The sequence below is a fragment of the Lethenteron reissneri genome, chromosome 39 (assembly GCF_015708825.2).
Source record: "Lethenteron reissneri isolate LAM-NWPU_2019-01 chromosome 39, ASM1570882v1, whole genome shotgun sequence".
NCBI lineage: Eukaryota > Metazoa > Chordata > Hyperoartia > Petromyzontiformes > Petromyzontidae > Lethenteron > Lethenteron reissneri.
This window is the reverse complement of record NC_083817.1, coordinates 7,104,835-7,249,013: the sequence shown is the minus strand read 5'-3', so window position 1 is coordinate 7,249,013 and position 144,179 is coordinate 7,104,835. Positions and strand designations below refer to the sequence as shown.

At 44.0% G+C, this 144,179-nt stretch overlaps 3 protein-coding genes, 1 long non-coding RNA gene and 1 other non-coding gene across 5 annotated transcripts; 3 read left to right on the top strand and 2 right to left on the bottom strand.

The window, feature by feature from the left end:
- The first annotated feature begins 25,974 nt into the window (after positions 1–25,974).
- On the top strand, positions 25,975–56,218 carry LOC133352084 (ras-related protein Rab-3C-like). Its single transcript, XM_061567832.1, has 5 exons — positions 25,975–26,155; positions 33,919–34,154; positions 46,719–46,837; positions 49,132–49,256; positions 52,389–56,218. The coding sequence occupies exons 2-5, from the start codon at positions 33,930–33,932 to the stop codon at positions 52,589–52,591; spliced, it is 672 nt and encodes a 223-aa protein (XP_061423816.1). The 5' UTR covers positions 25,975–26,155; positions 33,919–33,929; the 3' UTR covers positions 52,592–56,218.
- A 15,200-nt stretch (positions 56,219–71,418) lies between these two features.
- On the bottom strand, positions 71,419–86,230 carry LOC133351844 (protein shisa-like-2B). Its single transcript, XM_061567407.1, has 3 exons — positions 85,660–86,230; positions 74,263–74,411; positions 71,419–71,749 (listed from the first exon to the last, which is right to left on the bottom strand). Exons 1-3 carry the CDS (start codon positions 85,881–85,883, stop codon positions 71,544–71,546), a joined length of 579 nt encoding a protein of 192 aa, XP_061423391.1. The 5' UTR covers positions 85,884–86,230; the 3' UTR covers positions 71,419–71,543.
- Positions 86,231–99,137: 12,907 nt separating this feature from the next.
- On the bottom strand, positions 99,138–101,003 carry LOC133352080 (uncharacterized). The gene is made up of 3 exons (XR_009756255.1): positions 100,946–101,003; positions 99,650–99,760; positions 99,138–99,252 (listed from the first exon to the last, which is right to left on the bottom strand). It is a non-coding gene; the product is annotated as an uncharacterized LOC133352080 (long non-coding RNA).
- Positions 101,004–109,215: 8,212 nt separating this feature from the next.
- On the top strand, positions 109,216–109,288 carry TRNAG-CCC (transfer RNA glycine (anticodon CCC)). The gene has a single exon. It is a non-coding gene; the product is annotated as a tRNA-Gly (tRNA).
- A 15,458-nt stretch (positions 109,289–124,746) lies between these two features.
- Positions 124,747–142,844, top strand: LOC133351861 (G-protein coupled receptor 54-like). Its single transcript, XM_061567432.1, has 5 exons — positions 124,747–125,877; positions 133,287–133,411; positions 135,956–136,091; positions 139,051–139,289; positions 141,047–142,844. The coding sequence occupies exons 1-5, from the start codon at positions 125,658–125,660 to the stop codon at positions 141,395–141,397; spliced, it is 1,071 nt and encodes a 356-aa protein (XP_061423416.1). The 5' UTR covers positions 124,747–125,657; the 3' UTR covers positions 141,398–142,844.
- The last annotated feature ends 1,335 nt before the right edge of the window (positions 142,845–144,179 follow it).

The window sequence follows — 144,179 nt, the reverse complement described above, 5'->3', positions numbered from 1 at the left end:
GAACGTGCCTGGAAATATAACATGGGGGGCCGTGACTTGACTCCTGGAATAAAAAGTGACTTAGGCAAAAAATATTTTTTCCAGTTGCTTCATACCCATAAATCAATAAAGGACACGTAATATACCGTGCAGTCAGGATATTTTTCCTGGAAAAGGCCAGTCAGCCAAAATACAAATATCACCTTATTTCATCAGCGAAACAAACAATATGTACTCTTTTGGTCTTTTGGTAAACAATACGTGTTTGTTTAAATTTAATTTCCCCGTTGTTTATTGTACACGAGTGCCAGAACAACAATTGCTAGTAAACAGTGTAAATTATTCATGATGTAAATATCTAACCATACTGTACATATCTACAACTCTTGCATATCCTTTTGTTAATACATTGCTGTTATGAGGCCTCCCCACCTCATGTTGGGCATGGAGGTTGTCGCTTGTATACCCAGCCTCCACATTATGAAGCTTCTTCTGTTCGGCCGGATAGAGGGGGCTAAACGGCCACGACATAGGCTTCCAGAAGAGATGGGCTGATGTGGCACAGAAGGTTGTGGAGCTGATTGGACTTGCCGCTGACTGGTACCAGCGATGTCAAGACCGGCCTCTGGAGAAGGCTCGCGAAGGACGTGACTGGGCAGTTGGAGGCAGTTGCCCTCCAGCAACAACGGAGGGCGGAGCAGCGATGCTCACAATCAATGAGTGGAGCACCAACCTGCCAAAATGCAGCAAGTTACCACAGTGGGTAGTAAAGGTGGTGCATCTGCCAGCCATCACCGTCAGTCAACCCATTACACCTGAGTTTGTCCTGTGGCATCTTGCCAGCGAGCCTTGCGACACTTAACATGTTCTCAAGGTGCACCTAGCCTGGCACAATATCCCTTGTGATGTCATCGGCACTTGGTGGTGATAGGCGTTTGTTTTTGTTGACCATACTTCACCACCATGGTCAGTGTAGGTTGGTGAAGATGGGGTGGGGGGCTATGACAAGTTCAGATATTATTTGCTACTGATGTTAGCCATGAGTAGGATTCAATGGCTGGGTTCATAGCCTAGTTCGTTAACCACTGCGACACCATTGACCCAGATGTAGTATAATATTACTATGTAACTGAACAATCATAATTACTGATACTTATCATTAAAAATAAAATAATACTATTTCAAATTTCTTAAATGATCCTGAAAACTGTACGTATAAAAACAAACATTTTGGCAGATCACTGTTCGGCCTTTATCCATCAGTGAATCGACCGTGGCTAATGATGGTGATTATTACTGATAATCACTCAAAATGTTCCAATATTATCTGTTGCGATGTTTTTAAATTGTGTATTCATTAAAGTAAAAGCTCCTTGGCAGATCTCTCTGATGGATCTAAGTAAAATTCGCTCTGAGCTCTGCACTGATGATGAGGCGTGGGAAGTGATGCTGCCAAACATTTACACGCAGATGGATTTTGATATCCAAGCATCTCTGCAAAATAGCAATCTTGGGTTATCTTGTTACAAAGTAGCCTAAAAGGCACTGTAGCATTGTTCATTGCATATCCAATGACTCTGAATAAATACCAGGTGTTCGTGGATGATGTGCGAAACCAATGCAATGACATCGCAAGCTATAATAAGAATGGCGAGAAAGCCTAATGTACGAAATTATCCTTGTTGTTATGAGAACATATTATACGGCAAGCAGGGTTGGCTATTGTTTTTTGAGATTTTGACCGTGGTGGAAATTAATTTGTTGGTGAGATTGCATGGCTGTAAAATGAAATGCGATAAGATGTTGAAATTCAGCAAGACCCTTGACGCCCAGAGGTCAACGATTCAACGGACTGTAATATCTTCACGGGGGCCAAAGTCACCTCTGGTTTATTTGTGTATATGTCTCGTTATCATACGCGCACACACACATATATATATACATCTAGACGACAGAACACACATTGTAAAAGCTCGGTACATTAACTGGCACTGATATGCGTCCATTTGGATTATTTTCGCATGATTGTTTCCATTTTTATTTATCAATGGCATTATTTAACGCCAACTTAAATGTACAATATTTAGGTTGTTTTTGTATAACTTCAATCCAAAGGAAGAGTGGTGGCGCAGTGGTTAGCGCAATGCACTTCAAACTCGATAACTCGAGTTCAGTTCCCGACCACGTGTGATGTACATTTCTCTTTAAAAAATTTAATTATATCTAAGTGACTTTACCGAAAGAACCAGAGAGTATATGTCTCTGTAGAAGCGTGTGTAAGAAAGTACTGCCCCCTAGTGTGGGTAAGATGTCACTTAAAGAGATTTCTGAAGCAATTGTATCGCCTTCTTTGGACGAGTCTTCATGACACGGCACGGAGAGACGAAAATACTTGATCTAAAAAGTTGTGTTGCTAAAATTGTCGTCTCCACTCCATTGCCTTGGCGAGTGCTTTGCCACTTGCCATGGAGAATGTATTTGTGTTGATCTGTCTGTCATTCTTTAATATTTGAAGGCCCTCGCCGCACCCCTTTATAAAATAATAATTTAATTTTACAAAGCGTCATTCATGCAATTGCATCCCACAACGCTGCACATCAATGAGCCAATTCTTTACACAGATGATACGCAAACAAAATCCCCACCACTTGGCAAATCAAAAACTAACATATGAATACTATTTGACTCAAAACTTTCGTGACTGTAAAAATTCATATTCTTTGATTCTTTCGGTAAAGTCACGTAGATAGAAATAAATAAATAAAGTGACTACAAGTAAAAATAATGACCAAAACCCGACGTTTCGATCGCAACACAAGCGGTCGTCATCAGAAAAAGGGGGGTTTGCCTCTAAAAACAAACTGTTTATTAAGGTTTAAAATAGGCGTAGCCCAAGTGTCGGCAGCATGGGCGGGGCAGCTAATATTAATGTAAGTGATGGTAGTAGTGGGCAACGACGGCGCTTGTGCTGGGTTTTCATCAATTAAAGGGCTGCCAGGTAATCATTGCACCTCGCTTTACACACTCACACTGGTGACGGTGGAGGTTGCTGCGAGAGGTGAGGGTAGTAGTGGGTAATGATGGTCCTGGTGGTGGGCTGCCACCAATAAAGGGCTACTGCTAGTGGTGATGGTAGTAGTGGGCAAGACCAATACTTCTGCTGTTCTAGATTTGAAGCTTTCGTGACTGCAATGATTCATATTCTTAGGTTTTTTCGGTAAAGTCACGTAGGTAAAAACATTAAAAAGTAAAATAAAAATAAAACGTCGTGATTTTTATTTTTATTTTATTTTACTTTTTAATGTTTTTACCTACGTGACTTTACCGAAAAAACCTAAGAATACTTCTGCTGTTGCTGATCATTGTTTTTAATGATGCTGGCTCACACGAAATGTATTTCTCTAAGACGAAGATACTTTGCATACCCACTGGCTATCAACAAAGATTCGTTCATGAAGCCATCCATATATACTGTACAGACATAGACACAATTTCAACCGAGAAGATGGGTACAAACTCAGCAATCACTGGAAGGACGTTATCAACCAGTTGAAGTCATAACTGGCTGTAATGTTTCCATTATAAACCTGGCAGCCCTTTTATTGGTGGAAGCCCACCACCAGGACCACCGCACTTGTCAATCCTTGTTGTTTTACTGCATCACAACAACGCCACTTACTTCAAATCTTTATTTCTAATTATTATCACGCTATGTACAATTATAGTATTGCTGAAAAGCGCCTTGGCAAAGGCAAACGCGAAAAATAAATCTCATTAAGATAACATAATTGAAAAATACGGAAAAAGATACCCTGGATAGTCCGAATAGGCTTTTTCATCTTCCAAAAACCAACCAACCCATATCATGAAAGGTTAAAAGGTGTTGCCCTGCAATCATTTTCTCACACCATTCTCGGTGGAAGGGCCCACCTTTAAAGTCTGCTCTTGAGACCTTCTCTGGAGAGTAAATGTGGCCTACTCTTCCATGCTGACCAGACGATGTCGAAGAGGAGGAATTGCCCACACTTCATACCACCACACGCGACCTGCCGATCGACTAACTGTGATGCATCAAATTCTCAACTGATGAGCTGGAAGATTGAACCGGCCACCTCTTGGATTGCAAGTCTGGCCTGCTAACCACGACACCATGGCAGCATCCCAATCCATATGACAATTCACGATAATCAATCCCTTCTCGCTATATACTACGTATAGTTTTAGCATACAGCTCCAAGAGTGATTTGTATTATATTTGATAATAATGTTAATAATTACCACTCAATCACGGACATTGTTCTTCTGGTGGATGGTATTGATGTGGCTCAGTGGTAGAGTGAGCAGCTCGTAATTTGAAGGTTGCGAGTGCAAATCCTGGTTGCAGGGGGGTGGGGGGGGGTCGACTCAGCCCATCATCCATCTGGGGTCGTTAAAACTATCATGTTGTGGGAAGTCAACAGAGGTTGTCCTATGGATAACCACACCCCCACCATGGAAACGTGAAATTTCCACCGCTCTTCGGGACTGTAAACAGGAAATGAACACCTTCTCAATGCTAATTTGAGTAGAAAATCACCGTGACTTAACTTACCACCTAGGTTTACGTAGCTAATATTACCATTCAAAATAAAATGTCTGCCCCTCCACCACCCGACACAAGCAAACAAATGAAAATTGTCACGTTGTAAAATCATTTAACACACCAAAAATATCATTGTGTCAGCTCACCGGTAAGCTCGGCTATTGAAGTTACACTTCCTGAAAGCCTTTTAAAGGAAGAAACAACAGCGGGCTACTGAGGCAAAAGCAATGTCGTGGGCGATCCCCAGCTGTGGAGAATCTCACTGTATCAAGGTGGACATTGAATTTGATAGACACGTACCCACGGGACCAAAATGAACTCCTTTGTATTAAACTTTATTTGTCAGGTAATGACTCAGAGGTGACCTTTCCTTCAAGTGAGTGACAGGGTTAGTCTCATCTGATTTTTTTTTGACTTCATTCCTGCTCCGTGAATGCATGAGCCTCTGGCTGTGCCAATGTTGATGGAATGCATTCAGCACTGAGCCAGGGAGAGGGGGTGGGGAGTGTTACAGCTTGCTTCGAGTGGTGTACATCTGCAGATATATTTGTACCTGAATGCGAGCTATGCACAGCGTTAGTATAACTCATCATACTTCACCAGAAAGCACGGGCCTACTGATTGTAATATATCTATTTTTTTATCCCACATTGTACCCCGATTGTGCTGTCGGCATTGTTACAGAATTGCCAACGGAAATGGATATCGCAGAACTAGTTCTGAGATCCCTTGGAGCAACATCTGTTCCACACAGTAAGGGGGTTCGGAGTTTCTCACCCACTCCACTGCCACTGAGATCGACATTGAGTGTATGACAGCCAAACCAATGTTTTTAATTATTAGAACAGGAATTCATCCAAATTACGAGCAGAAGCAAATCTGGTGTGGTAATTAACTTTATTTTATATGTTACACGGATGATCCAGTTTAGCCAGTTACCTGGCTATTTTTGCAAGGGTGATCCGTGGTGCGTGAGCACAGCAGCAAAAAAAGACAAAAAAGTCAATAGTGAAGAGAACGAGTTCAGGGTCCTGAAGGAGAATTACACAACTAACACACTTGGTATTTAACTATCACAAACAAAACACACGGTGGGCTACGTACGGTGCGAAATAGGTTTGACATACATACAAACACATGTGCAAGTACGCTTTGTGTTTTTGGTTTGGGAAGTAAAGAGGTAGAGTAGCATGCTGTAGTTCATCAGCAAGTTTATTCCAGAAACGTGGAGAATCTTTTTTTTGCAAACAAAGTTTTAGACAATGTATCATTGGTGACTGGGCTGAAACCATAAACTCAATAGATTTAAAAACGAAGTTTAATCACAGGCAGTCACCTGGATCCAAACCCATGTCCTCAGCAGTGTTAGCTCAGTGCTCTGACCTCTGAGCCCACTCGCCCACCTTATGCTGCTGTAGACTTAAAAATGCTACACATCCGTGGTGTGCGTATGTACGTATTTGTTTGTTGGTAAAAACACACAATCAAGTATTTCAATGCTTTATTGAAGTGTTAATTAAATCATAAACAAGCTCTTTATTTTCCAATTGCAAGACCAGAGTCGTTTATGTAGATTTGGAATCAAATTGGAAACAAAACTCAAACCAGCACACTGGGATTTCCCCAGTGTCGCTGCCAATTATAATTTTTAACCAGCATTTTTTACACACGAGATCCCCTTTAATGCTGTGTCCATTGCATTGTTCTCTCTCTCTCCTCTTTCCGTCTCTAGCTGACGATTTCAGATTGGAGCAAAACTGACGGTCGTGCTAACATTAATTCGCGATATGTTTTTGCGTGCTCAGCGGTGACCAATCCCTGACACAATCAAAGCTCGCCACGAGTTGGGACCTCTTTGAACCGAAGGGGGCGCAGAGCTAATTTTTCGCCTGCCTGCTTCAAGGGCTTGAACCTTGTGGGTCTCAGAGAGAAACCGCAATGCATGGGGACGTTGAGCTATTTTTTTAAAAAGCTTTTACTCAGCTTGTGAGACATTTTAATGTTTATTATTTTGATTTAACACGGTTTCACCTTGGGTGTTCTCAACGTAAAACGTTAATACGGCCTCACAATTGTTTTTTTTCCCCCTGCAGATGCCATTTGTTATTATTGTAGTATTATAGGAGTGTTATAAATAGTACATCATGACTGGCACAATATTTCAAATAATTTTAATATTTCAACTTCATATTTTAAATTGTATTGAGTGTTTGCAATGCAAATCTTTATGTGAATGCCATAATGTATGTTCTGCAGATATTATTATTCTTGTAGCATTATAGGAGTATTATAATTGTTCTTTAGTGACTGGCATAATATTTCAATTGTTGAATTTTTCTGTTTTACATTTTTATTGAATATTCACAGTGCCAATCTGTGATACAACAACCACGTATTTTTTTTTGTTTCGGCAGACGCTATTATTTTAATTATTATGAATATTCCTCTTCCATTACGTCTGGCCAGTGTAGAAGAGTAGGCCAAAACACCCTCTAGAGAGGGAGCTCTCTACTCTCGACTAGACGGAGCTCTCAAGAGCTCACTCTAGTAGGGTCACCCTTTTGTCAACAGTAGCGTGCACAAGATATTGCAGATTCTAGATTTGAAGCTTTCGTGACTGCAATGATTCATATTCTCAGGTTTTTTCGGTAAAGTCACGTAGGTAAAAACATTACCGAAAAAACCTAGGAATAAGATATTGCAGCCTTATCGGGGTATTTATTCATATATGTTATGTACTATGCAGGAAGGCCATTGCCCAAAACGTCACCTGTTATATATATATATCTCAATTTAAGTCCCCACAGCGTAATTTATGAACGTGTTTTTTTGTCTCATGTGTACGAGTATACAACAACCAACGCAGCAGCATCACCAAATAATTTGTTAAATTTTTGCAGGAGTATTATAAATGTTCTATAGCTACCAGCTGCAGCAATTTCTCCAATTTTATACGGTTCATGAAAAATAATGACAGCTGCACTGCTAATCCATAAATGCCACCGTGGTAGTAGTTGAGATTTATCGTCCCATTGAGGCCTGCATACTGGGAGAAATTTACATTTGTTGGTGTCCTGCTTTCCAGAAACAACGAGATCACATTTTTATTTCATCACCCTTGAAGATCTCGAATCGTAAATTCAGTTTTTTTTTTATGGAAATCATCCAAATATAGATGTCTGCTTATGAAAATATGACATTGGTAGCGCATGTGTTCAACAGAAAATATGATAAATTCGTATTGAAGTTAATATTGCTCGTTAAAATACTTCAGGGAGCTCAGTCATTATGCCTTTATACCAGTTTTACTCGGGGTAATCCACAAATTTACTATACTTATCTAGGAAAAAAGTTTGCAGGCATTCTTATATAAGAGGAAAAATAAGACCACGGATTTTAAATAGGATTTACATCAATGGAATTGCAGAGGAGATGACTTTTGTAATTTAACTGTACAATGTTATCATGTATTGAACATTTGTTATATCAACTGGTCCATGTATGGTACAAATGTTTTTATCTAATATCAGACCAAAGTGGTATTTAAAGACAAAAAAACCCAATGTCTTTCTCCTGAATGGAATCTGACTCATATGAATAACCGAGCTATTGTCCATTCTCTCATTGTCTGGCATGTCTTTTCTTATGAGCTTACAAAACAAATACGTAACGATACTGTGCATAATGTCACCAGACTGACAGTCATTTCCACGAATCATCTGTGTAAAATAATAAAACTCAAGCTACGACTGCAGGACACAGAGCAGAGCGCGAATGACGTGGGCTTGTTAGTGTAACACTGCCCAGCCACTAACCCAATAAAAATGTGTCCGTACATTCCAGAAATTACTATTTTGATTCGGCTGCTTAATTTGCTTCTTGTCGTACTGTTTCACAAAGGAACATGTATTAGCCAAATGATTCGACATTTATTTGAAAGGAATCCAGGAAATTATCACGCACGTGTTTTCCATTTGCTTTGGAATTATGCACACAGTGACCTTTTTTGTTAGTTTGCTAGGAACATTGAAAAAGGTGAAAATGACTTAACCCCACCCCCCTCCCGCTCTAGCCTCTGTCCAGCCAGCAGCATAAATGGGATGCACCAGGTTGCTTGTGGTGGGATAAAAAGCGTGTACTTTCAGATCTTGGAAGACGTCTGGTCAGCATGCAAGAGTAGGTCAAACTCCTTCGGCCAGCAGTGGCATGAGCAGCGATTGCAGAGATTAAATTTTACCTTTTGCTCTAATTATGCCATTACTACTGTGCGCAAAATCCAAGATATTTACATGTTTTATTATTGTTCTAAATTAATAGACGTTCCATAGCTCGTTGTCATTATTTTTACAATAGCATATGTACAGGGGAATATAAATATGAGTATTTTATACCCAATTGGCTCATCTCTAGGCAGAAAGATAGTATTCCATCCATGTATGTATGTATGTTGAACTTCTTTTGCACCGCACGTAGCCAACCGTGCTAACATATTCCACCACTGCTGGAATGTATACAAGAGAGAGTGGTTTTAGAGAGCCTCTCCAGAAGTGATTTTGGCCTACTCTTCCAATCTGGCAAGATATATTTGAAGAGGTAGGAGTATCCATGCTTTCTCCTCACCACACGTGACCTGCCGATATTCTATTTGAGCTGAACCCATTAATCCTGCTGGGCGGACAGAGACATTGGGATAAAAACAACAACGAACTTGCATTACCGTTTCAACTACAATGCCATGAAAAATTGAACCAGGAATTAAATTGCAAGTCCACTGTGCTTACCATCACATCATGGTAGCAAACTTATGGCACAGCCTCTCCAGATTCAATTAGTATATTTTATTCTTCTCATGATAAGGTATACTGTGGAGTTTTCTCCCCATTATATACTTCTAGACATTTATGGCATATTGTTCGAGGAAAACTGAGGCTAGAGAAGCACTATTTTATGTTTTATTCAAGAGCATGATTGTGTCAAGCGAAAACACAACCAAAAGGCATCAATGCGCATTCGCAGTGTTGTCTTTTTAAAGAAATAACTCACGTGGCGTACCTTTCCGTATAGGAGCACAAATAAAATTCGCCTCAGGGTTAGTGGTGCACTTCGACATTTTTGAGAAATTGGTTGGTTTGTTGGTGGGTTTTAAGGTGTTATGGAGGTGTGGAGGTTTGAAATGAGGGTTATCACCTATGAGCCACTGAAAATCGGCCACATCTTTCTCTGATCTCCTACCTCCCACACAGCCAATTCCCACAAAATGAAAATACATATTCCAGCGCCACAACAGCTGTTACATACGTATGCTTAATACGTTGTCAAAAGGAGGTGGGCAACATCAAGTCGCAAGTTGTCCAAAACAAAACACGTGCGTTCCAAGTTTCTGCTGCAATTACATAACAACCCAATGGAATAAAAAGTGACCACACCAGCACACACTGAATGTACACGGCTGTGCCACGTAAAATTATATTCCCCGTTGCCTAGGGAAATGACGTGAGTTTTTTTTTTTAAATGTTCGAATGCATAGTAATCGGAATAGGCCGCACGCAGTGTGAGCCTGCCCTCTGCTGTCCAGATGTTACGAATGCCTGAAGTGTCTTCAGTGTCAGGTTTCGAAACTGAGTGTATGAGGGAATGTGCATTTGAACTTCTCAATTAACCCGGAAAAAGGAAAAAAACAGGCATTAATATAAAATATCGGACGATCCGGATAAATATTTATTTTTAGGCTGATCCGCAAGAGTGACGTCACTAATATTGGCGCCATTTTTCCTACCAATAATCTTGTCACGTGGCATAGGGTAATGTGACTTTCGTGAGCTCGACGGCATATCAATCAATTATGTAATTTAAGTGAAAATAATCTGAAATCTCCCTTATTTTTTATTATCCAAAACTCACCTCTAGCATGCACAGATTGGACTAGATTCATATATTCTCAGAACAGCCAAGAGGCATTCTCTTGTTGATAGTCTCCTTTGCTCATGGTGCCAGTACGGGTACATGCTTTTATCTAAAAATAAACAGTAAAAAATAAACATTATCCAGCGTATGCACTGTGCTATTAGGCTCCAATTAAAACATATTAATAGTTTCTCTACGTCATAATTATGATGGCCCTTGGCACATCCCCATGAAATTACATTTAATGATAACCGTTTCGAAAATACCTACGTGCATCTGTCATGGTAGGAGCGTCATAATCCAAGGACTGCGCCCTCATTGGCAAAGCAATAGACAATTGAAGCCATGCGATCCAGTTTGAAGTAGGAAGGTCATACGTTGGTTCCAGGCCATGAAATACATCGCATCAAGTCACACTCCTTTGAGGCCAACAATGAACAATGACGTCGGTCTTTATGACATGGCAGGTGGCATTTGCTGAAACACGTGCAGATGTTTTGTTCAATATGTCAAACATTTATTTAACCACTCTGAAGACAAGGATTGTAAGGCCGAATATGGAAGTGGGAAATAAATAAGCAGAGCATACGCCTCCTTCACATATCTGTCCCTCCACTTTAACAAAAACAATGTTTTACACCACCTGCTGGGAGTACATAATTTTAGCAGCATTGCTTCAACACAAATGAAATCTGAGCAGATTTCAATATTAATTGTCTCATCAGCAGTGTCAGGCTTGCTTGAACCAATGCTAGTGAACTGCCAGATGGGGAGGTACGTACACAATTGTTATAAACGTGGGAATAACGCATTTTATGAGCATACAACACTCGAGTATACGGACGAGATGCGACGTTTAGTTATGTTTGAGTCAACTTGAGTGGGCTGCCGTTTGAGGCTGGGGCCCAAATTCTCCGGGGCTGATTTCGCTCCAGAGGGCTTGTGCCCCCTGGGGTTCCCTCCATAAGAATTTGAGTCGAGCAGAAACACATCACCGAGCGTATCGCAATCAAAACTCTCGGAGGTGGTGAGAACATTCACTCGTACGCTTAAGTCACGTAGTTAGAAATAACTACGTGACTTTAACCGAAAGAAGCAAAGAGTATGGATTCCTGCAGTCACGAAAGCTTCAAATCAAAATCGCTCCAGAGGGCTTGTACCCCCTGGGGTTCCCTCCATAAGAATTTGAGTCGAGCAGAAACACATCACCGAGCGTATCGCAGTCAAAATCGTACACTTAACTTAACAATCAACATTTTGGCCGCAAGTTTTTCTGGAAAAGTTGTACACTCGGAACGGATTTCTGCAGGAGACCTGAGCAACTCACATGATAACAACTCGAGCAACTTGGCAAATCATGGAAAAGCTTTTTTTTCCTAAATAACTTGAGTTGCCCTTCAACTCGACTTCGGGTCAACTTGAGTGAACTCTTGTCGACTAAAGTTGCTTATCTATAGAAACCTGGTATATAAGTGTGCCACCAAGCCATCTGTCTATGAATGAACTTGATTGCTCAGCATAACTGCAGATGTTATGCAGCGCTAGCCAAAAAACCTCGAGGACCTGTGATAGTGCAAAGATAAACAAGCCTCCACACAGGATTTACTACTCACAGTAATCCTCACCTCCCCGGGTCGTGCTGATAAATGCGGATTATTTTGCTATAATTCACAAAGCTGGTCAGAGTGGGTTGTTAAAGGCTGGGAGCATAAATGTGAGATCGTAGAAGTACAGGACAATAATGCATTTCGCAACACATTTCTGCTCTCCACAAGGTAACGTTGCGGCCGATGGGAATCTTCTAGTGCATGATGGTCATTCATACGATCACTATCCAGAATAAACCCTGATTAGATTCCAAGATCTGATGAGATTGGGCGCATTTCAGGTGAGTGGTGATAGCCTATGGGAGCTATTTTACAATATTTTACCATGCTGGACAGTTCAGGTTAATGAAAGTAGCGGGAAAGGAGTAGGACTTGTTCATATGTATACAGTATATCACTTGCTATGACATTCGCCATGACTGAGACTCAAACTGAGGCCACCGGCTTCAGAGTGTGGTGCACCAACCACGGCACTGCCACTCACCACACATCAACATCACATTCCTTCAAACGAATGCGTTTGCGTGATCCTTGCAAGACATTCACTTGTAACCAATGTCTCTTGTGGGAAAACTGCCGTGACACACAACAAAAAAACCAATAACTACGGTGTAAACCAGTCCATTATTTTGTTTATTTTAAAAGCCAGTCCCAAAATATTTGCACAACTGCTGTAGATATTACGCTCTGGTCCGACGCATCGGTCGGTAAGCCCTCCGACCCTCCGTAATTGGTTGTTTTGTCTCGTGGGTAGTGCAAGGATAGTATGCAATTTTTTAATTGTGTCATTATGACGCAAAACTAATTGGTCATGGGACTGTAATTTGTTTTCCAGCTCCACGCTTAAGACACGCTGTTCATAACCGTTGTAGACGACCGAAAAAAAACACCCAAAGTTAATTAAACTGATAATCGTACGTAAGCCCTTCGTGAGGAAGAAAATTGCAATCACATTTTCTCTTCCATGCCCTTTGTCACGTGCCAGACGAACCTCGCGCTGTTCGCGTGTCTTCTTTTGTACAACCAAGGTTAGAGGCAATACCCCAGATGAGTCCATGCATTCAATCAAATTATTCATTTCATACAAGGTGAGGGCCCGCTAACATAAATGTCTCTTTTACATGAGATTGCATGACAAACACGAGTTATAAAATATTGAGCACTCTTTCTTTGGCATAACCAAGGATAAAAAATTACCGTCCTGTATTATTAATTAATAGCCTCATTCATTACTTGTATTACTGTTCATTGAAGCGCACTGCCAGTCTATTTGACGATGATGCCACAATGTAATGGTTATCACACTGGACTTACAATCCAGAAATCGTCCGTTCAATCTCATTAAACACATTCCTGCGGAGGGAGCTGGTAGGAACGTTGGGTTGTTCGGTCAATGGCCAGGGTCAACGGCGGCGTGGTGTATTCCGCAAATATGCCCGACTGTGAGGGCGGGCACAAGCCGGCGTGAGTAGGTTAAACGTTGAGTTTTATAAGGGCACCACGGGGTGACCAGCCCCTCCCCACCCAGTCCCACCACTCCCACCCCCCACCCAGCCCCACCCTCCCCACCCAGCCCCTCCCCACCCTCCCCACCCAGCCCCTCCCCACCTCCCCACCCAGCCCCTCCCCACCCTCCCCTCCCCACCCAGCCCCTCCCCACCCTCCCCACCCAGCCCCTCCCTCCCCACCCAGCCCCTCCCTGCACGACGGACGGACGGACACAATAATCCCCTGTGGGCTGGTGGTGTAACCAGGAGGTTTCAACCAGTAATAGCCCTGCCTCTGCTCACCCAGCAGCATGAATGGGTAGACCTCAGTAAACTGGCAGGTTGCATATGGTGGGGTAAAGTGTGGTACTCCAATCTCGTTTAAGACGCCTGGTCATTGTGAAGGAGGAGGCCAAATAATCTCCAGAGGAGGGGGGGGGGCTCTCTAGAGGTCTGTCTAGTGGAGGTCCAACCATCAACATTGGCATGAGCGAGCAATTGCAGGGCTGCATCTTTATCGTATCTATATGAGCACGTTGTGTCACTATTGAATCATGTAAATATGCTATATATAATTGGTTTACTTAAATAATATAGCCATTAAAGGTGCTAAATTCATTACAATGGTAAAATAGCATTGATTTGTCAATCAAATAGCAATCCCGATTCGTTTCAATTCAATGAATCGTGGTGTAGACGATGTATTGCATTCTTTATGCTTATAATACAAGCAGTGTGTTATAAGGGGGCATCTTTTTTAGTCACATTAAAGCACTATTCATGCCTGAAAAGCAGTGCTCATCTATTTAAATTCCACAGTAATCGGCTCAAATGTGTTTTTTTGTTAACCAGTCTATTTTAGATTTTAAAATTGTATCCCAGCAATAGTTGCACTGCTCTTGAAAGTGAAAAAGTATATTTTGGCCCCTTGGGCATCAGGATTAAATGGTACGCGCTGCGTGTTGCCATTTGAAGTGCTGCCACGTCGATCGTTAACACTGCTCCGTACGCTCACGAGGTTTATTTTTTTTAGCACACAGATCTACAGCTCAGACAAAACAATGTTAAAACTCAACAAAGCCAGGCGGAATTTATCAGTACGCGAATAGTTAGGAACAACGCGACGTATAGGCAGCACAAATCAGAATGAGAAGCTTTAGACTACGGATGTCCGGTAATGGGCACGGGGTCAGCAAACAATACAAAAAAAAATCGATAGGAGTGAAAAATAGAGAAAACTATAAGCAAGTCTTCTTGGTTCTTTCGGTAATGTCACGTAGAATGGAAATAATAAAATATTAAAAATAAAACACAATAAAATAATATAATATATTATTTCCATTCTACGTGACTTTACCGAAAGAACCAAGAAGATGAATCCCTGCAGTCACGAAAGCTTTAAATAGAAAGATAAGCAAGTCATTAAATATTAAAAAATAAAGCATTCATTAGCTCATAAATACATTCATTAAATGAGCTGGACATGCCACGGTGCTTCAAAACAGATGCGTATGTGCCAACCGAGTGAATGTTTTTTTTTTGGGTCATAGACAAGTGCGTCAGCTGCTGGCGAGCCAGGCAGCAAGATAAACTACACGGCTACTCATTGGAACAAGGGAACTCATTCGTCGAGTGGCCACTTGGCACTTGTCAGAGCAGTAAATGTGCCACCCTGCATCCTGGAGCAGAGTCTAAATTATAACTTTAAGTGGTATCTGCTATGATCTATCGAATAGCTCCATTTTGTCTAATAAACACTTTTCGCGTTTCTAATTCATTAGTTTTTTTGATCGAATAAGTGCTGCTTACTCGATTAAAAGTTGTTTGTAGAATTGATGATAATCATGCTCTAGCCACTGCTGAATGAAAGGCCTCCCCCCCACAAGTTGTCACCAGCGCTCAGTCTCGCGACGCAAACAGTCCATCTAGCTCCTGTACATGAGCGAATCTCCTAATTCCATCTCCGCAGTAGCGTGTCCTCTCAGGCCTCCTACAGCCGCCACTGAGTCCTCAAAGTCTCAACCATGGGCCTATCGTACTTAATAGAGACGTACCCTGTCCAAGCCCCGTTGCTTTTTTTAGTGGTTAATATTCTGCCTCTCATTTGTGTATATTTTTCAACCCACGTGTCATGCTTTCTATCTACAATTGTAGTTCCAAATACGCATCTGTCCATGCTTCATGCAGCAACGCAGAAAAAACTTGTTTTTATCAAAAATGTTTTAGCAAATTGAATTTTTAGTAGGAATGAGGAACTAATTAGTGGTCCTTTAGGTAAATGGTGAATTAGTTTAAGATGACATTTATGATGAAGACGGCCCAGCAATGGTGTTCTTTCCGGATATCCAGGTTGGGGATAGATTTGGGTTGATGTACAGGTTGAAATGTTGACTTCTATAGGGGGCGTCAAAGGGCAAACACAGAGAGCGGACTGATATATTTAACATACAGTAAAACAGGACTGTGAACAAATCACCCGGAATGTGCCTGACCTCATCAGATCTCAGCAGAGTTGAGCCTGGATAGGTCTCGGATGGCCGACCACCATGCATGCTTGAGATCTTGTTTGCTCCTGCTGAGCGTGGAGCGACATGGATAGCAAAGGAGCATTGCAACTACCCATTATAATTATTTTTATTATTTTATTTTTATTAATTTTAATTTAATTTTTTTACCTACGTGACTTTACCGAAATAACTAAGAGTATGAATCCTTGCAGTCACGAAAGCTTCACATCTAGAATACCCATTATAATGTGTACGCGCCCCGTCTTCACCAACACGAACTAACCATCGTGGTGATGTATGATCAAATAACCCACATGACCCGCACGGTGTGGGGAGGCCTTCATCCAGTAGTAGATTAACAAGGGTCTGTACATGTTCACATTAAAAAAAGTGGAAATCATAACACATGGTACCGAATGTAACCGTTTCCGATAAACAATTCTTCACTAGACAACAGAAAACCACTCAACTTATATTAATGCATTTTGTTTCAAATAAAACCAAGTAATTTGTCATGCTTCTTATTGGAAATCCAGTGTAGCCACGAATTTATTTTGAAGGAATTTCACGAACCTTTTTTTCTTTGCTCTATTATGAGAATTCCTTTCGATGAGCACATTTATCAACACAACAAAGTAACACTGTACAATGTTACTTAGTTTGCTTCACTTGCTGCCGTGCATGCATTGTCGTTTTTCCTGGGATAGCGTTGAACGGGCAGTTATTCAATATAGTTGATTTTTCTTCCCATGTGTAGTCCTAGGCAGGGCTCGCTGGCCAGCCACCACGTTTTTGCTGCAATACTGCTCAATTAGTACATTATTTAAGTTGCAAAAATCCTCAACCACGCTCCCATTAAAATGCACTTAGTCAATTTGCCTTGCTTTGCAAGAAGTATTTCTCCTTACAAAGATGCAGGACTGTTGGCCATTGAAGTAAAACATACATCGTAATCATTGTTATCATCGACCATGATCAGTCCACTGCTAGATGAAGGTCTACCCAAGCCGCCGCAGTCTCTCGTGGCCCAGCGATGTAACAGTACAAAGCAACATTGTTAATAATTAATATAATATTTTGCCATCGCACTGTCACAGGTGAAATGAATCTGAAATTTTAAATTTGGTCGTGCATGTATGCAGTATTGGAATGTGATCCAGATGTTTTCATTAATCTGAGAAATTCGATTAAAGGTGGAGAGGCGATTTTACCCAACATTTCATGAACAAAGGGGCTGATTGTTAATTTCAATAATTAAACAGAGTAGTGGACATCAAGGGTTATTTGTATATCCAAACGAAATGGCGGTACTGTATTTTGGTTGTGCATATTGTTTGTTTCCACATACTCAAAATATTTAATTGCAACACACACTCCTGTTTCCTTGTCAAAAGTCAATTCGTTCATTTGAACTTGTAACTCGCCCACTGCAGACCAGAGGTACCTCGACCCAATCAGCATTCAAAAAGTAAGTCCAGTATCTGGTAAAATAATTAATACAATTCGAACCGATCTTCCAAATTGATCCATTTTGCCAGGAAAACAAGGATCTACGTTTTTTTTAATAAAGAAAAAAATGTCAAGGGATCTCTGATGTCAATACTTGTTTTGTTGTTCTCTACGTGGAGTGCAGCACTCACAATGCGAAACACTCACAACCCGTGCCATAGTAACGGGGCCACACTCCACGCACGTCATGCTCCATGGCACTTGGCACAAGAGTTCGCCCCATTTCCATATCCGTTTCCTGCAACTTCTACAAACACGCCGAGTACAATGGGCGAGCATCAAAGAGTGCGGCATGAGTAAAATCGTGTAAAAAAATGTGTCCGTTATTTTATCAAATCCCCGGTGGTGGCGATGGCCCATTAGTGGCCCTAGGCAGGAATTATTTTTGTGCCCCCTCCCCTTCCCCCCGACTAATGAGAACTGTAGACGTGAGATATAGACGCAGTAGTAATCATCATCACAAGTCACGATCCATGGGCAAATGGCCCGTAGGTGTCCACTGCACATGTTATTTGTTTCCACTTTCTTCCATTTTGTACCAATGTGCTCAAGTAGTGCCACATCTTTTTGTCACCAATCTCTAATGTGGTTAAGCCATTCTCTGTTAGATCTTCCTCTCTTTGCTGTTCCTTCCATTTTGCGAACGCAATGTTTTATGTCCCTGTTGTCCATTCTACATGTGTCCTAATAGTGCCCGTTTCTCTCTCATCACTGCGTGCATCAGGTCTTCCAACAGATGAATGTAGACACACATCGAGATTTACTGTCGTGAGATCAGAGAAGAGTGATGCAGGCAATAGGCATGGAAGCGTTTCCATGTGGCTTTTTGTGAATTAGCTTGTTACATTTATTAGGATTTTAGTTCAAGCGAAAACAGTAATTGGCACTCCTATTTTTCAGTAATCCTAACATTTTTGCTTTGATTTGCTTATATCTCGTGCCACCACTGTCAGCCTCTCCCTGGCGTTACAGACTTCTTATCTTATGTACCGTACATTTATAGAGCGCCTTAATTCCAAAACTCTCTACAACAACTATAAAATTGTACATACGATTATAGCGGTCGTTATTAAAGAGTGGGGGCTATTAAAAGTGGTGGCGTATTTGTGGCGATAGGATGACAGGTCGGGAGTGGTTAAGGAGGGGTTGGGGTGCGGCTGGTCGTAGCTGAAGGGGCGGGGGCAGGGAGTTGCGGTATGGGTGGTGATAGGGGTCGGGGTGGTGATAGGGGTGGAGACAGGGGTCGGGGTGGTGATAGGGGTCGAGGTGGAGATAGGGGTCGGGGTGGTGATAGGGGTGGTGATAGTGGTAGGGGTGGTGATAGGGGTCGGGGTGGTGATAGGGGTGGAGATAGTGGTAGGGGTGGTGATAGGGGTAGGGGTGGTGATAGTGGTAGTGGTGGTGATAGGGGTTGGGGTAGTGATAGGGGTCGAGGTGGTGATAGGGGTGGAGATAGGGGTCGGGGTGGTGATAGTGGTAGGGGTGGTGATAGGGGTGGAGATAGGGGTCGGGGTGGTGATAGTGGTAGGGGTGGTTATAGGGGTCGGGGTGGTGATAGGGGTGGAGATTGGGGTCGGGGTGGTGATAGTGGTAGGGGTGGTGATAGTGGTAGTGGTGGTGATAGGGGTTGGGGTAGTGATATGGGTAGGGGTGGTGATAGGGGAAAGGTGGTGATAGGGGTAGGGGTGGTGATAGGGGTAGGGGTGGTGATCGAGGTTTGGATAGTGATAGGGGTGGTGATATGGGTAGGGGTTGTGATAGGGGTTGGGATAGTGATAGGGGTATGGGTGGTGATAGGGGTGGTGATAGGGGTAGGGGTGGTGATAGGGGTTGTGATAGTAATAGGGGTATGGGAGGTGATAGGGTTATTGATAGGGGTTGGGATCGTGATCGGGTTAGGGGTGGTGATAGGGGTAGGGGTGGTGATAGGGGTTGGGGAAGGCTTGGTCATAGCTTCATTGGCGGGGGCAGAGAGTCACATGAGGATGGGTAGGGAGAAGACATGGATGGGTTTTAACGGAGGAACGGAAGCAGGTTACTGAAAATGTTATTGTGGCTGCCCTCTATAGCGGCCCCATCTTTAATGTGCGTGACATTCAACGAAAAGCACAGTTATCGCTTCTCGCTACATGTCGTAAATTTCACAATGTGCCGATGTCATATCCACTCCGATAGGTGGCCTCGTAAATAAATGGAATTTTATTGGCACACTAATGCATTGGTTCTTCATCGTACACAACACTCACCATGCATACGTGCATGTGCCACTTGTACGTTTGCTATTCAATTACAAGTGGGGGTAGCGCCAACTGCAGTACTGTGTATGAAATATGAGCATATTTGTTTGTTCAACACGCACTTAAATGTCAAGATCTAGCTTCCTGGGTAATAAATTTGTGATTAAGCAACCATACTTAAGTGCACAGTTCCTCCTGTGTTATTTTGTGTCCCCCTTTTAACAAATATAGCGCCGTATTTTACAAAGAAACACGGATAATAAAAATGGGCACAGTTTGGCACCAGTTTGAGGCAATTACAGTGAGTACGTTCAGTATTCGCTTAATTGTTACAACACAAAGGCTATCGCCAAAGCACTAGGTATATTCTTTGGAAGCTTTACAGGATGTATCCAGCCTGAGGCTACTGCGGAACTGGCTGACAGTGACAAATCCCGGACAGTGACCGGCGATTAATTACATGGACACCGCAAAAGTGTGCGAGTGAGTAGTTGAGTGGATGAGTGATTTGGGTGGGTGGATGAGTAGGTAAATGAGTGGGTGAGTGAGTGAGTGGATGAGTGATTGGGTGGATGAGTCAGTAAATGAGTGGGTTGGTCGGTGAATAGATGAGTGATTGGGTGGGTGAGTAGGTAAATGAGTGGGTGGGTAAGTGAGTGGATGAGTGGGCAGAGCAGTAGTGCAGCGGTTTGCGCGCTGCACTATCAACCTGGCGACTCAAATTCCACCAGTGACTATTATCTGAACCGGTCCTGGGCCTCCCCCATGTCGACTCAGTCTCAAATGAGTACCTGGTGCGGTGTGTAAACATCGCTATTCGGGAGACATAGGTGGCCTGTCGTAGTGCTGGCCACGTGTGTCGTGCCGGTCTTATTCATAGGTGCTTGCGAACAGCACTTGCCCCAACAGTCTGTTAAGGATATATATAGGGGATCTTTGGATGAGTGATTGGGTGCGTTCGTGCAATGATCAGGCCTCCGTGTGCTTTGACCGGAGTAGATTTTGCACGTTTGGCTACGTAGAGTGCGATACAAGTTCAACGTAAATACATAGGCAGAGGCTGTCAACCTACACATATCGGCCAGCCAGGATGGTGCAGTTTTCAGCACGTAAACACTGTACGTAAGCACCAGGAACACAACGTGTTTGAAGACCACTGGGAAAAAAATTGATCTGTTTTATAATTTGAGAATAACAATGGGCAGGTAATTGAAATAAGTCAAACAGTCGGCATTATTTCCGTGTATTTATTCAGTTCTGTCTTTTTTATTGACTTGGACCTAGTTGAGGCTCACCAGGTTTCAGGTTTACTAAAAACCTGTCCATTGAAGTTTGATTTTGCCTTCTTCTAAGAATGTTCCTGAAGTGTGACATTGTCTGGTCATTCCACACCATACTGTTACGGCTTGTTGACTGAGGAGTGGCGCTTTGTTTCAGTCGTGAACAGGGTATACGCGGGTACGCGGTGACTCATCCCGACCCATACAAGTTATAGCAAGCACGTCGTATCCCAAGACATTTTTTTCTCATCAAAACTCGACGTATACCAAATTCGACGTATTCCAAAGCTGTCGTATACCGAGGTACCACTGTATATTATTAGTTTTTTTAATTATGCTGTGACATGTATAAAACATAGCCATCAATACGAAATTGGTGTTTTTTCAAAAGCACACCTTTTAAACCTCCCAAAAAAAAACATGGAAATTGAACACAATAAATTGTTGCTCAACTTATTTGGCCTAACAATGCAATTGGCAAACGCTAAGTTTCAAGAAAGTTTCACTAGTGACTGATCCTTAGAACACCGAACAGCATTCACACTACGGCTATTTGTACAATGTTTATACACTGTCAGCATTTAAGGCACACCAATACTATTCCAACGCCTTTGGCCGCATGCGCACAGAGACATTAAAGGCCTTACGCCTCAGATTTATAAAGCCACCCCCCAAAAATACATATACCTCCTATAATCACCCAGGAATGTCTGTCCTTAATGCTCGTGACGTCACTCCACATCGAACAGCCCCCCGCATTAATAATCATGATAAGGTGACGTCCTCCAAATGGACACCACCGTTTATAATAATTAGCGGCTGACGTCACTCCACATGGGGGGCCGAGGCGCCTCCTCCCCCCGACCCGGCGTCAACTCACAACCCTCACTACAAAGGCAGAACTCTCACGTCACGCGATCTCTGTAACGCTATTGAGACATCAAGGTAAAAAGGACGTCATGATGAACAAGGGATTATAACCTTAAAATGAAATTGGTCTCTGTCACTGCGCCCTTACAAATTGCACACGCATTAATGCAATGAATATCATGTCGCGGTCTGCTTTTCGCTTGCAAGTTTCAGATTTACTGCAATACACCCGTCCTTAGACGGGCTAAAGGCTAGTACAGAATAATCATGGATGAAACGCACTACTGTAGCACTTTGATAGATCCCATATGTTGCACACTCGAAATGAAGGACGTAGGCAGGTGCTCGGAATCGAGGTCAAATACATTTATTGTGGTTAATCTGTAAAATGAAACAGCACGTGTGTCACACACAGCAATACTCTTAAGTTTTTTCGGTAAAGTCACGTAGGTAAAAAAAAAACCAATAATAATAATAATAAAAGAAAATAACTCAATTAAATCACGACGTTTCGGAGGCAACACAAGTCTCCGTCTTCAGGTGGGGCCGTCACAGCCAAATTTACTGTATCACACAGCAATCTTCACTGAGTCGCCATTAACCACGTGACTGGTCAGGTTAATCAATAACCCTGCCAGCCCCCCACAGGCCCAACTCAGTCATTACATGCTGGTGTACACACGTGCATTGATGTACTGCACAACACCTACGGACTTATTAAAAGAGTGGTCCATTCCTAATGTGCCACACATAGGTTAAAGCCAGAGTATCACAAGTGTGTATTGCTACCAATACACACTTGTGTCGGAATTGATATAGTTTTGTTCGGTTCAAACGTTGGTTCATCCTTAAAATTCGCGCATCTTCAAATATATTGAAAGGAAATAACCAAGGTGAATAACAATGAGGCATTTGGCACCATTGGGCATGGGTGGTGTGACAAATGTTAAGGGGGAAGAACTGAAAATATTAAGAGGGGTCCAAAAAACTATAACAGCCCCTGGGGCGAACCTCAAACTTAAACCGCCCCTGCCCACACCTGTGAATTATACAGAACCATATAGTTTTTGTGGTTGATGTAGGTTCAACATCTCAAAGTAGTATTCGGCTTGTGGAAACTCAGACAAGTTCTCACTTGCTTTCGCGGATCACAAACGTGCGCATGTATGTTCTCTTGCATACGTGTGTGCCCATGCATAGGACAAAGTGTGCATATTCAAGACTCGTTTTTTGGTATATATTTCAAGATCGTTGAGCAATGTATAACACACAGCTTACGTTGTTCAACAGGGTCAAGTGTATACAATTTATTTAAGGTATTTGTCTCGGAAATACTAAGCAAACATGAAGCAGAGAAGCAATCTTTCTACACAGTCCAGTACTTGACCCGTAAACACACCTTGCCACCCATTAGGGCAAAGGGCATTGCAGCATTAAAACAGTGTGTTTCTTACAGCCATTGTGAGGGCATGAAGATAGATGAAGCCTAGAAGGGTGTGATCAAGCTGAAATGTTGTGCATCCACATTCCAAAGAAGTTTCGTTGATACAATTTATTTATATCTTGAGGGTGCAAATAAATCCACTGAATCAGCAGTAAAAGAGAACTGAAAAAGCCCAGCTATTATATATAATGTTTGTGATACCCTAATACTTCAGTAAAACAGTCTAATGGTTCACTGAAGCATTCTGCAAAGGTACATGTGCATAAACGCGTGTAAAAATTATAGTAATTGTCATTGTGTTCATTTTTAAAAATCATATTAATGTAATGCTATAGGTACAAAGCACACTTAGGAGAAAACGCATAATGACGTTATAATTTAGTATACATTGCATAACACTGTATTTGATTTATAGTTGTGTTACTTTAAACATCATTGTAAGAAACTGATAACACTACGTATGAGTTGTTATTCCTTTTGAAGATCTACAAATATAGTTACGTGCTTCGTTTACTTATCAAACATCATTATACTATAAGAGCATGCCCAAAAGCCCACCCACATGTGTACCCTAAATGAACACTGTATAATGGTGCCCTCAAGCACAGCTGTGTCAGCTGTTTTGCAACACGCTCAATTAGAGGAGAATCTGGTGAGAAAGGTATTTTTAGTTTTCAGGTTAGACCCATTTGCTCTATGATACTCTGTTTTCATGAAATATAAACTGACTTGTGCTTATATAGGACCTAATTGTAGCCCAAGGAACCATAGACATGTGTTAAATAAGAGCAGCATTATCACTGAAAGTTAATACATTGCGGGTTGTTCTAAGGAAGAAGCAATACAGTTCTGTAATGTAATGAAGACACACATTAAAGCCTTTAATAATGTAAGCCTCAATCTTATTTTAAGGAGGCTCATGCTTGGGATATTTGTCCGATCTGTTGTTGAGTATTTTACATCTGGGAGGAAATTGGTGTGCCCAGAGAAAACCCAAGGATATGAGGAGATAAGACAAAAATCAACACACCCCTAATGAGCAACACTTTATCTTGCAGCCATTTCCTGGCTGGGAGGTGACCAGATGGCAATAGAGCAATTGTACGTCCCCTTGTGTTCGTTGGGTTTTCTCCAGGTACTCGTTTCCTCCCACATGCCAAACACCCATTCGTGGAATTGGTTCGAACTTCCCAATGCAGAAGCCCACTGAAAGTCTCGAGACATCGTGAATACAGTGTTTATTTCCTGGCTACAGGGTTTATGCATACACAGTCACATACGCCACAACTCGTCACCGTGTGCTCTTTTATTTTGTATCCTTTTGCAGTCAATATTAGATTTCATATTATTGTAGCCCTCATTGTTTTTACCTAAACGCGATTCAATAATTGGCAGAATATTCGTTGGACTGTGAACACAGTATTGATGGAATATTTCTTGAGATCAGTTCATGTGCTGGAGCAGATGAATTGTGAAATCGCATGACTGTGAGAGATGGCAACGGGGTAAGATAATCCATAATACAGATATTTTGGGTTAGATCGCGTAAATATATAAATGTGTCGTGAAACCCGCCACCACCCGACACAGCCAATTATTAAGGTTTGTCGCGTTAACAGAACTTGCCAATTTGTTACTATTACAGCGCACCGATGTGTTGGAGAGCCAAGCCACAACATTTACAATCTGACTCAGATTGTAAATGCTGTTGCTTTGCTCTCCAATACACCGGTGTGCTGTACTAGTAACGAATTTCCATGTTCTGTTTACGTGACAAACCTTACTAATTGGCTGTCCGGTTCTGATGGGTTTAACGACAGATTCATATATTTACGCGATCTAACCCAAAACAAGTGTATTATGGATTATATTGGTCGCTAAAGCCGACGTGTTAAACTGGGGTAAGAGAAGCCATTCATCCAGCAGTAGACAGACCAGACGATTATGACGGTGACTCATTGGGATGCAAAGACAACTCAATGCATTTGTCAATTACACGGAGGCCTTCAAAGGATTCGTTTTTATAATACGCGACGTTTCGGGCAATGACCCTTGTTCATAGCACATTGAGATACAGTTGCATTTAGAGGCTCAAATTTTACTGCAAAGTGCAAGTACTGTATCTGTGCATTACTCTGCATTAAAATCGTTCAAAAATAGATGGCAAAATTCACGTTTCTTCATCATCGTGTGATGATGATGATGTCCTTGTTGAAGAACTGCTCATCAATGGAGTGGCCAATGCGACATCAGTGTGATGTAGAACACACACGCGGAGTGCAGGTGTGCGTGTGTGTGCGTGGCAAGGCAGCAGGCATGGCAAGCAAGAGTAGGTGGCAAATGGGCACGGTGAACGCGAGAGAGGTGGAAACAAAATCCATGAGACTTCATTTTTTTTTTAATCTTCATTATTATATTCGCATTATTCTTCTTCGCCTATTCCTCCTCCTCCACCGTTCGCGATTGGCTCATTGCCGGGCATAAAACGAAATGTCCGGGAATTGTGCCCTGGCCAGCGATTGGCTGCGTCTTAGCCGTGTGGCTTTGTTCGCGCGCAGGAATGGGAGCTTGGTGGGGGGGGTGGCGATGTGATGCGGTGTGCCGTGCGTGCGCTGCGTGAATCACTCCTGGAGCTCGCTTGAAGCCACCAACACAGCAGCAGCAGTAGCAGCCGCCACCGGCAGCCAAGGCGGAGACAAAGGGGAGCCACCACCACCATCACTGCGCTCAAGGACAAGCAGAACCCGTGGTAAGGACGAAGATGCCCCCCCTCCTCCCGTCTCTCTCTCCCTTTGTGTTGTAGCCTGTAAGCCTTTACGACTGCTTGGGTGGGAGGTATCTGTTATCGAGCAGCAAACCTATGAAGGTTCCGGTGCGTGCACACAAGGGAGGTTGCGTGGGTGGGTGACCAACAAACACCCCACACCCAGCCGCCTTTGTCTCCCCACTGCTGCCGATGTTTAAACGTCGCGCCAGGTGCTCGTTTAATAATGAGCCGACCGAAGGAGAGAGTCCGGGACCGGTGGTGGATGATTCGTCCCACCCGTTGTCGGTGGCCGTGAGCGGGGATCGAACTGGGGTTGGGCCGGTTTCGAAGCGCAGTGCCGCTAACCACTGCGCCACCGCTCCCCCCCCCCACCCACCCTTGATGCGAGATAGAGGTTGTGCACGTAATGGCATTGTGATGTAGCAGCAATCTGCTCGATTGTAAATGAGACGGGGTGTGAATGTAAATGATGCATTGAATACTGTGGCGTGTAGGCCAAATTTGGCAGTGCGTTTATAAAATAAAACGTAAGAGTCCCGTTGTAAATCTACTGCTGGATGAACCGTCTTCACGCTGGCGAAAGGAAGGGGTGATGTATAGCGGGATGCATGGTCGGTTCGGATGTTTCTCGACACTGATGTTAGCCGTGGCTGGGAATCGAACTCGGGCGACTGGGATCATTCGATGTTGTGTGTGTGTCCGTACACATCCTGTGTGTGAAATTTAATTTAATGGTTTCGATCCTGTTCATTCTATACCGGGGGGGGGGGTCTTTGTTTTATTTTGTTATAGGTACGGCTGTGAGCGTATAAATAACCCGTTTTTTTATCCCATAGCCAGTGTTGGCGTATGATCGGTCAATTTAAATATCCCTTATCCTACAGCCCTGTCCGCTTCTATCGAATAGGCACGGAGTGGTGGCGCAGCGGTTAGCGCACCGCGCCCTACGAGTTCAATTCCCGACCACGGCTCACGTCAGTGGCGAGTGATGTCTGAACCGGATCTGTGTCCGCCACGCCTCCCCGGCGTTCGTATACTGACCAAAAGCGGTGAAGTATGGCTCTGACAAACCCCCAGGACAGAGCCGTCGTGGATAAGACACGAGGTTGCAAAATAACCGCCTTGTGCTCTATCATACGGTAACAGCGTGCAGTATAACATGCATTGTTGTGTGTAGCCTATTGCATGTATAGATAGCATGTTTCTAGATATGATGGTAATTAAAAAAAATAATGTGCACTAGTGTATGTTGATAATAAAATACAATATAGAACACGTACAGTTCACGTTTGTACAAGTACATATCATTCGTAACCTGCACATTTTTCCATACATTTCACCTATTTGATCCACCGTCAATAAATCTCCACGGTATAAAAACTGTACCCTTAATGCATACAAGAGATGCTTTGATATGTAATGCTTGCGATGTATTTTAGTAAAAAAACACCTTGCTGTGTGTAATAACGAAAGGCAACGTGTACCAGGATGTCTTTAAACTTTGCATATCGCTTGCTCTGATATGCATCAGAAACCTGGACGTTGATGAAAAAAAATGCAAAAATAACACCCAGAAAATTGCAAACAAAAACTAAAAATAATCGTGGGAGAGGAACTTTGCTAGGAGTAGCATTGAAAGACAGAGAGAGGGGGGCGACGGAGATTGGAGGAACGTGCGAAGGTTAAAGACGAACATCGTATTGACTGCTTACAACAACACGAAATGTCGAGTAAGATTTGGGCAGGGCACATAGCTGGAGGGGATAGTCACCAACCGTGCTGACCGAGGCTGAAAGGCGGGAGGGAGTGGCAGAACAAGGAGGCAAACGAGGCCCGAGAGGCCGTCCATTGCGGAGATGGAGCGAGGACATCATCCCCGTGCACAGGAGCGAAATGGATTGTTACATCACAAGACCATGGTGGATGGCTTGACCATACTGAGTGCAGGACAGTTTGGTGTTGCTGCACTCTGCCCTCTATTGCCCTTAATGCCAATTACACCTGCATGTTATGGTAACATATCTAAGCACTATCCAGGCTCGGACCTGCTTAGCTTGCGAACTCCGACGAGACCGGGTGCACTCTGGGTCATTTGTGCCTAGGCGTAACCTTCCCTGAGCCAGTTGTGGAAATTCCACATTCATATGGCAGGGCGGCAGTATATCCATGGGACAATCACTGTGGATTTCCCCAGAAAGGGGTGCTCGTTGTATTTACACCGGAGGGTTGATGGGCTGACTTGTGTAAACATAACGCTCATTAAGCAATATGTGACGTGTGTGAATACACACGTGCTACAATATATTCGGCCCTGTTAAATGACCTTTATATATTCTCTGTGCACCATATGCAATATATAAATGACATGGGGCGTAGTACAGTAGTTGATGTGTTTTAATGTGAAAGCTGCCCAACATCATCTCGGTCAAGGGCATTGAAAATTATGCTGTCGAGTGTTGGCAGGGGAATCACCGATGCTCGTGTGTTGTGCAGCATAATTGTCGATTGCAATGTCACGGCGTCCTCCGTGCTCCTTGGCGAGGATTATATGTGTTCTTGGCCTAGGAGCATATAATAATAAAAAGGGTTAAGGGATGTCAATATTGTGGGTTTAGTAACGAATTGGCGTGTTTTGTTTAGGTGACAAACTTTACTAATTGGCTGTGTCGGGTGGTGGCGGGGGTCTAACCCAAAAAAAAATCCACTTCTGGATGGAGCATGTTTACTGAAGAGATGGAGCCATGAAAGCAGCTCGTCTGCAGGTGTTAGCTGGATGATGAACATCTCAGGATTATCGGAGATGATGGCGGCTTGGAGAAGGATTAATTCAGCATTTGATTGACCAATGATGATGAATGGGCATGAACTGCAGGTGGATTACGGATGGAAGGGGATTCATAGAGGTTAGCCCAATTAATGTGACGATTTAAATTGTGCGCGAATGAACAACGTGGAGGCATATATCTTGTTTTACACATCAACAAAGGAATAGCTCCAGATTACAAAATGCCATCATGTCCATACCTCTCCAACACTTTTCATTCATCGCCAGATCCCACTTCTTCCATCACAGTAAATATGAGACTTCTAAAATCTACCATAACATTATCCCACCATCTACTCTTTCCCTTGGTTACCGAATTCATGGAGACCACTCCACTGTCTGTCTTGGGAATAGACCCTTCCTGCACATAGTCCCACCCAGTGCATCCGTTTTTGTCTAATTATAAGTATCTTCTTGGTTCTTTCGGTAAAGTCACGTAGAAGGGAAGTAATAAAATAATAAAAATAAAACATAATAAAATAAAATAATTCTCACGACGTTTCGGCTACAACGCAAGCAGCCGTCTTCAGGTGAAGAATGAGACACTGCCAAGCTAGGAGATTATATATAAGCTGGGTTGGAGGTGGAAGAGCGCCTTAACAAAAAGAATGTGCATATCAAGAGGAATTTTGCATATTCATGGGAAATGCCGAATTCATGGAGACAACGGCGTTGTAGCCGAAACGTCGTGAGAATTATTTTATTTTATTATGTTTTATTTTTATTATTTTATTACTTCCCTTCTACGTGACTTTACCGAAAGAACCAAGAAGATGAATCCCTGCAGTCACGAAAGCTTTAAATCGAAATTTAATTATAAGTAATGGGACCCTGGCAGATGGGCCTAAAGTAGGCCAACAGCACCCACAATAGGGGAGTGGGACCCTGGGTAAATGTCAATAACTAAAGGCAGATGAGCCTCAAGCAGGCTAATATCCACAACTACTGCGAATGAATGAGTGGCTACACCTGGTATATTGTTCTGGTCATCAACTACCACAATGTCAAAGGAATGAATATAAATGTATACATATATGGTCTCTACAATAAAGTAGACCAGTTATGGGACGTTTTGCCTGTGATTCCTGTTATTTGGGGCGACAAAACAGTCCATGGAAAATATCTATCCATCCCTCTCTGATTCCTATTCTTGATGATCTGTATTTTCCCCATAATGCATTGAAAATTGATTTCCGATTCAAATCTTTTTACAGATAAGAGGAGTTATCTTATTTTTAGATGTCAGAATCTATATTCACACTGGAGGAACCCGATGAACTTTACGGCTCATTTTTCACAGATGTCCAGTAGGGGTGGGTCAGAAAGTTACGATGTGCAGTGTGGTTCGCGTCGTTATTTTAATTAAGTGGCAGTTGGGATTTTGTTTTCCAAAATATGCCTGCAATGTTTAAACATTGTTTGCGTGCTCTCATAATAACCACTGTTGACAAATGTTATACCATGTATCGATATTATAGGCTTATGAGATGCGCCATGTCATATTATTGTCTTAATATAAATTACGTTATACCGTACCACAGTGTCACATATAAGCTCCTGTGGTTTTCAAGTGCTTCGGGCATGCATGCATTAGAAGACGTGACGAGCATTGATAAAGTGTGTTTATATGCTGTGAGTGTACATGTATGCACAGTTCTTAAATTAGAACACAACGGAAGTCATTTGTAAATAACATTAAAATGCGGATGCAAGGAGAGTGGATGAGCCCTGGGTGTGCTGGGTGGATGGTGATGGACCATCGATCAATAAATTAGCATGCGCACCGTTACGGATGCCGAGTGTAAAATTGAGTGCGTATTTTATTACTCATTTTAATGTGATGGCTTAACTCAAGGCATTTAAAGATCTGCACTTTCACCGACACTTAAAAATATCACATTTATTTTGGCGAAAACATCCAAATCTTATCATTCGTACACAATACTATACGGTACATTCGATTTCAAATAAACCGGAGGCATACTAAAATTGACTAGGGACTTCTGCAAGCAGAAATTAAAATTGGCAGTTGTGGTGCTAATCTCTTGGTAGGATCGTGTGAAATTGCGATGGCTCGGGCAGGCCTTCATCCAGCCGTGCATTTATCGTGACTGATGAGGCTGCATCTGTTGGCAGTCCTGCAGCAATGGTGGAAATGCCAGATTTCTACCCATAGGACAGGCGCTGTTGGTATATCACGAAATGGTGGAGGCTCACAGGTTGCTGCTTATTTCATTGACCTTGGAGACGTGCTTATAAATTGTAATTACAGATTAATCCCTCTTTTCTGCAATGTAATCTGCACATTTTATTTTCTTTTAGCCAATAATTATTCACAGATAATCTAGAGGCGTCCTGCAATATAGGAAGGGACCCCCTCAGATTATCGCGGATAATAGGATAAATAGGGGTGCAGGAATCGTGGGAAATATGGTCACAGATAAGAGGAGTTCTGTATAGAGCACTGGACTACAACTGCATCACATGATTTGACCGAAGCTGGGAATTGAAATCATAGTTCCATTGATAACCCAAGCTGCTCCAGCACCTTGGCAGAACGGGCACGAATGTTAGTAATACACATTTATATTTACAGCCGCTGCTGGTTAAAAGTCTACCCGTGTCATATTGGTCCTCGGGCTAGTTTGAATATTGTGAACTTCACCTGGCTAATCAGTGTGAGCTCAAGGGAAGAGCCCAGTACTAATTCAGATGTCACGCGTCGCTGATGTTAACCGTGGCCAGGACTGAAACGAAGGTCACCGCGTTCAGAGCGCATTTCGCTAACCACTGCCACTGCTCACTCTGAAACCAATTTCCACAGAAATATGGAAAGTAAGCGAAAACGCCTGCTTTTGTGTATATGTAAATTATTGTACAGTAACACCGACAACTATGTCCAATATTGCATGTTTGTGGATATTTTTGAGCACCTTTTCTTGTTTTCAAAATATTTTGACCACCGCAAGAAGGACATTAGCCATTTTGCAAATGGTGATGACGTTGGATCGGCAATCGCCACCGCTGGCCTAACATTGTCCCCGTTGCAGCATGTCCTCCGGCATGATGTGTGCTGTGCACATTGCGGCTTGAAGACTCTGTGCTATTTATAGCACCAGTGATAGAGTGGTGGGTTCTGCACTGGAGCTGTATCAGCAGTCCAATGGTGACCATAGTGACAGTTGCCAAGGCGATGACAGAATGAAGCTTGAACATACCTAACTGGGAAGGTTATAGAGGGGAAACATAACAGTAGAAGCTGTACTGTGTAATTTTACGGTGAGGATTTTAATACATTTTATTGGAGTAATAAAAGACGAAAAAATATAAATCATCCCTGCTGTAAAGATCACACACTCACATTGCCACTTGCTGGGTACACTAACCCAGCATATTTATATATTTTTCACGTGTTCATTTATTTAACTCCTTCGACAGTCAATGCATCTGCAGATTTGTGAGTGTCTTGAAAGTGAAATTATTTTTTGTAATGGAACCTTGGCTACACAGGCAAATCAAACTGATGGGACTCGTGATTAATATTTATGGGCTACTCTGCCATGCATAGCCATATACTGAATGAGCTACACACAGCTGGTCCTTGTTTTAAAATTTAAGTGACAATAATATCGAGGTGACTGGGTAGCTTGGAGAACTAATGCCCAAGGTTTTTGACCTCAGAACACTGAACCAATATTACTGCGTGGGTTTTCCGATAGTTGTGCTGTATAGCGCTCTCCCTGAAGTGTTTTCAGGTTGTACGGCATGTCTGACATGTCGTTCTACATTCTGGGAGATTTTTCGGGGTGTTTCGCTCCGTGTGCTGGGAGCACCTCTGTGAACTGAAGACCGCGTGCCGGACAACACGCGGTACAACCCAAAAACCCATCGGAATGCTAAACTTAAGGTCTTGGGTTTGATTCCAAAGCTGCCATCCATTTGAATCCCCCACGCCTATGTTATTACATCACGAATGCGCTCAGTCCAGTCACCAATTGCATAAAAAATGGTAACAAAGTTAATTTAATTGATGAAGCCACAAATTAGGCAACCTCACGGTCATCATTTGATTATTATCCAAAGAATACACACGGTGTCATTTTAAGGTAATGATAGTTTTAGAACCTATGGCTTATTTTTGGAATATTTCAGTGGCTGAACACAAAATGTAATGCACCCACCATCCCCCAACAATTATAAAAAAAAAGCCAGTTTGGCTGAGTGTCCAACACTGGTATTTTATGAGCATTTCTTCTTTTTGAAGAAAGGCAGGCATATTTTTAAAATAATAATTACAGCCCCAATCCATTGATAAACTATGCCAAAGTAGAATGCCACTTAATGATTATACTAATGATGACCCACATCTTGGTAGCATCTGAAATTGAAATTTACCATCTGAAATTGTGGAACTGCCCATATGCATTCTCTGCGAGGGTTAAATTTGCGTGTGTCGTCTTCCTCTGGGGAATTAGCCAACGGAAACATTGTCAATTCTCGGCACACGAGTATAGGGCGTGTGTGTGTGTGCGGGGCTTACGGTGGAGCAGCAATATAGCGGTTAGCGCACTGCGCTACGAATCCGATCCGAGTTCGATTCCCGACAAGGGCCAACGCCAGTGACGATCATTATAATAGGTTCTGGGCCTCCCCTAGGTCGACTCAGCCTTAAACGAGTACCTGGTGCGGTGTGTAAATATCGCCACTCGGGAGACAAAGGTGGCTAGCATAGTGTTTTGGCCACCCACCCCCTCGTGTGCCGTTTCCAGCCTTCATAGCTGCTCGCTAAAAGCATTTGCCCCAGCATTCTGTTAAGGCTATACGGGGGATCTTTTTCTCTTGTGGCTGCCGGTGCCCTAAGCGTCACGCCCGTCGGTTGCTTCTGAATGCTCAATACGAGTTGCTTAATTTGTACCCACAGGGTGTACAATCATGGCGTCGGCAAGTGAGCGCTACGGACCCAAAGACGCGGCGGACCAGAATTTCGACTACATGTTCAAGCTGCTCATCATCGGCAACAGCAGCGTGGGGAAGACGTCCTTCCTTTTCCGTTACGCCGACGAGTCGTTCACCTCGGCCTTCGTGAGCACGGTGGGCATCGACTTCAAAGTGAAGACCGTCTATCGCAACGAGAAGCGCATCAAGCTGCAGATCTGGGTACGTGCTATGAAATCGTCATTCGTCTCCTCGTACCACCGTCATGGTCATCGTCATCACATCGCCATCGTTACCATCATCATTGCCGTCATCAGCATCATTGTCATAATCCTCATTATTGCCATAATCCTCATTATTATCAGCACCTATTAGCCCGGTTGGCTATGTACGGTGTGAAAGAAGTTAAACATACATTCATCGTTGTAAGCGTCATTGTTATCCTCGTCGCAATCATCACTCTCGGACACATTTCTGCTGTGCTTTTCACACTGATGGTGATTTATTGTGCCCATCAACAAAATACTGTAGCCCACCTTTAAGGCTGTGTTTTAATAAATGTGTTCCTGGAAAAAGGGATATTGTGACACGGACAAACGAATTCACATTTAACTGCATTCTCGACGTAATGTGATTAGATGTTGTGTCTTCACGTGTCTAATGGAGGAAGACCACAAATGTGTTATTTTTCACATGAAATCCACTGAAAGGAAAATGCTGTAATGTGAATTCAATCAATTTTCTATAGCTGGCATGCCCTGACTCCAATATATATCTCCTGCATACAAAATAGATTGCACTCTAATGACTGCAATTATGTAATTACTGCACTCCGGAGTACAATAGTATTTAGAAGCCACGGATTTTATATAATTGTCACTTAAACCATGCAATGTGACAAATACCGCACTGCTTGTGCTTTTGCTACAGGACAATAATGTTTAGTTCTATATCATAATAGCATCATCGTTTATGCAGATTGGATTTCACAATTGCTGAGGAAATACCACTTGGAAGGCAGCCAGGCGGTTGAACCTGTGCCAACAATTGCTCATGCTCTGCAGTCCTCTATCTATTAAGATGATTTTAACCTTAATCCGACTGCCACTATCTGCCCTGAACAATTAACTGGCCACACCCAGTGCAGTATCTGTACCTGGTGGAACCTTAATTTCATTACGTTATCCTATGCATCTAAAAACCAACATTTCTTAAATTATTGTTCTTCAAACAATGTAGTATCACAAATTTTGTGCCACATGTCCTTCGGGTATGCTTGTTCATGGACATTATTTTGAAATGAGATTTGTTTGATTAATAAGGAGGAGATTAATGAATCCAATCCTTATTTGTAAGTTGCTTGTATTCCAAAATTAATTTAAGTAGACGGTACAAAAAGCTCGAGTACGTTTTTTGTTTTGACACTCACTGTGGATCTGATCATTACTCTCTGGTTCTTTCGGTAAAGTCACGTAAAAAAAAATCACGACGTTTCGGGCGCAACACAAGCGCTCGTCATCAAATGACGAGCGCCCGAAACGTCGTGCTTTTTTAAATTCTTTTTTTTCACCTACGTGACTTTACCGAAAGATTCAAAGAGTATGGATCCTTGCAGTCACGAAAACTTCAAATCTAGAATGATTTGATCATTCTTCAGTACAACACAGAGTAGTTGTTGACAGACAATCTGCAGCGGCATACGAGAGCTCTCATCTTGAATGCATGGACCTTCTGTTTTCTCTACAAAATGCAAAAAAAAATCCAATCATCCCACTCAGGACCCTCCTAGCAAGAGGACCCTCTAAAACCCAATGAATGATGCCTGCATATGAAAGCATATTCTTCTCGTGCCGTACTGCGATAAGAACTCGGCCACCTGAGTTTGATTTGAGACCATGCATGGCTAACGTCAGCGGTGAGTGATGTCTGAACCGGTCTCAGGGTCTCTACCATTCCTCCAATACACACCGGTGAACATGGGGAATTACGTGTGACCATACTTTACCATGCTGGTCTGGAACTCGCATTGCATGGGGAGGACTGCATCCAGGGGTGGTTTAACGGAGAGCTTTGCAAATTCTGAAATTATTCATGACATTGGGTATCCAATCTTTCTCTGCTGAGCCACTGTGTAATTGTAGTACTGACAATTAACTGTCACAGTTTGCAGTGGCCTTCAGCAGTAGATTGACAGACGGGTCTATACATAATTTTATATAGATGCACACTTCTGTATCGCCTGCATATATACTCTTACATGCACTGTAGACGTATGCAGAAATGGTGAAATGCATTTTACGTGTTTCTGGCCTGTCGCTTATCGCTATGGAAACGTGGCAGCTGTGCACTCTCTCGTGTGTCTCTACCCACTAATGCAATTGGGGGCCTTGGTGAAGCTGGCCGGAGCTGATGGGGAGCAAACACACACACACACACAGACACTCTCCCAAGAGCAAGTGTCATTCAGTGAAAAAACAAAACGGAGTGCGTGTATGTGCTCCGTTTTATTGACTGAAATGGCACAGCAAAGGTCAGCTCCGTTACACGAAAAGCGTAGAAAACAAAGCGAATTCCGCATAGGTTTTCTATAGTGTGATTAAGCAATGTTTTAAGTTGTTGGAGGCAATTGGTTTTAAAACGTGGCATCGATCATTTATAGCGGGGTTAAACACGGCCTCATTTGCATGACGTCAATACGTTTTGTTCTGCATGATAGAAAAGGTTGCCTCTGGTCATATCGCCCGGCATCTGCCCAGTCTCAGCGGATCTTGGAAGCTAAGCAGGTCAAGCCTGGTTAGTGCTTCAGTGAGTGACCGCCATGCATAGCAAAGGTGTCAAGGGCTACTTTCGGGTCTATGTTGTCAGAAGGGCAGTGCAGAATATCAATTATTGAACTGTACTATGCTCCTCACTATCACAAATTAATATTGAGCAGTACGTAATATTTTGATCTGTTAAATGTACATGTATTATAATGTTATATTATGTCATTGTAATATAGTATGCATAAAATTTGCATCCAGAGTGTGCACACATATCATTTACTGCACGTGTTATTGTGTAACTGCAAGGCTACAAAAATGGCGCCAAGAGCTTCCTAACAAATGCATCCATGAGTCATATTTAATTTAAAATTGCTTCCTTTGTCGCACACGAAGGACAGATTTTCACTCGTGAGCCATTTTGCGAGTGAGAAAGGTTGAGTCGGTGCCTAAATATAAACATAACTCACGAATTTACTTCTTTGTGTTCATCTTCAGCCCACTGGTGTCATGACCACCTGCAGTCCGCAGTACTGTGTTTAAAAGTAACAAGGAGCCTCGCTTTAATTGCTCCTGCTAATTAATGTGTACGTGCTTGTGGACGCGCAAAGTGACACCGTGCAATTACTGAACCGCGGAACAGTGCCAGTAATTTTAATAACATCTACGTTTAAGAAGCGAGGATTACGACAATTGTGGGTGGAACGGTGACACGGTGGTTAGCGTACTGGCACTGTGAGTTTTGGATGCTGGTAACATTGGTGCAGAGTGATATCTGAATTGGTCCTAGACTCCCCCCCCCCACACTCCAAACCCCCATATGGTCTTGTAAGATATGTAAATGTGAGCCAATCTATTGCATTATCAATTTGTTAATTTTAACCACACTGTCACCGAGTCACCGCTTCATAATGGTGCCTCGAAATAACATGGCATCCTTCGTATGATGCTGTTTTGTATAATTAACAGTCTTGGATATACACTGTAGTGCTATTGATGAGGATTATCCAGAGCCGATGATTTACTTAAATGCACCTGAAGCTACAGATTCTACGGGCGCTGGGGAGTTTGGCATCGATTGGGGTTAAATAAAAATGGGAAGGTGCAGCCCTGCAATTTGCTCATTCGCGCAAACACTAGAGGGCATTTGGTCTACTCTTTCACGTTCGTTGGCCAGACATTTGCTGATTGACCTGCCTATTGAACAGTTGTGGTGTATCCATGTATAGCGCTGGATGGCCAGAGGTTGAGGGGATTTTGAGAAAATTGCATCATTGTTTCAACTGCCATACCGGAAGATGTAATCGAACCGGTGACCTTCTGCGTTCAAGTCCAGTGTGAGAACCATTACACCGCGTCATCTCTATATTTGGAGTAAGCCACCTTTTTAATATCCCGCCATGCCAAGGCGTGAGCTATAAATCTGCCTACATTTTTTCACAGTGTGGATGGATTAGAGAACACGCGCGTTTTAACGACATGATTCACACTTAAGAAAAGTAAGTGGGCTTGGGCAGCACAAGTCCCACGAAGAGATGATGGCCAATGGTGAAGAATAATGACGCAGTGGCGACCAAGGAATGGAATGCATCTCAGGGGACGTCTACCGAGGAAACGGAGCGATGGAATCTGCTCGTGTGCAGGTGCTTAGGTGGATTTATTACATCATGGGATTGTTGAGAGTTAATATCGACAGCTTGGGGGGGGAGGCCTCTGTCTAGGAGTGGATTGATTATGGCTGCTGATGATCATGATGAATGGACCACACACTGTTTTTTATGTGCTCCGTATAATGCATCAATGTAAAAACAACAACTTGAAAGTGCATATTTAGAGGGTGAGCGGTGGATTTGGGTGGCCTAATACCATTGCAGGAGGTTGAGCCGTTGCCGCTGAGACCCCGGGTTTTAATCTGGGCATTCTCCCGTGATTAAGCGGAGTTGTCAGGCCTAGTGAAATGAGATGTTTGTTGGCACCTAAGAAAATTCACGGAAAGGGCTTTTTTGTCGTCTATTAGAAGCAGACTAACAGATTTAAGTGCCTTTTTGAAACCTGAACTTGTAATGAGATGGCAACATACCAATGCCACCTAAAGAAGACCTTTTTTAATCTTCTGTGACACGTGGATCAGAAACGTGGACGTTGGTGAAGAAAATGTAACAAATTTTGTCAAATTTTGATTTAAAGCTTTCGGGACTGCAGGGATTCATATTCTTGGTTCTTTCGGTAAAGTCACGTAGAAGGGAAATAATGAAACAATAAAAATGCCCACGACGCTTCGACTGCAACACAAGCAATCGTCATCAGGCTTGTGTTGCAGTCGAAACGTCGTGAGAATTTTTATTGTTTCATATTTTTATTATTTTATTATTTCCCTTCTACGTGACTTTACCGAAAGAACCAAGAATATAAATTCTGACAAGTGAACAAAGGACCATCGAGAGTTGCATATCTGGAATTGCACTGCGAGACTGGAAGCAGAGTGGAGGGAAATGTGTTCCGTGGGTTTTCAGTAACTGAATATCTATATGAATATGTAAAGAAGTAATTTAGCCAAATGCAATATTTCTTTCTTTAACGCAAGCCTTACGTTGTTTTTGGTTTACGGCTGAACATAACCTTTTGTCCTTGATTTTCGTTAAATAACGCTAATATGTTAAGTAAAAAAAAAATCATGAAAACACTGGTCATTTTATCGACAGCAAACCATTGTCGATACCACTCACAATATATGTTAGACAACAGTTGACAAGAGTTTCATCCTATTATCCACAATTACTAGTAGATAACATGTGCTTATAGAAACAACACGGCTTAGAGGACGTAGGCAAGTTAATGGCACTATTTGGACTATTAAGCAAAGTGGCTTGGGCAGGACATAGCGGGAAGGGATGGTGGCTCGTGGTCGAGACTTACAAAGGGGAGTGTTATCCACAAGAGGGAATGTGTTCAAGAAGTCCACCACGGAGATGGAGCAAATGAAATTGGTCTATTTGCAGGAGCTGTATGTATTGCTGCATTGCGAGACCGTGACATATATGGGAACGGCTTCGGGAGGCCTGCATCCAGCGGTGGATATATCATGGTTGATTCTTGTTGTTATTAGCTGCAAAAATTATGTTACTTTATTCACAAAACTAATCACAGATAGCCGGAGGGAATTTACCACCCAGCTACTATTATCCTCAAAATGTTTGAGTGATAGGAAAATGTACGGAAGTGGTGTAGTGTCGCATTGTAATGTAGCGGTGCAGTGCAGTTTAGTGGGGAGGCATAGTGTGGTGTGCCGTGCCTAATGGCTGTGGTGTCATTAGCAATGACTGGATATGGCAGCAGTGGACAAACATCGTCATGGATTTTAATATTCGTCATCATAATCGTCTCTTCATCCACCACCATCATCATCAGCCACCGTATGGACTTTGCTGGATGAGAGCCTCTTCATGCCGTCTCCAATTCTCACAGCAGCTTCAGTAATAGAATAATGATGCTGCTGATGATAATCATCATTATCGCAAATGTAACCTCCACTGGGCGCCTGAATTTCAGCTATAAGTGCATGTTTTCTGCTGGAAATTGTGGATAATAGGATGAAACTCTTGTCAACTGTTGTCTAATATATATTTGTGAGTGGTATCGACAATGGTTTGCTGTAGATAAAATGACCAGTGTTTTCATGATTGTTTTACTTATTAACACTTTGGTGTTATTTAACAAAAATCAAGGCCAAAAGGTTATGTTCAGCCTACCGAATAGAACGTAAGGCTTGCGTTAAAGGAACGGATATTGCATTCGGCTAAATTACTTCTTTGCATATTCATATAGATATTCAGTTACTGAAAACCCACGAAACCCATTTCCCTCCACTCTGCTTCGCTTTGTGCGTGTCCTGACACTGTGCCACGAGGACACAGCTGCGTTTTAAATGAGGTAATTGAATCTGCCACAGAAACACATGCAGGCAGGCTATTCCAGTAATGACCTACCCTTTGTTGAGAAGAATTGCATGCTCAATGCCCTCTTGCATTGACCACTCTCTTGGTTAGAATTTGTGAGTGTTGGCCTCTTATTACACCAGTCATATTAGGTTTAACAAACCAGTGACCCCTGCAGCCATTCAGACTCACGTTAACTGAAAGATAAAAATGTGTATAGGCAAATACACGTGAGGTTTTTGCCCACGATTTTGTGTGGCACGCTTTGTTTGAAATTAAGTCAAAGCATTATTTCCTGCGTCTTGTCAATATGTATGACGTAGTTTAAAAAAATGTAACCTACATCCGATTTTGACAGGATTAAGGGACATTTTTATGTTTTATGCTTTGGCATAATTTCCAACGAAACGTAAAATAATTGCTCAATTCCGTTCCAAGGATTGTTCAACGCAATGGAAAGCTGAAACAATAATAATCTGTGCGTGTTTAAAGGCTTGTAGACATTACAATTAAATTTGTTTGGCTGTGTTGGGTGATGGAGAGCTTAATGACGCATATTGGTCAGATCATGACGTAGCCTAAACCAAAATCGATTATGAATCGTAATATTGGCTGCAAAAACCTTCGTGTCAAGGTGGTAAAAATATGTAGGTGCTTTTTTTGACTCTCCTGGTATAAATAAAGGTAATGATGAGACTCCAATCTTGTTACGGTATCGTTTTAGTAAAGTTCATGGCTCAGTTGTGAACAAACAAAAAAACAATTCTCCAGAAGGTCACAGAATATAAAAAAACATATATTATTTAATAAAGAAATAATACAACTAATTTGCAATTGTTCAAAGAGCCATTTATTTATTCAATGTCACGATTTCTGTGACCTCTGTGACAAAATCGTCACCTTAATAAATTGATAATTTAATCGAGTGGAGCGATTGCGGCAATGGTTGGCATGCTGCGCTATGAACCCCGTTGATCCGAGTTCGACCTCCGGTCACACCAGCATCGGTGGCGGGTGACATGAACCTGTCCTGCCCTTCCCCACCTTCATGAACTCGTACAAATTGTCTTAAATAACCTCCATGATTGACACAGGCATGGGGAAGCCTTCATCTGACAGTAGATTTTATTTCTACATTGAAAGCGAATTTCTTTATAAATTCCTTTTGTGTTTAGTTTGTTGACTTTCCCCCTGCACCTCTGATTAGCACGGTTGGCTACATATGGTGTGAAATAAGTTCAACATGCATACATGTAAATAGCAATTATTCATACATACTTGCAATTGGGGACCCAGTTCCTCCATAGAGTCATTGTGTAATTACTGACAATTGACACTTGAATATTACAGATTGATTAACGATAATACTACACACATTTTTGTCACCTCTGCATGTACAGTAATGTACGAGAAAATTAATGTTTCTGATAATGCCTTTATATATTAAGATGTGCAATCGGTTAATGAAAAACCGGAGCGTAAATCTTGCATGGATGGCACTATAGGTAAATTACTTTTGTAAGATAAAATGCATTAACATAAAAGGACCATATACATTAATTGTGTGTTGCCTGGCCCTCCGCATTCACCAATCAATCAGTCCAAAGACGCATACATTAATGATTTGATGTTGCGATCAATCAATTGGGTGCAGGCCCTCTCTGTCGGAACCTTTGGCTGACGCAGAGCAGCGTAATGTGGTTTTATAAAGCGCTCTTTAGTGGATTAAGGCGCACGTATGGGAACATGTGCACGTCACCTGCATAACAGACTTCAATGGACTAAAAATGTGAACGTGAATAGAATAGATTTAAAGAAGCACAATTTCACTTTGACTTCAACTCCATCTCGGCCTGTAAAATGATCAATTTCGTACTTTGTATACTAGTACGCATGGTGACAAAAACAGAATGTATTCTTACATTCCATGTTTGGAGATCCATGGCGGAGTTTTTGTCACACTGCACAATGAACCCGGAAACCTGAATGTGACGTCTGCACTGGTCCTGGGGCTTCCCATTTCACGAACACATGCTGACCAGCGTGGTGAAGTATAGTCCAATACTGCCCATGATGTATACGGCATGGGAAGCGCTTCATCCAGCAATTGATTGAAATTGGGATGTAAATTATGAACACAATTCTTATTCTAATGCCGTTCAACAAATTAAATGAACACACCATTCCCTGATTTAATTTATTTTGAAAAAAATAATTACCCACCTGCAATCCTTCTCAGTTCACTAGCAGTGAGACAGCTGTCCATACAATTGGGCTGTTAGCCATACTTAGCTGCCAAGGTGAAGTATGTGCATTTTCTGTACCATAGCAGTTATAGAGTTGCAATTCATTTGTGTCAAAAAGTGTCTTTGTCGTGATGATGACCTTGGTAAGTATGCCATTTAAGGGTCTATTTAAATGAAGGCAATTCAGAGGACCGCTCAGGAAGGTAATGTGAACATGAATGAAAGTAAGGCTTGGCATTGGGGAGGCTGTCATTGAGTCCTGGTGATGCTGCTACTCTCTACTGGAAATGCTGCTGCCACGGTGTGATGGTTAGCACACTGGACTTGCAATCCAGAGGTCGTCGGTTTGATTTTGCGGCACAGCGGTTGAAATAATTGGAGTGTCTCTTAAACCCCCACTGCCTCTGTCCACCCAGCAGTATAAATGGTTTCACCACAGTTAGTCGATCGGCAGATTGCATACGGGTGGAGTAAAAAGTGTGCATACTCCCACCTTTTCAAAAATATTTGTCCAGCATGGAAGAGTAGGCCAAATACCCTTTTGAGGGGCTCACGGGAGCTCCCTCCAGTGTTCCAGAAGTGGCATGAGCAAGTATTCCAACTGCACTTTTACGCGAGGATCAAGCGGGCAAATCATGCGCATATTAATACAATCACGCTTACCATGGGCAGCAGTGTCTGTTTTTAGCTTCAATTTTAAAAGGCTTATGACACTGAATGTTAATTATAGATGAAATTTACACTTCACTGCTCAGCTTTGTGTGTCCAGCAGACATCTGCTACATTCTAAATTGACAATGTTTTAGTGCACCCTTGGTTATTTTGAGTTTATTTTGTACAAATACACGGTGTTCTTTTTTGACAATATAAACCAAACACTCAGGCGGATCTCTTCTTTAGCTTTAATATCCTTACGAACAAATTGAACAGACACTCTCTGTCTCTTCTTTTGATTGTCTAAGTGACAGCAGAGGCTCAAGTAGGCACACTTTACACTCTTACGATTTGACGCTCGTGAATTTTCACCTGACATCTTCCTGGAATTAATCCCTGGAGGGAGGCTGAGTGATTTCACACGGAGACTCGATCGTTCGTCATTTTCGTGGATTGTCAGGTCTCGAAGTATGGATTTCTGCCTCTATCTGCATTCCATTTTGCTCTCACATCCTCAAACACCCCCGTTGTTAGCTGCCTGCGGTCGTACGCTCAGCACGCTTCTTGGTCCTATAATCGTTTGGCCATTAATACCCCTTTTCCACTACCGCACCTGTGCTGAGCCAACATGTGGGTCTTACAGTACACGGGTGGTTTTCCGCTGGCTATTTTTGAGCCGAGCCGGCACCAAACCGTACCAAACTGACACGATGGCCCCACAGGACATTTGAATCTTACTCGGGGTGGGTAGGTACGGCGGGACGGGGGGTACCAGCCAGGACCGGGGCTGGGGATAAGAGCACGTTCCTTGCTTGCAACGTCAGTCACTAAAACTCAAACACGGCATCGCCGACTCACCGCCTCATCTACACGTGTCTAAACTCGTTCATTGCGTGTGATGTCAGTAAGCGTGGCTTGTGCTTCTGCAGTGGGGAAAAAAACAAGCCAGTCCAAACTAGCTCTGGCGTGTCCCTGGCATGGCGCGGTTGTCCGGTTGAAAATCGGTGTTAGTGGGGTCTGCTTTCCGATCCCTTTCTCTCTCCACTCTTTGATCCATAGCCATCTCCACAGCAACACCGCGTGCTCTCATGTCCTTGTTGACAACGTTTCGCCACATCCTTTTCACTCTCCCCCTTCCCTCCCACTCTTTCTTTTCAACAAGCTTCTGACCTTCTGGCCGTTGGTCGAAACCATCTCGTTCTATATTCGCTCAACTTCTTCCTTCTCCATCGATGCTGCCACCTTAGCTCCTCGTAACACTTGATTGTTTCTCACACGATCTTTTGTGCTTACTCCTCCTCGACAAATCCATCTCTGCGTCCTCCTCTCCGCCAACCTGTTTGTTTCGTGTTCATCACTCCGAACCGTACATGAACACTGGCCCGATCACCCGTTCAAAATCTTCCCTTCGGTCGCATGCCACTTCACCCGCTTACCTCTGTTTCATCTCAGCAGACTGCCTACACCAGTGTTTAAGCCCTGCGCATTCTGAATGCACAGCCAGTGTACCTGCGTGGTGTGTCATTTTCCAGGGTAGAGCCCACGCAACTGGAAAAATTGAGCTTGCATTATTAAACTATGCACATCCCATTGAAAAAAATCTGCGAGGCAGCAGGACAGATGTTCCAGTATGACGATGTTAACCTTTTATTGCCACCGCTTTAGTGCCCCATATATTCTCCTGTGCACGGTTCGTTGAGTTTTGGAAGTACTTTACTTTCATAATTGTTGTTATCAGCCGCGATCAATCCACTGGTGGATGAATGTCACCCCGAGTCATCGCAATCACTCGCGGTGAGGCAATGTTGCGATTCGTCCAGAACCTCTCGCGCACGAGCTAATTTTAGTGCTCCATCTCCATGGTGAAGGTTCCAATTTGGCCGCAGGACACCTTCATGTGATGGCTATTTGCAATCAAATTTTAAAATCCTGTGCATGTGTTACAAAACGCTGCCTAAACGTGAGATGGTATGTTATGTGTGACCTATGCTGATTGTTTAGCCATTTTTTTAAGCCATATGGAAGACCTAGTAAGCATGTTGTCATATTCCTGTGTTTTCCTTGATCAGTAAATAGGCAAATGGTAAACCAATTTAATGCTTGACAAAATTATAAATTGGAATGACTTTGCAAGAGATAAAATATATTAATTCAATTTGATATTTCCTTATTATCTTTGTCCTCTGCATAAAATGTTACTATCATATTTTTGGTGTGGAAAACACATCCTATTCATAAATGCGCGTTTATAAAGATGCAGAACATATCAAATTATCACGGTAGTAAAATGTCATTGCTAGTTAATGTATAAAGAGGAAAATAAACGTTATGACACAGCATTTTCACGATCGAGACGAGGATGGAATTAAAAGTGGCTGTGTGACCTCCTCTTTCTCCCTCGGGGTCATTCTCTGAAGCTCTGGTGTATTTTTATCGCAAATAAAACAGTGACAGATGCACTTATATTCTTTTTTCCTCGGCCAGAACACAGTTTGCACCACACTTGTATCAGAGAGAAAAGCCCTTCACGTGTCGGTGGTTGAGCTTTCACTCTCGCCTTCAATTTCTGACCCCGTACAATGATGCATTCGGTGTTTGAAGTTGGCCTGGGTGTCCATTAGGTCAACTCGCACGACAAATGAGCAACTCTTGCGGTGTGTGTGCGTGTGTGTACACTCGCCCACGGAAAGAAATGCACCTGCCAATGGTACTGGCTCACTGCATTTTCCTGTGCAATGAGAGAGCCTCGGTAAAGATCCTCGCTCGGAGAAGGCATTTTTTCCCCCTTTAGGTTAATTGGGATGAGATGCTTTTTAATCTGCGTGTGGGTGGTAGGTGAGAGAGGATAAAGTAGCGGATGCGGTGATTAGCCCCGCGATCTCAGTGACCTTTGTACTGTTCCCATTCATGAGCACCAGTGGCAAGTGCCATTTAAACCTGTGTAGCACCTCCAGTAGGTTGACTCGTACTTAAATTATTATTCATTCGGTGTGAGGTGTCCGGCAAAGGCGCTGGTCACCGCCCCCCCCCCCCCCCCCCCCGCGCAACCATAACTGCGTGCCCTGTACTGGCCGAAGTAGATACTCGCTAGCTTCACAGCTTTTGCACATGTGGTCCATACGACTCGGTATTGGTGAGGGGGTGGTGGGTGTCTTTTCCTATTGTCTCCGTGTGTTTGTGTGTGTGTAGGACACAGCTGGACAGGAACGGTACCGCACCATCACCACGGCATATTACCGTGGTGCCATGGGGTTCATCCTCATGTACGACATCACCAATGAGGACTCCTTCAATGCCGTCAGTGACTGGTGAGTACCATCGGTGGCAATTTTCAGCTGGCGTTGCTTGTGGCAAAACTGAGCCCCGAATAATAATGATCTATTTATTAAGGAAAGCCACGCTGAGTATATGGACTCTTTTTTTTCAGGAGGGTCATGCATTGGCTTTCAAATTAAAGATGTGTTCCCACTTTTGGCTCGCCATGGAACGCTTCTGTGGCCGTCTGGAATGTTCTCCCGACATGAGTAAGCCACTAGATCTATGCACTTTTAAGTCTAAATTGAAAACTAATTTCTTTAAAATAGATTTTTTTGTGTTTAGTTTGTTGTCCTTCCCTTGCACCTCCGATTAGCACAGTTGGCTACGCACGGTGCAAACAAAGTTCAAGATACATACGCACATGCGGGCACGCGCGCAGTTTGAGTGTTTGTACACGTGGGAGAAAACCGGAGCACCTGGAGAAAACCCACATGTGCTCGGAAGCAACACTCAATCCCTGTACAGATGAAAACAGATGGAGATTGGTCCACTTGCAATATGTTCAAGGGATACATGCGTAGCAATAGATTTTACTTCATAGTTAGGTTTGGGGTAGTTTTGAAATATGTGTTGGGCCATCGCTGATGGTCTCCGCTCAGTCGCCAATCGCTGCACAATACACCTTAACTTTAAATTTGTTTCTGCACTTAATTTGACTACCTTCCAACTCTGACAGAGGGTAGTGATGAACACTACCCTGATGAACACTACCCTCAGTAGCAAGGTGAGATGGGAAATTTCTGCCCCTGCTGTGTAGACCAGAGGTTACTTGATGGAATCTTAGAAGTAGTTTGTGATATCCGCTTCCAGGGGGCATTCGCCAACTTAAATAGTTTCTATACTCTGCAAGAATTCCCAATGGATTATTTGTTTAGTACCATTGGTACCGATCGCGGAATCGGGATGAAATTCGGGTAAAAAGGACAAAAAAATTGACACCTTGGTGTCCTCCCTGCATGCATGATGCTATACGTGTATTGTGGCAATGTTAAAAATCCAGTGAGTGACATTAAGCGGAAAATACTAAGCCTTTTGTGCCTGTGTTGTGGTCCAAATTTTCCAAATTTGATCAATCACTTGAAAATTATTAAGTTGAGAAAAAGCCACATAGCAAACATGTCCTTCCCTATGGACAGATTAATGCCATTTTTGTAGGCTGGTGATACTTTCACTTTAAGCCACACACTCGCACAGAGACAGCTGCCATGGGGGGTCACCTTTGCTAAGCACACTACAGCAACATATTGGAATGGTTGAGTTAAATGCTTAGCCGTGCAATTGCTTGTTAGCACTAGAAAATGTTTTCCGCCTACTCTTCCACACTGGCAGAGACCTTGGAAAAGGTATGAGTGCCTACACTTCGCCCCACCTGCGTGTGACATACTAATTAACTGTCGTGTACCCATTAATACTGCTGGGTGGATAGTGGCGGTGCGGGAGATTTAAGAAACTTTCACCATTGTGTCAACTGTTGAACCGGGAAATGGAATCGAACTGGCGACTTCTGGATTGCGAGTGTGGGTTGCTAACAAATTACAACGTGGTAGCATCGAGGCACTCGAGCACCAAATAAATGCAACTCCTCATCCTTAATATTCCCTGGATTGCAAGGAGAAGGTGGCAGGGAAAAATACTTTCCCTGTTCCATCTATGGGTTAGACTATTGCCCCCGCGCACGCGCAGATTTTCTCGCGGTACTGTGGTTTCCTTCCACATGTAAACGCCCATGAAATGGCCGATGACACCCTTAATTTTTCGATTTAAAACTTTCGTGACTGCAGGGATTCATCTTCTTGGTTCTTTTGGTAAAGTCACGTAGAAGGGACATAATAAAATAATAAAAATACAACATAATAAAATAATTCTCACGATGTTTCGGCCACAACGCAAGCAGCCGTCCTCAGGTGAAGAACAGGTCTCAGGTCTTAAAACCTATTGCCCCCGCGCACGTGCAGATTTTCTCGCGGTACCGTGGTTTCCTTCCACATGTAAACGCCCATGAAATGCCCGATGACACCCTTAATTTAAAGATTACCGCAGAGCTTGGGGGTGGGGGGGGTAATTTGGCGCCGACTCATGGTGGCGTGGCTCGCTTTCCCGCTCGTCTGTGGTTCATCACTCCTCCGAGTCGTTGTCTCTCTTTGAGAGAGAGCGAAAATATTGTGCGGCGGGCGCCGCGTTACAAGTTGAAATTGTGATGACGATGACAATAATATTAAGCAGAATTGCGGAGTGGGGATGACTCCTGAGATATCTGGTTGCCCCCCTTCCCCCTTAATCCCAGGTCCACGCAGATCAAGACTTACTCGTGGGACAACGCCCAGGTCGTGCTCGTGGGGAACAAGTGCGACATGGAGGACGACCGCATGGTTCCCACCGAGCAGGGCCGACAGCTCGCAGAGCAGCTGGGTGCGTACACGCTCTCGCCGTTGCTCACGGTGGCCCCCTCTCGCACAAGCGCTCGCCACACATGAACCACACTACTTTGTTGATCTCGTCAAGGAGCATTGACCATGACGCGAACTCCGGTCATCCTTGCAGCGGCGGCTTTTTGGTTAGCCATCGAACAAAGACGGTTACCGCATCTCGCACTTTCAGATGTGTTTCTGCGGGCCCTTTGGGATGCTCGTCTGATATTTTGAAGTCACTGGAGTTATGCACTTTTAAATCTAGATTGAAAACTCATTTCTTTAAAACTGATTTTTGTGATTAGTTTGTTGTTCTTCTCACGCGCCGCCAATTAGCACGGTTGGCTACGTACAGTCCGAAAGAAGTCCAGCGTGCATACGTACACGCACGCGATCAGTCTGCGAAAAATGCGCGCGTTCGCCGAGAAGGCTGGCGAACAGCTCACCTGCTCTTTGTTGTGGAAAAAAATTCGGAAGCCCATGGTAACTGTCCAACAGTTCCCCCACCACCAGCTGTGCCCTGTTCCAGATTTAGCCAGAAATTCAGGTGCCCCATGTGGACTGAGCGCAGATGGTGTAGGAAGAATAAGTGGATATTTTGTGCGTATTATGTGAGAAAATTGTCTGTTGTGAGCTCTTGTAACATCTTCTAAAATTTTCGCAGCTTCCAGTAGTTTTCGTGGTTAAATACAATAGTTTACTTATTTTCGGCTGCAGTAAGCATTTCAGAAAATAATTTTTGGGTTTAGGATAAATGTAATTTCTTCCAAGAATAAAATGTAATCATTCGTTTGTATTTTCACTTCTTGGAAAACGGTTGTGTGCTTATAAAAGACAGTATATATTGATTGAATGCACAATTTGATCCCTCATATTTACTCTTGCCTTAAAGAGTAATAGATGAAGTTCAATTCGTAGGTTTTTTTGTTATTCCTTTTGGGATTTTTATTATTTATTTTGACATTCAAACGAGTGGTATTTCTTTTTAAAAGATGCAAACTATGATGAAAATATTCATAAATGAAGAGGTTTTTTCATGTTTTCGGCAACAATGACTTAGTGGACAAAAAATTATCGAGCACGATGACAGACTACAACCAAAGTCCAAAGCATGACTGACTGAATGCAAATGTGGGGTAAGATAATTTAGTAACATTATTAGTGACAGTAATACACCTAAGATGGCAATTGGCTCTATCATACTACAATTAAAAATAATCTACATAATTAGACCTCTTTTGCCAGTACCAAAATATAATAATAGGGTTTTTCCCCTTTTTTATGGCAACAAAACTGAAACCTTTTTACAAGGATTCATGTCTGCATTAACCACAATACTTGCAGTTAAAATATATTATCACATGCTGTGATAATATATGCATTGTCCTTGAAAACTGATTGGTCCACACCAAGGGATGGCTTTCTTTACCAATCAGTTTCAAGGACAATGCATATATTATAATAGTATGTTTTTTGTTAGCATTTTAACTGCAAGTATTGTGGTTAATGCAGACATGAATCCTTGTAAAAAGGTTTCAGTTTTGTTGCCAGAAAAAAGGGGAAAAACCCTATTATCATAAAAATAATCCTGGCTGGCTGCTGGCTGGACTCCTCTCCACCCCAACAAATAACTTTGTTGTTGTTCGTGGCTGTGAGCTGTTGCCACCAGAACTAGCTGGGTAACTGGCTACACGGGATTTTCCGTGTAACAAATAAACGTTGAATTTGAAGAGCAGAAGAAATTCGGAAGATGTAATAATAATAATACTGTGATAATAATACTCTAATAATACAAATAGATAGTGACACAGAAAAGGTGGGAGCAACGAATACACAAGACTGACGTGGCTAATTTTAAATCACTCTCACGTTTCAATTTGGTCTCCTATTAATGTAATTATTTAACTAGAATATTCTGCAAATCTCAGAGAATTTGAATGAACATCACAATACAAGTTATATTCTTGGTTCTTTCGGTAAAGTCACGTAGAAGGGAAATAATAAAATAATAAAAATATCATTGTTTTACCGAAAGAACCAAGAATATGAATCCCTGCAGTCACGAAAGCTTTAAATAAAAAAAATACAAGTTATGTTGGCATTTTACGACATTATATTGCATCTTATGCCATTACTGATCACTTGCAGTGCTCTGAGTACAGGATTGTGAGAGGATTATGATATTGACAGCTGTCTCTTATTTTCTAATGCAACGGGGTCCTCTACTAGTGTGTATAAAATATATTTTTCTGAGTTCACCGAGTGGCTGACCAAGTAATATTGTGGGGGAGGTGGTAGTGACATCGCATACCCCTCACACAGACATTTAATAATGAAGGGTGGACTGAATGCTTAACCGCTTTAAGTCAACTAGATGGAATCCACAGACGGAGACTTGGTCAAAATTCTCACAGGCTGTCCTCGAATAAATTAGTGGTTCCCAAGCTGTGGGCCAAATATCCCTGGCTGGCCGCCTGATCCAGGGAAGTGGTCGGCAGGACCGTTACTGATAGAGTACTACTATATTTTTAGTAGTAGGTTTTTACCCTTTTAAACTGGTACAAAACTGACACCTTTATTCAAGGCATCATGTTTGCAATAACCACAACACAAGTAGTCAAAAAAGCAAACAAAAAGAAGCAACTCTGATAATGATAATAATATGCACTGTCCTTATTATCATTATCAGAGTTGCTTCTTTTTGTTTGCTTTTTTGACTACTTGTGTTGTGGTTATTGCAAACATTGATGCCTTGAATAAAGGTGTCAGTTTTGTACCAGTTTAAAAGGGTAAAAACCTGCTACTATATTTTGCCACTGGTAAAAGAGATCTCATAGTGTAAATACTATATTTTTGTCACAAAAACACTTTTTTTTTACTGCGAGATTGCATTCATGACTCATTGTTTTTTTCGCTTTTTAATCGGGCATTTACAGTACTTTTAGAGTTATTTTAACTTGGAAAAAAATGTTGTTGCTGTTGTATGGTGGTCCTCAAAAAAACGATCCTTGAAAGGTTCACAGTGGTCCGTGCGGGTCCGAAGAGGTTGGGAACCACTGGACGAGACTGATGAAGAAAAAAAACATTTCTGGATGAATTAACACTGCTTCAAACGTGCCCCGTGATGACGCAGGGTTCGAGTTTTTCGAGACGAGCGCCAAGGACAACATCAACGTGAAGCAGACGTTCGAGCGGCTGGTGGACGTGATCTGCGAGAAGATGTCCGAGAGTCTGGACGGAGACGGCGCCGCCGCGGGGGCTGGCGCCGCCGGAAGCAAGCAGGGCACGCGCCTCACAGACAGCCTTCCGCAGTCCTCCCAGGCCTGCGGCTGTTGAGAAGCCTCCAGGGGGTGCACAGAGATATGCCAGCGGGAAAATGAGAACGCTAGGGGTTGCCGCGATATCACTTTTTCACGAGACGGTATCAATTTCAGCGACACGACGACGGTCGTCGCGATATCAGTTTCCCGTAACTTTGTAATTGTACTCGGCGTTGAACCTTGTCTTGCTTTTCTTCTTCGCTGCACTTCCGGCAGGAATAAAGAGTACGTAAAAGTTAATTCGTAACCGCCGAGTCGTCAGTTTCTACCGGAAAATTATTTTGCAAAGCACTAATTTCGTTTAGATTGATTCCTCCAGTCTAAATAAAGATTCTGATGCTGAATTGGTAATAGCTATTTTATTTAGATGAAATTCAATTACAGTGCTTGTTATTTCATAAATGTGTGCTTGTCAGGCCATTAAATCTTTTTTTTTAAGTCACATGAGCAACGATAATCACGATATTTTACAAAACGGACGACGCCCCTCTCGTGGCTCATGTATCGTGTACGATGCATCGTAGTGTGAGGGTATGGCGGCAACCCTAATTAAAAAAAAACACCCCATCTTGTAACAATACTGAGATTCACCTTCCCCTGACTGCTCAGAATGATGATCTGTGTCCCTTCCCCAAACCCTTGCCCTTATCATGGTAACTGTGTTTTAAATGATTTGGTGGCAAGGGGTGGGTAGAGGGGGGGGGGTGGCTTGTGACTCACATGCCACCAAAAGAAATGTCTAAAATCATTACTCTAGAGTGAATTTATAATTGTGAGATTTCGTCACTCGCGTCAGCTGTGCAGTATTTATAGCTTTTTAAATAGCTTGGTATAATAGGTGAGAGATCTGGTGGGCACAGATTTAATTGGTGTTTGTAAAGCATTTCAGCCGAGTTGGAATGTGTAAAATTTATAATCGTACAAAGTCAAAGATGTGCTTTTACCAGTTTAATTAGAACCTCACATCGGCTTGCTGTCAGGTTAAGCTGAATCTCATTTTGGAGTCTAATGAGACCAGAAAGATGTTTTCTTACTGGTGTGTGCTGATGTCTTTTTTTGGCTTGTGATGTCAGCACATGTTGCGCGCAAGGCGATACATACATACATGCATACCATTATATACAAAAAACAATGCATATGTGCATAAAGCATATCTAACCTCAGTGACTCAGATACTCCTGCCATTACAGACTTAACCTCGTAAACTCTTAATACAACTGCCAAACTCGACCTAAAGTGATGTGCGTTGCTCATATCAGGGATGGACAAATTGCAAACTTTGGGGGCCAATCACGGTTCGTTTTCTTAAGCCAGGAAATCAACAAATATATAATATGACCGTCACCCAGATTAATAGTCGATGCTAGTTCCTGTTCCATCGCACAGGCGTTATAGGCTGCTGTGGGGTGATGTTGCAGTCAGCAGAGGGCAGTGCAGCCAACTCCACTGTTGTGCTCTACTCTGCTCCTACGTATATCCTTCCTGCCTTAATTCGTCCTGACCAGAGCACTGCACTATGAACCCGGCAACCTAAGTTAAATTCCCAGTACCGAGTGGTATCTGAACCGATCTTGCCCCCCCTCCCACCTCTTCACCAATATGTACTGACCTGCATGGGAGATATGTGACCATACTTTACCACGACCCGATCACATGGTGGCGTGGGGAGGCCCTTATCCAGCAATGGATTGAGGAAAGGTGTGCACGTGATCGTCCACGTGCAAAGATGGGACTGCTTTGTCCATGAGATGTGGGGTTGAGCCACTCCCCGTGTAATAGACTCAAGCAGTAATTCGCAGCAGTGCAAGGCTTCCAGGCATGACATCCAGATGGCCGTATTTAATATGGAATTATCGAACGGCTGGCTTTCCCAAAGTTTGATTGTGCCAGGAACAGCCGATTGAATTGAGCTGAAAACAGCACTCTTAGTTCCTTGCAATTGCCTCAATTGGCAACACCTGTCATGTCCAACGTAGAAAAAAACGCACGCTGGATCACTTTGTCTGGATTTTTACGACTGGCTCCGAGTTTAATGATCCCAGAAGAAAGTAAATATATATATATACACAGACCACCACATGTGGCTCACTGGCAAAGGTGACGTGTTTTGTGCAGACCAGATTCGTGTTAGTATTTCGCTCGGACCCACTGTTAGCAGGTATTATAACCTCTTGGCTTGGTTAAACCCTGAAACTGAACTGTTCAGGGTGGAAAGAGAACGCTCGGAGGCAAATTTACTTGTGGTTGTATTCGCTGCCCACTCGCTAGTCCACTGATTAACTGGTCGGTGATGTAACGATGGTATCGATTAAATGAGTCCATGTGCCCCGACCAGTTATTTCACTGCCTTGTAATGGTTATTCGTCGCGGTCATTCCTTTCCACGAACACGCAAAAGGTCACCCGGTTCAAAACCGGGTTTGAAATACTATATGATGTTTCACTTGGTGGTACTTTAGTGGTTTCAATGTCTTGATGTGGCCAATAATAGTTAATCGATATGATAACCACTTGAAATTACTGGGTGAACAAATAACCCACTCCTTTGAGTCATATTAAAGAATTGGCACTACTAAAGTTTTCCTGCCATGAGTGGTACCGATATCAGCTCTGGCCCTTGGACGAAAATAGAGTCTTATGCTCACAATTCGGGGTTGCAACCTCTGAGGTACAAAACACCAGGACAACCATGGGAAGAGGACGATCTCGCAATACCACAAGGGGGATTGCTCCATGCAAATGCATTGTCTGGAGAGGTGGATCATTACACAACTGACAAATGCGTGGGATTTAAATGGCCTGGGAAGACTTACAGATTTCCCAAGATCGCTACCTCGATGAGAATACGATCCTCGAAAAATCAGGACGGGCGGCAACCCGACCCACGATATACCCATCGGACTGTAAAAAAGAATGTACAATTTATGGACGTGATATGCAAACGATATGCTAATGTTACATCGAGGACAAAAGGTAACTTATGAATGAGATCATGAAATGTGAAACAATACAATAGAGATGTCAAAAAGGAGAAAATAATAATCGGTCCTTAAATCGAACTGCGATGATGAATAATAATGACAATTCATCGAATCGCAGAGAGTTGCATTGTTACCTGCTTGCTAATTAGTGTCCTGAACGGTTGCCAGAGAGATGGGTTATGTAGGAGGCAATATCACATGAAGCTTATAAAGTGCATTCTCAGAAAACAGTGTCATTGAGCATATATGTTTGAATATACAGAAAGCAAAATATTGTAATTAAGACATATATTGAATTTCAGAAAACGAGTAATGTTATAAGTACGTTAGAAGTTATAAAAGAGCCAAATGCAGTATCGGTGAAAAGTCTGCTTATTTATTTAAAAGTATAAAACAATTACAACGGTTTTATGTTTTGTTTGCCTACTGATTGTAAAAAAAAACAGTAATAATATTTAGACATTAGTATATGTGTGTATGTATGTTTATTAAAAATGAGCCAAATGTATTGTATTTTTACTGTGACCTAGCATTGGTCTTTATTTGCCTTAATGTTTTGGTGTCGTCGTATTAGGCATGTTCGGCGTTCAAGTTCAACGTGTACCGCAGCTTACTTTTACTGATCAGTTATTCCGTGTGGACCCCCCCCCCCACGCCCCCCTTCTGAAATCTCTGAAGTCTTCAATCCAGCCTGTAATGTGTGGGTGCCAAGTGTTTAATGTGCAATAGTGCGTACATGTATAGTCTTTCCGCATTGGATCCTCGATTCAACTTACCCCCAATAAAGCTGAATTAAAAAAAAAGGTTATCAATAGACATTCTGCACCCTACTGCTCCGGTAAATCACCCGCAGTCACGACAGGTAAGCAAGTCGGTCGTGCACACTGATTAGAAATTGTCTCCTGCTAATGACACATGATCATTCGTAGAAAAAACATTTTCTTAACAAAACAGCGCAAAAACATGGAAATATGCAGCACACTTGGGAATTACATTCAGAGACAAAGAGAGGAACGCGGATGAGAGCGCGGGTTTATGATATTAAAACTCGCGAAAAGTATCGGTGGTGGTGTTGCTTGGGCAGGGACTCCGTCGCTGAACGGTGTTGATGGACGATGGTCGAGAATGATTCCGGAGTGAATGCCAAGGAATGGAACGTAAGATTGGTTTTCGCCCCCCGCAACCAATAGTTTGGATCGATGAAATAAGATCCAGTGGAATGTTCCGTCGCTGGATTGTGAGAGATACGATGTGGCTTTGGGGGGGGGGGCGGGGCGTCATCCAGCAGTGGATTGACCATGGTTGATATTGCCTGACCCACCTTATTGTGGTTATATTATATGATGTATCTCCAGCGACTTGTCAACCCACCGTTGGAAGAAGGGCTTCTCGTACCGTTCCGATAATGGGTGTTATTTGACTATACTTCACGCTGGTACGTGGGATGATGAATGGTTTGGGGGGGGGGGTTCCCAGGACCGGGTGGGACATCATTCGCCACAGACGTTATCCATAGCCAGGAATCAAACTCGGGAAGCTGGGGTTCACAGTGCAGTGCGCTAACTACAAAGATGATTACTACACTACTATCCCGTGCTTTATACTGGTAGGAACCACCTGGTTACACCAGCCCACAGGGGATTATTGTGTCCGTCCGTCCGTCGTGCATCCAAAAATGGGAGGCGTGGGGCTGGGTGGGGAGGGTGGGAAGGGGCTGGGTGGGGAGGGGCTGGTCACCCCGTGGTGCCCTTATAAAACTCAACGTTTAACCTACTCACGCCGGCTTGTGCCCGCCCTCACAGTCGGCCATATTTGCGGAATACACCACGCCGCCGTTGACCCTGCAGGCCATTGATCGAGCAACCCAACGTTCCTACCAGCTCCCTCCGCAGGAATGTGTTATGTACTTCATGCAGTCCAATGTGTGTTCTGTATTGCGCAGGGGCATAGTTATTGTGAAACTGCTGAATGTTAACAGCAGGGGGCAATATCATTCCACGTTTTGTTGCCAATGGTGTGCGTATTTAGAGCCGACTTAAAAACAATATATACATTTATGGTGATAAGCGCTAATTTGATTTTGTTTGTGCGAGCCATTTTCCGTTAGCTAGCACCGATTGCCGGCACGGCACACGAAGGGGGTGGGTGGCCAACACCACGCCCGGCCGCCTTTGTCTCCCCAGTGGAGATGTTACACATCGCACCAGGTACTCATTTGAGGCTGAGTCGACCTAAGGGAGGCCCACAACCGGTTCAGATAATCGTCATTGGTGTTGGCCGTGAGCAGGAATCGAACCGGGGTGGTCAGGTTCATGCCGCAGCATGCTAGCTGCTACACTCCCACTCCTTATTGTTAAATTGAAACATAAAAACACCCAAACATTGTATGTGTATGTCTTTTAAGCAAAGCTGGTAAGACTGACTCATTAGTGAGCTGACTTAAAATAAAAACTGAGTTTCAAGTCTATGTTGTTTAACCAGGTGAGGAAATCAAAAATCTCATTTTCACGAGTTGCCTGGGTCACCAAAATGACAAAAGCAATAACATTTACACAAATAGTACAATAACATTTACACAAATAGTACAATAACATTTACACAAATAGTACAATAACATTTACACAAATAGTACAATAACATTTACACAAATAGTACAATAACTTTTACACAAATAGTACAATAACATTTACACATAGTATAATAACATATACACAAAGTGCAATACCATATACACATAGTACAATACCATATACACAAATAGTACAATAACGTATACAATAATAGTACAATAACATATACACAAATAGTACAAAAACACATACACAAATAGTACAATAACATATACACAACGTACAATAACGTTTCCACAAAGTACAATAACTCGGCAAATATAAAGCAGAGTAAAAAAACAACAGAATGGACGGTTCCTCCCGTTGGCGATTCACTGTATGTAATGATCTACGACCTTCAGACTTTAGATTAATTTATATATGCATATGTTGCTCACCATGCTCATTGCAGAACTTACCCTCGAGTAGATTAGCAGTGCCGGATTCGTATAAGATGAACTTTGTTTTCCTGTATTGTTAAAGCAAACCTTGTGGGATACGCGTTAAAATGATGCATAACTGATTACTATAATTCCATAACTTCTTATTATTACTCTTTGGTTCTTTCGGTAAAGTCACGTAGGTATAAAATAAAATAAATCACGACGTTTCGGGCACAACACAAGCGTCCGTCATCAGGTGGGAAAACCATGGTCTGCTGTTGAGGCAGACTGTTTTAAAAGGTTTGAAATGGGTGTAGCCCAAACGTCGTGATTTATTTTATTTTTCTACCTACGTGACTTTACCGAAAGAACCAAAGAGTATGGATCCTTGCAGTCACGAAAGCTGCAAATCAAGATTCGTATTATTATTTAACTGATGCGTATACAGCACAGTGATAGGTGGTTTATATGGCTAATGACAATTGTAACGTTAGTGTATATGTAAATATATAAAAACGTATATTTGACAATTGAAAGACAACATTTCAATTGGAAAAACATCACTTTAATTAAATCAATATTTATAGAAATCACAAACTTCACATCAATATATACGTCTCAAAGAGCTTTACATTAAAAAAGAATGTGCTACTCAAATGCACAACATTTATAATATACAGACACCAATATAATCTGCTTAAAATATGTTACCTTAATGATTCAATTAAATTCGCAGAGGTTCGATTATGTTACTAAGTGAACACATTTTTCAAATTGTATAAAACTATGTTGAAAGCGCAGCTGGATGTTCCATGAATTCCATACAGTATTACATGTGCAATGTAAATTAACTGTAAAGACAGCTGGAACGAATACCCGATCCACTTGTACAAAGCAAATAATCTGCCTTTATTGCGGGGCAGGCAATACTAATCACGTCGGGTCCTGCTTGTTCGAGATACCAGTTGGCCCTGCGTTCCATATTGGATCAAAACAATCCACGTCATCTGAACCTGTGTTCTTTTATATGGCATACTAGCTTTACTACCCGGCTTCGCCCGGGTACTTGGATTCACCACGCCCGGCCGCCTTTGTCTCCCCAGTGACGATGTTCACACACGACAGCAGTTACTCGTTTGAGGCTGAGTTGACCTAGGGGAGGGCCAGGTCCGAACGTTGTTTATGAATAATGTTTGCGAAAGCGTACGTGTTACAAATTGACTAACTTTACTTCATAACCAGACTACAGTGTACATGATAGACTGGCAGTACACCCACCCAGCTGAATAAGCAGGCTACAGTCTACATTATAGACGGCCAGTACGCTCAACCAGCTTAATGACTATTTGTACAAAGAACATTTAAAGAATCGATTATAATAAACAGGCTACAGTCTACATGATAGACTGCCAGTACACCCACTCAGCTTCATAAGCAGGCTAGAGTCTACATGATAGAGTGGCAGTACGCTCACCGAGCTTAATAAGCAGGCTACAGTCTACATTATAAACTGGCAGTACGCTCACCCAGCTTAATGACTATTTGTACAGTCAGCATTAAAAGAATAGATTCTTGGCGTGTTGGGTGTAAAAGTAATATTAATTGCACACATTGTGGTGGGGGGGGAGTGAAGAGTACGTGAAACTTTGATGAATTTACCTCAGAGTCGCGTGGTGGGTGTCGAGGCCTAGTAGCGTGCAGAGCCTCCGGCCTCGCCTAAATTGCCCACCCGGCAGAGGCAGGGTACGGGTGGCGTCCCCCCCCCCCCCCCCCCGCGCTACAATAATACTGTCTAATCGCTATTATTTTATTATCTACGGAGCCTATAATAGTAATTGAACACATTGGGGTGGGAGGGGAGTGAAGAGGACGTGAAACTGTGATGAATTTACGTCAGAGTCGCGTGTTAATGCGTGCGCCTATTTTTAACGGGAATAAAAAATGGCGTTCACCCCGCGGCGAAGGCGTCGCTAGGCGTTGCCAGGGGCAACCACCGTCCAATGAAAGCGGCGAAGGCGTCGCTACCCGTTGCCAGGGGCAACCGCCGTCCAATGAAAGTGCGTATGGTCCGGCGACACACAGACACACAGATAGACAGACAGACAGATTCACGATTTTATATGGCATATGAAAGAAGAACCGTTAGAAATTCAATTGTAATTGTTATCACTAATTGGTGGCGAGATGTAAACTACCTTGCCTGGTATAAACGAAGTCGTGGGTTCGATCCCGACCCTGGTGCTTGTATATTTGGAGTTTGCATGTTCTCCGTATGCATTTTTCTTCGGGTCCTCCAGTTTTCCCCTCCACATTTATAAACATGCTTTATTTGGCTGTTATAAATTACCACGTTATAAGCCACTTCGTTCAACTACCATTTGTGGCCAGGTCACTTATGAAAAATATCTGTTTCCCTCAGTGGGCCTTACCTGGTAAAATAAAAATAGTATAATACTTTAGTGTAATTGCTTTGTCTATGATTTAGTGCTTTGAAAAATCGTTCACTCACATATCCACTCACCCACCGTCTTCAAATGTGTCATTCGGGAAATGTGAATTTAAATGGCCCATGACCACAGTCGCACACATTAATCTTGTTTGTGGCATGGATGGACATTGTCGTTTATCTGAAATCGCCATCTTGGGTCATGCTTGCTTACTGCACCTGTTGGTTGGTGAGTGTGTCATACATATAATTTGCTTCGTGGTCATCAGCATATCCAACGTTAGAATTAATTTGGCTACAATTAGCCCATTAGCGAGATATATGGAAATATTGATTAACGATAGCTTTTACATAATGTCCCTAGAAATGTGTTTATTTACTGCCCTGATTCCACAGCTGGACGAAAGGCTCCCCATGCATTCTCCATCATGGGGATTGTTTGGCCATACTTTATACTCGTGAGTATGGGTTGGGAAAGGGAGAATACTGAACTGGTTCAGATGTTATTCACTAATGTTAGCCGTGACAGAATTGATCTCAGGTCACCAGGCTCATAGTTCTAGATTTGAAGTTTTCGGGACTTACAACGAATCATACTTTGTTTTTTTCGGTAAAGTCACGTAGGTAAAAAAATAAAATAAATTAAATCACGACGTTTCAGGCGCAACACAAGCGTCCTTCTTCAGTTGGGGACAACTTCGCGAAAAGCACAACCGCTAAAGTGTGTCTCAGAGGTAGCTGTGACGAGTAATTATATCGTCGCGGGGGGATGGGGGGAGGGGGCATGGTGAGTGTGGGGGCGGCGTGTGGGATGGGAGGTAGCGTTGTGTACCCCGAGCAACGATTGGAGTTCAAACTGAGGCCTTGTAATGTAGATGGTGGAAGTAAATAAGCCGCCTTTTGTTATGCTGCAGGCTCATAGTGTGGCCCTTCACCAACTTGCACTCACAAGTGTGGTTAATTATTACCCCGTGTAACAATGTTTTTTGTTCCTTGGTCGTAAATGTTTTTTTCTAATTGCTTATGCCTAAAAAGTACAGAAAATGGCTATTATTCCCGACAAACTTTGCTTTTTACTTAAGTATAAATACAGGTTAATTTTGATTCATATGTTGTTGTTTTCTGACTTTACGTGAACGAAAAGACACAAATTCGCCCGTTTCTCATTGAAAATAGGTACATTTCAAAATATCACTGTACTGGTCACAAAAGAAAAGTTTGTGGGGAATAACAGCAATTTTCTGTACTTTTTAGGCATAAGCAAATACGAAATAACACTTACTACCCAGGAACAAAAATTGTGTTACATAGTGTTATCCTCAATCAACCCTGGTGACAGATATGGGGAGGCATTCATCCAGCAGTGGAACTGTCGGCGATTATACAGCAATTCTATCAGAAACGCCCCTGGCTACATAATCCTGCAAGTGCCTCCATTAACATATTGTCTATTGCAAAGGTTTGGGCTAATAGCATCCATACAACTACTGTACAACTATTCATTCAGCTTCTGTCTGCTGCCAGATCGGCCGTGATTTTGCAAGAATCATCAACGATGGTGCGGTGTGGTGCTAATTATTCTAGCAGGAGTGCTCTAATGATGTCTGTGCCAAGTATGGCATCTGTCTCGAGGCAAACCGATAGTTTCTGAGCCATTATATTTATCATAATCATTGTGATGCTTTGGGGGAATTTTTCATTTGTTTAAATTGTCTGAATTCACAGTTATAAAATAGCTCTTTATGAGCATAAGTTTAGCATCTGCTCGTTTAGCTTGTATGGCATCTGTGCACTTAACATCCTAATGCAATTGGAGATTATACAGAAAAGAAAAACCCTAACTTATGTTGCTTGGATAAAATGCACAACATTGCTGCGTTAACAAAAATCTATTGAACGTTGGATGGTCAAAATGATTCATAATTCACTATGTAACACGATTTTTGTTCCTGGGTCATAAGTGTTATTTTCTAATTGCTTATGCCTCAAAAGTATAGAAAATGGCTATTTCCCCCCACAAACTTTGCTTTTGAAAATAACACCTACTACCCAGGAACATTTTTTTTTACACTATGTATATAAAACAGTTATTTCGCAGTCCCTTGTCAATACTGTACGCGAATTTTTGAAAAACTTGTTCAACTCAAGAAAGTATTTTACTTTTATCGATTCTATACTTGAGTACGAAGACGATATTTTCAGGAGCTAAATGCCAATGTCTGCTAGGCACGAGAGGGCTTTTGGAGAGAATTCGTGTAGTTTTACTGTTCCTTCTCCGTTGAAGGAATGCAGACTGCAATGGATTACTATATGATCCATAGTTTTGGTTGCATGGCCACAGTCCCGCGGGCGTTTGTCTTTAATTTTCCACTTAGGAAGATGTATGCAGTGGCATGTTGATGACCTGATGCGGATGATGGTTACACGAATGTCTTCGAAGAATGCCAAAGCCACAATGTACGATGTTTGGGTCTCAAATGAGGTGTTTAATATAATAAACAAAACAAACACCGTTTATCTATTAAACCATAAATAGTGATATTTATTGATGGTCGCTTGGAACATTGGGCCTTTGGGCCGGTGCTTAGTCGCAATCATGACGCCAGCACACAATGACCTCTTGCGAATAACGTCACAGAATATTGAACGTGGTGAAGCAGACGGTGTTGTATAAAACAGGATGGCCGCTGGATTCTAAATCTGGCCAGCCGCTGGATTCCCAGGTCATTCTTGGACAATGGGACCTCCTCCTGATCGCTTGAGTTATCACCTGGTGAAATAAATCAACTTGAACCGTGGACCTCTGGAACGAGTCCAGAGCACTGTCCATTACACCACAGCAGCATGCATCCACGATGCTCAATATAGTGAGGAATATTGATTGCTGCATCCTAGCACCAAAACGTCAAGGGCAATGCACGTTCTTATGAATCTCGGCAAGCGAGGCATTTATCATCAAGGGTGAAACCTTTTCTTTGACACGAAAATTGGGCTCATAAGTGGATTTAATGGATGCCAGTTTTCTGCCATATTTTTCTGGGAAATAACAGCTCGAATTTTATATATAAATACATATAAATACATAAAACACAAATGTTACCAAGGAAACATGGAAAGATTAATCTTCATTTGAAGTCTATGTTTAAAATAAAAAATGGAAAATCGAGGTCTGGTACAGATGTCAATTTGCGGGGGGTGTTTGGGAGTGGGGGGGGGGTTGGAATGTAGCAACGTGAGTTGGAAAGTGGGAGATGTTCAAGTTAAGTGGGAGTAATTGATTCTAGATTTGAAGCTTTCGTGACTGCAAGGATTCTGTTTATAAACGGAGTGGTAGCTCCTGCAATCTCTCATTTACTTGATACAGCTGTCGTGGCAGTGACAGTTCCTCCTGAAGACGGAAGCTTGTGTTGCCTCCGAAACGTCGTGATTTTTATTTTATTTTACTTTTATTAATTTTAATGTTTTACCTACGTGACTTTACCGAAAAACCTAAGAATATGGGAGTAATTGAGTCGTCACAATATTTTCTCTGCGTGAATAATCTCGTGTTTACATGTCCTTTCGTGCGTGTGCACATACAACGTATCGCCACTGTGCCATTTCACCGCTTGTTGAGGGCCTCAACACGCTGTGTGGGTCGTAGGGGGGTGGGGGTAATTTCACTATACTTCACCGTGTTGGTCTGTGCACATTGGGCGAAGGCGGGGGAAGCGTAGACATTGGAGCATATCAGTGATGTAGCTATCGAGTGTACAGGCAGTGCAACTGCACCGGGCCGTCTGGCCAGACGATGTAAAGGGAGAGTGAAATTGAACAGGGGACCCCCATTTTATTTGTTGCACCAGAGCCTATGCCAACTACGCTGCACCACTAAAGCGTAAAAATGCCACACAATCATGAATTTTTTTCTGAAAGACAAAAGTTATCGGTACGCATTTGCCGGTACATGTAGCATCGTGGAAAATAACACATTAACACCTAAAACGTTACACTTACGGGGGGTGCACTGTGCACCCGTGTTATGCATGGTGAGTGCCAATCATAGCAATGTTCAGGCTCAAACCTACTTAGTTTCCAATATCTAATGAGATAAATTTAGTCCTAGGTCATTTCATGCGTCCACTACAGCATATAGACGAATTGCCTAGTTTAAACGTTGTGAGAACTAATTTTTACAAATATGGTTGACATCTCGATTTAAAGCTTTCGTGACTGCAGGGATTCATCTTCTTGGTTCTTTCGGTAAAGTCACGTAGAATGGAAACAATAAAAATAATAAAATAAAACATAATAAAATATTTCTCACGACGTTTCGGCCACAACGCAAGCAGCCGTCATCCCCGATAGACCTGGTCTTTACTTGATGACGGCTGATGACGGCTGCTTGCGTTGTGGCCGAAACGTCGTGAGAATTATTTTATTATGTTTTATTTTATTATTTTTATTGTTTTCATTCTACGTGACTTTACCGAAAGAACCAAGAAGATGGTTGACATCGTTACCAACAGTGATTTTAAAGGCAGAATACACAAAACTGTGTAAAACGATTAGGAAAATAATGAGTATTCAGAAGACTGAAAAAAAACCATTTAATATATCATTGCACGTAATTGCATCATGAAAAACGAGGTTGAAGATTACGAATTCCCAAATGGTGACCCTTTGCAAGAAAGGTTGGACCGTTAGTCACTATAAATAGAATCATGAAAATCATTATATATCTAACAATAAAAAGTGCACATCTCTGCATTGCTCTTCACCTAATGTACTGAATTATGTGACCTCTCCTTGCTTGTTTTAATGGATTCGTTCATACAACTATATATGTATACCCAGCGGCGTATTGAGGTATGGACCCTGGTGCAAGGAATTAAATTGGGGGGGCGGCGGGGGGGGGGGGGCTGTCCAATTTCCATCCCCTTTGTAGCATGGTATCAGGGCCTGGCCGGTCCATTTGCCCCGATGCAATTGCAATTACCTGCGTACTCGATAGCTCCGTTACTGCAAGAAAGACTTGTATCTCCACGTGCTACTAGTGAGGCACCTGTCCACCCATCTGACGGTTGAAAGTCTAAGAGTTGACGTGAAAAAGGTCACGGGTTTAGTCACGATAATCAAAACGGGATTGTGCTCTTGTGCAAATGTCATTAAAATTCATAAATAATGGCTAGAAGTTATGTTTAACTATGAATATTTTATTTCCACAAAATAATTACACCAACAATATGGCATCATACATAATTTAGCATCTCGGTCATTTCATGCTTCGTGAGTTGCTTTATTGTTCACACTGACTTTGCACTTAACTGTTAACTTGAGCGACACCATGAATGCAAATTGTTTTATGAGAAACAATAATTCGAGCTGCATGGTTAAAGATGAGTAATGATTTATAAATCTTCATTGCTTAGTCAAGCAGTAAAGAAGCCGTTTGTGCACTGCACTGCACTGTGGAACCCATCCATGGGAATTCAATTCCTGACCACAATACATTCATTTTATTAAATGACCAGATAAGGCCCACTGAGCTATGTAGGTCTTTTTCAAAAGCGACCTGGCCACAAACGATAGCTCAACGAAGTGGCTTATCATGTGGCAATATATAGCATCCAAATACTCTAAATGTATGTTGATTCTAAATGTGGAGGGAAAAACCGGAGGACCCGGGGGAAAATCCTTACCACGGGGAGAACACACAAACTCCAAATATAACAAGCGTCAGGGTCGGGATCGAACCCACGGCCTCCTGTATACCAGGCGATGTAATTAACACCTCGCCACCCCACCCCTAACGTCTTCAATCTGCACTGGCCATCATGGTGAAGTATGGGTAAACAACCCAATATTCAACACGGTGTGTGGGGTGGCTTTCATACAGCAAAGGGATGTCAATTATGTTAACAGCCAGCAGAGACATGAGGTGTACAGTTGATTAGAGGGATAAATAAATTATACTTGTTCTTTGATATGGATACAGGTAACTTGATTTACACTCTAGACATGTGCATTGTACCTGTGAGGTCAGTATCTCTGCATACTACTTCAAGTTGATGGAGCTTGTGTTCAAGATCACTGACAGTACAACGATATTCATGCATCAATGTAAACTTTAGACACTGAATCACAATACAGTATTGTTACAACACAGCAAATGTAATTACTGAAAAAAAAAACATAATTTACAGTACGTTTTTTAATAGCTGTCCAAAATACTGAATGCAAGAAAGCATGCATTAGAGTCAATCTTAACTTTGGAGTTTTCGTGACTGCAGGAATTATTCTTTGGTTCTTTCGGTAAAGTCACGTATAAAGAAAAAATAATAAATTAAATAATCGCATACGACGTTTCGGATTGCAACACAAGCAATCATCATCAGGTATAATGAAATAGCGACATAAAATCTAACCAGAAAAAATTATAGACAGACATATAAGCAGACAGATATCACCAAGATACACAGAGCGGGCAACACAGGTACAGAGAGGGGTGATCGTCTCTGTGGGGTGGTCTGTCTATAATTTTTTCTGGTTAGATTTTATGTCGCTATTTCATTATACCTGATGATGATTGCTTGTGTTGCAATCGAAACGTCGTATGCTATTATTTAATTTATTATTTTTCCTTTATACGTGACTTTACCGAAAGAACCAAAGAATGCATTAGAGTCCTTGGCCAAATCACATTTATTTGTAGGGTGTCGCTGTGATGGCTAATATACACCAAAATCATATTTTTTTTCACGTTGTCACCCCTCTTGTATGAAATGGTATGACCCCTCCAATTAAATTCCCCCATGCATGCACGGTGTAATGCAAGTACCAGAGAAACCACACAATAAAGCACATCATTCGAATTATGTGTACCAAGTAATGGGAATGTTGAAATAGACATATTATTATTTTGTGAGACTGCATGTGACAATGGTGTATACATTTCGAACAAAAAAACTGAACGTATTCATCACTGGCACTGCCGCAAAAGGAAACGTTTCTAAAAGGTGACGTTTCGAGAAATGTCTCTTCTTCACCTCACACAGAGAGGCCAGATAGTTAGAAACGAACGGTGGCGAGATGTTAACTACCTCGACTGGTATACAGGAGGTCGTGGGTTCGATCCCGACCATTATGCCTGCTGTATATTTGGAGTTTGCATGCTCTGCCTGTGGTTACGTCGATTTGTCTCTGGGCCCTTCAGTTTTTCATCCAAAGACGTGCGTTTAGAAACATGCGTTTAGAAGATTTGGTTGCTATGTATTTCTACATCAGCCACTTCGTTGAGGGGCCGTCCATAAATGACGTCACGCGATTTTGGACGATTTTTGACCCTCCCTCCTCGTCACACGGCGTCACAAAAAGTCAAACCCCCCTCAAATATGACATCATAAAGCTCTGCCCCCCCCCCCCCCCAAATAAAACATGCTTCAAATCGCTTTAAACCATTTTCATGGTAGTGCGTATTTAATGTGGCGCTGCACTCTGATGTTGTAGGAGAAAACATTTATGAAAAAGTATATTTAATTAAGTAGAACGTGTTGTCTATATTTATTTAAAGTTGTGCATTTTGATGTGACGTCACATTTCTCACCCCCCCCCTCGTCACACATCGTCACAAATGCGTGACGTCATTTATGGACGGCCCCTGAGCTATAGTCTTTGCCAGTTGGGACAAAACGATAGTCTATAAGCATATTAGTTGCTGCGGCGCCATATTATTAACATTCCTTCCCTTTATTAATTATAACCTTACTCCCTCCCTTTGATGCTGCTAATCCTGCATAATGCACGGGCATAATGACTTTAAACCCCTCGCCAAAACTCCTACGCATTTCACAAGTAGTGCTAATCGCATATCTGCATTTCCCATAAATATGCTAAATTCCTCTTGATATGCAAATTATTTTGTAAAGACGCTCTTCGCTCCTCCATATCAGCAGAAATAGTCGCCTTAAGCCTGGAGCGTGCCATTCAGACTCTGTCTACTTGACAGACCTGTTCTCCACCTGAAGAAGGCTGCTTGTGTTGTGGCCGAAACATCATGAGAATTATTTTATTATGTTTTATTTTTATTATTTTATTACTTCCCTTCTACGTGACTTTACCGAAAGAACCAAGAAGATGAATCCCTGCAGTCACGAAAGCTTTACATCGAAACAAAACGATTACTTGATGCAATGTGTAGGATCTGTTTCTGTTGCAAGAAAGCCTCTCCTACACCAAAACCTCCAAACCGTGTCAAATCTACAACCAGGTATTACATTTGCTCCTGTTCGATTTCACCTGGATTTATCAAGGCATTACTCTATAGCGTTACTTCCTATATCTTCGTGTTTGTGTGCGCGAAAAATAGCTCGGCATTACGATTGTACAATATTACAAGACTGAAAAGGAGAATGAATGAGTGCTTTTGTCAAGTTAGACCATAATCAATGACTTAATCATTTATGTGCTAGATAGTGTGTGTGTGTGCATGTACGGTCCGTTGTCACTCTACTGTTGGATGAAGGCCTCCCCATGCTGTGTTGGTCATGGGGGTTATTTGGCTGTACTTCACCACGCCGGTCAGTGTGGGTTGTTGATGGTGTGAAGCATAGATGTGAAGGTGTAGATGTACAGAGCAACAACGTGTTTTTTTCTCCACTGCTCTTTGCTACCCTAAACTAAACAATTTATTTTATTTTACCAGGTCAGGCCCACTGAGCTACATAGCTCTTTTTCAGAAGCGACCTGGCCACAACAAGTGAGAACTCAACGAAGTGGCTTATCATGTAAGAAATTAATAGCAGCCCAATACTCGAAAAAAACATGACCCGGGGAAACATCCACGCGACCACAACGAGAACTCCAAATATACAGCAGGCGCCAGGGTTGGGATGGAACCCATGTCCTCCTGTATACCAGGCGAGGCAGTTAACATCTCGCCACCACGTAGCATTGCAGCCTGCCAATAACACATGTTTACGAATGGTTGTCACCCATGTGAGCACTATGCAGACTCAAGCCCGCTTAAGAGTTTGAGAGTCCTAAAGAGATGACTTGGTATTGGGTGTACTGGATGAAACATACCGAAAACAGTTTGCGCTTGGTCCATTTTCCTATTTGTGCAGTGTAACTGTCAGTTTCTACAGATGATTACATATCCGCTCATAAGTCAGTGCCTTTGGGAGTCGCATGTGTGATGTTGTACTTTACTGCCTTTGTATTTCCTCGAAGCACCCAGAGAGAGAGATAAGAGAGATAGGCAGATAGAGCGCATACAATTGTAGATTTATGAGATGCAAGATATAACGTTGTTAAGTACAGATAGCCTGCAGCTCTAAACTGTATAAGCATTAGCGTGGGGCTTTAGACTAACGAACCGCCCAAAATATGACATTGGCCAGGGCAGTCATATGAGAGCAGGTCAGATTTCATGGAGGGTACAACCACATTCAGAAGCAGTGGCCGGCAATAACGCGTCTGGATGTGGAGGCAGCCAAAGGTGCCAGACCTTGTTTTTCAAAAACGTGTCTCAGGTGGCCTAATAAAACGTTACATTCTCCACAGCTGCCACTGCACCATGAGTGTATCGATCAACTCATAGTTTTTATTTAATTTCAGTCAATTATGGCAATCCGTGGACGAAAAACATAAAGAATCACGTCTATGCTACCGACCAGAGCACCACGATGACGAGACGGAATTATCCAAGTCTGAATGAAGAGGAAAAACTAAAAGAATGTAGTGACGTTATTACACATGGCGTTTTCGTCGTTTCTCTCTCTTCGGGAGCGAGTGAATACTCTGCGCTTCACCGATCGAGTCACCTTATAATATGGGGGGTGCCCGGGGGGGGGGAGTGCCCACCCCTCGCACCAATAATATCCAAGGGTGAAGAATTACATTATTGACTACTTTAATCAACTGCATAAAATGCCATGACTAAATTAAATCCACAGACTGGGATTTGACTGAACTTTCCGCAGAATGTCCATCGACTCGACTGACTGAAATTAAATAAACGCGTGCAGACTGCATTAACACTGATCTCGGGTGACTCAACACTTATCATTCCCATGTGGCTCCAACTGCACTAGATGCTGTGACTGTTGACACGAAGAGAGACGGGCAATCTGACCATCGACAGCCTGGTGCTGTCATACAATGCAGTTTTAGCCTTGGGCTTGGGACCAATGGCTGGACCATAAATATTACATTTTGTAGGGCAGGTATGGGGGCAGGCCCAATTTTCACGAGGGTACAACCCCTTTCAGAAGCAGTAAATGAAAAACAGTGTGTAAATGACCAAGTAGCATGCTCTGGTTCAATTGGAGGGGGGTGGGGGGAGCATGCATAAATTAGGGGGTGGGGGGTGACACCAGCCAGGATTAAACAAACCTTAAACAAATGTGAAACGCCAGACAGGACAATTAACGATATGATCTGCTTTTGTCTATCATGCACTCTGCTCCAGCTGTCAGGCCCGACGTACGTGGAAAGATAGCCACTGGTGATGAATATTGCACGGGGGTGGGGGGGGGGGCTCAGCCCCCCATAATCACTACGGGATATCACTAAGGTATGGCGATGGGCGTGCTGATAGCTTCGTGAGTCACCACTTGTGCGGTATGTGTGATGAGCACTGGGACCCACGCCTCTCTGGGTGCCCTTTGATGAGCGTGATTGTTGCTGCTCGAAACTCCGTTCTCCTGTGATCTGTCGAGCACCGGTGGTGACCTTCCGACACAGCCAGAGGCTTCGCCGGGGGTTTTGGCTGCGTCTGTAGCAGAAATTAAGGTTAATTAAGGCAATTGCACGTGAAAGAAAAACACATTTAAGGCTGTTGTAACATATAGCATTGACACATAGCCTTGTACGACCTATTCGGTAAACACGTACTTGTCGGTGCTGCCGTTGTAAGCGGTGCACAAACAAACAAGGGTGAAGTCTCCAACTCTTATCCACTCTGCCTCTCTCTGGCCTCTGGCGTTGTTTTCTCTTGGCCTACTTGGTTAGGTCATGGCTCACCTTCCAAAAAGTGTGGAGAAATCTATTGCTCGAATGAGCTCATCTTATTTACAGCCCTGAGGCAGTGGTGGAAATTCCACATTCCTGTTTGGGGGGGTGGTGAAGTTGTGGGGAAGTTTTTTTTTCCCGCAGAACGACCACTGTTAATTCATCCACAGGGTGGTACTCACTTTATCGACACCGGAGGGATGATGGACTGAGTCAACCCCCAACCAGGATTTAGAGCTGCTCGCTCTCCCGCTGAGCCACCTTGGTTGATTAATTATTTCTTAATCGTGATATCTCTAATACCTTCGAATGATATGCAATCATTTATGTAAATGTTTTGGCCATACAGTAAGGTCCTTAATGAAGAAAACTAGTTTTATTTAATACATTATTTGGTGATACTGTATTTTCAGTGGTGTACAATCACAAATAAAACAAAAAACTCAACACATTTGATCATAACACTGTCGTAAAAAACTTATTAAAATTGGGTGACGTTTTGGGCAATAATCCTTCTTCACAACACATAGAAACCAGAGAGTTGGAGTGGCTTTATTTAAGATCGGAACTATAATTTTGACAACTGAAAGCCATCTAATTACTTTGACCACTGGTTGACATTTCCCTGATCCACTTGAAATATTTCCTATAGATTTTTAAGGTCAGATAAAGTTCATCGGATAGCATTCCGCTTAATTATTTTTAATTGCATTAGTCAAAATTGCGTTTCTATATGCAGATGATGTTAGCATGATACACGAATGACTGTAACTCCATAACGGATAGAGTGATAGTCAAAGTTGATCTTTTTGAAAATGTAATCTTCAGGAACGGAACGCATTCAATGCTAATTCAGAGTGATAATTTGCATGTGCGTGCACACGTGCTCAATCATCAGCGACTGATTAAAATCATCAACTTGTGACACTTCAACATCTTTATAATAAATGGCTGATAAGATTGACACAGGCGCCATGTTTGAGTGGAACTGGCTGGCTTAGTATCACTCAGTAGAGAGATGCTCCATAACCCCCCAAAAAAAACTATATTATGGATGATATTGGTCGCGAAAATCTACGCCTTAAACTAGAAAGATTCTGTAGCCAATGGGGTTGGGATGTTAGTGGTTTTGTTTCCATGACCCTTAGGGTCATGGGCCAATGTGAGAAAAAGGCATTCACCATGGACGGGGCTCGTGGCTGAGTTGACGTGGCTATGTAAAAGTAAGCAGAGCTGGTGGAGGGAAGAGCTGCCAACTCACCATGTGTCATTACGACTGGACTATACTTTGCACTCCAATCGTGCTTTTGTATTGTTTGTTCTTGTGGACACTTGTTGAAGAGAGCTTTATAGCTCATCGGATTCCTCCATTCTGATTCGTTGTTGAGGCTTCCATATAATTGGTAGCTTTATGTGCCCCCCCCACCCTTCCCTCACGATTCCCCCTCCCCGCCCAAACAGGGATGTAGCTGCATGTGTTTTTAGATATGGGCTAAGAGACTCCCGCAATATTTTGTATTGGTCAGTACACACACACATTGACACGGTTATCACACATAGACTATCAAAACCAGTCGACACAGACACACGTGCCGCACACGGCAGGAGGACACCCCCGACTTACAAAGTGTGGATCTGACGCTGTTCCCATGCATTGATAAGACCTCCTGTGCTCTCCAGTCACCTCTATGGTGGCATGCGTCGTTGCTGGATTCCTGTCAGAACAATCCAGTACACTGATCTGAGAATTCCTGAGCAGGCCACATCTGCCACGGTGGCGAGATGTTAACTACGTCACCTGGTACACAGGTCGTGGGTTCGATCCCAACCCTGACGCCTGTATATTTGAAGTTTGCATGTTCTCCTCGTGGAGGCATGAATTTTTCTCCGTGTTCTCCGGTTTTTCCCTCTACATTTAGAAACATGCATTTAGAGAATTTGGCTGCTATCAATTTACACATGATGATAAGCCACTTCGTTGAGCTATCATTTCTTTCCAGCTTGCTTCTGAAAAACAGCTGTATAGCTCAGTGGGTCTTACCCGGTAAAATAAAAAAAATAGTTAGTTTATAGTTTAGTCGATGATACGGCGGTAGTGTGTGTGCACAGTCTGTGAGCAAATATAGCGTACAATAATAGAAAATTATTATGGAAAGTCCTACCTCGGTACTCTAATTGTCGTGCCTTATGCTGATAACCCCTATTCCAAGCCAGACTGGGAACATTGGGGAAGAAACAGAGTGAGCAACTGAGGCCTGTGTACGTCCATCTGCTCACCGACGAGGTTCACGTTGACAAGGAGGCCTGCGTCATGCTTGATGCACTTTGCCTTGTGGCAAAAGAAAATGAAGCAGAAGAGTGCAATGCAGACGACGAATGTGATGAACACGGCACCTGCCCCCACCAGCACCACCACCGCGCCCAGCCTGTCATTGCCACCAACGTAGTCCAGAGTTCAGGGGGTGGGTGTAGGACACACAACAGCAGAAGATGCACATAGAGCTATGCATGCACGCGCTCACGTGCATGGCCCACCACACTCGTACAACAATCATTGGCAGCCGTGATCAATCGACCGCTGGATAAAGTCGTCGCCATCTCGTACAGATCTGCGAAGTAGCAATTCACCCTGGCAACTGCACAGAGCTGATTTGATTGCTCCATCTCCTCAGTGGACAACGTATTGTAAACGTTCCTGCCCTTGGCTGCCACTCTGGGGCCGTCCATAAATGACGTCACGCGATTTTGGACGATTTTTTACCCCCCCCCCCCCCCTTCGTCACACGGCGTCACAAAAAGTCAGACCCCCTCAAATATGACGTCATAAAGCTCCCCCCTCCAAAAAAAAATCAAACATGCTTCAAATCGTTTTAAACTATTTAATTAAGTAGAACGTGTTGTTTATATTTATTTAAAGTTGCGCATTTTGATGTGACGTCACATTCCTCACCCCCCCCCCGACCCTCGTCACACATCGTCACAAATGTCTGATCCCCCCCCCCCCCCCCCCATAGATGCTTAACGTCATTTATGGACGGCCCCTCTGTCACCATTAAGAAACAGAATACTTATACTGGAGGAATCTGATGCGCTATGAAGCTCTTTTCGATAGATGTCCAGTAGTTTCTTGACCATCTTCTCACTGAGACATGTCCTGCACAAGGCTGCTTGCACGTGTTTCCCTCTCTTTACCTCTTAATGTAAACTTCAACCATGCATCTCTGCAGCCTTCTTTGCTCAACTTTTCAGTTTTCATTCCATGTGTGTGCACACACGTGCAACACAACCAATTTGCTTGCGGGTTGAAACTGCAATCACTGGGGCTTCTTGACCCTTTACAAAAAAATCTCATTGTCTTATATATATGGTAAAACCATCTATTTTTAGAAAATTAGTCATTACTTATCCCATGGCTTTGTGGATAGTTACAGACGTATTCACCAAGGAGCACTGGCATAGCAAGGACCACCACTAATATAAGTTGTTTTAATGATAATTTGACTTTGCTGCACAATACCGCCAATTATTAAGAAATCTCACACACGTGCACCACGAAAGTCAGTAAATTCATTCTGAAATGAGCAAGCCCAAAGTCCCAATCCCCCAGCCCCAAGCCTCAAGCCCCCAACCCTCAAGCCCTAAGCCACAAACCTCCAGCATCAAGCCTCAAGCCCCCAGCCCCAAACCTCAAGCCCCAAGACTCAAGCCCCAAGTCCCAAATCTCAAGCCCCAAACCTCAAGCCCAATACCCCCAGGTGCAAGCCACAAACTCCAAGCCCCAAAACCCAAGCCCCAATCCCCAAGCTTCAAGCCACAAGAATAAACCCCAAGCCTCAAGCCCAAAGCCTTAAGCCACAAACCCTAAGCCCCAAGCCTCAAGTTTCAAGCCCCAAGGCCCAAGCCTCAAGCCTCAAGCCCCAAGCCACAAGCCACAAGCCTCAAGCTCCAAGTCCCCAGCCTAAATCTCAAGCCCCAAGCCTCAAGCCCCAAACCTCAAGCCCTAAGCCACAAACCTCCAGCATAAAGTCTCAAGCCACAAGCCTCAAACTCCAAGCCCCATATCCCAGCCCCAAGCCTCACGCCGCAAGCCGCAAGCCTCAAGCCCCAAACCTCCATCATCAAGTCACAAACCCCATCAACAAACCTCAAGCTCCAAGCTTCAAGCCCAAAACCCCAGCTGCAAGTCACAAACTCCAAGCCCCAAACCCCAAGCTCCAAGCCACAAGCCATAAGCCCCAAACCCCAAGGCCAAAGCCTTAAGCGACAAATCCTAAGCCCCAAGCCTCAAGCTCCAAGTCCACCAGCCCAAATCTCAATCCCCAAACCTCCAGCCTCAAGCCTCAAGCCCCAAACCTCAAGCACCATGCCTCAAGCCCAAAACCACCAATCACAAGCCCCATGCCTCAAGCACCAAGCCTCAAGCTCCAAACCCCAAGCTCCAAGCCTCAAGCCCAAAATCCCAAGCCGCAAGCCCCAAACTACAAGCCCCAAACTTCAAGCCCTTAGCCTCAAGGCCCGAGCCCCAAGCCCCAAGCTCAAAGTCCCAAGCCTCAACCCTCAAGCCCCTAGCCTCAAGCCCCAAACTTCTAGCCTCAATACCAGGTAATGGAGATAACAAGGCCACCACGGCACCCCACTTCCCCTCATTATATTATTATTACGCATCGCACCTCCTACAGCTTGGGAAAGTGTTGTTCGTAAATATACAGCATCACAGTCTTTTAAAGATATTTTATCGTCTCCCTCTGCTTTCCTCACTGCACTTCTCTGAAAACTGAGACTTTCTGTAGAAGACTCCAGTCGACCTTCACTCAATGGCCAATCGGTCTTACTCCTCTGCTGTTCTTGTGGTCTAACATTTACTTCCCCCTGTCATCTGAGCTGTCATCTCCATGATTACCATGCCCCACTGTTTTGTGCAGCATCTTAGAGGTGCGCTTACGTTTAGACACTATTTTATTCTGTGTTGTATTGTAGGTGTGAATACCAGTATTGGACACAGCTTGCCTAACTATGTATCTCCGGTATGGATATTGGTTTACTGTGCTGCAGGACATAGGTTACTCGTTTTAGGTGACGTGCATGCACTCATGAGATGCCCAGAGCAGGGATGCAGCCAGACTCTAGAAGTTGGGGGTGTACCATTCGGGTGTGGTTCTCGGTGGGTTTCGGTTACATTACAGAGATAATCTGTGAAGTTTGCTATTGTTATTTATAGGAGTAGTTCCATACACTATAATGACTGCATTTTAAATCTAAGTAACTACTGGATCCTAACTCAGTACTGAGCCTACTTCTGTCTGTGTGCTACTGTATTCAAAGATTATGTCATCATAAAAATCAGTATTTATCACCTTTGTTATAAGGGAAATGCCAGGAATGTTGTATGTTTTTATGCCGGAGGTGTTCGGATCCTCATGACACCCACAGTTGCTGTACCCTCTGGCACAGCCCAGGGTGGATAGCCGATTTCCTTGATCTTCCATCAGCACGGTTGGCGACGTACGGTGCGAAAGAAGTTGAACATACATCCTTTAAGATTGCAGTGCAATTGGCAGGTCACTCAAACACGCCAAATAAAAATACATGGTGTTATATTCACGACTGTAAATACAGGAGAAAATTTGGCATTAAACTAAATTATTATCTGACTGGCAGTAATTTACAGCAATCCAGCCTTATTCCTACTCTCAATTGACAATGAGAAACATTGAATAATGCATTACATGAACTCAAACATGTCCTACAGCGGTCACATGTTTCAAAGAGAGTTAAAAGCTACAATTTCTCGTGACACATATTTGACTGCAAACTGCTGCCAGGAATTACGTTTTCATATACAGAGAAGAAAACAATTTGCTTAGGTTTTTATTTTATTTTAAATATGCCATTAATGCAGCAAATTCATAATGAAGCCCTTAAAAACCTAGCAGTGCTGGAATTTCAAATAAGCGAAATATAAAATGTATGTCTTTTTATTTACATGACATTTACAAAATAATACCTTAATCCTTTGTTAGTTTCTGTGAATGTTACTGCTGACTCAGAATGAGTCAACTGTTTGTGTATTTAGGGGCACTTAAAAATGGGTCACTTTAAATTCAATAAATTATTTGGTGATGTTGCTGCCTTGGCTGTGGTGCACAAGCACAACCCACTCTTCCTCCTTGGTCTCTCTGTGCCATGAAGAAGGGCCATTACCTGAAACGTCACCTATTATATATGTTAGTATTTTAAAGGCAGCTTTACTGACTAATGTGAGGTTGTTTTTCCTATAGAGCACATGGTCACGGTGTTTACATTTTGCGTTATTTATGCATATTTGCAGGAGTCATCTGAAACTGATATAAACTGTAACGATTGAGTGATGCAATAAAAGAAAAATCATCTTGATTTAAATGAATCAAAGCAAAAATTCCAGATCATCTTATACGTCGTAGCTGCATCTGATTTTAGGATTTTATGATCAATCCAAAATTTTGGAACACAGCCCTCATGGGAAGGATTAAGAGTTTAGGTATTACCAGCGAGTATATTACTTTTCATGTGGCTGTAAGCGAACACGTGTGAAGAATTTCTCTCAACGTATTATCTTGCAGCAACATCCACCGTTGTACTGAATTTCTGAACAGCAGCTGCGTATCTTGGGCAGCACGGGCCCTGGTGTCAGGAGTTGAATGGGGGGCCCCAGTCAATTTCCCTCGCTCTTTGTAACCCGATACCCGAGCGCCTCCGGCATGTAGGTCCCAGTGCAGTCGCAACGGCTGCACACCCCACAGCCACTCCACTGCTAATGCTCCCACAGTTGTGGTCTCAAATACGCACTGACCAGCGTGGTGAAGTATAGCCAAACAGCCCCCATGACTGGCATGGCATGGGGAGGCCCTTATCCAGCAGTGGAATGACCTGTGTTGGCTCAGTACAGGAGCACACTTGATACGTTGGTCACCCAAGCAATCATGTTTGTATTCAACTAAATATTTAGGCAGTGATACAATTTAATTATGTAGTGACATAAGAAGGGAGGGGCTGCTGTAGGCTCTGGGTTCCCAGGTGGGTCCAGACGCGTAATCCCCTGGGCGCCAGGCGCTGGGTTCCCAGGGGGTCCAGACGCTTAAGCCTCTGGGCGCCGCCAACGGGGGGGGCTGTGTGTGCTCTGTGGGATGTCTGGTGGCGCACACGGCCCCACCCCTCGTTGGGGACTGGGCATATAACCGGAGCTCCCTGGACGATCGGGGGCCAGTTGTAACTCAAGACCCAAGACCCACGACCAGCCATCTGAAGACCCTGGGATGCTGTGAGAGCCAGCGCTGGGACTCTGGAACTCCCGACGCTACGACCTTGTGAGGGCGAGTTCCGGAGCGTAGCCAGAGTAGAGTATCTAGGCTGTGTAGCTAGGCTGTGTACCTAAGCTGTAGCAGAGTACCAGGACTGTTGGAGTGTTGTGTTGTAATAAAGAAGTTACCTCTACAAGTGTCTCCGGAACCTGTTACATTTGGCGTCAGAAGTGGCAATGGAGACAAGAGGTGAACCACGTACCTTCAGTCCTGATGGCGATGAAGAGGAGCAGGCAGCGATGGGGCGGCCAACGCCGGCCGACAGCGACGCTGCACCGCCGGCCGACAACAACGCCGCACCGCCGGCTGAGCAGCTGTCTGCTCCGCCGACCGTCCCCTCTCCAGCGTCGGGAGCAGAGATGGAGGAGGCGCTGCTTCGCCTCGCAGAGCTGCTCTGCGCCACCGCCTCCCTCCTGGGCGAGCTGCGGTGCTCGCGGCCGATGGCGGGAGGGAGAGAGGAGGCGCGGCGCTCGCCCGAGACCGCCGCCGCCATTCCCCCCACGGATGTGAGGGACACTTCCGGGTGTGTCGTCACTTCCACCAGAGGAGCAGTGACCGCTGGGAGCGACGTCACTTCCGGGCCCAGCGTGTGCCAACCCGACGACGCCGCGTCATCAGCGCTGCGTCCCTCACCGCCGGGTGACAGCTGTTGGCAACCTAGCACAGCGCGTCATCAGCGCTGCGACCGGACAGTGAGGGCGCCATTCTTACTGTAACCGGCGCCGGGGCCGGCACATGGACCGACACGCAGCTCGCCGCCTTTGCTGCTCTGGCCAAAGGTTGGAGGTCGGGAGACCAGGCCCCTGACATTTCGTACATTTACGCGCTCCGGATTAATGATTTTTTTGTTGATATTTTCTTCGTTGTCGTCGGGGAGTCGTGACTGTTGTTGGGTAAACTGTGTGGAGCTTCGCTCGTGAGTGTTGTCAATGTGTGTGCGAAACTTTGCTTGTGATTGTTAACAATGTATGGTTTATATTGAGCTTTGTTCGTGATTGTTAATGTATAGCTTGTGCTGTCATTGTTAACGATGTATATACTGTATGGGGCATTTATCTTGAGATGGTGACATGCTGCCAAGGATTGGAATTGTCATGCTGGCTCTCAAATATCTTGGGGTGCAGATCCTGACCAGGATGTCCCAGCGGGTGTTGCATGTCTAACACGAGAGTTGTGGTCCCGTCATGCTATGGCTGACGGCTTGACCTGACAGCCCGGAGATAGACACTCCGTGGCATGTCTAGCCTAGTGGGCTGTGTGCTCACATGGCTCGGAGAGTGTGGTCCCGTCATGCTATAGCTGACGGCTTGACCTGACAGCCCGGAGATTGAGACCCTCCGTGGTACGTCTGGAGCAGTAGGCTCACCCTGACGGCCCGGAGATTGAAACACTCCGAGGCGCGTTGAAACAGTGGGCTGGAGATTCGTGGTGTTCAGGTGTAGTTGTCCCGTTACGTTGGGACTGTATCCCTCAGTTGTTAGGGTGCATGTTGTGCAGGGAGTGAACAATGGGTCGTCTCAGATCGGTCGGTACAGCTATATGCTGCGATGCGAGTCTTGGAGAGAGATTGGGTCTCAGATCGGTCGGTACAGCTATATGCTGCGATGCGAGTCTTGGAGAGAGGTTGGGTCTCAGATCGGTCGGTACAGCTATATGCTGCGATGCGAGTCTTGGAGAGAGGTTGGGTCTCAGATCGGTCGGTACAGCTATATGCTGCGATGCGAGTCTTGGAGAGAGGTTGGGTCTCAGATCGGTCGGTACAGCTATATGCTGCGATGCGAGTCTTGGAGAGAGGTTGGGTCTCAGATCGGTCGGTACAGCTATATGCTGCGATGCGAGTCTTGGAGAGAGGTTGGGTCTCAGATCGGTCGGTACAGCTATATGCTGCGATGCGAGTCTTGGAGAGAGGTTGGGTCTCAGATCGGTCGGTACAGCTATATGCTGCGATGCGAGTCTTGGAGAGAGACTGGGTTGAAGTCCCCCCCGATATGGCCGACGTGCGCGGTTTTAGGATGGAGACGCCACGTTGGAAAGGCGGGGGGTGCAAACGGTTGACATGTAATGTGGGTGGTGGTCCTCATTGAGGGCTGCTGGGACGCAAGCACGGGATGCCTTTTGGAGATGCGGTTCATGCGTGCGGCCACCATTTATGGACAGGAGCAGGCAGATTTATTTTGTTTGTGTCATGTAAATTTTATATATATATATTTTTAAAATGTAGATACTGGAGCAGCCCTGAAGTACGACTTCTTTGCCCAGTACATGGATCGGCCCTGAAGTACGACTTCTCGACCCGGGACGTAGACAGACGTCCGGATAAGTGCGTGTAGAGGGATGCTCGACATGTTGGTCTTCGCCTTCTCTCCACCTGACGGATGGGAGGCTGGCAGGGTGGTGTGGATCCCTGCCATCCATGCGGTGATTGTGTGATTTCGGTTCGATTACCGGTGTTGGTTGTGCATCCAACGCGTCGGAATCTGTATATTTGTTGTTGTTAATTCCCCGTTTTCTATGCGGATCCCGAGGAGGGCTAGGTGGGCCGCGGGTCGTTTGTTCACGTGTCATTGCTTCACCTTTTTGTTGATTGATGCTTGTATATAGTGTAGAGTTGTACAGGTTGGTTATGGTATTTATGGTTGCTTTCTTGTTCTCTTTTCTTTTCCTGTTGAAGCTCGCGTATTTTTTTTTTCTTCTCTCTCTCCCTTTCGTTAATTTAAACTTTCTAATTATTGACAGCCGGGACGGCTGGAGGCTACATAGAGGGGGGTAATGTAGTGACATAAGAAGGGAGGGGCTGCTGTAGGCTCTGGGTTCCCAGGTGGGTCCAGACGCGTAATCCCCTGGGCGCCAGGCGCTGGGTTCCCAGGGGGTCCAGACGCTTAAGCCTCTGGGCGCCGCCAACGGGGGGGGCTGTGTGTGCTCTGTGGGATGTCTGGTGGCGCACACGGCCCCACCCCTCGTTGGGGACTGGGCATATAACCGGAGCTCCCTGGACGATCGGGGGCCAGTTGTAACTCAAGACCCAAGACCCACGACCAGCCATCTGAAGACCCTGGGATGCTGTGAGAGCCAGCGCTGGGACTCTGGAACTCCCGACGCTACGACCTTGTGAGGGCGAGTTCCGGAGCGTAGCCAGAGTAGAGTATCTAGGCTGTGTAGCTAGGCTGTGTACCTAAGCTGTAGCAGAGTACCAGGACTGTTGGAGTGTTGTGTTGTAATAAAGAAGTTACCTCTACAAGTGTCTCCGGAACCTGTTACAATTACATCTGATCTTTTTATGCTTTCTGTTATTCATAATACGATCTCCACTGTAGGTCAATACCCACTCATTGATGCATGATGGTTATAGCTCAAGTCAAGGTGGGGTTGCTTTCAAGTGCAATTTACAATGAAGTGGGAAAAGGGTACAGGTTACGATTAATGCAATGCAAAAAGCACCAGGAATTTAAACATCAATATGGCAGTTACAATGCGTGTCCTTGTACATACACAGCCGTATTGCCAATCCACTGCTGGATGAGGACCTCCCCACACCGTGTGGGCCATGTGACCAGATTTCGCTTGTCAGTGAGAGTTGGTGACAAAGGAGAGAGCGGGGGACAAAAGAACAACGCATCGATGCTGCTTCACAATCCTCTGCTGCCCACAACGCCTACAATACCTGTGGTATGCATGAGGGTGGCCCATCCAAGCAATACCCAGGCTCCAACCTGCTTAGCTTTAGAGTATGACGGAGATGTGACCCATTCTTGGTTATTTGGTCGTAACAATTTTGAATGTTTAGTTGGTTTATTGATTCCGTCTACAATGGATAATCTGGTGGCAAACAACAATGCACATAATACAAATGAAACACGTGTGAAGAAAGCGAACGTTATCGCCAAGTTAACCTCATTATAAATTGCATGATTATTTATTAAAAAATATATTGATGTTGGTTGGAGCATCCTCCGTGATGTAATTGCAGTTATATCCATCTTCTATTCCCTTGATGTGACTACTATACGTGTACGTTTTACTTTAAAGAGCCATGCAACGTATTTAAAACAATGCGGTGAAAGTCAATTGCAGCCGTTTGTCAATCGCTTCCTGAATGATAGTCGACCCACGCCGTGGAGGTTTTTCGACCATGCCACACCATGCGAGTTGGAGCGCGTTGTTGAAAGGAGGGGGATGGGGAGCCCAATCTGATTCAGATATCACTCGTCACTTATGTGAGCCGTGGGCGGGAATCGAACTCAAGTTTGCAATTGCTTCTCCCCTATCCCAATCGATCTCTCGAACGAGGGCTTAACTTACCACGTGCTCATTTCTGAAGCTCGGCCTCTTGCTAACATATTAAACCCTGCCCAAATTGCTCTTTAAAATCCACGTAGATTACAACCAATGTATCTCGTGGCTTCAAGTATATTTTGGCTTTGTTTTGTATTGCATACCTATACAGCATGCAGTGATGCGGTGTCACAGTGGTTAGCGTGCTGCGCTATGAACCTGGCGACCCTATATCGATTCCCTGCCACGAATAACGTCAGTGGCAAGTGATAATTACAAACGGACCCTGCCCTCCCTCCCTTCACCGGTCCTCATTAACCAGCGTGGTAAAGTATGGTCAATAAAGTAAGTCAAATCCCCATGACCGGAATTGCGTGGGGAAGTCGGTGGTAAGTGGGGGTGTCCTTCATTAACACACGATATAAGAATGGCTGGAATTAATTTATTTTATTGTGAAATAAACTTTACAATCAATGTTTCATTTTAGTCTGGAGATCTCTGCGGGAATGGGTGGGGGGTGACACATTTCAGGAGCGACGAAGCCACGTTTGCAATCGAGGCTTTACAAACGTAACAAGTTGGCTATGCAGTATCTTATCTTAACGGAACTTGTATAGCGCCTTAACGAAGACGTTTTTACGAAAAAAAATAAGAACGGTGTGAATGTAATGGTGGAGATGAGGTGCATGGAATTGATGAGAGGAAGCAATGGTGGCAAATCTGTGATGATGATGCGTGAATTCGGTGAAAGCGAAATTGATGACAGTAAATGATGACGAATGAATGAATGGGGATTGAGTGATAGCCATACAATGAGAACACGAAGAGGAGGCAGTAGCGGTGGTGGTTATGCGGGGGAGATGAAGGGGGTCGTCGGATGAGCTCGGGAAAATGAGTGAGTTTTGAGTGAGGATGTTAAACAGAAAGTGTCTGTTTAACATGCGCGTACCATTTAGTACGTGAATATTAAAACAGATGTTGTCTTCCATCGCACAGCACGTGTGTGTGTGTGTGTCCCCCAGAGGACCTCACTTCATATCGATTCGCACATATCACGGCCGAACTGATTTAAGGAAAAACAACAACGCACATATCTCTCGCTGAGAATTAAATGTAAAGCTGTTCATTTAATGCTTTCGTCGTAGGGATTGTTTCGACCATACTTCTCCACGTTGGTCAGATGCATGTTGGTCAAGAGGTATTGGCAGGAAGCGGTTCAGATATTACTTGCCACTGATGTTAGCCGTGGCTGGGAAAGGCAAAAAGCCATTACAAGGTATTCCTTAAGAATAGTAAGGATGATCATCTTGCCTCATTCAGTACAGATGTTGCATTGCCTATATATTTTCTTAGAAATACCAGCCGGCTGAAACATGGACTAAATTAGACGGCTGTGTCTAATTAAAACGAAGCCTCCAGATTACATCGCTCAGAACGAGCCCGTTCTCGACAGTTCTCGGAAGCTAAGCAGCACTGAGCCTGGATAGTGTTAGAATGGCCAATTATATGTATCATCCACGAACAAAAAAAAGCAGGTGTTATCGGCTGCTGCGGAGCTACATAGCACAAGTCAGTGCAGACAAATCAAATGTTGTACTCTACAATTCTACAACCACATGTACTACGCTCCCCGCCTTCACCAACTCACACGAAGCCACGTGGTGAAGTATGGCCAAATAACCACCACGACCCCATGCGGCGCGAGGAGGCCTTCATCCAGCGTTGCATCGAAATGCCCAAACGCAAAACGAACCACCAACACTCTCTCGCCGTATGATTTCACCCCGGGTTTGTCACGGGGACGATGGCTCGTGGTGAAGAATAATGACGGAATGGCAGCCGAGGTGATGGAACGCATCCGAGAGGGCGCGCACAACCGGGAGATGAGACGGAGCGGTGAAATCATCTCGCACGAAAAGTACTCGGTGCGAGTTTGCGGCGTCTCGCGGTCCCGCGAGACATTCGCAACGACTCGGAGAGGCGTTTCATCCAGCAGTGGATCGAGCGTGGCTGATGATGATGATGATAATGATGCTGCTTTAGGGTAGAAGACTCTCGGACTCACCCAAGCCGCCACATGTAGTCGTAGTTCTCATCGAAGTAGCGACCTATTTCCGAGCAGCAGTACTTTGCGTCGCTGAAGCCGCAGCAGAAGATGTCGTCGGCTGAGTCCCCCGGTCGAGGGCAAACGAAGCCGGGCATGGCCGGGTTCCCGCTGCTCGGGGTCCCATTGTAGGGAGCGCAGTAGCGCTCGGCGCTCAGGAAGAACGCGCGAATGTTGCAATCCATGGATGCGCGCTGCGTCGCAAACCAGTTGTCTCTCTCCCGCGTGAGCGTGACTTAGTAGTGGGAGGCGTGTGTGTACGTGGAAGCGCGCGCGCGCGTGCGTGTGTGTGTGTAACTTAGTGTGAGCGTGTGTGTGTAACTTAGTGTGATGCGTGTATGTGTGTGACTTAATGTGTGTGTGTATGTGTGACTTGGTGTGAGCGTGCGTGACTTAATGTGTGTGTGCGTGCGTGATTCAGTGTGAGTGTGTGATTCTCACCGCGAGGGTAACTGCGTGTGAACGCGTGTGCGCGCAGCGTGTGCGAGTGCGTGTGACTCAGTGTGACCATGTGTGTGTGTGTCATTTGGTATAAGCGTGACACTTAGCATGATTAAGCGCCTGCGTGACTTAAGTGTGACAGAGTGTGACCTCGTATAAAGGGTGCGTCGTTGACGGTGAGTGAGCGTGTTTTGTGAGAGTGTGTGTGTGCGCGCTGGTGTGAGCGGACGTGTCGCATTTAGCGCGCTGCGCAACGATCCCATGCGACCCGGGTTCGATTGCCGCTCACGGTCAACACCAGTGGTGATTATCTGAACCTGTCCTGGACCTCCCCTGGGTCGACTCAGCCTCAAATGAGTATCTGGTGCGGTGTGTAAACAGCGCCACTAGGGTGCTGGCCACACACCCACTCACGTCCCGTGCCGGTATTCATAGGTGCTCGCTACAAGCACTTGCTCCTACAGTCTGGTGAAGGCTTTACGGGGGAATCGTTGCCTTTGTGTCAAATGTGATTGAGCGTGCGTGACTGTGGCTCACTGTGAGTAAGTGAACAGTGCGAAAACTCGGTCACGAGCTAACCGCCCGCGTGGGCTCGGTGCCGAGTCAAAGAACGAATCGCCCCGTGGTTGACCTCCGTTTGCGGACGCTTTGTCATCGCACCGAATGCGCACGCCAAACGCACGCACGCTGCTTGCACATTCAATGTCCCTAGGTTGCTTCTGCGCACGCACCAGTGGGGGTAAACCGTGGATAGGGTGATTCGAAGTTGTCTTCTGCCTCGCCTGCTGTGCAGGAGGGTCGTGGGTTCGATCAGGACCCCGACGATGCCTTTTGTATATTTGCAGTTATCTGTGCTCGCTGTCTCCCTGTGGTGGTCGCGTGGATTTTTCTCCGGGTCGTTTGGCTTTGACATCCACAGTTAGAAACAACATCACGCGTTTAAATTATTTGGCTGCAACTATAGATTTCCACGTGTGATTATGAGATGGGCCACTAAGATGAGCTTGTCTGTGTGGCCAGCGCACTTCTGAAAAAGATTTACCCGTAAAAACAAAGTTTTTCACTCTAAATCCTTTATATGCGTGGCGGCTAGAGTCCCCTCGTCCTCTGGCTTGAGATGGCTGCCACCTATGGGTCAGATGATTGTCTGCCAGCATTAAGCAATTGGTAATTAAATATTAAATTTTTCTTCCCTAAACAGTGTAAAATTTTCGAAAAAAATGTTTTCACAAAAATTAATTGTCCCTCACAACGAGTCTGTGTGGAAAATGTCAGCTCGATTGGATCACGGGAAGTGGGTTAAAAAACGACCGAAAGATTTGCACGGACGTAAGCAAGCAAGCAAGCACGCAAGCAAGCAAGCGAACTTAATATAAAGGATTTAAAAATGCCTCATCGTTCAATGGGCTTTACCTGTAGAATAGAACACAGTTTAGGATACGGTCCTTTTATGAAAGCGTCTCCCGAGTCTATGCTTACTTTGGGAGAGCCTTTTTGTTTGCCCCCTCCATCATTGTACGCATTTTCTTCCCACGCCACCTACCGCCTTGTATCTATCTGTAAATGGTTGTGGAGTTTGTAAATCATTCAGACGTCCGTGCCTATTGGCGAATCGACGCGGAATTTGTGCGGCGTACCTTAGAAAGGTAGATGTCATCGTTGGTTGAGTGAATGGCGCTTGAATATAACGCGAGACGCGTGCCGTCGGTATGTTATGTTTTTTATTTGAATTGGCATCGCCGGTTGTAAAACATCGACACGTATACATTTCGCCTTAAGCACGTGTTAGATGGTCTTCCACATTCATTGCTGGACCACAAGAGGCCTTCATCCAGTAGTGGATTGACCATGACTGACTGCTATTGATGGCGAAGGTGGCTCGTGGTAACAGCGACGAACGTGACGTTTGCTTGCCACAAATAAACCGCAGTACCTCACTGATCTCGTCAAGGAGTGTAAACCATCAAGCGAACTCTGGTCATCCTCGCAGCGGCTCTTGGCTAGCCATCGAACAAAGACGGGCACTGCATCGCGCGCTTTCAGTCACATTTGCAAATGTGAAGTGTAACGTTGATCATTGCCTGTGCATCTGTAATGTGAGGTTACACCTGAATGATAAACGGGTTACACCTGGATGATTAATTGGTTACACCTGGATGATAATGATTGACTCTGCCGGCCTCAGCCCACAACCAATGGGGAGTCGAGCCAGGGGCGTGGCCCTGATGTAATGCGAAGGTTACACCTGGAAGAGGATGATTGGCTCTGCTGGCTTCAGCCCGCAACCAATGGGGAGGCGAGCTAGGGGCGTGGCCCTGGGGCTGTAAAATGGGATTAAAAGTAGTGGAGACGAAGGTGGAAGCCACGTGGTTGCGGAGGTCCGGAGCCTGCCATGTGGCGGGCCGCGGCAGTCTCTCTCTCTCTCCCTCTCTCTCTTTTTTTACGATCAGTGGAAACAAGATGCTCGGTGTATTCGGCACTTTGCTTCGTTCATCATTTCGTATTTTTTTTTTAACTGGGCTTTATGTAACCCCCTCTCTCGCTCGCCCGCTCTCTCTCGCTCTCTCTCCCTCTCACGCTGTCTGCCAACAGCGTGAAGGAGCCATAGAGCAGAGGGACGAGTATATACACATTCATAGTTCAATGTTAATGTGCCATTTCATTGAGGGACTACTCCTGAGTGGCGTTATCTTGGTGTGCGCTGGGACTGTTTTGTTGTCGTTTCTGCTGCGTTGCCCAATCTCGATAAATCGAACCTGAACAAATAAATAATTGATTTTCTTAGTGACTTGCTTACCATTTTCCTGATTTTACACTTTTATCTTGTTTTGTATTTTGATGTTGGAGCTTGCTGACCCATCCCTACTGGCCACGTGTGAAAAAGAACTCCATCGCTCAAAGGATTCCTCCTGAAATCTACATAAAGATTCTGATTCTGGAATATTCTTCAGATGCGCTTCTGCGGCCGTCTGGAACGGTCTTCCTTAGGATGCCACTGAAGCTATCCACTTTTAAATCAAGATTAGAAACTCATTTATTTTAGAACACATTTTGGAATGTAGTTCGTTATCCTTCCCTCGCACCTCCGATTTAAACGGTTGGCTACGTACGGTGCGAAATAAGTTCAACATATATACGTACACTTTGTGATCCACCATTGCACATTGCTTTTGCACATCCACTCAAGTGTAGGACAACGCATTATGGTATTTACGTTGTAGGTCAGCATTGGATACGGCTTTCCTGAAATAACGGATCTCTAGTATGGATATTGGTCTACTGTGCTGCAGCACACAGGTTACTCGTTTTAGGTGACGTTCATGCACTTACGAGATGCCTAGACCAGGGTTGCAGCCACACTCAGGGAGTTTGGGGTGTCCGATGTCCGTCTGACGAGTGCAATAGCAGTGGCGGAGTTTCTCACTTCCCACATTGAGCTATGCAATCGTCGACCTTAGTATTGAGCACTTGTCCACGGCTAACTTCAGTGGGAAATAATATCTGAACCGGTCCTTTTTCCACCATCTCCTCCACGCCCAACACTGTTATCGTCTCGCCCTGACCAGCGGGGTGAAGTATGGTCAAAGAATATCCACGACTGATATGGTAGAGGGAGGCTTTTGTTGAACGTTGGGTTTACAAAGGGATTGTTAAGTGAGCAAATACCTCTAAGGCATTAACGCTTTTTCATCATATGGCAGAGGCTGGGAAATAATGATTTTATCATGGGAAATGTGAAAGCAAGGTTGTTATATTTTGCCCGTGTTATATTTTTTCACCTACTCACACAAACATTTCTATTATATCTGTCGTATAGGAACTGACAGTCTTCAATTTCCCTGGAATTGCGTTCCAGGTAATTGTTCCTGTAATCGCGAATGGGCGCCGTTGGTGCATGGACAGACAACATGGGCACATGCCGCTGTGGAACCTTCACAGCATCAAATCAATTTATGAAATATGAACTGCATCTTCCTTTATCCCACAGAGTGATAGATGCTGCCGTGGTCTAATGTTTAGCACACTGGACGTACAATACAGCGGTTCGTTCCGATCTCCCTGTGCGGAAGAGTTGCATTGTATAGGAAAATAATGAGAGTTCAGTACCAATAACCACTCCAAGGTTTTGTATGTATGTGTATTGAACTTATATTCTTGGTTCTTTCGGTAAAGTCACGTAGAAGGGAAATAAAAATAAATAAAAAACAGAAAATAATGAAATGAAATGCTCATGATGTTTCGGCCACAACGCAAGCAGCCGTCCTCAGGTGAATAAACAGAGCTGTTTGCGTTGTGGCCGAAACGTCGTGAGAATTTCGTTTTATTGTTTTAACAAATACATTTTATATGTTTTCATTTTTTATTTTCACCTACGTGACTTTACCGAAAGAACCAAAGAGTATTTCCTTCACACTGTATGTAGCCAACCACGCTAATCAGAGGTGTGTGGTATATTGAGATATTGAGAAGAGCAAGGGTCCAACGATGCAACCTTCTGGCACACCACAGCACTTGGCTTTCTGAAAAGAAGACAACCCGTTTGTATGGAAAAAAAACACGAACAGTTTTAGGGGTAAAAGTGGAACCGGGGAGTGTGACAGAGACATGTTCATGGCGACTTTGGAGGTAGATTGGTCTGTGCTGTCAAAGGAAACAGAATGAACTAGGATAACTATGAGTGAGAGGGGTCCATGGTGCTTTATCACACGTAGTAGAGTGAAGCATGGTCAAACCCTTTGACCAATAGCTTGTAGAAGCTTTCATCCTCGAGCGGAACCCACAAAAAGGACTGTGCATTCTTACCATCGTTTACAACTCAGTGAAGTCAGATTCCAATAAATCCTCGTTGATGCGTTTTCCCTACGGATGCAGGTCTTATGAATGTTTAATGTAGAGAAAGGGGGAAATCTAGGATTTAGCAAATAATTTGGGGAATTAATATAGATTATTGTGTGGAGGACTGAATGCCGATGTGAGATGTAACTCCATTGGAGGCGGGGTGAGATGGTCACCCTTCATTCTGAACTCATTTCCATGCTACAGCTGCAATCAGCAAAAATCTGAAAATGTTTGCATGACCCTGCACCTCCGCTTAACACAGTACGGTGCAAAATAAGTTCAACATACGTACACACATTCCCGTTTTGTAAATTAAGAGAAATTAGTAGTCTGGTTGTAAAAGCCTTATGTTACGATTCAATGTTTATGCAGAAATTATTGTTCTCAATTATACACCGCACAGACTAAATGCCCTGAAATAACTAATTATCGTTGCCGGTGTATTTATAATGCATTTCAATCGTAATGCTGTTGCTAATGTGCAGGATTATACATTATGCTAATTGTGCGTTCATGTTGTTAAAGACACGATGTGACGTTTATAAACATAATTCTTCATAATGTATTCTTTAATAAATATCCTAGCATGGTCCATTGCATAGCATTCTATTTTTTATTGGAATAACTTATTTTTGGTATTAAATATATGCGTGATTTGCTTATAACGCGATGCATATAATTTACTTGCTTTCTATTTGCAGTCATTAGACAGGCAATTTAATTAAGCTGAATTTGCATTGATTGTTAACAAGTGTTCATTTATATATATTTTTTCTGAACAAAATTAGACTTGACAGCCAGAAGGCTGCATGAAATTTCCGTGTAATATCAAATATCACTCTAAAATAGAGAGTACCTGAATTCTTGTGATATTCTAAGACTATAAATATACATTTCTTGATGATTAGAAACATTAAAAAACCGAAATTTTCCATCAAAGACGTAATTAATGCGTACGGTTTGAATTACATCACACCCGCTGACACAATCAGAATTGGAATCTCGTTTATTTCTGTTACATTTACCCATGCATACCCCCGTGCCCCCACATTTCTGTAAATCAATAATTCCTTATTTATTTATATGTAGTGCACTTCACGTAATTAACGGTGCTGCTGACATGACTTAAAATGTACCCCAAATGATTCGCACTTAAAATAAAAACAAATAAAAAAACATTTAGGTTCAAATAACAAAGCAAATGTACCCAAAGCAATATAATGACAACTAATAATAGTCGGTATTCTCCTTGAGTCACTCCACAGGAGATTGCAGTCATCATCTCCCAACACGAAAGAGTCCATTTGGCTACAATCAGATTACCCTAAGTCGGTTCAATCTCATTCCACCTGAGGTCCTCCATGGCAATTATTATGTCCGTGTCCATAATCCACATACGATTCCAGTCGAAGCTGGACATGAGCACACCCCTTGGGGCTAAGACCAAATGTGCTTATATAAAAAAAAAACTAATAAGTCAGTGATGCCGGCAGCTTTGCACAAACAAAACAACTTTACACATTCATCAATGCCACTGCCTTAATTTGAAAACTGTGTAATCAATGGCATTTCCAGCAACGGCCCTCCTTCATGCATGTGTAGTGAGTTCAACTGAGTCGCAGACGTACGTCTTGGAGGCAACACATGTATTAATACAAACACAAGGGGTAACTGCCCCTTAACAAGATAACAACCTATGGTGGTGACCACCAGGCTAACTACACTAATTGCACCGTAGCTAGCTACAACGGACCAGACCACAGCTTGGGTCCCAGTCCACGCGTTGGTGACTCTGTAGGACGTAGAATCTAGATTCTTCAGGATGAACAACGTCTTACTCGGGGACCCGGCTTATGTCCTCTGTGGCGTGGCTGGCCCCGCCCTTAGCCACGACCACCTTCTAGAATCCTCGAGCAGGATCTCGACCCTGACACGTGACCACCCCTAGCCCCCACTTGGGGACCTGTGTAGACGTAACCGGTCACGTGTCCTCTGGGGTCAACCAGAGTGCCACGGCCTATAGTAACCCCATTCCCGCGGCTGGCACTCTCACACCCTATCCTGTAGGGGTCGACACTGCACGCAGAGCGTGGTGCCATCTATCAGTCAGCGCTCGCCGAGCCCCTCTAGGGCCGGTACTGCACCCACATACACGTGGTGCCCGCGATGTCAATACATTGCACGCTGTTCCTCTCTAGGGCCGGCATTACACAGTGACATCCGCGATGTCACTACACATGGGCTATGAAGGAGGGCCATAGCCAAATGGGTTGCCTATTAACTGTCTATATTTTTTTCCATATCAAGCCACAGTGTTAATGGCGAATGTGTCGAGTTTTTTTTTAATATTCACAGTGTTGTGCTCATATCAGAAATCCCCCCTCCCAGTGTAATGTAAGCATGTGATGCTTATGTCAGAACTGTGCTCATATAAGGCGTGCTTGATCCATCTCGTCCTGTATCCGCTTTTCTGAATCATGATTTTACACTGGCTTGCAATATCTGTAACCTGGTTGTTATTGTTATTGATCCAGATATATATTTGTCTGCTCATATCTCAACTTTGCAGGACCTCGGACCTCTTACCTGCACATATTCTTTAATTTCCACTTTTTATTTTATCCCATCAGCTATTGAGTCCCTAATCCATGCCTGTGTCACTTCTTGTATTGATCACTGCAATCTCTGTGGCCTCAATAAACGCTTCACTATAAACCCCGAGATGTTCCAGAATTATCTGCCGCAACACCTGTGACTCGCACCAGCAAATTCGACCATATTTCACCAATTCTCAAATTCCTTCACCGGCTCTCAGTTCAAACTAGAATCAATAATACAAGAATCTTCGCTGCTCTTAAGATCGTTTGTCAGTCTTCCTTCAGCCAAACCCTTCCCCTCGTATCTTGTTCTAGTCTCCTTACTCATACGCTCTACTTCAGCATGAAATGTGACTTTGTGAAACCCACGGACTCCGATCTGTTACGTTCGCTGCTTCTCCCTTGCACTGTCTAAGCCTGGTGGTTCAGCGACACTGTCGAAAGGTTGCGGGTTAAAATCTTAGTTGGGGGGATGACTCTTCCCATGATCCCACTGGGGTCGATACAATTATAACCACTTTTTGTGGGGAAGTCAACAATGGATGTCTTTTCGGATTATTTGCCCGTGCCATATGAATGTGGAATTTCCACCACTGGCTCAGGGTTGTAAACAGGAGCTGAGCACTGCACTTCTGCAGCCGTCTGGAATGCTCTTCCTTCCGACATTCGGAAGCCACCGGAGCTATGTACTTTTAAATCAAGATTTAAAACTCATTTCTGTAGAATAACTTGTTGTGTTCAGTGTCTTGTCCTTCCCCCGCACCTCCGATTAGCACGGTTGGCTACGTACGGCGCGAAAGAAGATCAACTTACATACAGAACAGGAAATCACTGACTTAATAATAGCTTCCCCTTCTCCCCCCCCTTCGACTAGTTGCCCCTCAAATAACACCCACCCTCTTGTTTCCCCACCTCTCCGTCCTTCCGTTGCCATCCCTGTCACGTCCCATTCACCGTGTGCATGTCCCCTCACGATAAGATCCCAATACAGTTTTGTGTTGATGCAACATTTCATTTAAAATGTACGTAAAGATGCGCATTACAGGAATGAAAGGGAGGCGTCGATATGTTTAAAGAAGGGTGTGATTGAAAGCACTTTTACAAATGACAGACAAGTCAAGTTCATTTGTTTAACCAGATGAGAACTCCAGAGACCACGATGATAGTCAATATTTTGCAGGCCGAGGCAGTGACGGGCTGGCACACAAAACAATTATAATCAGCCGAGGCATTTGGAAACCCACCGGCCCAAATTCTGGCTCGTGGGTGATTATCTATTTATTTATTTTAAAATTGCTTTGTGCAAGACACGGTGTACATAGTAGCACATTTTTTTATATGTTCAATCGTGATTTTGCCCTGCGAGCTAATTTTCCACTTGGGCTGGTCCAAAAACAAATGGGGGGTGTGAGGAAGAATCTTTGTGGCTGCCGAATATATGGGGACTTAATGAAGCGTACATATTCGAGGTAAGAGCATCTCTTAATATTACACGCATATATATTTTACTCTGATTACATTTGCAATTTCCCCACACAGACCAGCAACCCCCCTCACCTTCCAGGCCCTCAAAATGGACCGGCCCACACGGCAATTTGCCCGAAATGGCTTTTGTCCAAGTCCGGGGCCTGGATCTAGGCCACCAAAACGACAATAAAAAAACAAAAAGTAGAGCGCCCCTGAAGCAAATAGAAACCAGGTCAACAACAACAACAACTGTGTCCCGTGGGGGATTTGAAGAGGATGGTGTTGAGTCTGGACTCGAAACAGGGGCGAGGGAGTGGAGGGCACACGTGGCCCGGTGTTTGTATTTGTGGGCTAAAAGAACAACGCAACAGGGCAACAAGGGAAAGAGACTAATAGAAGAAAAACACATTGGGGAGTTCTGTACCTAGCAGTGGAAGATTACATGCTGACGACAGCACCAACAACGGTATTCACGGTCTGAAAAGCCATTGCTATCGCATCGCTTGTTATCTACCTGGCACATTCTAGCTCGGTGCAATACCCACGTCTCTAAGTATAGCTTTACCCCCGTCGACGGTGAGAATGCAAATGCCTAACGATTGATGCGTTCCCTTGCAGTCTCCAGATGCTCACACTCCATTGCCATTGAGGCGCCTATCTTGTTGCTGACGAGCGAGCGATGTATTGAATGTTCAGGTGGCGAATAAAATAAACTCTTGCGCAACGACTCTTCATTCATGCACCGAGACACGGAGCCTTGTGTCCTATAGGAGATACGTCTGCCCATTCAAACGTCAACAGATGCTTGCATTGACTCCAAAGAGGATTGGTTCTTCCCCCCACCCTCCACCTGTATCGAGCCATTTTGTAAACATGTTTTCTTCTTAAACAATAATTTCATGAAGCAATGGAGAATTAAGGTATTTTTTTATTCGGCTGAAAGAATGAGTATTATGAATTCACAAGTTGTAAACAACACAGAAACGTGTAAAAAATACAGCCTTTTAGCACTGCTGAAAAGCCATCTGGAGTTATTCATTCGTGTGTATGCTTTTGTTCGTATGGCCTTTAATGGGCACGAGAGAAGCTGGATTGTAAGCCAATCGCTTGAGAGTAAACACCAATGTGTATTCATATATCCCAAAACGTGTGCTTTTCTCAAATTGCCCTTCGCCTTCAACCCCATCAGTATCGTGTAAGTACATGTTGCTCATATCAAAACTGTGCTTATATAAGCTGGGTGGTGTGAATGCACGCATGTAAACCGGCACTCTGGAGGCGAGGGTTAGTGGTTCGCACAGAGGTTGTGAAAATCCCTGCCCGTGGGTATCGAGGTGGCATACCCCGGCTCGCCAGGAGAAGGTCGCACAGTAGAGGGGACTAATCCGCTTCCTGTTTCCATCTGTACAGGGATAGAGCGTTGCCCCCTCGCACGTGTAGGGTTTCTCCGGATGCTTGGTTTCACCCCACACGTATTAACATTCATACTTTGGCTGAAAAAGAACCCTCCATCTTATAATAAAAACACAATGCTGGACCATCCTGCAAAGAAAATCATTGGACTCCACATAGTTTTCCTGGATTAATAATTCTCATTATTATTATCATCATCATAAGGTATGCTTCTAGCCATCTCTATTGGAGTAATAGTTCAATTTAATGTTTAATACACTGCTGGATGAAGGCCTCCCCATGCCGTGTCGATCATTTGACCATACTACACCACGTGGGGATCAGTGCAGGTTGGTAAAGGATGGACACCTGAGATAATTTGAAGATATACATATTCTACTGTTTCTCCAACACTTCATATAGATATTTTTTAAATGTCTTACCAAACTTGTAATTATCTTGAGTCCAATGTTGTATCTTGAGTCCAATGTTGCAACCTTCTTTCTGAAGTTCTTCAATCATCTCCTATAATTACATTTCTCACTGGTTGTCATTATGAGTGCCATCAGCAATGGTGGTGCTCGCCCAATGGTTACCCTACATAGAAATTTTTTTTGCGGGGGAATCTCCTTTTGCAATTTATAATGAGGTGGCAGAAGAATGATGCAGACAAGATAACGGTGAAATATATGCATTGGTCGGTTATGTTAATTTGCATGTTATGTTCATGAAGATTTGAAATTTAGCTTTTATTTAATGCACTCTTTAGCTCCTTGGGGCCTTCGATTTGTCTTGGTTTGCTTCGTGCCACCACTGTTCATCACGAAATCTAACACGGATAATATATCAATGCCATTGATCTCGAATCCAGTTATTGGAAAAAATGTTAGTTTTTCCTTTATAGTTTTTTCTTATATAGAACTATACATATCTTCTCATATTTTATTATGTGGCTGTGAATAAACCTCAGTTTGGTAAATACCTGGATGAAACAACACATTTTACTGGACATACCATGTCGAGAACATTTGCTCCTCCAACTAATTTTTGATATCACAGAGCAACTGTTCGTGTAAATCTTTGCACACGGTTTACAAATAGTCACTGCCTGCGAATTCGCATTCTCAATATTTGCCGCATATTTGCTAAGTACACACGGTCGGTCATTCGTTGGCTGAGCAATGGAGTCATCCAAGGTGAAATTGTTATTACGCCGAGTGGCATAATTCAATGGACAGCAAATGTACCATTGAATTGTCTTGAGGACGACTGCATTTTCTTGTATGTAAGTGCATGTATTCAGCAGACCTTTGTAAACAATAATTTTATTCGTAATAATTGTGGCCGGTAGAGAAGAAAATTCAGATGTGGTTGATACATTTTCACATTCATGAGTTCATGAGTTGATAATAGCTATCATTAGAATGACCCACGTGGGCATTAACGCACATCAACCTCTGAATATCAAGGCCAGTGTTTAACCATTAACACGGGCAGCACCCCTTTATCAGCGTACTAGCAGAAGTACCCGGCGTTGCCTGGGTGAAAAATATATTTCTTAATAACCTTACATATATACACAATACACAGATGGGCTGCTACCCCTGCCCCCCCCCCCCCAGCCACGATCTCCTTGGCCGCTGTGCAGTAGTATGTACGGCCTATAGTGTGGTGGGGTGTCGAGGCCTAGTAGCGTGCAGAGCCTCCGGCCTCACCTAAATTGGCCACCCGGCTGAGGCTGGGTACCGGGGCCGTTACCCCTCCCCCCCTCCGCGCTACAATAATACTGTGTAATCGCTATAATTTTATTATCTACCGACCCTATAATAGTAATTGCACACATTGGGGTGGCGGGGGAGTGAAGAGGACGTGAAACTTTGATGAATTTACCTCAGAGTCGCGTGGTGGGTGTCGAGGCCTAGTACCGTGCAGAGCCTCCGGCCTCGCCTAAATTGCCCACCCGGCTGAGGCTGGGTACGGGTGCCGTTCCCCCCCCCCCCCCCCCCGCGCTACAATAATACTGTCTAATCAGCTATAATTTTATAATCTACCAGTGGCGGCTCCTGCAAAATCTCTCAGGGGGGGCAAATGTCTGGATGATTGATAAGGATAAGGTCCATCCATGCAATGGATAAATTAACAGCTTAAGCATGTAAAGGCAACTTCACTTCTTTAATATTAATGAAAAATAAAGTGACTCTTACAATACATCTTGTTTGTTTCTATACTCACTATTAAAAAAACCACTCAAGTTTATTTTATTAAAGATTCCACTAGGTGGCCACAAATTATATTGTTGGATGAAACGTGCTTACGTATGATGACGTAAGCACGTATGATGACGTAAGCACGTTAGGGCGAGCCCTCCCGGAAGCCATAGAGAATGCATTGGAGCGCCCCCCGGTCGAAAAAAAACATCTTTGAATGTAAGTCTATGGGGCCACTCGGGGCGATTCTCAGCCAGAGTGAAATCGCCCAAAAAGAGGCGGTACTCCACAGAACGTGACATGACGCTGATTGGACTATATCCAGAGGCTGCAGTGACGGCTAGCGTGACTCTGTGGTTCAATGACATTGGTGGTGCGTCGCCCAATCGCCATAATGAAGAAACCGCCCCTGTAATCTACCGACCCTATAATAGTAATTGCACACATTGTGGTGGGGGGGGGAGTGAAGAGGACAGTTAAACTTTGATGAATTTACCTCAGAGTCGCAGTGTTAATGCGTGCGCCTATTTTTAACGGGAATTAAAAATGGCGTCCACCCCGCGGCGAATGCGTCGCTACCCGTTGCCAGGGGCAACCGCCGTCCAATGAAACTGCGTATGGTCCGGCGACACACAGACACACACACAGACAGACAGATTTGCGATTTTATATATATAGATACATGAGTAATACATAATTTACAAACGTAATCCTACTTCATGCGGAAGCAGAGTATTACGCGTAGTTATTGGAAAGTATGAATAACTTGAATTGTGTGTGAGAGATTACACTCCACGTCTCAATTACAGCTGTGTTTGACATTAAGCCATGCCATGAAATCTGCATAATGTCGAACACTTGTCATCTCGTGATCACGTACATGTGGTATTGGTAGCTGAACAATCTGACACATGGGGATATAATACTTGCAGCCTTGTTCACGACACTTAGTCATTCATCCGTCATGTTGATGCAAGTGAGATTGTATTTAAGACACTTAAATGATACCTGCGCTTCGAATTGAGTCCACGCGGTTGACTCGCAGTGGCCGAGGGGAAAGCGATCTTGGAATTTCCACATTTCCATGACGGCCCCAAGTTCATCCGTCGTGGCGTATCACTTGAGAAAGAGACGCGCGCGCACACATACAGACACACACACATAATCAGCCATGATCAATCCACTGCTGGATGAAAGGTCCACGGTGTGTGTTTGGTTCAGAGTGCCGACGTGGAATGAAAACGCTTTCGCTAGCGCTGTTCTCTGGCTTCATTTCAAATGTATGCACAGCTTCTCTCAGTCGTCCAACAGAGGGCAGCAAACATCCACAAGTTGCAGCATTTACAATATCTCGGTAGATTGGGTAGAATGACCGCTCCTGTACGCTGTTGTCTGGCTTGACCACTTGAATGTGAAATTGTATTTGTTGCTCTGCATGCACACCAGCCATGCGACGAGAAGATAACTCAAGTGTCAATATGAAGCTAAAAACAAATGCATGTACATCATCAATCATTGTTGAATGTTAATATATTTTGCTGACTGGCTTGCATAACCGAGTGTGTTCGTTCGTTTCTCGACCGGCTTGGTCATGGTGAGGGTCGCGACGGCAGCGTCTTGAGTAGGGCGATCCAGACCTCACTTGAATGGTTAAATACAAAGTAACCGAATTTATACAAATACATAAAACATTTAAATGGGTCTCAGTGTAGAAAGGGTTTTTCACAACTTACCCATTAACAAGGGATTGCCGGGCCGGAGACAGTTTCTATTAGCTGCTGTTAAGGCTTAAATTTTCGATTTGATTAATTCATGGACTTGCCAACAAGTGCAGGAATTAATCAAATCGAAAATTTACTTTTATAAATTTAATCGAAAAAATGGACTTGCCAACAAGTCCATTACATTTTCTTTTACACAGTTTTTTTTTTTGTAGTGACGAAGCTTGTTTGGGATACTGAAGGCTTTATTTAGAAATTAATTTTCCGCGTACAACTAACAGTTGCAACATCATGTATTTATCATCACAGCGTTAAATATTCTAGTGATGCAGTGTCCAGTGTGCCATGCTGTCCTAAATATGTGCTCGTTAACAGCACTTGCCCCATTCGTCTACATGTCTATATGGGGGATCTCTGTATGTGTGTATACATATACATAACTTTTACTTACTACATGTATACAGCACAACTTTGTTCGAAAATAATGGCATAAACGATCTGCAGTACACCATCTCCTTAAATTTTATTTAGCAGTGCAGAAGCACAAGGGGAAGTGGGGAGATCACCAGGGAATGCTGGTTACCGAATGTGGTGAAGGCTTTGTGACTTCCAAAATGCTTGCTCCCTGTATGCACCCCGACCTCGTCGGGTCTCAGATGCTGAGCAGCATTGAGCCGGTGAGTACTTTGGATATGGGCGACCCACCAGAACTTGCCACGGGTTGTAGACTAGGGGATGCAGGGTGGCGAGGAGTTGACAGTCCTGAGTGTGTCCCCTTGCATCTGTGGGGTTGTCTCCAGCTTTTCTGCGATTTGTTTCCACAGGAAGCAAAACACCCATTCATTGAAATATAAGAATTGGTTTTACCCTTTCTGGCATTCAGCTGTTCGCCAAAAAGGCGAACGCCTGTTTGCCTTTTGGCGTCCTCTGGTCTAACACTGTTTGAGACTAGGCTCTCAAGAAAACTGTCTCTGTTGTCGACCAATCACTTTCAAAGACAATGCATATATTACCAGAGCATTTTTGTTTGCATGTTCAACACAAGTATTGTGGTTAATGCAGACATTATTCCTTGCAAAAGGTTTCTGTTTGGTGTTTTAACATCTTAACATCGGTTTAATTGGCAAAAAGAGTAAATAGCTACTCGTATTTTGATCCTGGCAGAAATGACCCATTCATTTGAGTTGACCAAACATCCCAATGCAGGACCCTCCCGTATAAGAGTTCTGAGACTCACGCAGGCTTTAGTAAGTGAATGGTTGATCAGCAGGTCGTGTACTGTGGGGTAAAGTGTGCATAGCCCCACCTCTTCTAAGACATCGAGTCACCGTGGAAGAGAAGGCCACAAAACTCTCTTAGATTAGCTCTCTATAGCTCCCAATCGTGGAGGCCCTTTCGCCAGCCATAGCGTGACCAAACAATTGTAATGGTTCCACCTTTACCCTAACTTTATTGTTCTTAGAAATATCAGTCAAACAATATTTCCAATTACAAATGTCCTGCCGCTCATCCCAACCTCTCATCTTCAGTGACTCTGATCCCCTTGAAGGTGTCTAATATTTTCCACTATCACTTGATTGATCAGTCCTCAATCTTCACTCATAGAATACTAAACCAAGCGAGCAATCTTCCCAGTGTCGCTCCCACTCTTTTAGAAAATATTCAAGGGCGACCATGTCGTTAATCGTCTCATCCTGGCCTATCAGAAAATGTAAGATCCCAATTTTATTTTATTTCACTCGCTTTCACCTAACGTTGGACCCCATCTTTTGTTTCGTAAATTCATTTCTATACAGCATGGAAGCATGTACCGTTTAGTCATGACTAATCCACGACTGGATGAAGGCATTCTCAAGATGTTACTATATCTCATATACACCCAGTGCCTGTAAAAAAGGCCAATGGTATCACTCCATCTCTGCAGTGGGCATCGTCTTGGGTGCCTGTTGGTCATCATCTGATGTTCTGGCCCAAGCCCACTTGCATTTCTTAACGGTCACATTTTTTTCTTTAAGCTGTGGACATTCTTTCAACCACGTGTTCCTCTTTACGTCACTCATTGTAATTCCAAGTATGCGTCTCTCCGTGTGTCTTGGCATAATTTTCAGCTTTAGTTTCCATCTCCTTCGTCACTGGCCATTGTTCAGATTCAAAAATAATAGCAGGTATTTAGCATTAATTCGAAATATTCTTATTTACACACGTTGGTATGTTGCTTTTTAATTTTAAAATAAAAAATATAGATTCTCATCTGCCCATTGATTTCACTATTTTATAGCCAGGGCCACACATTTGTATAAACCACACTAAACAGGGAGACATTCTAAATGAACACCATTTCATTGCAGTGCCTCTGCACATCTCCCACTTATTTAACCTTTGAACAAGCTTTGAACAATCTCATATGTAAGACACGGAGCCATTGTATTCACAATATGCAATCAGTTGTTGAGAAATCAGTGAATACTTATCAGTCATATGATTATTATTTTTACGTCACAGCAAGGCATAATCAGCAGAAATTAAACGCAATCTGAAAATTACAGTAATATGAAGCATGCTTCATTATTCATCAATTTGTAGTTGCTTTATTTTGGAATAGAATGTATGGGAGATAACAGCATATTAACCCAAATATTGAGGCAGCCAATCGTTTAAAGAAAAAATAAATAAGTGTTAATGCGCAGGCTATGTCCTAAGAACAGCTGACGTGAGATGAAAGATAAAGAGTGGATAGGGACAGAAGGAAAAAGAAGCAGAGGAAGAGATCGGAGGGGACAGCACTTACACAAAATCACAGTGTTCATTGGCCACTACTGGACAGAAGCAACTAAGGATAGGAATGTAATAACATGAGGGAGGCATTCGCCCAGCAGGGGGAAATAACAGATTGAAAACAACAACATGGATAATATATGTTTCTGCATTGCAGGCTTTTTTTAGGCGTATCAATACCAGAAGAGGGACGCACTTAATAATGCTATTGTTAATCATAATCAGAAACGTGCAGACAACCAAGGCTTCTTTGGACCTAACAGAATGTCTACGTTCCATCGTATTGTAGAGGGCATCATCTGCAAGGCAAGAGCGATGTCACGACAGATCTGACCAAGCCACGAGTCCCTGGGACGGCGGACCGGACGGTGCTGTGACGGAGACGGTGGAGTTCCGCTCTTGGGCTGAAAGGATCGAGGCAGGGCACGTGTTGTGTGGCGGAGCATCGTCCTCCATACCTGTGTAGTGACAGAACGGTCACTACTGTGTTGGCCCGTACGAGGGCTGGGGGCCCCAAGGGGGTGCCTGGGGGGTCACGTGCTGGAGGGATCCGGACCTTCCCAGAGGTGGGGGAAGTGAGGCGTGGCCTGGGAAGTGAGGCGTGGCCTGGGAAGTGAGGCGTGGCCTGGGCGGAGCCGGCCACGCCAGAGAGACGAGATATAAGCGTAGTGTGAAGGCAGAGCAGGGCTGTTCCTGAGAAGAATGAAGACACCTCGTGAAGATGCCAGAAGAGAAGACCTACAGTGAGCGGACTGCCAGCAGCCACCTGGCTGGGTCACGCTGGAGCGGCTAAAATACAATTGTGTGTTAGCTAGTGTAGGTCGGTGGTCACCACCCTATGTGTAGAGTAAGAGTAACTTTTGAGTAAACGTTGTGTTAATTAATAAATGAGTGTTGCCTCCCAAGAAGTGTGTGCGCCTAAATTGAACCCATTACACCTGCAACGAATACTAACACTGGTCTCAACGATATGTTCCAACGTAACAAAGTGGCCTTTGTTTTTGAGAAGGAATCATTTACATAAAATAGTCGCGCAATATAAGGGACAAAAGGAACACCGTCGATATTACACTCATCTTTATTTTCACGTGTGATTTTTTTCCAAGAACATATGAAAAAAATGTATTTAATATTCTTTTGTTGATTCTGATTCATGCACGCTATTTTTATAATTGCTATTAAATATATTACATACATACTGAAAACCTATTAATTTTAATTGATGTAATTCCAATAAAAAAAGAGCTTAATAAGCCATTCCATTCTCTTCTCGAGTTTGTCAATTTATTCAGGAGCTAAATGCGAATGTCTGCTAGTCGCCAGAGGGCTTCAGGGGAGTGTTTGATTTTATTTTGCTACTACACCATTGAAGGAGTGCAGACTAAAGTGGATTACTGCATGGTCCATAAGTTGGGTTGCATGGCCACAGTCGCACTACTGTGGCTTGCTTTTACATTTTATATTCATATAAAGGAGGCATGCGCATCGGATTGTTGATGTTCTGATGTGGTTGATGTTTACACCAGTGTCTTTGGGGAATGTCAAACCCAGGAGGTGCGATGTTTGGCTCTTATATGAGGTGTATGTTCCGGAGATATTTCCTTCCGGATCTGGGTGAGATTCTAGAATGGTGACAGCATGAACCCAGAAGGGGGATCGGGACTTGAGTTGGCAGCGAGGTACATTGTTGAGGTATTGGTTGATGATGATGATGATGGCTGTGGTACTCGTTTACAAAAATTCGTGTCAACGTTTTTGCAGGTTGCATGTCTCTGTGGACATTTGGTGACAGAATGTTCACCAGAAAAGGGAACCAGGGGACTGACGTCGGTTCCAGTATTCCGGTTATGATGTGCATCGCGTTGTTTAAAATTGTGCATCTAGCGGTGTTGTGCATGATTTTCTGGGCCAGGCTGAAGCACCGTACGGTACTCTACCACTGGCTCAGGGCTGTAAACAAGAGATGAACATCGCCTCAATGCTCATTTGAGCAATCAATCACTTTGTTGACTAAGCAGTAGTTGTTACTATTCTCGGTACAATTAACCATCCTGTATAATTAGGGAGCGATGAGATTGGCATGTATGTTGAGCATGTTGAAGAAGGTACCATTAATATTCCGTATCATTGATATTTTACACTGTTATTTATTGCTTACGTGTCTTTGTGACGTTCATTGAAAGTTGTTTTGTTATACCGTACAGCGCTTTGAAACGTCTCTGCGGTTTGCTTTAGAAATCTCTAAAATACATAAATAACAATTAATATATTCAATGCTAATTACGTATTAAATATATTAAATAATAATCGAATAATTTTACAAAGAAAGAGACGAAAAGGGGGACACACAGCAAACGGGACAACGAGAGCAGAGATGGAGTGACGGGATTAACTCACGTGTGGGAACAAGATGGCTTATGGCATTGTAGGACTGTGAGGCATGGTGATGGAGTGCAGAGGCCTTCATTCCAGCAGTGGATAGGGCATGGCTGATGACGATACTTGTTGACCTGAAATAAATAACAGGAGTCTTGCAGCTCTGTGAAACATAATAGGATTACATTTCATGAAAAGTATAAATGGGAACTGGGAGCGGAGTGGTGGTACAGTTGTTAGTGCGCTGCGCGATGAAACCAGCAACCTGGGTTTGATTCCCAGCCACATCGAACATCAGTGGCAAGTGACATCACAACCCATCCTGCACTCCCCCCCTCCACTCCACCAACCTCAAATAAACCCCATGACCCACATCGTATGGAAGGAGACCTTCATCCGTTGGTGGATTGATAATGGCTTAATTATTATTTTTATAATTGTGATCTAAGTTGTAGAATAGCAGAAGTACATTCTGTAGATATGAAGTAAATAAACCATACCATGAGGGGTTGAATATGAACAGATCTGTGCCCTTTGCGTTTTGTATACTGTATCTGTTTCTTTGCCACACTTTACCCAAACCAGCAATACGAACATATTTACATTTCATTGTATTATGTTCACATTAATGCTTATTGTTAGAATGTTTACAATCCAACGTTTATGAATCATATCATGTTATTTCCATATTTCACATATTGTTATAATAACAATTAAAAACACTCAGAAAATTCCTCTTTAAAATTCCATTCACACATTTGCATATGAATGAACGGTTTTACATTATTTGAAGAAATAGGTAAATAATTTCCTCTCCACTTAATACCGACTTGAGCTTCATAGCTTTTAATAACCACGATCGTTATGACCAGCCATTGTCGATCCTCTGCTGGATGAAGGCATCCCATGCTGTTACCATCTCTCATGGCACGCTATTTCTACCGTCCCTCTCACTTCTGCACATCAACCGATCTCATCGCTCCATCTTCTGCGATGGTCATCCTCTTGGGTACGCCCTATCTCCTTTGCCTGGCATTCTGTCACAGCCTCGTCCATCGGCTATCATCCCTTCTAGCTTTTCATATATATAAAAAAAAATTAATCGGGCAATATGTTAACGTAGAAATGTAAGTGGAAACGATGATGATGACGGTTACAAAGCACGTAAAAAATGTTCTCAAATTGGGCTACGCACTTGATATTTACTCACCAACTTAGCATCATCTTGATTTGAAGCATTCGTGACTGCAGGAATCCATACTCTTTGGTTCTTTAGGTAAAGTCACGTAGGTATAAAATAAAATAAATCACGTTTCGGACGAAAAGTGTTCGTCATCAGGTGGGAAAACTTAGCGTAAGATACTCCCAGTTGGATCCGATTGTTCAAATTGCTTGTGTACTTAATTCGCTGTCTTCCCCGTCTTCTTGTACCTATCCTACTAAAAACATATTCAGTCTTTTGTTTTCTCGTGACATTCCCAAGAGGTCTAACTTGCCTTTCTCTCATTATTCTTACTGAGACGTTCTGTGAATATGAAACATATTTGAACGCTTGATAAAGTGTACCCCAACTTTAAGCACTGCATGTAGGACATATCTTTGTAAATAATTAAGCTAATTAACGATTTTCCAACTTGCTGTTTATGTTAATTACGTCAATTAAGCATTTTATCGAATGGGTTGCATTAATTGCTATTCATTTCAAGTCCAGCAGCTATAATGAGCTAACCTTAAAGTGACAGCATTTCACTTTTTCACAAGGCAATGCCAGTGCCGACAAAGTTCACAACCAAGAGTATCCAAAGAAACATTTGAGAATGAGATTAAGCATTGAACATTACCAAGAAGACCACATTTCTCAGATGAATAATTCATTATTACCTACATACTTGCATTTTACACTCCCTGTGCCAGCGATGAAATTGCATGACAGTTGTTGATGGAAAAATCAATGGTAAGGTCTTCTTTTGACCATGCATATACCTCGATGTGAAAAATAAAACCCGATATTGTGACAATGTGGCTTTCATGAAGAATTAATTGCAATGTTATTGTAATTCATTGCAATTTTATTGTAATGAATTTACATTTTATACGTGTCCATTCTTTTGCAACCGTAATTAAAACAACTTCATTCCAATATGAATGTTTAGCACATTGCCTTTGAAGTAGAGCGATGCACACGTGTTTGATGTCTTAAATACAGTACCATCAAGCAAATAAATTGAGGTATTTACTAAATATCCAATGCTACGCTGATTGACAAACACACGTGATTTTGTTTACAAAACACAAGCAGCAGGACACCAATTTTATTAACATAATAACATAACATGAAAATACTTGGACCACATCTGCCCAAACAACTAATTAAAAAACACACACCTGCTTCGCTGCCCATAACTTTCATGTCGGAGTCACTGGCACATATTTAAATGAACTCGAACATGATTTTAGAAAAAGTAAAAGGCGCAGCCCTTCGACTACTTGCTCATGCCACTGCGGGGAAGACGAGCATCCACAAGAGAGAGCCTCAAAAGAGCCCCTCGAGATCAGGGGGTCGGCAACCAAAATAACAAGAAGAGCCATGTTTTTGAATTCGGTAAAAAAAAAAAACATCAATATTTCAATAGCCGCGATGCATGTGAAAACGAGACATTGGTTCTTATTAAATAACATCACGAAGCAGTCCTTAAAGAGCCGTTCCAGAGCCGCAGGTTGTCGATCCCCTGCTCTGGGTAGTAATTTATCAGACTCTTAAACGCTGGCCATATATCTCTGAAGAGTTGGGAGCACCCACACCTCAAGCCACCACATACAACGTCCCCATGTATTCTGGCGGATGGACAGACGCGTGGAGGTTTTCTAGTGTGCTAATCGTTGGCACCACGGCAGCATCCCTCAAACAAAACGTAATAACGCATAATAACGTATGGCGTCATTAACGAAAATTTGAAAAACTGCTTTGACAGTTGCACGCGAAGGACCACAACACCGCCGCACAAACGAAAACTGTGTTCGGCTGCGCTATTTGTTACAATTTTTGGAGGTATCGATTAGTCTATTTGCAGTCACTTAAGCCGCCGTGTTGTCATGGTTAGCACGCTGGACTTGCAATGCAGCTATTGCCAGTTTATTCTCTGGCACGGCAGTTGAAACAATATTGAAAGTTCATGAACCCCCCCCTGCCCCCCCACGGCATTTGTCCACTCTGCAGTATAAATGAGTACACCGCAGTCAGAATCAGAATCAGACTATTTATACTGGAGGAATCTGATCAGCTTCCTCCAGTATAAATGTACACTGGAGGCGCGTCAGAACGGTAGAAGAATCAACAATACAAAAACACAATTGGAGTGCAAAGTATGGGAAAGGTAATCAAATCACTTATAAATATATTGAAACATCTTTTTTAAAATCCTTTATATTAAGTTCGCGTGCTTGCGTGCTTGCTTGCTTGCTAAGGACCAGTGCAAATCTTTCGGTCGTTTTTTAACCCACTTCCCGTGATCCAATCGAGCTGACATTTTCCACACAGACTCGTTGTGCCAGACAATTATTGTTCGTGAAAAAAAATTCCCAAAATGTTACACTTTTTAGGCAAAAAAAAATTATTTTACATATATTCAAATAGAACGCATTCATGGCTTTGGCTGAAAGTCAGAGTGTAGGAGCCCAGAGCGTAACCCCTCCACAGGCCGTGGAGGAGTAGTGCAGTTGGTAGCGCCCTCGCTTCCCATGCCAAAGGTCGCGGGATCGATCCCCGCCTCCTCCACAGGCGAATATATTTTTAAATCCTTTATATTAAGTTCGCTGCCACGCATATAAAGGGTTTATAGTGAAAAACTTTGTTTTTACGGGTTATACTTATTTCTTTTCAGGTAAAGCCCATTGAGGTATTCACCGATTTTTCAAAAGCTACCTGGCTACGTGCGATGGTGTAAAGTGTAGGTACTCCAACCTCTTCCGAGATGTCTATCCAGCATGGCAATGATAGCCAAGATGGCGTCTAAAGGGGCTCTATAGAGCTCCCTTCTATTTGAGATCCTTCCAGCAGCAGTGGCGTGAGCGAGAAAATGCAGGGTTGCACCTTTACCGTTGAAGCTTCACCCTTAAATAATTTCGCATTTACCGTCTATTTTCCTGAGAAAGTAAACGTGCTATGTATGCTTATTTTTAATATTTAAAATGAGGCATAGGATGCATAGAAAGTAACGCGGTTGTTTTGAATGAACATCCTTTGGGTAAGGGTTAGCATGTCAGTCAAGGCCGTAGCCATGGAGTCAACATTGGGGGAGACAAAATCTTCCAGGGTGTCAGAGGGTCCCAACCCAGAAAAAATATCTACATTTGAAAACTAATTTCCTGCCTAAAATATTTTAAAAAATCACTGACACGTGGGATGGACTTTTTATCTATTTTTTACAATAATGTATAATGGTGTATTGTATTACATTGCTCTGTTTTTTAACCATTTCTTGTTTCATTATATGTAATAGCAGAGATTATGGATTAATAAAGTACAACCATAACCACAATCATATAAACAGAAATCTATGCATTGATTTATGTGAAGACAATGTCCAGATATTGTGGCTAAGGTTCAGCAAATTGTTGTTTTTATCTACATCTATATATATAAAATCGTTCATGTCTGTCTGTCTGTGTGTGTGTGTGTGGACTTTGGCCCATACGCACTTTCATTGGACGGCGGTTGCCCCTGGCAACGGCTAGCCATGCCTTCGCCGCTTTCATTGGACCTGGCAACGGCTAGCCACGCCTTCGCCAAGGGCTGCAGTTTCATTGGACGGCGGTTGCCCCTGCCAACGGCTAGCCACGCCTTCGCCACTTTCATAAGCTCCGTATTTAATTAAATAATAGCCATTACACAGTATTGTTGGAGCGCTAGGGGGGGGGGAAGGAACGCCACCCGTACCCTGCCTCTTCCAAGCCGACAATTTTAGGCGAGGCCGCAGGCTTTGCACGCTACTAGGCCTCGACACCCACAACGCCACTCTGAGGTAAATTCATCAAAGTTTTTCCTACTCTTCACTACACCCCCACCACAATGTGTGCTATTAATATTACTTTTAAACCCAACGCGCCAACAATCGATTACTTTAATGTTCACTGTACAAATACTCATTAAGCTGGGTGAGCGTACTGCCAGTCTATCATGTACACTGTAGCCTGCTTATTAAGCTCGGTGAGCGTACTGCCACTCTATCATGTACACTCTAGCCTGCTTATGAAGCTGAGTGCGTGTACTGGCAGTCTATAATGTGGACTCTTGCCTGGTTATTATAATCGATTCTTTATATGTTCTTTGTACAAACAGTCATTAAGCTGCTTGAGCGACCCCAGTTCGATTCCAACTCACGCCCACCACCGCTGACGATTATTTGAAACGGACCTGGCCCTCCCCTAGGTCCACTCAGCCTCAAAAGCGTAACTGCTGTCGTGTGTGAACATCGTCACTGGGGAGACAAAGGCGGCGGGGCATCGTGGATCCAAGTCCCGGGCGAAGCCGGGTCATGTGTATGTGTGTTTGTGTTTATGTGTATGTCTGTGTGTCTCTATGTATGTGTGTATGTATGTGTATGTATGTGTTTGTGTGTATGTGTGTGTGTATGTATGTGGGTTTTTTTTATGTCTTTATGTGTATGTCTGCGTGTCTCTATGTATGTGTGTATGTACGTGTGTGCATGTGTTTGTGTGTATGTATGTGTGTGTCTATGTATGTGTGTGTCTATGTATGTGTGTGTATGTGTGTGTATGTATGTGTGTTATGTGTCTGTCTGTGTCTGCATGTATGTGTGTGTGTATTGTGTATGTGTTTGTGTGCATGTATGTGTGTGTTTGTGTGTATGTGTATGTCTGTGTGTATGTGTTTGTGTGTATGTGTGTGTATGTATGTGTGTGTATGTGTTTGTATGTGTTTGTGTGTTTACGCTCGCATTACACAAATGTGTTGCTGGTCTAAGGCGTTCCTCGCACAGCATTGCCGCTTTATTATTTCAGTCGTTTACTGCCTTACGCACCCTGAAAGTCGTGTGTGTCTGCAGCAAGCGCGTGTATGTGTACCTATGGACGCGCGCGCGTGTGTTGTGTAGGGGGAACGGTAGTGTAGTGCTTAGCGTGCTGTCTGTGTCTGTGTGTGTGTCTGTGTGTGTGTCTGTGTGTGTGCGTGTGTGGTGTGTGGGGAGCGGTAGTGTAGTGCTTAGCGTGCTGTCTGTGTGTCTGTGTGTGTGTGTGTCTGTCTGTGTCTGTCTGTGTGTGTCTGCGTGTGTCTGTGTGTGTGTCTGTGCGTGTGTGGTGTGTGAGGAGCGGTGGGTGTAGTGCTTAACGCTACGCTGCGCTACCAACCCGGCGAACCGAGTTCGATTCCCGCTCACGGCCACCACCGTTGACGATTATTTGAACCTCCCCTAGGTCGACTCAGCCTCAAACGAGTAACTGGTGTGGCGTATTAACATCGGCACTTGGGAGACAAAGGCGGCCGGGCGTGGTGGATCCAAGTCCCGGGCGAAGCCGGGTAGTACAGCTAGTAGCATATAAAAAAATGTTTCTAGCAATATATTGGGAGGGGGACATTTTGAGCATATTTGAATATTATAATTACGGCCTTGATGTCAGTAACCTGTTTGCTTGAATCGTATGCATTAATATGCTCACAAAAAATTTGCCAAGCTCCCTTCCTAGCTGACACCGGTGTAACGCCATTCACAGGCACGTCCTTGGGGGTTCATGAGCACCACTGTTGCAGTGACGAGCAACTGCTTTAAACAGCCACCTTGGTAAGCAAATGGTAAATATCGAGAAAATCTGTCGCCAAGGTGTTTACCAGCCCCCGCTGCCCAATGCAATAGATGACAGTATTTGAAGGTGATGCAATACATTACCGTCCTTGATGTGTGTGAAAACCTATATGTAAATGTGTATACTATATATGTCAGCATACATAGTACGTTTTCTTTCTCAGAAGACATTTACTATATTGCTGGATATTTGACCATACTTTACCATACTGGTCGTGTGTTTTGGTGTGTGTGTGGGGTGGGGGTAATGCAGAACAACAATGGATGTGTCTGCACTATCCTCTGCTGCTCACAACGTCCACCACACCTGTGGTCTGTGCATGGCGGTCACCAGTCTGAGGAATATCCAGGCTCAAAACTTGCTTCGCTTCAGATGCGGATTGGTGAAAGCATACACACCTATGATATGACAAACAATGCCTTTGGAGTGTTCTGATGAAGTGTGTCAGTTGTTATAGAGATGAAAGTGCTGCATGGTCTGCAACTGCAAGGCAGGTCTTAGAGGTCGGTGTCTGCGGGATGAACAGTATTTAATGATTGCAGTATCTATATTACGATAAAAATATATATTTTGCAGAATTATTTTTGATGAAGATATTTTATGAGTGGTATGCTCCTACAAAAAGGGACGCTTCTCACCTTCTGTTTGCCGAGTTCATGGCTGTTCAACGGTTCGCTGAGATGACACAGTGCAGGCAATGTATACTGTCATGGCACTTGCGAGCGGCAACGGAATCAGCATTTCGCTGGGGCTCTTGTTTGAAATCTCCATCATCGCTGCACAAATAGCAGTGGCAGGAAACTGGAGAAAATGGAATTTGCCCCCAGGTGTGATTAAAGTGATAGGATGTGTATGGTAAACAGGAGTGCGCGTATGTCGGTTCGTATGATATATGTGTGTGTGGAGAGATGATCTCCTCGTATGGACAGTCTACTATCCAAAACGGAGAGGCTTTGTTGTTGAATTTAATTTAGGGGTATATATTAGTGATATTTTTAAAGCGTATTTATATATTCGCAATTTCCTATTATTTATTTGAATGCGGAATCGTTCTGAGATGATTGCTAAATGTACAGTTAATTTTCTCATGCGGAATATAAATGTGCGGTTTATTTTCAAAACCGAATGCATTCTTATTCTCAATAGATCTTCCGTGTTTTTTTTGTGTAACAACGTGGTGTGTTTTGAAACCCCCAACGCAGCCATTTAGCCTGTTGTAGTCTTCATGCGATAACATGTGTTTTGGTCGGCATTGCCAACAAATGGAAAATGAAGACCTCCATGGAAGCTGCTCGTTGTGCGAATACATTGGTACTATACTATCGATGTTTTGTTCACCTTATCATTTAATTGGAATTGTTGGCGGCAACAGTACTGATTAGCAAGCCAAATCAATTCGTTTTATACATAAGCTTTTATGACCAATATTAAGATCACGCGTTTTATCTTGTCTTTGGTCGTGTAAAAAAAAATGCTCATTAAAAATGTTGAGAATTGTATTTTGTTATGTGTTATATAGTCATCAGAAGGAATCAACAATGTCTGCTGAGAATGCATTCTCCAATGCACACATCATATTCATTACTCTACATACATTTTTTTTACTTTCCTTGCCTGGCAAACTGCACTTCGACAGTGGCAGCACCACGGGAGGTACCACGTTTATGGTTCTGTTGTGAGGGGTGAGTGGCCATGACAACTGCCATTTCCGCAGATGTAATTTCCCATGCATAATATTTTTTTTCATTGTAACGTTAGAAATTAAGCTGTGATTTCATAAAGCCGCACTTGAACTGCCCGGGAGCTGCATTCAACTCTGGAGCTGCGTTGTGGCCACCCATGCCATGTAAAATGAATCAGCAGACAAATAACGCCTCCCTCCAATGTGTATCCAACAGCAACAGAGCCCTTCTTGGAGCTTTTTTTTTCAGCACCATAGGTTTAATACAAGCAAACTTCGGACCAGTTTCGACATTTAAGGTTTTATCTGCAGAGCCAGGATTTCTTAAACCAAGCTGGCGATCTGCCAGATGTATACGTACAGTATAGACAAGGACCCTCTATTAGATGAGTCGTCGTTCGATGCAAACTATATCATAACTACACAATGAGACCTCCTTTACCAGTGGCAAAATATAGTAATAGGTGTTTACCCTTTCAACTGGTACAAAAACTGACCCCTTTATACAACGCATCATGTTTGCAATAACCACAACACAAGCAGTAAAAACGCAAACAAAAAGAAACAACTCTGATGATGATAATGACATGCACTGTCCTTGAAGTTGATTGGTCCACACCCGAGACAGCTTTGCTTAGAGCCTAGTCTCCATTGGTGTTGGACCAGATGACACCAAAAGGCACACAACTCAAAGACAGCGCACTATCAGAGTATTGAGAGCTCGGGGTAAGCATTTACACTATGAGACCTCCTTAACCAGTGGCAAAATATAGTAATAGGTTTTTACCCTTTCAACTGGTACAAAAACTGACACATTTATACAAGGCATCATGTTTGCAATAACCACAACACAAGCAATCAAAATGCAAACAAAAAGAAAAAACTCTGATGATGATAATGATATGCACTGTCCTTGAAGTTGATTGGTCCACACCCGAGACAGCTTTTCTTAGAGCCTAGTCTCCATTGGTGTTGGACCAGATGACGCCAAAAGGCATACAACTCAAAGACAGCGCACTATCAGAGTATTGAGGGCTCGGGTGAAGCATTTACACTATGAGACCTCCTTTACCAGTGTCAAAATATAGTAATAGGTTTTTACCCTTTCAACCATAGGCGCCCCCAACAACCACAGCCTGCGGCACCCCCCAACAACCACAGCCTGGTCAAGTAAATCCTTACGATCCACTCGCACAGCGTGCGGTGGGCCTTCATACAGCAGTGGATTTAAGCACCCAAAACACTACAGTACTAATGTAATTAGAACCGTGTGCATTGTTTGTCAGATTTAAGTTTTAAAGAACTCACATTCAACTACTTTTTAACCTAATGGCTGGAGAGACGATCAGATGTACGGCTGATAGTGAATTACGATTAAACTATAAAACAACGCGAACAGCTTCGCTGTACATGAGGACTTTTAATAAGTCGAATAAGAGCGGCTATACGTGGCTTTCACTTAAAACTTTAACTCTACATACCCTTTTTTGACGATCCCGCGATGTCACTTTAATGTGAATGAATGAAAATGCATGTAAACTGTAGTTGTGATATTGACATTAACTTCTAAGAGCTATCACTTATTAATCAGTGAAAGAACTGTTAGGATTTTTTGGAAGCTCTGAAGGGGTCTTAGGTTTCAAGTTTCATTGATTTGGTATAGCCATGTGAGCCATGCGGCTCTTGAGTCGGGTGCAACCGCAACAAACAAAATATGAACACAGAACATCTTAAAGCGACAGAGCGCATCCTGGGAGCACGAGCTTCAGGCGGCCATCAGTGGAGATCACGGCTCTCCCTCAGGGCAGCAGACGGAGCACGGCTCTCCCTCAGGGCAGCAGCAGACGGAGCACGGCTCTCCCTCGGGGCAGCAGCAGAGAGAGCGCGGCTCTCCCTCAGGGCAGCAGCAGAGAGAGCGCGGCTCTCCCTCAGGGCAGCAGCAGACGGAGCACGGCTCTCCCTCAGGGCAGCAGTGAAAAGAGCACGGCTCTACCTCAGGGCAGCAGTGGAGAGAGCGCGGCTCTCCCTCAGGGCAGCAGTGGAGAGAGCACGGTTCTCCCTCAGGGCAGCAGTGGAGACAGCGCGGCTCTCCCTCAGGGCAGCAGTGGACAGAGCACGACTCTCCCTCAGGGCAGCAGTGGAGAGAGTGCGTCTGGCTCCCTCACGGCAGCAGTGGAGACAGCGCGGCTCTCCCTCAGGGCAGCAGTGGACAGAGCACGGCTCTCCCTCAAGCCAGCAGTGGAGAGCACGGGGGTCCCTCAGGGCAGCAGCGGACCGAGCACGGCTCTGCCTCACTCTCACTCACTCGTCTTCTCACTTTCACTCACCCGTTGCTCGCAGTCACGTGATGCACTTCAACCAATCCGTGCCGCGTTAATCACAGAATCACAGTCACAGAATGACAGAGCTGGGTGTTTATATATTAGTATCATTAATGTATTTATGGAGAATATAAGTAACAAATTACAAATATACATACTTTATATGAAAAATATATACTTGTATATGTTTACACATCCCAACGGCCACACTTATGACACTGTGTAACACATTTTTTGTTTGTTTTGTTTTTGTTCCTGGGTAGTGTTATTTCCTAATTGCTTATGCCTCAAAAGCACAGAAAATGGCTATTAAACCCCACAACATTTGCTTTTGTGACCAGGACAGTGATATTCCAGATAGATTCAGTGCTGAGTAAACTTGGAGTAACTTCTAGAACATTCCAGAACTTTACAGTAATATCTATATATATAAAATCGTTCATGTCTGTCTGTCTGTGTGTGTGTGTGTGGACTTTGGCCCATACGCACTTTCATTGGACGGCGGTTGCCCCTGGCAACGGCTAGCCACTCCTTCGCCGCTTTCATTGGACCTGGCAACGGCTAGCCACGCCTTCGCCAAGGGCTGCAGTTTCATTGGACGGCGGTTGCCCCTGCCAACGGCTAGCCACGCCTTCGCCACTTTCATAAGCTCCGTATTTAATTAAATAATAGCCATTACACAGTATTGTTGGAGCGCTAGGGGGGGGGGGAAGGAACGCCACCCGTACCCTGCCTCTTCCAAGCCGACAATTTTAGGCGAGGCCGCAGGCTTTGCACGCTACTAGGCCTCGACACCCGCCACGCCACTCTGAGGTAAATTCATCAAAGTTTTTCCTACTCTTCACTACACCCCCACCACAATGTGTGCTATTAATATTACTTTTAAACCCAACGCGCCAACAATCGATTACTTTAATGTTCACTGTACAAATACTCATTAAGCTGGGTGAGCGTACTGCCAGTCTATCATGTACACTGTAGCCTGCTTATTAAGCTCGGTGAGCGTACTGCCACTCTATCATGTACACTCTAGCCTGCTTATGAAGCTGAGTGCGTGTACTGGCAGTCTATAATGTGGACTCTTGCCTGGTTATTATAATCGATTCTTTATATGTTCTTTGTACAAACAGTCATTAAGCTGCTTGAGTGACCCCAGTTCGATTCCAACTCACGCCCACCACCGCTGACGATTATTTGAAACGGACCTGGCCCCCCCCTAGGTCCACTCAGCCTCAAAAGCGTAACTGCTGTCGTGTGTAAACATCGTCACTGGGGAGACAAAGGCGGCGGGGCATCGTGGATCCAAGTCCCGGGCGAAGCCGGGTCATGTGTATGTGTGTTTGTGTTTATGTGTATGTCTGTGTGTCTCTATGTATGTGTGTATGTATGTGTTTGTGTGTATGTGTGTGTGTATGTATGTGGGTTTTTTTTATGTCTTTATGTGTATGTCTGCGTGTCTCTATGTATGTGTGTATGTACGTGTGTGCATGTGTTTGTGTGTATGTATGTGTGTGTCTATGTATGTGTGTGTCTATGTATGTGTGTGTATGTGTGTGTATGTATGTGTGTTATGTGTCTGTCTGTGTCTGCATGTATGTGTGTGTGTATTGTGTATGTGTTTGTGTGCATGTATGTGTGTGTTTGTGTGTATGTGTATGTCTGTGTGTATGTGTTTGTGTGTATGTGTGTGTATGTATGTGTGTGTATGTGTTTGTATGTGTTTGTGTGTTTACGCTCGCATTACACAAATGTGTTGCTGGTCTAAGGCGTTCCTCGCACAGCATTGCCGCTTTATTATTTCAGTCGTTTACTGCCTTACGCACCCTGAAAGTCGTGTGTGTCTGCAGCAAGCGCGTGTATGTGTACCTATGGACGCGCGCGCGTGTGTTGTGTAGGGGGAACGGTAGTGTAGTGCTTAGCGTGCTGTCTGTGTCTGTGTGTGTGTGTGTCTGTCTGTGTCTGTCTGTGTGTGTCTGCGTGTGTCTGTGTGTGTGTCTGTGTGTGTGCGTGTGTGGTGTGTGGGGAGCGGTAGTGTAGTGCTTAGCGTGCTGTCTGTGTGTCTGTGTGTGTGTGTGTCTGTCTGTGTCTGTCTGTGTGTGTCTGCGTGTGTCTGTGTGTGTGTTTGTGCGTGTGTGGTGTGTGAGGAGCGGTGGGTGTAGTGCTTAACGCTACGCTGCGCTACCAACCCGGCGAACCCAGTTCCATTCCCGCTCACGGCCACCACCGGTGACGATTATTTGAACCTCCCCTAGGTCCACTCAGCCTCAAACGAGTAACTGGTGTGGCGTATTAACATCGGCACTTGGGAGACAAAGGCGGCTGGGCGTGGTAGATCCAAGTCCCGGGCGAAGCCGGGTCATGTGTATGTGTTTATGTGTATGTCTGTGTGTCTGTATGCATGTGTGTATGTATGTGTGTGTATGTGTTTGTGTGTATGTCTGTGTGTGTATGTATGTCGGTTTTGCCGCTGTGGTGGATCCAAGTCCCGGGCGAAGCCGGGTCATGTGTATGTGTGTATGTGTTTATGTGTATGTCTGTGTGTCTGTATGCATGTGTGTATGTATGTGTGTGCATGTGTTTGTGTGTATGTATGTGTGTGTGTATGTATGTGGGTTTTTTTGTATGTGTTTATGTGTATGTCTGCGTGCCTGTATGTATGTGTGTATGTACGTCTGTGGATGTGTTTGTGTGTGTTTGTGTGTTTACGCTCGCATTACACAAATGTATAATGCGGGTCTAAGGCGTTCCTTACACAGCATTGCCGCTTTATTATTTCAGTCGTTTACTGCCGTATGCACCCTGAAAGTCGTGTGTGTCTGCAGCAATGGACGCGCGCGCGTGTGTTGTGTAGGGGGAACGGTAGTGTAGTGCTTAGCGTGCTGCCTGTGTCTGTGTGTGTGTGTCTGTGTGTGTGTGTCTGTGTGTGTGTCTGTGTGTGTGTCTGTGTGTGTGCGTGTGTGGTGTGTGGGGAGCGGTAGTGTAGTGGTTAGCGTGCTGTCTGTGTGTGTGTTTCTGTCTGTGTGTGTCTGCGTGTGTCTGTGTGTGTGTCTGTGTGTGTGTCTGTGCGTGTGTGGTGTGTGAGGAGCGGTGGGTGTAGTGCTTAACGCTACGCTGCGCTACCAACCCGGCAAACCGAGTTCGATTCCCGCTCACGGCCACCACCGGTGACGATTATTTGAACCTCCCCTAGGTCCACTCAGCCTCAAACGAGTAACTGGTGTGGCGTATTAACATCGGCACTTGGGAGACAAAGGCGGCCGGGCGTGGTAGATCCAAGTCCCGGGCGAAGCCGGGTCATGTGTATGTGTTTATGTGTATGTCTGTGTGTCTGTATGCATGTGTGTATGTATGTGTTTGTGTGTATGTCTGTGTGTGTATGTATGTGGGTTTTTTTGTATGTGTTTATGTCTATGTCTGTGTGTCTGTATGTGTGTATGTACGTGTGTGTATGTGTTTGTGTGTATGTATTTGTGTGTATGTATGTGTGTATGTGTTTATGTGTATGTATGTGTGTGTATGTATGTGTGTTATGTGTGTCTCTGTGTGTCTGCATGTATGTCTGTGTGTATTGTGTATGTGTTTGTGTGTATGTATGTGTGTGTTTGTGTGTATGTGTATGTCTGTGTGTATGTATGTGTATGTATGTGTGTGTATGTGTTTGTGTGTATGTGTGTGTATGTGTTTGTATGTGTTTGTGTGTTTACGCTCGCATTACACAAATGTGTTGCTGGTCTAAGGCGTTCCTCGCACAGCATTGCCGCTTTATTATTTCAGTCGTTTACTGCCTTACGCACCCTGAAAGTCGTGTGTGTCTGCAGCAAGCGCGTGTATGTGTTCCTATGGACGCGCGCGCGTGTGTTGTGTAGGGGGAACGGTAGTGTAGTGCTTAGCTTGCTGTCTGTGTCTGTGTGTGTGTGTCTGTGTGTGTGCGTGTGTGGTGTGTGGGGAGCGATAGTGTAGTGCTTAGCGTGCTGTCTGTGTGTCTGTGTGTGTGTGTGTCTGTCTGTGTCTATCTGTGTGTGTCTGCGTGTGTCTGTGTGTGTGTCTGTGTGTGTGTCTGTGCGTGTGTGGTGTGTGAGGAGCGGTGGGTGTAGTGCTTAACGCTACGCTGTGCTACCAACCCGGCGAACCGAGTTCGATTTCCGCTCACGGCCACCACCGGTGACGATTATTTGAACCTCCCCTAGGTCGACTCAGCCTCAAACGAGTAACTGGTGTTGCGTATTAACATCGGCACTGGGGAGACAAAGGCGGCCGGGCGTGGTGGATCCAAGTCCCGGGCGAAGCCGGGTCATGTGTATGTGTGTATGTGTTTATGTGTATGTCTGTGTGTCTGTATGCATGTGTGTATGTGTGTGCATGTGTTTGTGTGTATGTATGTGTGTGTGTATGTATGTGGGTTTTTTTGTATGTGTTTATGTGTATGTCTGCGTGCCTGTATGTATGTGTGTATGTACGTCTGTGGATGTGTTTGTGTGTATGTATGTGTGTGTCTATGTATGTGTGTGTATGTGTTTCTGTGTTTGTATGTGTGTGTATGTATGTGTGTTATGTGTCTGTCTGTGTGTCTGCATGTATGTGTGTGTGTATTGTGTATGTGTTTGTGTGTGTTTGTGTGTTTACGCTCGCATTACACAAATGTGTAATGCGGGTCTAAGGCGTTCCTTACACAGCATTGCCGCTTTATTATTTCAGTCGTTTACTGCCGTACGCACCCTGAAAGTCGTGTGTGTCTGCAGCAAGCGCGTGTATGTGTACCTATGGACGCGCGCGCGTGTGTTGTGTAGGGGGAACGGTAGTGTAGTGCTTAGCGTGCTGCCTGTGTCTGTGTGTGTGTGTCTGTGTGTGTGTCTGTGTGTGTGTCTGTGTGTGTGTCTGTGTGTGTGCGTGTGTGGTGTGTGGGGAGCGGTAGTGTAGTGGTTAGCGTGCTGTCTGTGTGTGTGTGTGTCTCTGTCTGTGTGTGTCTACGTGTGTCTGTGTGTGTGTCTGTGTGTGTGTCTGTGCGTGTGTGGTGTGTGAGGAGCGGTGGGTGTAGTGCTTAACGCTACGCTGCGCTACCAACCTGGCGAACCTAGTTCGATTCCCGCTCACGGCCACCACCGGTGACGATTATTTGAATTCTCCTAGGTCGACTCTGCCTCAAACGAGTAACTGCTGTAGCGTATTAACATCGCCACTGGGGAGACAAAGGCGGCCGGCCGTGGTAGATACAAGTCCCGGGCGAAGCCGGGTAGTACAGCTAGTAGTAGTATAAATACAGGGGCCTTAAGCCCACCAGTTCAGTTTAATTCCAGCTGCCAAAGTGGATACATATCTGCATTTTTCTGAGATGGCATTAAGAGGCTGCAAGCATCCCGCAGACGCATTTTGCTATGGCTGCGGCCAATTCATCAAGACAAGAGCGAAAAAGTACTCTGTGAAAGCATCTGCTAAGATGTGCAAGGCATATTTCGGCATGTCTGTTGGGGATCAAGACAAACCCTGGGCACCTCATTTCACCGGCAAGCAATGCAAAACAACTCTGGAAGGTAAGATGGACAATTGTTGCTCGGAATTTTACGTTATAAAATCTGTTACAATTTTTTGAACTGTAAACATTTATAATTTGAAATGATTTCCAATTTTCAATGTTATTCAAAAAATATATCATATATGAAAAATGTTGCGAAAATCTCTTACACATTAGTCATGGGTGAAATACATGTATTTTGTTGGATGTTACAGAGGGAAAAAGAGAGCCATGAAGTTCGCTACACCAATAACTTGGCGGGAACCCATTGACCACTCAAGCAACTGCTACTTCTGCATGGTGGACCCTTCCAAACGTCGGACTGGCAGAGAATTATCCTGCTATCGCGTATCCGGACCTTCCTTCATCCATCGCCCCGGTGCCACACTGCAATGAGCTCCCCGTAATCCACTTCTCCAGAGAGAGAGCAGCCGTCTTTAGAAGAGATCAGCAAGTCAGAGAGCGAGGAAGACGTTGTAGATCCAGATGACAATTTCAGAGGTGGAGCTGAGGAGAGCAACCCCATACTACCCCAACCAAAAAGACCTCAACGACTTGATCAGAGATCTTGGTTTCACCAAGTCCAATGCCGAACTTTTGACGGATAGGCTCAAGCAGTGGAACTTGTTGCATGAAAGTGTGAAAATCGCAGATCAGAGGAAGCGTCACCAACCTTTTTGCAGCTTCTTCACCCGTAAAGATAGGCTCTGCTTTTGCCTGACCAGTCTCTTCGAGGCAATTGGAATCGCCTGTAACCAGAATGAGTGACGCCTCTTCATTGACAACTCATCCAGGAGCCTCAAAGCCGTGCTGCTCCATAATGGTAACAAGTATCCGTCTCTTCCCCTGGCTCACTCGGTGCACCTCAAACAGGATTACAACAGCATCAAGACCTTGCTGGACGCCTTGAAGTATGATGAGTACGGCTGGGAGGTCATCGGAGACTTCAAAATGGTGGCATTCCTGATGGGTCTCCAAGGCGGTTTTACCAAGTTTTCCTGCTATATTTGCCTTTGGGACAGCAGGGACACCAAGGCGCACTACCACAGGCGGGACTGGCCACAGCAGACCGAGTTCTCTGTGGGGAGGAACAACGTAAAGTGGGAGCCACTGGTGGACCCCGGAAGGTGCTGATGCCACCACTGCACATCAAATTGGGCCTTATGAAACAATTTGTCAGAACTGTAGATAAGGAGTCGGCAGCCTTCAAGTACCTTCAAGATTTATTCCCTAACCTGTCTGAGGAAAAGGTTAAAGCCGGTGTATTCGTCGGACCACAGATAAAGAAGATCCAGGAGTGCAATGAATTCCTCAAAAAGCTCACTAGTAAGGAGAAAGCGGCTTGGAACAGCTTTGTCGCATTGGTCCGTGGTTTCCTGGGCAATCACAAGGTCGAAAGTTATATGGAACTGGTTGAAACTCTGGTAAAGAACTACGGCACAATGGGCTGTAGGATGTCCCTCAAAGTCCACATCCTTGATGCTCATCTTGATAAATTCAAGGAGAACATGGGAGCGTACTCGGAAGATCAAGGCGAGTGCTTCCACCAGGATATACTGAACTTTGGACGCCACTACCAAGGACAGTATAACAAAACATGATTTGGAGACTACAATTGCGGGCTGATTCGTGAAAGTGATTTACAGTATAATCGTAAATCTCGAAAAACTACTCACTTCTAAATTTTTGTAGTCGTTTTTTATTACTTTAGTATAAATACATGTACATGTTGATTCATATGTTTTTTTCTGATTTTGTGAACGAAAACACACAAATTCGCCCGTTTTCTCATTAAAAATAGGTAAATTTCAAAATATCAATGTCCTGATCACAAAAGCAAATTTTGTGGGAAATAACAGCCATTTTCTATACTTTTTAGGCATAAGCAATTAGGAAATAACACGTACTACCCAGGAACAAAAAATGTGTTACATAGGGTCATTTTCTGCTGCACAAGACAAACTTCTGACAAAACAACGAAATTAATCTGTAATTTATGACAACATAATTAAGATCACCATGGTGTTACGTGATAATGATGGTGGTTTAAAAATCATGCAGATTGAAATCACAATCTATAATTATTTATAGAGACTTTTAAATTCATGGTATAATCACTGTAGCACAGGCTGCTGTTAAGCACGCAGCAAAGTGTGTTGACCAGAACAGCATATTCCAGGAGTCTAGCAACTGTCATGCCAGTCGACTCGATTTTTATATTTACACTCCATTTTGACCCTGTTCCACGAAAAACATCAGAACTCATTCAAAATAATCGTTTTAGATGTACTACTCCTCACTGTATAATGCAATTTTTCTGCACTCCGAATAAACGTTTTATTTTTCTTAAGGTCAAGAAAAAAATCGACAATACATCTCACCCATATGGAAAAAATACACAAGAGGCTCATCCCTTTTATAAAAAAAACTCGGATTTAAAAGTGTGGAATATGGGGTGAAACACATTAAAGGTTAACATGGTACATGGACCTTTGTATTTGAAATAGATTTTTGCCAAATAGTTTGCGGCGTTTAGGATTGTGTGCATGTATCTACAGAACTCGAACAAGCAGAGATATCGCTGCTTTTCAATTTCTATCTGGCCAGGGTCAACTGAATCCAATTAATATTCCTTGAGATTCAATAAACGGAGTAGCATCTTGTTGGGAAATCTGTTATTAGATGTGTCATAGAGATGTCAAATTTCCACCGCGGGGCTCATGACTCACCCAGTGAAACGAACACTGCACATCATTTTTACTAAACAGGTGGAAACGTCGAACGTTTGCATACATGTAGTGCATAGCAAGAATACATATGACTAACGTGAATTTGTGCACTGTTGTTATCGGTGGCGTGTAAGCGATGCAAATAATTTATTTGGCTGGCCATGGGACCCTGAGAGGGCCCAAGTTTCGGGCTACGGAAAGGAACGGAAATTAGACACAGGAGGGGGGTGGTCCCTTTTTAATTGCCTACCCTGGGACCCATACCAACCACGCCTCGCCACTGATTGTTATTGACCGCCCATTACAGAGGAGATGAGCTATTAACTTTCATCAATCTATGCAATGACGAATGAAACAATATATCCCTCTACATCGTTCCTCAAACCTTCTTTCTCCAGCACCGTTAAGTTGTACGTGACGAAACTAATCTCTCGCGTGGGCGTAGAAGGAGGTGATGGGGAGGAGTAAGGAGCCGGGGGGGAGGTGGGAAGGAGGGAGAGTGATAGTGATGAAGGCGTTCCCCTCTCCACAGTGGCTTCTTTGCGCGTGCAGTCAGCTGTGCGGTGCAGCTCCAGCTCGCAGAATGCCCGGACGTGGTGGTGCTGAAACGGACAGCGCCGCTCCTGTAAACGGCTATAGACGGACATCGCGTTAGACAACAGCGCGTATCGATGCTGATGGATACAGCTGCTTAGAAGTCTACATAACTAACTTCGATCACTATAATCTGTCGTGCAAGGTTGCTTCTAAAACTATGCTTATACAGCGTGCATGCGTGCGTACGTGGGTGCTCACCGGCGCGTTTCGGAGCCAGCAGTGTTTGATGATTGCTTGTGTTGCAATCGAAACGTCGTATGCTAGTATTTAATTTATTTATTATTTTATCTTTATACGTGACTTTACCGAAAGAACCAAAGAATAATTCCTGCAGTCACGAAAGCTCCAAATTAAGTTTGAGTGTTTGAGTATTTAACAACGCACTAAATAAACAAATAACCTTTCGATTTCAAGTTAATACTTGGCGGTAGAGTTTTTGGTGTCGTTGTTGCTGTACAGGAATTGGAAATCAAGAGCCCCATTGTAATATGGGTCCCGCGTTTAACGTGAGCGCTGTGAATGCGTCTCGGCTTCGTGGCATCCTCATGAACGTCACACGGGGTGGAGAAATGCCCTTCATGACGGACGCGTGGCTTGTACCTCTTATTTTCGCTCTCATCATGCTCGTGGGACTGGTGGGCAATTCTTTGGTGATTTTCGTCATCACGAAGAACCGACAGATGCGCACAGTCACCAACTTCTTCATAGGTGGGTATGCGCACGCAAACGCCTCGCATGTGCATCATACATGTGTCAGCGACCGTTGTCGTATAGCATGGTTAACGCGCTGTGCTACGAACTCAACCATCCTAGTTCGATTGCTGCTCATGGCCAACACAGTGACGATTATATAAATCGGTCCTCGGTCTCCCCTAGGTGGACTCAGCCTCAACTGAGTACCTGATGCGATGTGTAAACATAGCGACTGGGGATACAATGACGGCCGGGCTTGGTGCTGGTCACCCACTCCCTCGTGTGCCGTGCCGCCTTCATAGGTACTCGCTAACAGTACTTGCCCCAACAGCCTTTTAAGGCTATACTGGGGATTGTTGTCTTTTTATGACAATGCTCAGCCATTCAGTAATCCTGAGGAGGAGAGAGAGGTGGCTCAGTGGGTAGCGCACTGGGTTATGAACTCGCGAATCTGTGTTCGAGTCCCGGCCGTGCCTCGCTTCCGTGACGAGTGCTATATGAATGGGTTGAACAGGTTCTGTGCGCTCCCAATCCGTCATCCACCCGCACTGACCAGCATTGTAAAGTATGGTCAAACAACCACCAACACCGACAAGCGTCGGGTGGCCTTCATCCAGCAGTGAAGGCCTCCTTGTGCCGCGTCGAACGTGGGGTAGTTGGATCATACTTCACCACGCTGCTCAGTTCGGGTCGGTGAAGGAGAGAGACGCCCAGGACCGGTTCATATATCATTCATCACTTTCGTATATCGAACCGTTGTCCACTGCGCCACCGCTCCACCTTAGCACGTAAAAAAGTATTTCAACATAAAAGACTACAATGTAATAGAGTAATTAATTGTTGGAAACTCTCTGTAAAAAATGTAACACTGAGAATATGTTTTCCTCTTTTTTCTGACAACAAAACAGGTGTTAAGATGTTAAAACACCAAACTGAAACCTTTTACAAGGAATCATGTCTGCATTAACCACAATATCACACCAGAGACAGCTTTCTTCGTCTAAAAAAGGTGTTAGACGAGAGGACACCAAAAGGCGTACAACGCCTTCTCTATTCTTCTATTTTGGTACTGACAAAGGAGGTCCCATGATGTAAATGCAAGGACGTCATTATAATATATATTGGGGGAGACATCCCCAATATTTAATATGCTCGAAATGCCCCCCTCCCCCAATATATTGATATAAACAATATGAAAAAAAATATTGCTATGCTATGTAAATAAAAACAACAATTTGCTAAACCTTTGCCACAATATCTGGACTTGTCTTCATATAACAATGCATATATTTCTGTTTATATGATTGTGGTTAGGCAGGAAATTCGTTTTCAAAGTTAGATTTTTTTCTGGGGGGGGGGGGGGGGCGACCCCTAGACCCCCTGGAATATTTCCCCCCCCCCCAATGTTGATTCTATGGCTACGGCCTTGTGTAAATATAACACTGCTTTCAATAATTATTTAGGGAAACACTCTCCGTGCGGAAAATATGTAAAAATGTGTTTATCGATTATTTCCGTCGGTGACCATAAACACTTAAAAATTTACCGATTTTAACCCAAGTGCAAATCAGTTGGCGGACCCAAGGGAGGTAGGGGGTGATGAGGCCAGGCGATCATACCCCTTCCCCCCACGCCCCCTCCTCGAGACCGTATTTAATTTAAGTTTACCCAAAGATAAAAAAAAACCTGTTGTTAACGTAGTGCCCTATTGAAACAAAAAAAATCTTGATCCGCCTCTGGCGCCAATATATCGAAGTGTTTGGAGAAAACCACGCTCACCGGGCAATAACACTTACCATAAACCTGCTTGCTGTACTGCCGTCACTCGCGCATTTGATGGGTCAACGTATCCGTGATCTACCAACCCCGCAGCATCGGTACATGTACAGCCCATTTGTCAATCCGCGCCTGCGCAGGTAGTGAGGAAATTTAGGTTGGCCATACTTTATAATGCCGGTCAACGCGTGTTGGTTAAGGAGGGACACCTGGAATTGCTTCGGATATGACTCTCCACCGATGTTAGCCGTGGCCTGGAATTGAGCGTGGGTTGCTCAGTTGATGAAGCAGTGGGGGCGACACCGCCACACCCTGGTGGAATAAGCACGAGCTTGTTTACATGTCGATGGTGGCATAAATAGCCCACGACGTCACGTTTTTTAGTCACTATTATTCCTCCATGGTACAGGCGACACTTAGTATACAGCACTGAACTCATACGACTCTTATTTATATCGCCCGTCTGGGTTTATTTAAATGCAGCATCCCGAATGCTTTGCAGCAAATTTGAGACCGCCGCCAGTAAATGTGACCTGCCACCTTGCCCTAAAAAAATCTCACGTGTATTCGTGCGTTCTGCCGAAGTCGTCTGGTGTTGGATGTGTAAATGTGTTCAAAGGAAAGATTCGATGATCGCAAATTGTGGTGGCCGTCGGATTTCAAAAGGACATTGTTCATAGACGATGCAATATTCATGCAATCCAAGGGTCCTCCTCCGCTCACAAGTGTTATGGGTTCAAACACGTTAAATTAGCCCCTCGTACCATTACGATCGATTCCACAAGGGCCATTTTTAAGTTGAGAGGCAACAGTGATCGTTATAGCACCTGTCATGGGAAGGTGGAATTTCGAACATTGGTTCTGGACCAGGGCTGCAAAATTGGGCTATTTTTTAGCACAATTGGTCGCAGTGATGGCCACGCATGCCTGTAATCCAGCACTACAGATGTAGGGATTGGTGAATCACGGCACAAATGTTGCAAAACTCCGTTCCCATGGGCGTCGATGAGCTGACTCAGCAGAAGGCAATACAGCAAGTGGACTAATCACCATATATTTCCATCTTTACGGAGAAAGAATGTTGCCCGCTCGCGCTCGTGGTGTTCCGGTTTCATACCAGACGTATAAACACGCATAATTTAGCTGAAAAAAAATCTTCTAATAAAAACCAAATGCAGGACCCTCCTGAAAAAAAATCCCTACAACTAAATGTGGGTGGCCTGGGTAAATAAGTGAATGTGTATGTAAATTGTCGTGATATATACTGCAATTCCAAAAAACACAACCAGTGTATCGAGTTTTCGCTAGGCAAAGTCTCCAATGGCAACACCATTTTATACCGTGGATATATTGAATCGTCTTTACGAGAGTTACCATGTTAAGGATCGGCAGACAGGCACAGTATGAGCTCGTTCGAGATGAGTTAAAAAGCATGATGTGAGCTCTACAATCAGCCCTCCGTGTAGCGAAGGAGGTGCTTTTGTACTCTTCTGTCCAGAGGTTTAGACGTTTTCTACAGAGAAAAGAAAAGATGTTGGCTTGCTCTCATTGGAGCAATGTGACACTCAGAGCATGAATCAACAATGTGAAGTCCATTAACGGTTGCTGTGGATAAGTATAATCCTTGCCTGTGAGCAGGTCACGCGGAATACATCTGATCCCATCATATATCAAGAGGATAATAAGGTTGAAGCCTGGATAATGCTTGTAAGGGTGACCAGCGTTTACAATACTAAGACAGATGTCGTGGGGATTCAGGGCAGCAGATGGCACTGCAGAATAATCCAATGAAACCCTCTTCATTCGCGGATTTATCTTGTTGCGAAATGTGATTCGCGATTTTATATTGGCATACCAGTTCAAGTTTCACGCCTTTTCCCCTCTAATATTCTCTATTTGGCGACATTCCATCTTGGGGGGGGGGGGGCACTTGCGAAGTGGTTGTTTGTGGCGTTCGTGTGTGCACACCCAAGCCACTGTTGATCTGACCGTGTCCATCTAGTGCTCGCTGAGCTGCATTGGCTTCTGGTTGCCGAACGAATACATTATACTGGATGGAACCTCCTGGTTACACCAACCCACAGGAAATTATTGTGTCTGTCCGTCGTGCAGGGAGGGGCTGGATGGGGAGGGAGGGGCTGGGTGGGGAGGGGAGGGGAGGGTGGGGAGGGGCTGGGTGGGGAGGGTGGGGCTGGGTGGGGAGGGTGGAGAGGGGCTGAGTGGGGAGGGTGGGGAGGGGCTGAGTGGGGAGGGTGGGGAGGGGCTGGGTGGGGAGGGTGGGGCTGGGTGGGTGGTGGGAGGGGTGGGGCTGGGCTGGGTGGGGAGGGGCTGGTCACCCCGTGGTGCATTTATAAAACTAAACGTTTAACCTACTCACGCTGGCTTGTGCCCGCCCTCACAGTCGGGCATATTTACGGAATACACCACGCCGCCGTTGACCCTGGCCATTGACCGAGCAACCCAACGTTCCTACCAGCTCTCTCCGCAGGAATGTGTTAATGTCGCACTCGTTACACACAAGGTGCTTGCCACAAGCGAACCACGATACATTTGTAATGCGAGCATAAATGGGGTTGTTGCTGGGCTCTGGCCCAATCACATGGCCCGGGGTATTGGGGGGCGGAGCCTGGTCTGCGGGGCGTGTGGGAGGGGCCGCCGTTCACCTCGGCTCCAATGGGAGGCGAGGTGAATGGGGGCGGAGCCAGCAGGGCAGTATGGGAAGGCCGGATCTGACAATCCGGAAGGGGAGGAGTCAGGGTCACATGGGGGGAGAGGATATAAGTGCGAGCCCAGAAGAGATCGGGGTCAGTTGGGGAAATCTTAATTTTGGAGAAGTTAAGAGGCAGAGCCACGTTGGGTGGTGAGAGGGGATCCGCGCCATTGGCCACGTGGCCGAAGAACCTCAGCACACCGTCGGCCAGCGGTGTGCGGAGTGCGGGAGTTGGAGGAGCTAACGGAGGAGCGTGCGCGGCACACAAGAGGAGATGCTGGTCACTTGTTAGGACCAGCGGGGTATGAGGAAGAGTGGAGGAGCTGACGATGGAGCGCGTGCAGGGTGCGCGCGAGACGACGCTGGTCCGCGGAGGAGACCAGCAGGGTGCAGAGAAAGAACCTGAATAAAAGACCAACGGAGACCAGCAGTGCCTGACGGAGTCTTTTATTACACATTGATGATCTCGTCAAGGAGCATAAAGCATCACACAAACTCCGGTCATCCTCGCAGCAGCATTTGGCTAACCATCGAACAAATCAAGATGGTTAGTGCCTCGTGCATTTTCTGATGCGCTTCCACGGCCGTCTGGAACGCTCTTCCTTCTGATATGCGGAAGCCACTTGAAAACAAATTTCTTGAGAACTGCTTTTTGTGTTTGGTTTGTTGTCCTTCCCCCACACCTCCATTTAGCACGGTTGGCCACATACGGTGCGTAAGAATCTTAATTTTGGAGCTTTCGTGACTGCAGGAATTATTCTTTGGTTTTTTCGGTAAAGTCACGTATAAAAATAAAATAATAAATTAAATAATAGCATACGACGTTTCGATTGCAACACAAGCAATCATCATCAGGTATAATGAAATAGCGACATAGAATATAACCAGAAAACTATAGACAGACATATAAGCAGACAGATATCACCAAGATACATAGAGAGAGCAACCCAGGTACAGAGAGAGGTGATCGTCTCTGTGGGGTGGCCTTAAATAGACAGAGGGGGGCGGAGGCAGAGAGAGGGAGGGGGTAGGGAAAACATTTACATGTCAATGAGTACGAAGGGAGGGGAGTAAGGTAAGCAGGTGCGTAAAAAGTTCAACAACCCTACATTGTGTATCTCACACTCGACGCGCTCATGCAAACCACAGATGTGCAGACATCATCGCATGCATCGAGTCGTCCCGATGACTCGTTCTCAACGAGTGGACGTCTTGGTGCGTGCGGGATGGATGAGCCATACGGACGCCTAGATGGCATGTCATTAACATTCGAATGAGCATTGCGTTTGTTTATGCGGTAAATACCAAATTTGCAGTATAATTTATTGATGTTTTAATTTTAATTATTCAATTTTATTGTGTTGTTATCTACGTGTATTATTGCACTATTGAATTAAGCGTACAGATGCTATTCATGTGTACATTGCAGGATTAATGTTAGGAAACATTTTAATTTTCTCCCGTATGTTCAGTCGGACACGAGAAACCTAAACACAAATACAAATATAGAATCTTCATTCATGAATTTGAAGTTTTCGCGCAGATTTTCAAGAGAAAACCCCTCACGAATGTTGAGGCCTTGCCATATATAGTATTAGTCGACATCTCCCTACCTTTGTAGTGTTTGAGACACGCGTCACGCGCTGGGTCGGTATACGTGCATGTGGCGGACAGTGAGGGCAAACGAGGACACAGGGCGCTGATTGGCTAACTGTTGTTGTTGTACAAATTAAGGTGGTGTGATAGTTAAGGGGGCTGCAGATGGCCGGGGGTAATTGAGGACGCAGGGTGTTGATTGGACGAGAGGAGCTGTTGTCTGAGATTGGCGCCGGCGTGTCTGGAATAACAACGCCACATGGCACCGAGGGCTGTGGGCGAGTGGCGTCGCGGGGGATGACCTAATTAATTAGGGGTAATTGGTTTGGGGATAAAGGGTGAGATGGTGGAGTGAAACGGGAGTTGGTGCCTGGGACGAGAGACGAACGGATGGAGAGACGGAGCAGTGGATAGAGTGAGTATAGCATAGGGTAGCAGTGGGTAGAGAGAGTACAGCATAGGGTAGCAGTGGATAGAGTGAGTACAGCGTAGGGTAGCAGCGGAGTAACGGAAGCATCAGTGGAGAGAGTGACGACGGAGTTGATAAAGAGCAGCCGAGCTGGAGAGAGAGCGGAGAGGAGAGTCGCCGGAGGAGCAGAGGGGAGCGAGCGAGGCCAGCGAAGCGCAGCGAGGGAGCGGAGAAACATTGAGCAGTGTTGACGGAGAGTTGTGCGTTGGAGTGTACGGAGGAACATTGAGCGGTGTTGATGGGAGAAATGTGGAACTATATGATTGAATAAAGAACCGAGGAAAGACAAGAAGCTGTCGTGTCGGTACGAGCACTACACCTTCACCAAGACTCGCTGAGCAGATTAGTGGCCAAAACAACCCTCGGCCTACACGGCCTAACTTTCAATATTTATCCGCGATATAAAATGGCATGCACACGTGAGTTTAAATGTTATCATGAAAAAAAAATCTCGTACAATGTCATTTACATACCTATTTATCTTGTTTTGCTATAACACGGAACATTGTAATAGTAATGTTTGTTAATATTTTGGCTGAGGAATGATGAGAAGTGTATCCCTGTTTCTTGGGCTTTGTCGTCACTTTATAAATGTTTCAGCATAAATAACAGGCTACTGATGTTTTTTTTGTGGGCAGTAGCCATGTGCAGTGTAGAGTCCCAGTGGATTGACCACGAGCTGCACATATACATGCGTAAGCGCTGTACCGTATATATCGTCTGTGTCTGCAACGACAATTAGCGTCTGCAACGACAATTATAGATGCTCTGGTTCCATCTGTCATTTCTAATTATTTACCACAACTAATTGCACATGGGTTGTTGTGACACAATGTAATATTATTTTCATTGTTTCTCTCTCTCTTGCTTTAGTAAACCTGGCTGGCACGGACATCATCTTTCTGGTCTGCTGCGTTCCATTCACGGCCACACTTTACCCACTGCCAAGCTGGGTATTTGGTGACTTCATGTGCAAATTTGTCAACTATCTTCAACAGGTTGGTTGAGTTGTCTTCATCATAATCGAGTATTTGTATGGATATGCACTTGCATGCTCAGCATGGTTTCTCATGTCGATGTTTGTGTGCCTAACTTTCAAAAAATATATATCTGGGATATAAAAATGTCATCAAATGTTAACATAAAAAAACACATGTTTCGAATACATTGTTATTAAAATCTATATTCAGCTTGTTTTATATAGTACGCAACATTTTTAAAATAGTAATTATTGTGAATATTTTGGCTGAAGAAATGATTTTTTTCTCAATGATGATTACAAGCTGATATCCGTGCATAACATTTTTTTCAGTATAAATGAGACAGGCTACTGGTGCTTGTGCGAGCAGTAGCCATGTGCAGTGTAGAGAGACCCAAGGATTGTCCCTTGATGAAAGCTGCATTACCTCTGCTGTGTGAATCCCCCTGTGGGTAATTGTCGTGCTGAGACAGCTAATGCCTGAGGCTGGAAATTTCCGCTTTTGTTGCGCTTACAATCTTGTTTACGCAGAAATGTGAGTGTATTCGGAAATGAATGTTTGAAATGTATAAAATACAACGTATATGTTTCAGCTGACAGGTTAAGCTCAGGTTTTCTTTTTTTTAACGGTCACATCAGCATGTTCTTATAATCTTGCTCAATTTGAAGACTCGGCTTTTACCTTGGTACATCTTCAATGACGCATTGCACTTTGGGCCTCTGCGCAACTGTGTTCAGCAAACTGTGAATATAACTAAACGAACAAATTGATTAGGACGTTTAAGATATGTCTTCTAAAATTACTGCCTGGAATTGTGCTCAATAAGAAAAGGTCCATAAATGAGGCCACAAAATGTTTCGCGAAGAGGTGGAATGCAGCATCGCAGCTAAGGTACAATACAAACTGCGAACAATAGCCTTAAAATGAAGGCACCTTTGTTAAAAATGTACTGGCGAGAGTGATGTGATGATATCGACTTTAGTGAAAGAATCGTGAAATAAATAAAGTGGCACATTCATTATGGGCTTGCATTCGCATTGTTATCCTAACCACGAGTGACGCTTGTTCGACTTGTTGAACCTGCTGCATCTGTGTCCCTGGCCACACTCCAGAGTCAACCACGAGGGCATACAAAGCATTGCGTGTCTTGTTGGTATATAAAAAAAATGTTGCAGGAAGCAATGTCGGATTTCTTCAAAGAGAGGTCGAGGAAGGTCATACGACACCTCCTTGACCCCGTGACATAATCATTTCTACCTCTCCCTTTCAAGTCGTTCACAGATACCTGAAATCTTTGCAATTATTGTGCTATATAAATTCATCTCTTGCGGAGTGTGATATTTTCCTTTATAAATTCAGCAATGCTGGAAGAGCCGGGTGCATGATCGCTTGATCTTCAAAGAACGGGCAGATGTGTGGTGTTAATGGAGGTTGCATCGCGGTGCGGTTTTGCCGGATATTGGTTATTGCATATATCGGTGCTTGTTCTACAGTTGGTGCATTCTCGAGGTACAGTCACCATAAAGGTTAATGCAGACTGCCGTTTCCAAGCCAATCATTTACTCCTAGTAAAAGAATAAGATATGTTTTGTTTAAATGGGATCACTTTCAATCCACTGTTGCTAGAATGTCTCCCCACACCTTGTGGGACACGGAGGGTGTTGTTTGACCAAACTTCACCATCGGTCAGTGCGGGTTGATGAACGGAGTACCCAGGAACCAGTTCAGTTACTACGCGCCACTGATGTTAGCCATGGCAGGGAATTAAACTCGGGTCACTGGGATAATAGTTCCAGCGTGCTTACTCCTTGCGCAACTGCTCCACCGTAACTCGTAATATCTACAATTTAAATAAACGTGCAAGAATTCTGTAGTCGACTTGCTGCTGTTTCTAATGCTGTTTTAGAGTGAGTTGTGGTGGTTACATTGTTAAAAGGTTTGCTTGGATTTGTAGAATATGAATTGATGTATGTTGAACTTATTCTGCACCGTACGAAGCTAACGGTGGTAATCGGAGGATGTGGACATGTTTCCACTTTATTCCAGACACAGAAAAATCTCCTTTTCCCAATTCCAATATCATAAAATGGCTGGACCCCAGAGTTAACTTGACTGGGAATTTTGGTCTGCAAGTCAGAGTTTATTACCCCAATAAATGTTTGTGGCTACTAGCCACCTGGCTGATGTTATAAACGTGTTAAAACATCGGCAGAAATGGGGCAATTTTAAATTAATTTCGAAGTTACATGGAAGATCAATGATATAGCATGATCTTAAAAGGCTTGTACACTCCATCACTTCTCTAGCCTTACCAGGTTTTGACTCGGGTCAACTTGGGGTCAACTGAATCTTGACATTCGTAAGACCCACAAAAATTCAGCAGGCGGACTGCTTCAGCATTCCGCCTGCTGTATTTTTTCACCTGAAGGCGATTGCTTATGTTGCGATCGAAACGTCGGGATTTTTTATTATTTTTGGATCGACATGACATTATTTTGCATGCAATATCATCCCACACAGATGCTCAAAAGTGTAATAAAGCAATGACCATGCTGTTCGCAGGTGACGGTGCAAGCCACCTGCATGACGCTCACAGCGATGAGCGTGGATCGTTGCTATGTCACTGTGTACCCGATCCGCTCACTCCAACACCGCACCCCCTGTTTGGCTGCCTGCGTCAGCATCGGCATTTGGATAGGTAAGATTGCTTTCGAAGCTGCAGCCCTGCAATTGCTTTGCTCAATCCGCTGCACACAGGAAGGGCTTCCACTAGCTCTGGAGAGTCACTCTACAGGGAATCTATGGCCTAATCTTCCACACTTTACCCCACCGGCCGACCGATTGCAGTGAACCCATATGTACTACCAGGTGGTCAGGGGCGGTCGAATGGATTTTAAAGAAATGTTCCAATTGCTTCGAACTGCCACACCAGGAGATTGAACTGGCGACCTCTGGATTAAAAATCCAATTTGCTAAACCATGAAACCATTGTACTATCATTATACCAGAATGCACACTCGGGTCCTCAGTGGTTGGCGGCTCGGCTGTCAGACTCTCCAAGCCACCTGACCACCTCATGATTTTACCTCTGAATAAATATTGGAGAAGCAGTGCATGGGGGGAGTGGGAAATAAGATTATTTAAAGGCCATTGGTGTTGTCATTATTAATACAAATGCTCCCTACCCATTGTGTAGGTGAATGCACTCATTTTTCATTCAGATGTGGTGCGAGAGAGAGCATATGAGCGATAATGTGGCTGAAATTAAAGGGAAGAATTGGCTTCATGAGCATTAAAGCATCTCATATTTTCCGTGGCAGCCAAATCCTGGTGTAATATCCTGGTGTAATATTACATCAATTCAGAAAAAAAATATTGCGAAGAGAGGAGTCGTATATACAAAACATGCACGGTGGATAAAAACTGTAAATATGATTTGAGATATGTATGCTGGATAATTACCAATAATAATACCCGAGGTGATTGCAATATTGATTTGAAGCTTTCGTGACTGCAGGAATCCATACTCTTTGGTTCTTTCGGTAAAGTCACATAGGTATGAAATAAAATAAATCGGTCATTTATTTTATTTTATACCTATGTGACTTTACCGAAAGAACCAAAGAGTATAGTGATTGCAATAGTATAATAATATATAAGTGATGACCTTATGGGCATAGTGTAAAAATTGCATTATTTTATTTTAAAAAGCTTCCAACATGCATTTTATAAGTCATGTTGAATGGTTTAATGATTGTTAACTATTACAGCATTTATATTAATCATTGCCCCACATTCTATTGTATTTCGGCAGGTGTCATGTGATAGGTATTCATATTCATATATAAGATATGAGTGACAATAAGCCCATATAACTCCCACTATATATTCCTATCCTTTACGCGAGTAGGGCTAATGCGTCATTGTCATGTGATCAGCAGAGATTTAAATGCACGTATGTGTAATCGTGCTATTTTGGATTAACATAACACATTTGGAATAGGTTTTATCCATGGCCTACAATTGCCATTTTTTTTTACATTGAAATCATGCAGTTTGAGTAAAATTCCCAGGCTAAGATGAATTCCCCACTGAGTCACCGTTCTGCTACAGGAATGACAGTGGCCTTGAACCTGAACTTTGGCTCTAACAAATGCAGTGGTCTCAAGGGGTGCTTGGCCGCATCGTTTCATCATTGCGCATTAGAGAGTCTACGTTCATCGTCGTCATCATGCCTTTCTACTTCAGTTATGATCCGTGCGTTCAATAATGAAGTAAGGCTTGATTGACCGCCTCCCGCTGACTGCCGTATTGCATCAGTGGCATTGCTTTGGATAACCTCAGTGTTTTTTTTTCATATCTTTTTTTGCTAAGTCTGTCCACCTGGTTCTCTGCGTTATCGTCAGTGTTCGTTTTACAATTCCTCACGTGCTCTGATTTGTATTTTCTGCATTGCTGTACTTTATTTCCTAAACTTTATCAGTCCGCTCGTTCTGATGAGGTTCGCAGCGGCAGCATGTTGAGTAGGGCGGTCCAGACCTCCCTTTCCCTTGCGACAGACTCTAGCTCTTCCTTGGGAATTCCCAGGCCAGCCGAGCGACGTAATCCTACCAGCATGTCCTGGGCCGGTCTTCGCCCAGTGGGACATGCCTGGTAGAGTTCCAGGGGGGTCCACCGGGGGGGGGGGGGGGGGCAGCCTTACCAGGTGCCTAAACCACCTCAATTAGCTCCCCTCAATCTGGAGGAGCAGCGGCTCGACTCTGAGGCTCTCCCGGATTACTGAGCTATTCACCCGATCACGGAGATTGAGTCCGGAAACCCTGTGGAGAAACCTAATTTCGGCCCCTTGTACCCGCGATCTCATCCTTTCGGTCATTACCCAAGCTCATGACCATAGGTGAGGGTGGGAACGTAGATCGACCTGTAAACCGCGAGCTTTGTTCGAAAACTCAGCTCCCGCTTCATGACCATGGAACGGCCCAGTGCCCGCAACACTGATCCGCCGACCGATCTCCCTCTTATGAAAGAGACCCCGATGTACTTAAACTCCTCCACGAAGGGCAGTTGTACTTTATATTATATTGCTGTACTGTATATTATTTGTTTATCAATTGTCAATTCAGTGACCCAGGTCACTCTCGAAAATTATACTCCTCCTGGTCCTCTTGAGTTCTCACCTGGTTAAACAAATAAATTGGAAACCTCAAAATCCTATCCATTCCTTTAGATACATATGCAGTGCCCAATTTAGTATTCTGTCCAGATTCATCTTCATTGCAGATTTTTCTACTCTATCTTCTCCACAAAAGTCGTTATTCTCTGCTGGTCTTCTTGTTATTTTATTCTTCCACTCTTCAGAATTTCAATACACTCGGGACAACTCCACAATAAAAAAGCAATGTGGAATTTCGTCCGCTTGAGATGAGCATTGTCAATCAATGAACCTATCACCCTACTCGCTAGATTTAACAAATGGGTTACGGCGTTTTGCTGCTACTCTAGTAACAACCAGCTTCATCATGAAGTTGATAATTCTGGCAAATTGTTGCTGGAATTTGCTGAACTCAATGTCTCTGCAACAAGAGGTGCCGGCAGCGCTACCACTTGGCCTGGTCACTTCCCCAAACCTCGCCCTGCTGCTGTCTGTCCTTCGACAGGTTCGCTTGTGATGTCTCTGCCCATGGCCCTGTACCACAAGACGGACACGAAGGAGTGGTACGGGCCCAAGACGTACTGCTTTGACGCCTTCCCTTCTGTGCCCCACGAGCACGCCTTCGTGCTGTACAGCTTCGTGCTGGTCTACATGCTGCCACTCGTCACCATCTCCGTGTGCTACAGCATTATGATCAAGAAGATCGGACGTCCCGCGGTGGAGCCTCAGGATGACAACATGCAGGTGATTGAGGGCATCCGGCAGGCAGAAACGGACACGGGGGACGTTCGCGTTAGCAAAGGGCAATTGCGTTTAGTGGCTCAGTGGTGACAATTTCTGAACAAGTTTAGTTACGAATGATGGATCAGGTCGGGTTGCGAGATGCCGACTGGAATAATACCGTAAAGCCCTTTGTCAATACGTGGCTGGATAACGGCCTTCACCATGCCATATCGGTGAAGGAGGGTTGTTTTGAACCATTACTTCACCACGCCCGGGTCTGTGCGTGTTGGTGAAGGTGGGATGTTACGGTACAGGATCAGGTGGTGGTGGCGATGCACGACTAATGCGGGGGCTCGGGTTGGTGGACCTCACAAGTGTTGCGAAACTCCCTGTCCGTGGGCATCGAGGATGAGCCATACCCTATTTCACCAAGAGAAGGCGGGATAGAGTATTGCTCCCTTGCGTACGTGTTTTATAATGAACACTCATTAATAAACCCAAAACATCTTAAAATGAAAACCCAATGCAAGACCCTCCTGACAGAGTCAAACAACTCAGTATGGCTCTCCTGGATATGTAAACAAATTACTATTACTACTATACACAGACCGGTTCAAATTTTACTTGGCACTGATCTTAGCTGTTGGTGGGAATTGAACTCACTGGGTCTGTGGTGCCCTGCGCTAACCACAGCGCCACCACTCCTGCAGGCCGAACAAGACGTTTAAGAGCAGTGCTAAGGCGCAATATGGGTGGAACAGGGAACAAAAACATAGTATAAAAAATTCCGCGTCTTGAAATTGAATATCTCTCACAATTACCTACTATAATCACCCAGAATGTTTGTCCGTCCCGCGCGTAACGTCCTCCAAATGAGGCCCACCCCTTTATTAATATTAATGAATTGGGCGGATTTTACACTACCACAAAGGAAGGTCGGGCTGAATTACATTTTTTTTTACGCAAAGTCGCTTCAAATCTGACGTTTCTTTACAAAGGCAAACTGTTTATAAAGGTTTGAAATGGGCGTAGCCCAAGTGTCAGCAGCATGGATAGAGCAGCTGATGTTAATGTAAGTGATGGTCCTCGTAGAGGGCAACGATAGCACTGGTGGTGGGTTTCCACCAATTAAAGGGCTGCCAGGTAATTATTGAACCTCGCTTTACACACTCACACTGTTGACGCTAACCCTCTTTTCCTGATGATGACCGCTTGTGTTGCGATCGAAACGTCGTTTTTTGTTATTTTCTTCGAACCTATCTACGTGACTTTACCGAAAGACCCAACGAATACTCGTCACTGATGTTTATAACCTTGGCTTGGAATCAGGTCGCTGCCACTCCACCCCACATCGTATGTAATGTGTTTCATGTGGAGTAGAGACAGGACAAAAATACCCAATTACATGTTGTAATACCCAAGATTATTATAACACCATACAGATCCTAGTGTTAAGTCTGAAATGTTATTCTGGCAAACATTAGCCATCTAAATTGTTTATGCAAGTAAATATTCCATTCTTACTTGTGGGAAGCGTGACCTATGACACTCGCTCGGCCATCATCATTCACCACTCACTACTCTCCTGACCCTCACCACTCACCAGTCAACTCACCTCACACTCACCTCTGACCATCTCACCTAACACTCACCAACTCACCTGACACCAGTCATCAACTCACCTGACCCCTCACAACTCACCAGTTTACACAACTTAGTGGGCAGTCCGGCTGTGTTTCAGTGGCAACGCGGTTTGGTTCTTTTCTGCGGGGGTGCAGCTGCAGATGCTCACAGAGCGGAACGAGGCGACGAGGGCGAAGGTGACTCGTATGGTTGTGGTGGTCGTGCTGGTCTTCATGCTCTGCTGGGGGCCCATCCAACTCTTCATCCTCTTCCAGAGCTTCTACCCGTACTTCGCCTTCAGCTACACCACGTACAAGCTCAAGACGTGGGCAAACTGCATGTCGTACGCCAACTCGTCCATCAATCCGTTCGTCTACTGCTTCATGGGCGATAGTTTCCGTAAGACCTTCAAGAAGGCATTCCCGTGCCTGTTCAAGGCACGCGTGGCGCCGGCGCCCGACGCTGCCTACACCGAGATGAACAACATGAACCGCAGAGGGGCTTGAGCATGGGCCTTGCACACGCGCGTGCATGCATGCACAAAATCCCAGTGAACGCGGAACGTTGCGCCAATGTTTTGTTGCAACGGTTCTGGGGACGCTGGCAGCCGAGCAAGATCGATGCTGGTACACAGGGCTTAAAAATTGGCTTGCATGCTTTATACGTGGGCAAATGAAAACAAGTCAAGGGCCTTCAAAATAACGGAGATGATGGAAAAATAATTCGAGATCACGCATAGAAAATTAAGGGCAGGGAGCTATCGTGCTGCACTTGAATGTAGTAATTTCACAGTTATTAGGTTGTATATTAAACCAAAAATTGTAATGTTCATAAACGTTTAATTTGAACAGATTGAGTAATGCTTTGGTAACTAAACTAAGAATTCATGAAATATGTCCTGGTGATCACGAGCATGTACACATGTACGCTCATGCCCCAAAGCACACGCAAACATACATTATTGGTATTTAATAATAATTTTAGTGTATTTGGTGTTCGTGCCATTCTTCTAGCGCAAGACTATCACAAAGTCTGCAGTGTTTTCACAATTGGTGAGGGGGAGGGGGTGGACGTTGCTGTGTGTTATCCCAATTGAGTAGTTTGCGGATATTTTTATAATTTGGACCATGACGCTGGCACATAATGGGCCTTCTTAAATCATGTCGGTGGGATAATGAACGTCCACAGTGAAGCAGACTCTGTATGGTTATAGTTAATGCACCCTAGCGATGACCAGGGTAGCCTGTCAGCGGTGAATGGCAGTGTCACCGTCCTGTGGACGTAATGGGTGCATAATGCACAGTTCGTCGATGCACACGGAAACACAATTGTGGATGTGACCAAATATTCTGTAACGACAAGTGCAACACTAAGTGTTATGATGCTCACATTGCCAGCAACAGTGCATGGACAGGGAAAAGACAGACTTATGCAATCGAGCTCAGAGCAACGATTTTGACAAAACAGAGAGACACAGAACAGCATTCGCATACAGCACAAATAATACCAGTTTTTAATGTAATTTTCTTTGTATTGAGTTCCATTTATTCCAAAAGAAGTATGTTCATAAAATCGATAGAACGGATAAAAATGGGCATGTACATTTTAGCTCTTAAATATGATAAAAATTGACGAGTCTTGTATATCCATTGAACAAATGCATTTTGGAGTGGGTGAGTAGATGTTAACAAAAAATACAAGATGCACGTGATTAATTTTATCTTATCACAGTCCATAATCCGGACATCTATATATATAAAATCGTGAGTCTGTCTGTCTGTGTGTCTCCGGAACATACGCACTTTCATTGGACGGCGGTTGCCCCTGGCAACGGCTAGCGACGCCTTCGCCGCTTTCATTGGACCTGGCAACGGCTAGCGACGCCTTCGCCAAGGGCTGCAGTTTCATTGGACGGCGGTTGCCCCTGCCAACCGCTAGCCACGCCTTCGCCACTTTCATAAGCTCCGTAATTAATTAAATAATAGCCATTACACAGTATTGTTGGCGTGCTAGGGGGGGGGGGGGGGGGGGGAAGGAACGCCACCCGTACCCTGCCTCTTCCAAGTCGACAATTTTAGGCAAGGCCGCAGGCTTTGCACGCTACTAGGCCCCGACACCCACCACGCCACTCTGAGGTAAATTCATCAAAGTTTTTCCTACTCTTCACTACACCCCCACCACAATGTGTGCTATTAATATTACTTTTAAACCCAACGCGGCAACAATCGATTACTTTAATGTTCACTGTACAAATACTCATTAAGCTGGGTGAGCGTACTGACAGTCTATTATGTACACTGTAGCCTGCTTATTAAGCTCTGTCAGCGTACTGCCACTCTATCATGTAGACTCTAGCCTGCTTATGAAGCTGAGTGGGTGTACTGGCAGTCTATAATGTAGACTGTAGCCTGGTTATTATAATCGATTCTTTAAATGTTCTTTGTACAAATAGTCATTAAGCTGCTTTAGCGTACTGCCCGTCTATTATGTAGACTGCTGCCTGCTTATTCAGCTGGCTGGGTGTACTGCCAGTCTATCATGTACACATTAGCCTGGTTAGGAAGTAAAGTTAGTCAATTTGTAACACGTACGCTTTCGCAAACATTATTCATAAACAACGTTATTGCGTTTAGATCGCCTTATTTATTAAGGTGTTGTCACCCTTATCCACCACCCGACACGCCCAATCTGCACAAAATTGTCACGTTCATAAAAGACTAAGACTTGACTGCTTTAGCCCACCGGTGTGTTCAAGCGGAAAACCACAACAATTACCATTTCTCATGAAAAAACTACTGTATAATTATGTTTAAACCCCACGCGCCAATAATGGATTTGTTTAAATGTTCACTCAACAAATACTCATTAAGCTGGCTGAGCGTACTGCCACTCTAGAATGTACAGTGTAGCCTGGTTATATTTCTGGGGTGGCTGTACTGACAGTCTATCATGTACACATTAGCCTGCTTCTTAAGTAAAGTGAGTCTTTTTGTAACACGTACGCTTTCGCAACCATTCTTCAAAAATAACTTTATTGCCTTTCGCTCGCCTTAATTATTAATGTGTTGTAACCCTCCACCACCCCACACGGCCAATCAGTCAAAAAGTGTCCCGTTGATAAAACACTCATAAGTCTCTGCTTTGGCCCACCGGTGTGTACACGCGTAAAACCACAACAATTCCCATTTCAGAGTACGTCCTTTCGCTGATGCTGGATGCAATTACCAGCCAAACGTCGTACTGTTCAGTTGTCTGTCCATCTGTGTACGATCGCTTGCGAGGGATTTG

Bases quoted from the DNA above. Each gene is read 5' to 3' on its own strand.
- LOC133352084 (XM_061567832.1), top strand. From the start codon at position 33,930: ATGGCGTCGGCAAGTGAGCGCTACGGACCCAAAGACGCGGCGGACCAG. The intron at 34,155-46,718 runs GTACGTGCTATG...GTGTGTGTGTAG, and splicing joins GCATCAAGCTGCAGATCTGG to GACACAGCTGGACAGGAACG. The intron at 46,838-49,131 runs GTGAGTACCATC...CCTTAATCCCAG, and splicing joins TTCAATGCCGTCAGTGACTG to GTCCACGCAGATCAAGACTT.
- LOC133351844 (XM_061567407.1), bottom strand. From the start codon at position 85,883: ATGGATTGCAACATTCGCGCGTTCTTCCTGAGCGCCGAGCGCTACTGC. The intron at 74,412-85,659 runs GTGAGTCCGAGA...TGGCAATGACAG, and splicing joins GACTACATGTGGCGGCTTGG to GCTGGGCGCGGTGGTGGTGC. The intron at 71,750-74,262 runs GTGAGCAGATGG...TTTCTGCTACAG, and splicing joins TGTCAACGTGAACCTCGTCG to ACGCAGCCAAAACCCCCGGC.
- LOC133351861 (XM_061567432.1), top strand. From the start codon at position 125,658: ATGGGTCCCGCGTTTAACGTGAGCGCTGTGAATGCGTCTCGGCTTCGT. The intron at 133,412-135,955 runs GTTGGTTGAGTT...TGCTGTTCGCAG, and splicing joins TTGTCAACTATCTTCAACAG to GTGACGGTGCAAGCCACCTG. The intron at 139,290-141,046 runs GTGATTGAGGGC...GCGGGGGTGCAG, and splicing joins CTCAGGATGACAACATGCAG to CTGCAGATGCTCACAGAGCG.